At 40.6% G+C, this 144,179-nt stretch overlaps 2 protein-coding genes across 3 annotated transcripts in view; both read left to right on the plus strand.

The window, feature by feature from the left end:
• The window catches only part of ELOVL7 (ELOVL fatty acid elongase 7), an 88,519-nt gene extending 82,170 nt beyond the window's left edge, over positions 1 to 6,349 (plus strand). For both annotated transcript variants that reach the window (XM_080680484.1, XM_080680485.1), the window contains exons 7-8: positions 1,544 to 1,680; positions 4,626 to 6,349. In XM_080680484.1, the coding sequence (XP_080536610.1) occupies positions 1,544 to 1,680; positions 4,626 to 4,835 (347 nt within the window). In that variant the 3' untranslated portion in view covers positions 4,836 to 6,349. The remainder of the gene's footprint in view (positions 1 to 1,543; positions 1,681 to 4,625) is intronic.
• Positions 6,350 to 28,122: 21,773 nt separating this feature from the next.
• On the plus strand, positions 28,123 to 112,371 carry DEPDC1B (DEP domain containing 1B). Its single transcript, XM_080680486.1, has 11 exons — positions 28,123 to 28,239; positions 40,954 to 41,219; positions 60,779 to 60,914; positions 66,689 to 66,816; positions 68,687 to 68,817; positions 71,087 to 71,134; positions 75,640 to 75,780; positions 93,825 to 93,991; positions 96,395 to 96,571; positions 105,587 to 105,772; positions 110,748 to 112,371. The coding sequence occupies exons 2-11, from the start codon at positions 40,987 to 40,989 to the stop codon at positions 110,907 to 110,909; spliced, it is 1,509 nt and encodes a 502-aa protein (XP_080536612.1). The 5' UTR covers positions 28,123 to 28,239; positions 40,954 to 40,986; the 3' UTR covers positions 110,910 to 112,371.
• Positions 112,372 to 144,179: the final 31,808 nt, after the last annotated feature.

Consider the following 144,179-nt stretch of genomic DNA (forward strand, 5'->3'; position numbering starts at 1 on the left):
ATAAATGAGGCATTGGAGGAATATTTAAGCTACTTAAAAATAATTATTCAAAATAGGTTATTTTAAGGTAGTACTTTAGCAGTGGTATATCTAGAATTGCTGCAATTATGAATGATTATTAAAAAGTAATTAGTTTCTACTATGCAACAATTTTTATTTTGCTTGAAACTTTCTGTAATTCCTAGTGTCTATGAATTTGATCCTTCTTCTAACACAATCAGTCCAGATTTGTGAGGTTGTGTTTTATTTCTGGAATTAAAGAATACTGGAATAGAGGAAATAGAATGTCTTGGAGAAAAAATTAAATTTCAGGCCAACATTACTACGCTGAATTAGGCTCTACATAAAGAATGCAGATTCTTCTAGAATGGGCTACTTTGGAAAGAGATGCTAGGGAAGATTTTTGTTTTTTTTCTCTCACTACCAACTAATCACCCTGTTACCTCTCCCCCTGTGCTACTGGTCCAGCTAAAGGCAATTGAAATGATGTTTGCTTACATTCCCCCATCATTCATTGCTTCTATTCTAAATTAAATGTAATAAGTAGGAGCTGTGGGGAAATTAGAAGATGAAAACCAAGATAGGATGGCACAATTCATAAAAATCAAATGGAAGCAGTAAACAAAGGTGGTTTAACAATAAATGTTTATTTATATTTTGGAAAAACAAGTAATTGATTAAAGCAAACTTAGCATAGCTTACTAAGAAAAGCCAAAGTTTTGTGGTACTAAAAATATTTATTGAAAATTGATTGTGGAAAAAGTAAATTTGATTTCATACAATGACACTTGCAAAAGTATTCTCGTGGTTTTATTCATAATAACCCAAAATGGAAATAATCCAAATATCTTTTAATAAGAGAATGGATACATTCTTATGTATTCATATAGTGTAATACTACATAGCAATAAAAAGGCAAACTACTAATATACACACCAACATGGATGAATATTAAAAACATGTTGATTGAAAGAAAGACACAAAAGACTATATCCAGTATAATTCTATCTATATGAAGTTTAAAAGCAGGCAAAACTAATGGTTGATTATAGAAATCAAAATGAAGGTTACATTCTATGAAAGGGAATATGGGAGCCTTACCTGGTGTCACAAACGTTTTATATCTTGAATTTGGTAATGTTTACTTGGGTCTATGCATATGTACACTTAAGGTTCATGTACTTTGTGTTAACTCTCACTAAAAATGAGTTTGATTACTATTATTTAGTAATATATCATGTTAACTTAACGTAGATTGTTAAAATAAAACCAAATCATAAGCCCATCTTAAGTCAAGATATATCAGAATAAGGGCATGCTAGGTTATTTTCTAAGATTTGTATATTATATTTTACTCAATAAATGTATTATCTGTCCAGCTCCCTCTAATATGATACCTGTTTAATAAGATTGATGTTTCACATAATGTGTGTTTTTCCCCCACTAAAATTAAAGAAATAAATATACTAAAATCTCAGTTCAGACAAAAATGTGTCTTATTTGAGGAAGAGTGCCCCCATTTGACAATTATTTTATTTTCCAGGTGGTTTGGGAACATTCCATGCCTTTCTAAATACAGCTGTCCATGTAGTCATGTATTCCTACTACGGACTATGTGCACTGGGACCAGCCTACCAGAAGTATTTGTGGTGGAAAAAATATCTGACATCATTACAGCTTGTGAGTAATTAATTGTCTTTAAAACAATATATAAAACTAAACTAGAATCATTTGTTTTCCCTGTGAATTAGGATATTAACTAAAAAAGAACAAAGTTTACAATACAATAAGGATATGAAGTGTCTGGCCTCTATATGGTATCACATGATTATCCTTTTTATCTTATTTAAACTGTTGTCAGGAACGTTATTGAAAACAAAGCATATTTGGTAATCAAGAGGCTTAGACAATTAAATTAAAATGTGTATCCATATGCCATCTTTATACTATTTTGTATATTGATATAAAACTAGAGGCCCAGTGCATGAAATATGTGCATGGGGGGCCCTCAGCCCAGCCTGCACCCTCTCTAATCCGGGACCCCTCAGGGGATGTCTGACTGCCGGTTTAGGCCCAATCCCACAGTCAGACATCCCTCTCACAATCCAGGACCGCTGGCTCCTAACTGCTTGCCTGCCTGCCTGATTGCCCCTAACCACTCTGCCTGCCTGATGCCCCTAACTGCTCCCCTGCCTGCCTAATCACCCCTAACTGCCTCTGCCTGCTGGCCTGGTTGCCCCTAACTGCCCTCCCCTGCTGGCCTGGTTGCCCCTAACTGCCCTCCCCTGCCAGCCTGGTCATCCCTAACCGCCTCTGCCTTGGCCCCCGCCACTGTGGCTTTGTCTGGAAGGACGTCTGGATGGATGTCCGGAAGATGTCCGGTCTATTTAGCATATTACCCTTTTATTAGTATAGGTACACATTTATGATCAAAGTAATCTCAAAGTTATGTGAACCTCATTAGGCATAATATTAAATTAGAAGTTAGAAATGTCATATTCTAGATAAATGATCTTGAGGGGGTATAACTTTGAGGGAATCATGAGCCTTCCTGTGTGCCTGCCTATCTAGTCCTCACATTTCTAAGTCTATTTTCCTCCAACTAGGAAAAGTACTGTGAGGATTAAAGTGCTACAGTGGTGATATATATATATATATTCTCCTAAATAATCAAACATAAGAAAATGGTGAAATAAATTATTTTCATTTCTATGTTGGAATATTACAAAGTCATGAAAATTATTTACAATTTCTTTCTTTTTAAGCATTCCCCTCCTCCCCCCATAACATACATTAGAGCACTGTCCTCAAGTAAACAATGTTCAGAATTGCAGAGGCACTCAATTTAGACCTAATAAGACTTTCCAAGCATTAATCCTAAAAATACATGGTATACAATTTTTCTGAAGAGTGACCATAGGTTGAGATGCTGATTGCTTTACATTTTATCTTCTATTAAAAGAATAATTCTATGATCCTCATGTTTCCAGATTTATAGTCTATAATAATGTAGTGTTATATTCTGCCAATAACACTAAAGAGAAAGTGTGAATTTAGGTGTAGACAGCCTGTTGAAATTCAGATTCTATTAAAATCCTACAACTTGTTAAATGAAATTTGGCATATTTATATAATGTGTTCTTCCAGGTGAGAGACTGATATTTTAGTCTGTAAGGATATTAAATCAATATCAGAGTATATCCTTACAGAATTGTTTATTGTATTTTAAATTGGCAACACCCTAAATAACCAATCCCAAGGAAATAGTGCAATACATTATTTTAACTCCTACTTTGGAGTATTATGAAGTCATAAAAATTACTCACAATTGCTTTTTTTTAAAGTATACTTTTTGATTTTAAAATAACATATGCTCATTGGAGAGAAATAAGAACATCAATGTAAGCAAAGAGAAAAACTATATATAATTTCACCACTCAGGGAAAATCAGAGCTGACATTTTATTTTATTCTTATCTAGCTTTTCTCCTCTATGCATATATATGTATACCTTTTGCATGATTTGTATTATACTGCATGTAATATTTTGTATTAGGCTTTTTTTTCACTTAACATACTCTTAAATATTGTAAAGACTTTTTAGCAATGTGGAAAAAACTTATATAGAAAGAAGAATAGATTTTTGTTCATTATTATTTCACATGTATCAGTTATACACAATCTCATCTGCATAGAATGTGGAGGATATTGCTTAGGCTTCCTAAGGTTTCGTTTCTTTCTCTGCAAAATGAGAGGAATAACTCTAGCTACTTTAGGAAAGTCATAGAAGTTCCTTAACATAATGCAAGGAAAGCTGATGATGATAATAAAAGAAACTATGTGAAAATCTTAACTGCAGTGATAACTGGATGAATTGTTATTTATTTTTATTTATAGATTTTTACTTTTCTAAAATTTCTACACAACACATGTTGCCTTTTAGTAAGGGGAAAAATATATTAAAAAAATCTGGATATATTAAGTGTCCTTCTTAAGACTATGTAGATTGTTCTGGAACACAGAGTCTTTGGGCATCACTAAGAAGGTCCCCAAAACTGTCTCACTCAGTCTCTGGCAAACAGTATATATTTTTATCTATAACAGTGGAGGACAAATGGCAGATATGAGGAATCAGACATGCCTTCGTGCCTACAAAATTGGTGGGGCTCTAATTAGAATGTTTTTATTTCCCCAGAATTGAAATACCTAGTCTAACAACAAACTATTTGAAATTGAAACTATCTGAAATATTAGGCCATAAGGTAGTGGTCCCATGAGCATTTCATCAATCAAAGACTCACATCAAAGACTTGCAGAACACTTCCCGGGTTAGTTCTCTGAGTAGGAAAGGGCGGCTGCGTTGCCCAGCAACATAGCATAGGTCCTCTGGAGTTGTGCAGTTTGGTGGGACTGAATAGTGGTTCCAAATCCTCATCTGTATTTTAACACTGTTCCACCCACTATCACTCCCATGGAGGCTAGATTGAAAGATGAAATTCCCTATCCAACAGTAGCTTGGAGGTGGTTGGAGAGTGTTTAAACGTAAGTAGCAAAGAATGCATTAAATAATTGCTCCATTGTGACTCTTCATATCTGAACAATATTTTTCATTCTTTCATCTGTTAGGTCCAGTTCATTATTGTCACCATCCACATAGGCCAATTCTTTTTCATGGAGGATTGCAAGTACCAGTTTCCAGTCTTTCTGTACATCATTATGAGTTATGGGTGCATCTTTCTGCTGCTCTTTCTCCATTTTTGGTACCGTGCTTACACCAAAGGTCAGAGGCCACCCAAAACTGTGAACAATGGAATCTGCAAAAACAAAGATCACTGAAATTCAAGTACAACATGAATCAATGAATGAGACTGATATCTTGTCTTCCTTGACAATCAAGAGATATTTCCATGTGCAGTGCATTTTGTATATTTTTCAAAAGCAAGAGCTTGTATTTTTATGATAAGTTATTGGGATTTCTGATATTTGAGAGCCTATACTCCCAGATAACAGAGTCTTCTAATAATTAGAGCCTAAGGCAGCCCGTTTTTCAGCTGCTTTTAAACCTCATCTAAAGATTTTATTTAATACATTTTGTTACACTAAAAGGATCATGTGAAATAGTACAGTACTTTTCAAAGAAGTTCAGTATAAATGAGAAATATCACTAGATATTTTGAGTACAGACAGAGATCCATGCTGTACAGTGGATTCCTTCTGCCAGGTCTGAAAACCTCGAACTGTGGCTTTGGCATTGTAGCTTGTTGACTATACTCAGAAGACACTATGTTTATTCTAGAGTTAAATTCCCATTCTAAAGAATTAACAAAATGAACATTAAGTGAATGTTGGGTAAGTTGTCATTTAAAACCACTAACAATAATTTTTAATGGATCTCTTGAGTAGCTGCCACCAGTTTTGCTGATAAGACTTTCTCACAACCTTTTGTCATATGAAGTGTTTAGAAGTAACACTCCTTTCAAGGAACACATTGATGCACTTAATGCTAAGGTTAAGTTAATATTTTGAAAACAGGTGATTTTTTTCTGATGGCTTAATGAGCACTCTGCTATTACTGTCTTTCAATTGTCTTTGTATGTTTCTGGAAAGAGGTGAATTTGTCAATGGAAAAAGTACTGTATAGTCCTAGCCGGTTTGGCTCAGTGGATAAAGCATCAGCCTGCAGACCAAAGGGTCCCAGGTTTGATTCCGGTCAAGGGCATGTACCTTGGTTGCAGGCTCCTCCCCGGCCTGGGCCCTGGTCAGGGCTCCTGCAGGAGGCAACCAATCCATGTGTTTCTCTCATATCAATGTTTCCCTCTGTCTTTTCCTCTCTCTTCCACTCTCTAAAAATCAATGGGAAAATATTCTCGGCTGAGGATTAACAAAAACAAAAAATAAAAATAAATAAATAAAGGTAAATAAATGTTTAAAAAAAAAAGAAATGAAAAAATACTGTATAGTTCACTGGGAAAAATCTGTTGTCTGTTGTATCATAATGTCACTTTCTTATATGGTCATCATTTAAAAGATTATCTTGGTTAAATATATATTGGTTAGATGTGTAAATGTTCATGTCATTAATATATTGCAGGTACCCTTAAATCATAAATGATTTTAGATTACCCATCACAGTTTCCAGAGATGTTTTAGAATGGCTTATGAAGCAATTGGAGGCAAATGGTGATACAGAGATTATCCAGGGAAGATTTAGTTACATGAGTGTTTCTCTCAATAGAGAGAGAGAGACTACATAGTAAGTATTGTAATGGATATACTGCATGAAAAAATATTTTCTAGATTTATTAACAGCCTGCATTTTTTCAAACTTATAAATTATATAATGAAGGACCAAAATTCATTTTGCAATGTTTCATTTCTTTAAAATTGCTACTTTCTAAAATTCTCTTATTCTTCAACAGTAGATTTTTTTTTCCAAGAAACACAAATATTTGGACATTTAAAATTTTTCCTTATAGCTTGTTTGTTCCCATTATATTTATACTCAATTTTTGAAGGACAGCTTATGCTTGTATTACTTTAAACCAGCGGTCTCTAACTGGTGGTCCGCGGACCACTGGTGGCCCATGAAGTCTGAAAGGTTGGCGACCGCTGGTTTAAGGAAACCATTGGAGCAGTGGTTGCCAACCACTGGTGGTCTGTGAGGTCCGAAAGGTTGGCGACCGCTGCAAACAACTAGTCCTTTCGGGCCTCAGTTATTGTGTGACACACAGTGATACTTACTGTACAGCAAAGTCTGAGTGTTGACTCACTGTAAGCTCCTCTAGTTCTGTGTCTTCCCCCAGTCTGTTAATCTATACCATGGCCTTTTCACACTTACCCGGTTCATAAGGTTATGTGCCTTTAGTGACCTTTAATGACTTCGCTTGCTTACAATATGAGAAGATGAGGGTTGAAAATGGGGGGAAATTAATATTTTTAAAAATAAAGAATAAAGAACAGGAGAGCAGAGCTAAAAGAAATAACAGATTTAATTTACTTCTCTGAGAGTCTCAGGATTCCTTAAGTGTTTTCTTGTTTTGGCTCTTCAAATCCAACTTGTGCTAAATAAAAAGGTGTGGTTGGTGCTGTCATATACTAGTACTCACACAATTGCCAAAGACCCCAGTAGGGTAAAGACCAAATGCAAGCAAAAATAAAAGAAGATAAAACAGGAGAGTTTGGTTTCTTTCCCTGCATCCTTTCTGACCTGCATTGTACGACCACTCTTAATTGCCCTGTAGTTTTTGAATGTTTGAGGTGCCTACCAGCTCACAGTAACATGTGATAGAAACACATTCTAAATTATACAAATCAAAGAAATTATGTTACATGAAAAATCACAGCCGGCAGAAACATCCTCTGTGTAAACATTGGCAGATAAAAATGCATCCACCGGATGCAGAATTTGTACAGTCAGTGTTTTTTATTAAAGGGCTTTGTGGGTTACAGAGAGTTTCTATTGGGGTTTCATCCCACTTTTCAGGATTTTATTGCCTTTGGATTTGCTTACCTAACAAAGAGCCCAGTTACAAAATCTAGTTTATGACATAAGTGGCTCTATGAATCCTTGAGAATATTGTAAATAAATATAAATTAAAAATATTAAGTATATAAGGGACATTGCAATTTTCCAGTCTTAATTAGTAGAATTCTTAGTTGAGTAGACTACATTGTTACCTAAATTATAAGGTTATGAGTTATATTTCTTCATATTAACCCTTATTTTTTCATGTTTTTAAAGACTGTGGAAAACTCTGGCTATTGTCAAAGTTTTGATTGTGTGTGTGTGTGTATGTGTGTGTGTATATGTATATATTATAATAAATTTGTGATGTTACATGTATGTGTATGTGTGTGCATTATAATATATTTGTTGTATTAAGTGTGTGTGTGTGTGTATCTTTCATTTGGATCCTAACTGCATATGTTTACATAGGTAGGTGCTTTTTAACCTGAATATTCTTTTAACCAAAGCATTTTACACATTTGTTGTATACGTGCCATGTTCAGACATTAGTGATACAAAAACACCTGTGACATCATTGGGGCCTCCTGGAGCTTAGCGGCTGACTGGTAGAAGAAATTATGTTATAGGCCAGTATATGATAGTTGCCATCTGAGTGAAAATCCTGTCACTTGGCAAGCAGGGAAGGCTCTATGAAGGAATTTGAATTTGAGTTCTGTGTTGAAGGTATACAGAATTTCAAAATGGGTGGTGGGTTAATGGGGAAGGTGTGCTAAGTAAAATGAAATAACAAAGCAGGGGGCAGGGGAAGGAAAGTATTAGAAAACTTGAGGGAATGGCCAATGAACCAAATCAAAGTGAGGCTTCCTGTAGGTGCTCCAGAGAAATGAGGCCGGAAAGGGAGGCGAGCTCTGACCTCTGGTACCCGTAGCTGCAGCAACTGGGCTGATTCTCCAGGCAATAGGAGTATTCAGTGGTTTGTGAGAGAGAAGAGGGGTGATTGAAGTGGTACCTTAAGAGGAGTCCTTTGGTGGGGTGGGATGGGGTTTTGGAGGGGCATGAGACACTAAAGCAAAGATAAATAAGTTTATTTTAAGGCTCCACCTTAAACATAAACAAAATCTGACTACTGGGCCCTGCTTATGTCATGCCTCGATTTCTGGATTAGTTTCCTTTCCGACTCACTGCTTCTGCCCTCACCTTCTTACAATGCATAGTCTAGGTCATATTCAAACATAAATTAAATCATGTCGGTCTTACTCAGAAGCCTTCAGTAGGATCTGATTTCACCCAGACAGATAAGAAAGAGCCAGAGTTTCTACAGTGGTCTACAAGGCCATCCATGAGCTGTCTCCCACCTGCCATTGTACCTGTGTCCTCACCTGTGACTCCACCCTTGCCTCCCTCTGCTCCACTCACGCTGGCCTCCTTGTGTCCACTGGACCATGCTAAGCATATTCTTATATTAGGGCCCTTGGCTTAGCTTTTGACTCTGCTTAAGGGACAATCTGGGACCGCTGGCTCCTAACCGCTCGCCTGCTTGATCACCCCTAACCACTCACCCGCCTGCCTGATCACCCTTAACTGCCTCTGCCTGCTTGCCTGATCACCCCTAACCACCTCTGCCTGCCTGCCTGCCTGATCACCCTTAACCACTCACCTGCCTGCCTGATCACCCCTAACCACCTCTGCCTGCCTGCCTGATCGCCCCTAACCACTCGCCTGCCTGCCTGATCGCCCCTAACTGCTTGCCAGCCTGCCTGTTCATCCCTAACCACTCTGCCTGCTTGCCTGATTGCCCCCAACTGCCTCTGCCTCAGCCCCCGCCGCTGCGGCTTCGTCCGGAAGATTGTCCGGAAGGATGTCCAGAAGGTCATTCAGCTGTCTGGTCTAATTAGCAAATTATGCTTTTATTATTATAGATTAATTTTAGGAGGGAGACAATAGAGGTAAAGTATTCTCATCAAGGGTGTCATATCAAAGGTACATGCTATCAATATGACTTTGCACTGTTGATGTTAACCTTGCTCACCTGGTTGAGGTAATGTTACTCTTTTCCCCCATCCTTTATTCTTTGGGAGGGAGTAACTGTGTACAGATACACTTAAGGATACCCCCTTGAGGGCAAACTATCTGCATAAATTATTTAGAATTCTTCTGTATGGGTAAGTTGCCTATTCTAGTACTTAATCACATATATTATTTATATTAGTATGGACTCATGAATATCTATTTTATACTCTAGGTTATAATCCAATACAGCTTATTTTATTGCTCACATTTGTCTGTTTCCATTAGGAGGTCTTCCTGTATCACTTTGACATATCCCCACTTACTTTCTGGCACTACAAGATGCTCCAGGCTCATCTTATATATTTCCTGCCCTAATCCTAGAATCAGCCGAATCTCCTAGGGGCCCTGTCTCCTTTGGTTGGAGAATGGTATTGGAAACCAAGAGCTGGAATTAGGTGTGCTAATTTCTACTGGAGTATCATTGCTCTGGGCCCTCTCAGCTGACAGAGCCGGGAAGATGTGTGTATGCTAACCAGAGTATAAACACATATCTAAATATATATATATATCTAAATATATATATATATATATATATATATGCGCCTAAGCCAGTGGTTGGCGAACCGTGGCTCGCGAGCCACATGCGGCTCTTTGGCCCCTTGAGTGTGGCTCTTCCACAAAACACCATGGCCTGGGTGAGTCTATTTTGAAGAAGTGGCATTAGAAGAAGTTTAAGTTTAAAAAATTTGTCTCTCAAAAGAAATTTCAATCGTTGTACTGTTGATATTTGGCTCTGTTGACTAATGAGTTTGCCGACCACTGGCCTAAGCGACTGTTACAACCGGACAACTGGTAGCTATGATGCGCACTGGATACTAGGGGGCAGATGCTCAATGCAGGAGCTGCCCCCTCGTGGTCAGTGCACTCCCACAGCCAACCTCCTGTGGCCAGCCAACCTCCTGCAGTCCCTCCCCCGGCCAGCTGGCCCCAATTGGCCCTGACTGGGCGAGAAGGCCCCGATCATAGGGAGGGACCCCACCCATGCACGAATTTGTGCACCAGGCCTCTAGTATTTCTATATGTAACTATATCTTATTAAGATAAATGAGTTCATATTGATATCTCCAAATGTAATCCATTACCTCATGGATCGTTCTAGCCTTTGCCTCTTGCTTGTCTATAACTCCAACATTGAGAAACCTGGCTCCCAACATCTGCTATCTATTTACTTAAAAGTTCAAGTCTAGTGTGCATGTAGAGTGGTTTCTGAATTGTTAACCCAAACCTCACTTTGTCAACTATAGTTCTTTTGTCTTCCATATGCAGACTTCTCTTATTTCCAGAATTACTTGGGTTAGTGCCTTTCTCCCTCATCTTCAATGAAGTTGTTTCATACACAGTATTTATAACACAGTTAGATTCTTTTGTCACATTCTACATTTCATCCTGGATCCTCTCACCTTCTAAATGATTTAAAATTTTTGGCCTCCTTTAAGGTTTACTCTCTGTGCTGTAAAGCTCTTTGAGTTTTGACAAATGCATGTGTCATATATCCCCCAGTATTTTATGGAACAGTTTCAATGCCCTAAAAATTCTCTGTGGTTCACAGGTACAAACCTTCCCTGGCCTGAACTCCTGGCATCCACTGTTCTGTCTGCCATCTCTATAGATTTGCCTTTTCCAGAATGTCATATAAATGTAATCATATATTATGTAGCCTTTTTAGATTAGATAGGTCCACTTATAAATATGTATTTAAGATTCTTCCATGTCTTTGTATAGCTTGATAGCTTACTTATTTTTATTTCTCAATCATATTTAATTTTTCTTTATCCATTTGCCTATTGAAAGACATCTTGGTTGCTTCCAGTTTGGGGGTGATTATGAGTAAAGCTGCTATAAACATTCACATGCTGGTTTTTGTGTGGATATAGGCTTCAAGTCATGTGGGTAAACATGTAGGAACACAATTGCTGCAGCGTTCTTTGCAGTGTCGTTCTGGTTTCTCTTCCTTGATAGCCCTATGGTGTCATGTGGACTGATTGTTTACATTATGGTACCTTTTATCCATATATTTTCCCCACATGTGCACTGTATAACTTTCCAGTTTTCTTCCTTGTACCATTTTGCAAAGTGAATCAAGATAAATGATTTTCACAATTCCCCTACCCATTGAAGAGTAATCAAAGTTGTCTAGAGAGAAAATTTAAACCTGTGATTTTTAAGAATATGTACCAGTTTTATTCCTACAGGCAAAGCAGTCTGTCATGCAATTCCTCATTTAAAACACATTCCCTTTGTCATTATTTACTTCTGCCACTGAGAGCACTTTTGCATAAAACTGCAATATATTTTGTCCTAGTCAAATCAAAGCCCTACCTTAAAGGAGTAGCATCTAATTTTTTGTCCCTGACTACAGGAGGGAAGGAAGCATTTGTTGCTGCTGGATGGTGATAGTGGTGGTGGTAGTGATATGTGTGACTGTCTTTCAGATATAGTGGACTCCTTCCCTACTTCGATAACTGTGCCAATTTCTTCCTTCTGGGCTACTACTGACTTCCTTGGACTGATTATGCAGGCTCTTCTTGGTCTTCCATCTGAGGGTGGGACATATAAATCTCCCAACTACATATAACTACTACTTTTGTTATCTGTGATTCACAATCACATTGTCATTTTTATGTAGGAGTCTTTGTTGTCATTTCTTAATAGGCTCTAACATTTCAGGGTGTAGACCTGTAACACAATTAACTTTATGTTTGCCTAATTCATTGTTATATGCTTACATATTTTTTCTTCTTTTTTTCCAGCTTTATTGAGGTATAATTGACAAATAGACATTGTATATATTTTAAGTGTGCAACTTGATGTTTTTTACACATTGTGAAATTATCACCAAAATCAATCTAATTAACATAGCTATACAATAAAGTATTGTTAACTATAGTCACCACGCTGTACATTAGATCTCCAAAATTTATTCCTCTTGTATAACTGAAATTGTGTACCCTTTGACCAGTATCTCCACATTTTCCCCTCCCCTCCCCCACTCCCGCTTCTGGCAACCACTGCTAACTCTCTGCTTCTATGAGTTTGACATTTTATATTCCACATATAAGTGAGCTCATGCATATTTGTTTTTCTGAGTCTGGCTTATTTCACTTACAATAATGTCCTCCAGGTTTATTTAGGTTGTCACTAATGACAGGATTTCCTTCTTTTTTTTAAGGCTAAATAGTATTTCATTTAATATATACACACACCATATTTTCTTTTTTAAATTAAATTTACTTTTTCCATCACCATTTATCCTCTCTGTGCCCTCTTCCACCTCCACCCACTCCCTCTCACTCTCTGCTATCACCACACTGTTGTCCATGTCCAGGAGTTCTCTCTTTCTCTTTTTTCTTTTCTCCTTTTTCTCAAACCCTTTTCTTTATCCATTTATCCATCGGTGGACACTTGGGTTGTTTCTATATCTTGGCTATTGGGAATAGTGCTACAAGGAACATGGGAGTGCAGACTCTTTGAGATACTGATTTTGTTTCCTTTGAATATATACCCAGACGTAGGATTGCTAGATTATATGGAAATTATATTTTTTAGTGTTTTGAGGAGTCTCCATACTGTTTTCCATAGTGGCTATACTAATTTCCATTTCTACCAACAATGTACAAGGGTTCCCTTTTCTCCACATCCTTGCCAACATTTATCTGTTGTCTTGTTGAGAATCGTCATCGTAATAGGTGTGAGATTGTATCTCATTGTAGTTTTGGCTTACATAATTTTTACCTTCTCTTTTTAGAATGAGAAAATAAAAGGAAAAAGATAATTTTTGTTAGTAAATACAGTATTTTCCCCTTTTGAGAATTTATACACCCAGAAACAAAGATTTTTAAATTGCTAGAAATAATTTTTATGTAAAGCATTTTATTCTTTAAACTGTTAGTGTCTTTAATCCAACTTGTCAAATTCTATTTTTTAAAAAACTAATTTTTGGAAGGAAGCTGATTCCCTTTAACATTATATAATAATAGTCTACCTAATGTGTTGTTCTGCGCCCCTCCCAACCCCCTGTTTTTGTCTTTAGCAGGGTGAAATAAACAATAAACAGCATTCATTTTTCTTCCACACAAAAGGAAAAAGAAACTTTAGATATTGTTATTGAATAAACAATATAGATAGATTTAAGTACTTCTAGTTACTTGGCTCTGAACTTTTAATAAAAAGTCCTGTCTCTAACTCACAGGGATTTTAAAATTGAAGAATGAAAGCTGCTAGTCTAAAACATATCTGTAACATCAGATTATAGAATGTTCTTTGATACATTAATTTTTTCAAATGTGTCCTTGTAGGGGATATGTTTTTATGGCTGTACATACCCAGTTGGCAAACATAAGACAATCTGGGCTAATATGGAAAAATGATATGGACTGTAGATTTAAATAACTTTTACCCTGATGCATGAAGTAAGAAAAAGGGCAGAGCATTACCTGGACTTATACTTAGACAGATGGTGGAATTCTTCAATATTGTGAGGGCAACGTTTCAATTCTTTCCCTCTAATTGTTAGTAATTGAATAGCATATTGATCGCTCACAGTTTCCCCTTTCCTTATTTTTATAATTCTTTTAAAGAAAAAGAGTTTGTTAGAATAAGGCAGAAATGTGTGGTGTATGCTTTTAGAGGCAATGGACAAAGGGAGGGTCTTCCCTCTGCCTAATTAGGGAAACTAGCAAGGAGAAGAGCACCCAGACAGGCAGGCATAGATTTTGTTGTAAGATGTCCTCTTTCTTTTTACAATGTTTACCATGTAAAACTCTCGGTGCTTGATTGATTGTAGCCATGCATGCACTGTGGAAAATAAACAATTTCATTCTAGTCCTATATAATAAAAGCTTTATATGCTAAGTGTCCAATTGTCCAGTTATCCGTTCAACCAATCAAAGTGTAATATGCTAATGATATGCTAAAGCCGCTCAACCCCTCACTATGATGTGCACTGACCACCAGGGGGCAGACACTCTGACTGGTAGGTTAGCTTGCTGCTGGGGTCCGGCTGATCTGTACTGAGCAAGATGGGCCGGATATGCCCTGGAGCCCTCCTGCATTCCCTCCCCTGCTGGCCAACCTCCCTTATCCCTCCCCAGCCCCAATCATGCACTGGTGGGGTCCCTTGGTCTGGCCTGCACCCTCTCATAATCTGGGACCCCTTGGGGGATGTCAAAGAGCCAGTTTTGATCCCATCACACAGGCCAGGCCGAGGGACCCTACTGGTGCACGAATTCGTGCACTGGGCCTCTAGTTTAAGTATAAAGTTAGGAAGAAGAAACTTAATTATTTACATTGTTTTTCCCCTTCTAATTCTTTCCCACCCAGTTTAAAAAATAACACAAGCTGGAAGTAGAAAATGTGGAAAACACTAAAAGTACAAATGGAAAATGAAATCTACTGTATTTTCTTCATCCAAAGAGATCTACTATTAGTATTTGTTATAAGTTTCAGGTAACTGTTGCAAAATAATGCTATCTAATAGTCAACCTCAAAATCTCAGTAGTTTACAACAGTTTTATGAGTCAGTGGGTTGGTTGAGCTGATTTTAGTTGGACTCAGCATTGTTGCCATTTCTTGGTTAGTGTAAATGTTTCGATGACCATAGTGGTACATATATCTTTACAAATTCGTGCTTTTATATTCTTCAGGAAAATACCCAGAAGAGGAATTGCTAGATTATATGCTTGTTCTGTTCTTAAGGTTTTAAGAAAACTCTATATTATTTTTCGTAGTGGCTGCACCAATTTACAATCCCACCAACAGTGTATGAGGGTTCCCCTTTCCCCACATTTTCGCCAACATTTGTTATTTCTTATTTTTGATAGTAGCCATTCTAACAGGTATGAGGTGATATCTCATTGTGATTTTCATTTGCATTTTCCTAATAACTAGTCATGTTGAACATCTTTTTCTATGTCTGTGGGCCATTTGTATGTCCTCCTTGAAAAATACCTATTCAGAGCCTCTGCCCATTTTTAAATCAGATTGTTTGTTTTTTGCTTAGTTGTATGAGTTCTGTATATATTTTGGATATTAACCTTGTATTGGAAGTGTTATTTGAAAATATCTTCTCCTGTTTGGTTGGTTGCCTTTTTGTTTTGTTGATGCTTTCTTTTGCCTTTTAGTTTGATGTAGTCCAGTTCATCTGTTTTTGCTTTTGACCTTCCTGCCTTTAGAGTCCAATTTGCAAAAATATCTCAGAGACAAATGTCCAGAAATGTAGTGACTATGTTTTCTTCCATGTGTTTTATTGTTTCAGTCTTACATTCAAGTCTTTATCCATTCTGAGTTAATATTGTGATGGTGTAAGATAATGATCTAGTTCCATTCTTTTGCATGTGCCTGTCCAGTTTTTCCAACACAGTTTATTGAAGAGACTTTTCTATCTCCATTGTTTTTACTTTTTTTCTTTCATTTATTTTTATTTTTCTATATCTTTAATTCCCATAATAAACACATGTATTTTATAGTGTAACAAAATTAAACACACACCCATTAAGATGGCTACTGTTTGAAATAAAAAAGCGAACAAAATAACAAGGGTTGGTGAAGATATGGAGAAATTGAAACCCTTGTGCAGCTGCTATGAAGAAAAGTATGGTTTTCTCAAAAAAATAAAAATAAAATTACAATATAATCCAGCAATTCCGCCTTTGGGTAAATACACAAGAGAATAGAAAGCAGGGACTTATGTTCATAGAAGTCTTCACATGAGCACAAAAGATCTAACCAAATTTCCAGCTCCTTTGCCATTTCTTCCCCTTCCTCCAGAGATTCACACCTTCCTTTTGAAGGCCTTTGAAATGTGTTTATTGGCTTTGTGTACCTTTGTGTTATTAAGCTCCTATTATGAACTCCATTCTCATTTTTGTATTTCTCTACCGGGTATAAAAGAAAAAAGTGAAACAGAGAGTATGGGGGAGAGCTAAGTTAGGGTGGAGACGGTTAATTAGATTCCCCATTGTCTAGAGAAATATTCAGAGAACCACAAAATGGGTGTGTGCTTGCTTTGGTGACAGGAAGTGACAGTGATATTTCACAGCCACTGCCCTAGAACACTATGTGCACTGCAGGAAAGAGCCTTCTTCCACCTGGAATGCTAACATGCACCCTTGCTCCAGCCAATCTTTTCTGCATCGGCCAATATGAATTTTAAAATATAGATTCAAGTATGCCTCTTTCCTGTTTAAGCCTTTCAATAGCTTTCCGTTGTATGGATGATAAAAACTGAAAACATTAACTTGCTCCCAAGGCTTGATGGAGTCAGTATCTGCCCAGTCTTCCAGCTACCCTAATAGCCCCTCTCCCTAGCTTTTGGCTGAATAAAGACCTCAACATTCTTTTTGGCTTCTCTAATATTCCAAGTTCCTTCTATCTGGAACCTGTTCAACTGACTATGTCCCTAGCCCTCTGCCACCACTGCCCCCAACATACACACAAATCCCTAATCCTTGAACTGATAACGCCTATCCATGTCTCAGATCTTAGGGATGCCTTCACAACTGCCCAGAGTATATCAGATTCTCTGTTGTATGCCTAGAAGTCAGTGCCTGTTTTTAGAGCCCACACAGTATTTTCAGTTAAACGTTTGTATGATCTAGTTCATACTTGTTCTCCCCACTAGACTATACTAGTAAGCTCCATGAAGGCCACGACTGCGCTTGTGCTACTTCAAGTTTTATCTTGGGTGCTTAGTATAAGAAGCACTCACTCAAAAAAATATATTTATTGAATCAATATAGAAATTGGTCAATATAAAAGATAAGGTGTATGTTCTGTAACACACTGGGTCAGGTGTTGGGGTATAGGAGGGTTAATTCATTTCCCCTGCCTGAGTTTGGAAAAGTCTTGGAGATAGATGCAGGAGCCAGGAAGGTAAAAATAAAAACTAGAACTGAAGAAAAATGGTATGAGAAATACCATTTCCAATGAAAATGAATGGAGCCTCCTTGGAGAAATGCTTGACTTCAGATTTGAAGAAAGATGAGCTTGAAACTTCTTGTGATAGAAATAAAGACACTACTTAAAGACTAATGGGATATACTGAAAGGACACAGGAGCTGGTTTCATAAAGACAAATAATAGTAATGGATCATAATTCATTAAATAAACAAAGAAATCATAAGTCAATAATGACATTAAAAAACAAACAAACAAAAAACCAGCAAGTGGCGGGAAGGTGAGGGAAGCTCTTCTTTACATAGAATGTCAGTTAAAAGTGTAGAAGGGCTCTGGCCGGTTTTGCTCAGTGGGTAGAGCATTGGCCTGTGGACTGAAGAGTTCTGGATTTGATTCCGATCAAGGGCACATATCTCAGTTGCAGGCTCGATCCCCAGTCCTGGTTGGGGCATGTGCAGGAAGCAACCAATCCATGTGTCTCTCTCATATCAATGTTTCTCTCTCTCTTTCCCTCTCTGTCTCTCCCCCTCCCTTCCACTCTTTAAAAATCAATGGAAAAATATCCTCAGATGAGGATTAACAAAAAAGAAATGTAGAAGGAATGATAGAATTAAAACATCACTATTTGCAATCACAATTATAACAAACAGATTATAATGGATGCAAAAACTGTTGGGAAATGGAATATTCATATATTTTCATAGTGTCACATTATTTATTAAGTATAAAAGAAAAAGATACACTTAAATGAAGAAATCTGATGGGTACCACCTTAACCAACAGATTAAACTCAGCATCAGAGATAATGGGACAAACAAGTTCTTTCTGATGTGATGTGATTGGAAGCACACAAAATCACCAACATAGTATTCTTTCTTGCTAAATATTTAATCTGAGTCTAATTATAAGGAAGCATCGTTACAGCATACAGTATTCAATGACACAGTCAGTCTGGCCTTTTCAAATTTGTCAGTGTCTCATAAAAAGGAGGGAGATTATTCTAGATTATGGAGAGTAAAGAGACAAGACAATTATGCAGTGTGCAGTTATTAAAATAGGTATAAAGGAAGTTTTGTGGTAAATCGGAGAAATTTAAATATGGATCATATATTGCCCTGGCTGGTTTGGCTCAGTGGATAGAGTGTCAGCCTGTGGACTGAAGTGTCCCGGGTTCAATTCTGGTCAAGGACACATACCCAGGTTGTGGGCTTGATCCTCAGTAGGGGGCATGCAGAAGGCAGCTGATCAATGATTCTCCTCATTGATGTTTCTATCTTTCTCTCCCTCTCCCTTTCCCTCTGAAATCAATAAAAATATATCTTAACAAAATAAATAAATATGGATCATATATTAAATAATGTATATTTGTTAAACTTCCTGAGAGTAAAATGGTATCATGGTTAAGTAGAAAACTGCTCTTTTCTTAGGAAATGCTTGTTAAACTATAGAGTTCAGCCTCCCTTCAGCCCCCCAAAAGAGAGAGAGCAAGACAGAGAGATGGCAGTAGAGCACAATGTTAACAATTGAATGTATTTGGAGGGCATATAGATGTGTTTGGACTATTCTGTAGGTTAGAAATTTTTCCAAATACAAATAGAGGTGATACGTAATTATGAGATGGCTTGAGGCCTGTTGAATAAGTGGTTAAGTGGGCTTGTTGATTCCTGTAAGTGCCCTGACTGGGGATCAAACCTGCAACCCTGGCCTATCAGGCAATGCTCTAACCAACTGAGCCATCTGGCCAGGGGCACTGTTACTTTCTTATACCTAAATTAAATAGACTTAACTTGCTGAAGTCACTTCTGGACAACCACAGGCTTCTCCCACCTCCTGTTCACTCTGCCCCTTGCCACAGGGCCTGTTATTATAAAATTTATGGCTCAGAGTAGAAAAACAAACTTGGTAAACTTTGTAGGCAGTCAGATCCCACAAAAAAAGCCTTAGGGCCTGAGCCATTCTTGCCCAGTTTCACTTCTGAAACTCACCGTTCAGAGAAGTTACAAAGCAAGATACATTTCTCTAAGGTAGTGGTTCTCAAACTAGAACCTCTTTGGAATCACTGGGATCCTCTGCCCAGACCATAACCCAGAACAATTACATCACAATCTGTGGAAGTGGAACCCAGGCATCAGTAGTTTTTCAAGCTCCCCAAGTGACAGACAAATCTGAAAATAGTTGCTTTAAGGTAAGTTTTTCCATGTGGAAATATGATTAACCGAGGAATAAGTATTCAGTACCAACATCAGTCAGGGAAGAAAAGCAACCCACCTGGGGCCTCCAGGTTGTGATAGGATGCAGGCTCAGAAGGGGAAAAGCTCATCGGGGCTGTAGAGAATAAAGAGAAAGAGCGATCTTGCCCTGACAGCCATCCAGCCCCTACCCTGCTCAGTCCCTCTCTGTGGCCATTGTATTGTAAAACTTTTTACATCAGTTCTAGCAGCTATTTTGTAGACCTCATAAGATTTTCTACATAGATGACAGTTGTCTGCAAATAAAGGTAGTTTAACTTATTCTTTCTAATCTGGATGCTTTTTATTTCCTTTTCCTGCCTCATTGCAGTAGCTAAAACCTCAGTGTTAAATAGAAATGGTGAGAACAGACATCCTTGCCTTGTTGATGATTTTGGGGAGAAAGTTTTCAATCTTTGCCATCACAGCTGATGTTAGCTGTAGGATTTTCATGGATTCTTATTAGTATGAGGTTGAAGAAGTTCTATTCAGTATGAGGTTGAAGAAGTTCTATTCCTGTTTGTTGAGAATTTTTATTTTAAAAAATATATTTTTATTGATTTCAGAGAGGAAGGGATAGGGGTAGAGAGAAAGAAACATCAATGATGAGAGAGCTCCTGCAAGACCCCCCCTTGGGATCGAGCCTGCAACCCAGGCATGTGCCCCTGACCAAAATTGAACCCGGGATCCTTCATTCCTCTGGCCAACGCTCTATCCATTAAGCCAAACCAGGCAGGGCTTATTTTACTTTTTTTAGTAAGGACTGAATGTTGGATATTGTCAAATGATTTTTCTAGTATTTCTTTTTCCTTATCCTAAAATATTTCTAAAATAGAAATTTCTAATATAACAAAAATAGAATAGTAATATGGACCTTCATGTACCCAGCATCTAGCTTGTTAGAAATGGAAAATCCCAGTCCCCAATAAAATCCTGCAGAACTAGGAACTCTGGGGGCGGGGCCCAGAAATCTGTGTTTCAAGAAATCTTCCAGGTGATCCTGATGCATGCTAAAGTTCTGAAACCACTGCTCTAAAACATTAAGGACTCTTTAAAAATATAACTAAAATACAACTATCACACCTAAAATTTAAAACACTAATTTCTGTTTATCTTCAAATATCTATTTAGTATTCTAACTTCAATTGTCTAATTGCTTTTAGTCTTTGTTATTTTTATAGTTGGTTGAATTATGTTCCAAATAATGTCCACACACTGTGATTAGTTGATTTGTCTCTTAAATCTCTTACTGGTTCTCCCTCCATCCTCCCCCTCCCCCTTCCTTGCAGTTGCACACACCTGGTCATACACAGAACCTCCCACATCTCAGATTTTGCTGGTTGCAACCTTTTATATTCTCCTATTCTCTTAATTTCTTATAAATCGGTAGTTAAACAACACTGAGGTCAGGTTTAAGCTGCATTTTGGGAGCAAGAATTCTTAATAGATGGTGGTGTGGTCCCTGTCTCTTTGAAAACTGCCCAAAACTTGGTTCTAGCTATTCGTGCTGTAGCTCTAAGGTTACTCCAAGCTCTGCCTCAGCCTCTTAGCTCATTGTACCTTCTTTCTTCCTTCCTTCCTTCCTTCCTTCCTTCCTTCCTTCCTTCCTTCCTTCCTTCCTTCCTTCCTTCCTTTCTTTCTTCTTTCTTTCTTTCTTTCTTTCTTTCTTTCTTTCTTTCTTTCTTTCTTTCTTTCTTTCTTTTTAAATATATTTTTATTTATTTCAGAGAGGAAAGGAGAGGGAGAGAGAGATAGAAACATCAATGATGAGAGAGAATCATTGATCGACTGCCTCCTGCACTGGGGATTGAGTCTGCAACCCAGGCATGTGCCCTTGACCAGAATCGAACCTGGGACCCTTCAGTCCGCAGGCCAAAGCTCTATCCACTGAGCCAAACCAGCCAGGGCCATTGTACCTTCTTTCTTCCCATCTTCTTGGGTTCTATATTTCTCCTGGACTAACCAGGTGAAATTTGTAGATCTGACTTGACCCTCCTCATGGCCCTTTATCTAACATTCCTTTAGTATACTACTTCTGATATCTTCAGCTATAAGCACAGAACAGGCAAGAGGCACTGTCTTCTAAGATGCTGCCTAGGTCCTCAGGACACTTCCTGGCAGGGCCTGCAGAACCCCTCCTTCAGCCCACAGCTTGCTGTGGGAGGGGATCTGGCAATAATGGCATTTCTGTGATCACTCCTCTGATGTCCCTCTCCCCAAAGGGACTACTGTCAGAAGACCTGGAATCAGCCTTGCATCTATGTTTTGTTAAGAGTCTCCAGGGTTCTGGTGTGTAGACAGGCTGAGGACCACTCCAAAGAGCCACTGTCCCTCCTCTTCCCTTATTGGAGCTGGAATCAAAGCACTGCCCTATTGTTAATTCCAGGAGCCACAAAGAAAGCTAGTTAAAAAAATGCAGTCAAACAGGTTTAAATGTCTAGAAAGTCTCTCTGAAATGAAAGGAAAATCCACCAATGACATATCCAGTCAAGCTTGAAATCAAATGCTGTGTTTTTTGGTCCTCTAAAGAAAATCCTTTCATTCCTTCACTTTTCATAGTTGGTTTTTGGGTTACTAAATTTCTGGTAATTTGTGAGCTGGCTCCTGTTCCCTCTTTGGTCTGGGGTAAACTCTTGTTTCTTTCTTTTTTCCTTATAAGTAAAGGATCTGCTTCAGTTAACCTTGGGAGGGGTGGTTGAGACTGGCGGTGGCATGAGAAGGTCTGCTCAGGTGCTGGTCATGTTTTGTTTCTTGGTCTGAATGTTGGTTACAAGGATGTGTTCAGTTTGTGAAAATTTCCAAACCCTATACTGATAATCTATGTGCTTTTCTCTGTATATGTTATAATCCAATAAAAAGTTGAAAAAAAGCTGATCTGCGTTAGAAATAAACAAAAGAAAATTATAAAATATAACATAAGCATCATCAATAAGGACAAATGCTTAAAATGATTTTTGTTTCTCATATCCAAGCCAGTTTCAGTTACTGGCTCTGAAAGAAAATAAGAGTGGCAGTGTTGTAGGCGAACACAATAACCATTGTTGCCTTTGTTAGTCCTGTAAGATAGCCCAGCACGTACAGGCACCCTGCCCAAGCCCTGCTCACAAATCCGCCTTGTTCCCCAGCTGCTTTTGCCTCACAATCGCATTTTCATCCTGCTCTGACTTAGCGCTGCTGACCACTGCCCCACTTGGGGCCCTCTGGGCTCCTGTGTTTGTTTGTGGTCCATGGGCCTTGGCTGCCCGGATTCTTTGCTGCTGCGTCCAAGAGTAGGACATTCCCTGTTAAATATCTTGCCCCACAGGAATCGACCCCTGCCCTGGGCATGTTACTACTTACAAGTGCCTGGCTGTGAGACAGTGTTTTCCAAAAGTTCTGCACATTCTCCCCTTCCTTCACTTTTGTTTTGTAAATTGAATTCTTTGGGGCTGTAGTAAATACATTATTATTTCAGGAACCTTTTGTGATGAATATTTTAAAAGTGCAGATAATTTTATCCTATTCTTCAGATTTTTCTTAAAACTCAATTTAGGTGCTATAGGCCAGACAGCTGATCTACTAATCCTGGAGTTTATAGTTTGACAATTTGTCAGCTACCTGAAAGTTCAGTAACATGTACTGATTTGTAATCTGCTAAGGCAAAAACTTGAATCTTGTGCTTTTGAGAGTAAAATAGAAGAGAAGATCTTTGATCGATGGCTGGAGTTTAAACCTCTAGGAAGGGAACCAGGAGTGGGACAAATTGCTAATCCAGCTGTCACTGGCCTAGGGCAGGCTGAGGAATGCAGTAGGCGAATTGCCAGGCGTGGGCAGAGAAGCCTCGGTTCAGCTGTGAAGCAGAGAGCAAGTCCTCTGTTCTTCTCTCTATATATTCTTCCTTCCTCAAAGTCCTTATTTACCTGCAGGGGTCAACTTCCAAAGCTCTATCCTGCCCTCTTCATCTAATATTTTCAACCATGGTCATCTCTTATTTGGATGTTTCACTGTTAATCAAATGCTGCATGTCCAAATCTCAATTTCCTTTGGCCTTTGGCATTTATGAGGAACAGGGTTAATGACTTGGGTGAATTCTCAAATACTAGTATGATATATTTTCCCCTAACATGCATAGGCAAGAAGAGGAGTTAATATCAAAGTCATATGGCGCAGGGGATCCTAAGGGGATGGCTAGACTCACTTTCAAGCTGATGACATTCTCTTGCATACCAACCTCCAAGGTTGGAGTTTCAAGGTTTCACCTCATGAAAACTGTATGTGTCATGGATATTTGAAGTTCCTGGTAAAGAGTCAAACCATAAGTCACATATGGAATCTAAGTATCTCTAGGTACCTCTGTTGGTAGAATACATAAATTGAGTTTTATGAATAGTAAAGTCCCTTCTCTGAGCTCCTTCTTGTTTATCCAGGCAAGTGCGGTTTCATTGTGGTGCATCTTTCTGCCAGTCTCCCAGACAATATTTAGGGCCATCCATGGCTTTTTCTTCCTCATTTCTTTTTTAAATTTATCTTTATTGTTGAAAGTAATACAGGTGTACCTCCCCCCCCCCCAAATTGAGTCCTTCTAGCCCAACCCCCTCACTAAGCCTTCACCATACTATTGTCTGTGTCCATGTGCTATGCTTATATGCATGTAAGTTCTTTGGTTAGGCAATATTCAGTAAATATTGACATTTCTTCTATCCCTTCTATAGCCACGTAGGAGCTAGAACAAACATTTATCGAGAGTTTGTTTATACAAGTTTTATCTGTTTTCTTTTGTTACATAAGAAATTACTATAAATTTAGTGATTAAGAACAATACCCATTTACTTGTTCACACTTCAGTGGGTCAGAAGTCTGGCATGGTGTGACGTGGTCACTGCTCAGAATGTCAGGTATCAGAAGGCTGAAATCAAGACATCAACCAAACTGAGTTCCCCTCTGGAAGTCCTGGGGACAATCTGCTTCCACCCTCATTCAGGGTGGCAGAATTCAGTTCCCCTTCAAATCTCCGACTTTTGCAATCAGCCAGAGAAAACTCGTTCCTCCTTAAGGCTCATGTGATTAAGTCAGGCCCACTTACTAGTAGATACTCTCCTGATTGTAAGGTCAACTGAGTTGGGACCTTAATTACACGTGCAAAAGCCATTTACAGCAGTAGCTGGATTAACATTTGATTGAATATGTGGAAGAGTGTGTGTACATTGGGAATCTTGGAGACCATCTTAGAATTCTGCCTACCATACAAGGGAAGCAGAATGCTAAGAAATTTGAATGTATATTCTCACTTAAGTCTTTCAATGACCCTATGAAGCAGAGACCACTATTATTTCCATTTTATTGGTTAGGAAACTGAGACACAAGAGAAGAGTCTAAGCTATTTTCACAACGCTCCCTGTCTGTATTCATTTAACTACATTCTGAATGGCTTTCCTACCTCCAAGACCTTCCTCCTCTAATTTATCCTATATCCCTTGGCCAAACCAATGTTAGTTAAAAATCATTTCCCCCCACCAGGTCACTTTCCTAGATATGGAGAATTATACATTGCTATAGCAACAAAGAGGCATGAGTACTAGTATAGTGTACCAGAAACTGAACTTATGCCCAAAGATGAGAATCTATTCAGCTGTATCCTTGGTGAAGATTTTATGATACTAACATAGAATTGTAAGGTGTGAGTGTTAAGGTGGCAGGAGGGAGGTGTGTGTTTGATTTTAACACAAGGTATAGAGTTCGGATTGTATCTTTCCAGATCAGAAGGGAGAAGCAAGTATGAATAATACTGAACAATAAGACATAACAGAGCATTAGGTTCAGAAGCAAATTTTATAGGTTAAATTGAAAGTCTAATAAGTTTATTATATTGTAGAGTAGATATATATAAGAAATATACTTAAACACAGAATAAATCTCATTTATTTTTAAGAGGTGAATAACTTTAGAAGCTTAGTTTCACTTGCTTATTCATTAATTTGTTCAGCAAATATTTGTTGATTGTCACTTTGTATCAAGCACTGTAGCTCCAAATTAACTTTTTTTCCCCCTACTGGAGTACTGCAACAGCTTCCTGACTGGTTGCTTTCACTCTCACCTTGCACTCCTCTGCCCATTCCAGTCTATTAGCCACAAAGCAGCCAAAGTGATGCTTAAAAAATCCTATTTAAGGCCTGGACACTCTGTTGCTTAAAACTTTCTAATACATTTTTAACTATTTCAGAGTAAAATGCAAATTCCAGGTCCCACTATGTAGCCTAATAAGCCCTTCTCTACTCTGTATTCAGCCCCACCTCCTCCACTCTCCTTTTCACTCACTCCACTTCAGCAAACACTGGCCTCTTTCCCATGTTCCCTGGACATGGCAGGCATGTGTCCACTCAGGCATTCACATGGGCTGGTATTCACATGTCAACTTAGAATGTTTCTCCCCAGACAGCTACTCTTTTATTTTATGCAGATTGTTTACTCAAATGTTATCAAAGGGACCCTCCTTTGCCACCTGAGATAAAATATCATGCCCCTCCTCTCTACTTTTTCTTTTTCTATTTTTCTTTCCAGCATTCAATTACCACCTGGTGTATATGCTTAAAAAAAAAAAAGTATCATAGTTGACTTGTTGTTTATTCCCTCCCTACTGGGATGTCAGTTCCTGAAAAGAAGGGCTTTTATTTTATCTACTATATTCTAGTGACTGGAACAGTGTCTGACACATAGGAGGTACTCATACATGTTGAATAAATGAAATGGATGTAAATGCACTTATTTGTGGCATTTATTTTCTTAAATACTGAAATAAAAATATTATTAAACCATTTCAATGAAATAGTATGGTTTTATATTTTCCACATGTTTTTATGCCTTCTTCTTTACCCACATCCCAAAGAACATGATCTCTATTAGTGAATAGTATTGATACAAAATGTTCTGGTGGGTGTGTGTGGGGTGGGGGGGGGTTGGGGGGGAACGGGGAGGGCATTTTCCAACAGAATGGTGCTGGGACAGACCAATAGCAGTGGAAACCAAATCATGGAATTTGCAACTTTTAAGAACCTCAGCAAATAGACTGTCTTGATGGCTTAAATGCCAACAAACACAACTGAATGTAGTTGCAGAACAATCAGGTTTCAGCAGAGTTCTTTCAAAATGACACATCCAACCGGCTGGGAGAGCTTTCAGACAGCAGAAGGACTGAGTGTGGCAGCAAGGAATCCTCCTGAGAGTGAAGGCATGACTTTCAGCCACTCCCTACTCAGTGTGATTGAGAAATACAGCTGTCTATGTTGCTTTTTCCTCCACAGCTTGAAATTTCCTGATGTTAGTGATAAGTCAGCTGGTGATAAGTCAGTTAGTGATAAGTCAACTGCCAGTTCTCAGTATACTAACACACACTCTATAAAGATGTTCTGAGGCTGAATGAAGGATCATGAGGCTACATTAAGGATCTTGATGGTCTCACTGTTAATATGCCAGATAAGAGTATGTACAGTAATTTATTAAAATTGCTACACTCAGAATGTGGAAATGAAGTTTAATAATTGCTACATTCAGGATGTGGTAATAAGTTTTAATAATTTGAAATAGAACTGAGAATTCAATTGTCTTGGGAGTGTAGCCATCTGATTAAATTTATACTTCATATGCAGATAATCCCAGTTAATCCTATCTAATAAAGAGGGAATATGCTAATTGACCCTCACACTGTCACAAAGATGGTGGCGCCTGCAGCCATTAAGGAGGAAATATGCTAATTGACAGCCACACCATGCCCTCAAAGATGGCGGCACCCACAGCCACAAGGTGGTTGGTGCCTAGCCCCCTCAGCCTCGCCAGGGCAGCAGGTGTGTGGCAAGGCCGGGCCCCCCCCGAGGTGGGCCCAGCTGCTCCGCGCTCTTGCCTCTGGAGTCCCCCAGTCCCCTCAGCCGCCCAGGGCTGGCCCAAGGTGCAGGCAAGCCTCGATGGCAGCTGCCCAGCCACCCAGGGCCAGTCCGAGGCATAGGCAAGCCTCGATGGCAGCTGCCCAGCCACCCAGGGCCGGTCCGAGGCACAGGCAAGCCTCGGATGGCAGCTGCCCAGCTGCCCAGAGCTGCCCAAGGCTCAGGTAACCAGGGCCAGCTGAGGCTTGCGCTGCCACCAGTGGCAGCAGCAGAGGTGTGATGGGGGTGTCGCCTTTCCCTGATCGCCGGTTACCTTCCACCCCTGAGGGTTCCCAGACTGTGAGAGGGGGCAGGCTGGGCTGAGGGACCCCCACTCCAGTGCATGAATTTTCATGCACCGGGCCTCTAGTACAAAAATAACAAGCCAAATGATAGTTGAAAAGAATTCAAATGTGTGATGTTTATGAAACTCACTCCTGGGAAGGAGCATTTGCATATACTTATGAAAGGTTTCTATCTTTTTTCCCCTTCTCCTGAAATGTGTGTTTGCATAAATATGAATGCAAAATTTGACTTTATATTTGAAAATTATCCTTTTTTTATTTCTGAAGGTATTGGTAAAAACCAATCAATCAAACAACCAAGCCAGACCAAACTCCCCAGGTTTTCACTGAAGAAGGTCTAGGTTAAAATGCAAGTTTTGTTAATGGGACACTTAACTTCTCTGGGTAAGTCACTTATCCTCTCTGAAGCTTAGCTTCCTGAACAGTAACAATGGGTTATTCATGATTTACATCTCCAAATAGTTCTGAGAATCAAATAAGATGATGTGAAAAAGCTTTGAAAGCTGCTTTACAAAAGTAAGGATTGTAATTTATTTCTTTTTAAAAAATCTTTATTGTTGGAAGTATTACATATGTCCCTTTTCCCCCTCATTGACCTCTCCCAGCCCACCCCTGCCCCCTAGACCAGGCCATTACCCCTCTATTGCCTGTATGTATCCATTGGTTATGCTTATATGCATATAAGTTCTTTGGTTTATCTCTATCTTCTCTCTCCCCTGCCTCCCCCCGCCCCCGCCCACTCTCCTCTCCCTCCCCTCTGAGGTTTGATGGTCTGTTCCATGATTCTATATCTCTGGATCTATTTTTGTTCATCAGTTTATGTTGCCCATTATTTTCCACAAATGAGTGAGATTATGTGATATTTATCTTTGACTGGCTTATTTCGCTTAGCATAATGCTGTCCAGGTCCATCCGTGCTGTTGCAAATGGTAAGTGTTCCTTTTTTATAGCTGTGTAGTATTCCATTGTGCAGATGTACCAGTTTTTTAATCTACTCATCTGCCAGTGGGCACTTAGGCTGTTTCCACATCTTAGCTAGCTATTATAAATTGTGCTGCTATGAACATAGGGGTGCATACATTCTTTATGATTAGTGTTTCTGATTTCTTAGGATATATTCCTAGAAGTGGGATTACTGGGTCAAATAGGAGTTTCATTTTTAATTTTTTGAGGAAACTCCATATTGTTTTCCACAGAGGCTGCACCAGTTTGCATTCTCACCAGCAGTATATGAGGGTTCCCTTTTTCTCCACATCCTCACCAGCACTTGTCATTTGTTGATATGTAATTTATTTCTTAAAAGAAATAAAAAACAAAACTAAACAGTTCCTTTTCCCAAAAAGAAGCTGAGGTGATTTATGATATATTTACAGACTACCAGATAATAAGTAGAAAATAAAGGTAGAAATATAAAATAACTCACCATTACATAATTTATAGTTGTTAGAAATTGGCCTCAAATTTGGCTATAAATTTTTAGTAGATAAATCAGAGATAAATATTCATTTACCATAGTCATGAGTCGGTCAGGCAAAAACATAAACTAGCAATTTCTGTGTTTATTAAACTGGGGTAACCAATGGAGAGGGATTGTAGATTATGGTATGCTCAGGTGTGAAAACACAGGATAAACTATTTTGAATAAATTAAAACATTTTTACATTAAAATAAAGAAATATCATTTATTTAAAATGTTTGTTTGAGTATCTATTCTGTAGTGGATATTGTTCTAGGAGCTGGAATACAATGGGAAACAAAAGGTCCTTGATCTCATGGAGTTTATATTCTAGGCCACAGCAATGGTTTGTAACTGGATCAGAATGAATATCCCTTTTACTCTGCTAAAATGAAATTCACAGATAATCAACCTACACATAATTAAGAGTTAACATAACATCCTTTTATTTAAAGGTGAAACAAAAGGGAAGTAATTTCTAATAAAGCAATATTCATTTGAAAATATAAGTAAATACCTAAGCATGACTACACCTAAAGATATAATGAAATAGAAAAGTATTTGCATCACTTATAAAAATAAATTTGGATTAAAGAGAAGTAAAGACAACAGTCAACTTAATATTATCATTTTTTATATTTGACATTTTGAAATAAGGACTAAGTAAGTATATTGCATCAATATGCACCATATACATGAATTCAACCGTTACAGGTGCAGAATGTCACAGGTATGTGTCTCAAACACCACAAACTGCATTGCCATTATTTACATGATTTTCTGACATGGAAAGCAAGTTTTCCTAGACTAAAGAGAGCATACTATTCCTGGAAACTTCGGTTTGTATTAAAACTGGCTGAAAATGTTTTTTATTTATGTAAAATACATTTATGTGCTCAGCTCAGATAATTACAATCAGGTGTTTTTTTTTAAAAAAATATATATTTTATTGATATTTTACAGAGAGGAAGGGAGAGGGATAGAGAGCTAGAAACATCGATGAGAGAGAAACATCGATCAGCTGCCTCCTGCACACCTCCCACTGGGGATGTACCCGCAACCAAGGTACATGCCCCTGACCGGAATCGAACCCGGGACTCTTCAGTCCACAGGCCGACGCTCTATCCACGGAGCCAAACCGGTTTCGGCTACAATTAGGTTTTTACTGACCTCAAGGCCCGGTGGGACACTGAAAATTCATGCAGAACATGGACCAGTTGTTGCTTGTGCAGCCTAACTTAAGCATCACAGGATATCTAGCTCCCCTGGCTCCGGCCTACAAAATACCAGTAGTGGCCCTCCTAACTTTTTTCTCTCCCCTCCTATCTTGTTGAAAACCAGAAAACAGCCCCACAGATGCTCAAAATACTCGCAGAAGGTGGGACCCCTTTTTTGATCACTAGAAGACCAAAAATAAACAAATAATTTAGAGACCTTTTGTGACATGAAGGAAAAAAATAGTGCAAGAGTGGGTAGCAGCATTTAAACTGAGACCTGAACAGTGAGATGGGGACAGCCTTGCAAAAAGCTGGGGTAACAGTCCAAAAGCTGTGAGTTGGGAAAAAAAAACAACAACTTAGTATGTTTAAGGAGTAGAAAGAATATCGTGGTTGGAGCTAGGCTAGAAAGGTAGAAAGTATTTACTTTTTAGGGCACAGAGATGGGGAGAAATTTCCCAATTATTTTTATGTGATATTGAAAGAATGATTATCAGCAGTCCAACTTAAACTACATTTACAAACACTGTCTTTGTGGCTCCTGATCATTTTGAAGATGTGCCTTTCCAGTAAAAGGAATTATCTTTTCCATAGCTTATGATGGACTTTTGGGTTTTGTATCAGATTCCAGTTCCATCACTGTGGCAGGTTCCAGATGGACAAGGCTCTGAAATTTCTTCTTTCTCTCTCTTGGGCCCCATTGATATTCCTTGCCAAGATCTCTTCCTTGGAATTCAGAACCTCCCTCTCCCTTTCCCTGTCCCCCAAGGAAAAGAAGTTTGATAAGGATTCACTCTTGGAAGTAAAATGATCCTTATTGCTTTTTCTGATTACAAAATACATATGTATCATCCCAGGAATTTTTTTTTTGGCTTTCTAAAATTCAGGTAGACACATACCTAAACCAGCAAATGGAGGAAGGGGGGTCTCATGTCTTATCCTGAGTACTCTCTGAGGTGATCAGATTTGAACTTTGAACTTTAGTCGTAGGCAAAGAGTTGGTACCTCATTTGTCCTTTTGAAAAATGGAACATCAGGCCACCAATTCCTAGGTGGGGAAAATCCTGAGCAGTAAAAAAAGAACTCACAGCCCTGTGGCAAGGGACTGAAAAATTCAGTCTGATATAAAATATAGAACTCAAATTCAAGGGAAAGCCTACTCTACCAAAAGAACAAATAGGAAGCTAAATCGGGACTCTTTCCCACCTTTGTTGTTCCTATACGATAGACACTCCTCGTGGCTAAGTGCTCTTACCTAGTTCTTAAATGTCCCTCCACTCGTAGACGCTGTCCGCTCGCTTCCTTTCACTACCTACTTTTCCCAATCTTGGCAGCACCTCCAGGTTCACGGTGCACTTGGAAGGGCGGACATGGATTTGTCTATCCAATCCCGCTGGGTTTCTGTCACTGTTACTTCCATTGACGTTTCTGCAAAAAAAGCTTGTGTATGCAGGGTGGAAGGGCTGTGGGGTGGTCTGCGGTGGCTTCAGCCACCTTTGCCTCAGAGCGTGGCGGAGACACCCCTGCACGGTCAGTCGACAGGCGCCCCGGGAATGTGCGCAACGTGGGGCGAGGGTTGGTAGCCCACTTAGCCAGGGGTGTGCGTGCGTACACAGCTCCCTCCGCAGAAGGACTCCGAGGAAACACCGGCCCCGCCCCTTTCCGCGTGGGTCCCGGCGGCCCCGCCCAGCAGTTTCTGTCACGTGCTGCAGCGCCGCCCAATCAGCGTCCGCTGCGCGCAGGCTCGCGATTCAAACAGCGGCTTGGTGGATTCTCGCAGATCCGCAGTGTCGCCGCCGACGCCGCTGCCGTGTGCGGGCCATGGAGCACCGCATTGTGGGGCCCGGGCCGTACCGGGCCACCAAGCTGGTGAGTGAAAGTGAGGGGGCCCTCCGCCCCCGATTCCCCGGCCTTCCCGCCGATGGGTCGTCTTCGCTTCTCCAGGGCAGATCGGGCCGGGGTTTGGAGGCCGGGCCGGGGTTTGGAGGCGGGACGTGTTTGGGCCGGGGTAGCCGTTTTCTGGACGTTGCTCTAAGAACGGATAATGGGTCCCGGGGCCTAGGCCGTCGGTGGGCAGCTTCGTTCCCTAGATCTTGGAGGTGTTCTCGGCCATCAATGGCACCTCCCAATGTGAAGAGCCGGGAGGACCAGGCGACCCCCTCTCCCAGCCTGTTTGCCTGAGTAATCCTACGCCGGGAGCAGGGAAAACCCATTTCTAACCTTAGGGACCCTCCTGCAGTCCTGGCAGGGCGTGTCTCCGTCCTGAGAGTCACTTGTGGTGACAACTTGAGGTTCTTTCTAACGGTGCCTAGAACAGAGGTGGATCGCCCTGACCACATTTCCGGTTCCTGGCGGTTCTGTTTTTTGTCATCATTGACATAAATGAGGGGTTGGGCTGGTTGGTCTAAGAGCCTTTGGACAGACCCTGATGGTCCAGGGTGCTGCCTTTTCTCCTGGGAGAAGAGGTTTGGTATTCAGAGTTCTCAGGGGTACTTATTTTGATTTATGACCTGGAGCAAGTAATTATAGTGATTTCTGTTTCAGAGGATTACCATAAAGGCATAAGTGATGACAATTTGGTATGTTCATGGCAGGTTTTTAGACAGCTTTCTATGAAAGAGTAATGGTAATTTGGGAGAAAGAGACCTTTCTCTTGGGTCTGTCACCACTTCTGGTTACTTCTTAACTTGGGAATTAGTCTCCTTGTTCTGTGCACCCTAATGGATATCCAGGAAAAGATGGGAATTAAGTTCCAACCTCTGATTCAACTAGACTTGTATATGTGGAAGAGATGAGGACAGTGGGACATGGGGAGGTATAATTAGGGTTTCCTTTTCTTTCTGGAACCAATGCCACAGTGGCTGGTGGGGTCAAGCCAGAGCTAAGAAAGCCAGCTTCTAAGAGAAATTATGGTTGGGGCAGATGGTTGTTTAATATTTTATTTGGCTCATAGACCACTTTGAGAATCTCCTTTTTGTAGACTAGTGCACATGCCACATACTCATGAAATTATACATATGATTTCAGAAGACTTGGGGAGTCTGTGGCATTGTTTTTTTTTGGCTTAACCATCTACTTGCCCACAGTTTTGTGAGTCAGCAATCTGGATTGGGCTTATGTCGGTGGTTTTTTTGTTGGAGCAACTCATGTGCCACGATCATCTAGTGACTTGACTAGGACAGGATGACCCCTTGACTTGGTTCTGGCTGTTGGCTGAGCCAAGTGTCTTCACATAGTGGTTCAACATAACCAAAAGAAGGTTTCTGCCTGTAACTTTTTGTTTAGATCTCATTGGTCAGAGCAAGTCAGACCCCTTGACTTGGTTCTGGCTGTTGGCTGAGCCAAGTGTCTTCACATAGTGGTTCAACATAACCAAAAGAAGGTTTCTGCCTGTAACTTTTTGTTTAGATCTCATTGGTCAGAGCAAGTCAAACAGCTAATTCCAGAGTGTAGAAATTCAGCTCCACTTTTCTTTTTTGTTAAATTAAAAAACTTAATTTAACAAAGGGTCCTTCTACTACCTCTGTAACTTTCTAAATAAACTTTCCCTTATAAAAAATGTATATTATCAAAAGAGTTTATAAAGAAAAGTGTTTTCTACTCTCCAGAAGTCTTCATTCCCCAAGAAGTGATATTCAAGCCTAGTTTAGCCAAAACTGATAAAAGTTAAGCAGAAAATTAAATTATGTGAATAATTAATGAAAACACCTCAGTTTCACCAGAATTTCCAGATAGTCAATCCAGTTCCAAACTTAATTCTATTTGAGAAACTTGATCTTAAACTAAGATTTTGAAAACACAGGAATAATAGCCAATTTCTTTTTAAGTGCGAATTCCTGATTTGTTAGTGATATCACTTTCATTACAGGTGCTTTCCCCCCATTGTGAAATATTTAAATGTTTCCCTGAGCAAAATTCAATTGTGCCTTAAAGCTTTTACCCAGTAAATCATAAAGCTTGTGGTAGTTTTCTCTTTACTTTCCTTCTCCCACTCCCAGCTTACCATTTCCCCCTTCTCCCAACTTCTCCCTCAACCTAATCTTTAGGAAAAGCTTTGGAAAATCTACTAGCATACAAAGAGCAGGCCTTTACTTGCTCCTTTTATGGCACATTATACTTTCTCAAACCACATACAGCTCCCATTTTCTAAAGCACCAACAAGTCTTATCTGAAAATACCATTTTATAGACTAGGTAAATTTGTTTGCCAAAAATCAAATGACTTATAAGTCAATTCATGATGAATATGGGACCTAATTAGCAATTTATTCATCACGACTAAAATAGCTTTCATTTTTGTAACTCACATATAGTTAATTATTTTAAGAGAAATAATGAGAAAGAAAATTGCTTTTACTAAAAATTGCTTTTATTGATCCTTTCTTTGAACTTAATTCTGAGTTATTTGTATCATCTGCTGCATCTGGTGAACTTGAAAAGCCTTACAGCTGTCATTGAATCTGAGCGCTAGACTGCACTCCAAAGATTACCTGGTTCAATTCCCTCATTTGACTGAGTCCTAACGGGGTGAATGGACATGATCAAGTTCACACTGCTAGTAATGGCAAGTATAACTAGATCTAGAATTTTGTTCTCTCTGAGTTCCTGCCCAGGGTGCTATACTATTATAGTAGTACTATAATAATATTTTTGGTACTAAGAAGGAAGGAAATGGGATAAATATTCTGGAAGAAAGAACAGGAAGCACATTTCAACCCTCAATGTTGTATTTTGTAGTTTAGCTCATGATGTTAAGCAAAAACAGTTGTGCTGTATGACTATTTTTTAAATTAGGGGACTGAAATAAATAAGTAAAACAAATAGTTTTTAAATCATAAAACAAATCTGTCCTCTTTCTATAAAGATTATTTCTTCAAATATAGCATGTTATGGAAGAAAATCATATTCTCAAGCTCTATCTTGTTCTTTGTTGACATAGGTTTTTTTCTTCCTAAATGTAAGTGAGGTCCTAGCCAGTTTGGCTCAGTGGATAGAGCATCGGCCTGTGGACTAAAGAGTCCCGGCTTCAATTCCAGTCAAGGGCATGTACCTTGGTTGCTATCTCCTCCCTGGCCCTGGGCCCCCAATTGATGTGTTTCTCTCACATTGATGCTCTGTCTTTCCCTCTCTCCTCTTTCTAAAAATCAATGGAAAAATATCCTTGGGTGAGGATTTAAAAAAAATGTGTGAATGGTGAATTAAATTCTCTATTGGCAGAGTAGCCAAATAACCATCCCATATAATAAAGAGCTAATATGCTAATTAGACTGGACGGCAGAACGACCATCCAGAATGACCATCCGGAATGACCAGTAGGTGGGGCTGCAGGGCCACAAGGCAGCCAGGGCTTCGAGGGCCGAGCCCCTTGCATGAATTTCATGCATTGGGCCTCTAGTTTAATTATATTTGGAAATAAGTGGATATAGAAGCCACACTCCTCACTGGGTTTTGAAAATTCTAGGTAAAACACTGGATTGAGTAAATATAAACTATAATAAGTGCCATTCAAAATCAAAATAAATAAATTCTAAATTCTTTTTAAAATTTCCCCATTTAAAAAGAGATATGAAACTTTGACAAGGATATCTTATAAAATTTGTAGTGTGAAATGAAAGGCAGCTATCAGAGAACACATAAAAATCCAATCAGAATTCCAACAGATTTTTTTTTCTGAGTGGGATTGCATTGAGTTGAAAGCTCATATACAAGAGTAAAAGTGGAAGAATTCAAAACAATTTTTAAAGACTATAGGCACCTTAGAAACCAAAATGGCAGCATAGGTAAGCACCTAAACTGCTGTCCCGCACAACAATTTCAAAACTACAACTCAAAGACAGAATGGACGCCATCCAGAACCACAGGAAAGCTGATTGAGTGGAAATTCTACAACTAGAAGGAAAGAGGAAAGCTCACGGAGGAGCGGCAAAGAGCTGAGGTACGGAGACACGTGCGCGCAGAAAGGAAGGGCGGCGGAGTGCCTGGCTGGCTTTCTCTGGCGGGAGGGGGAAGAAGACCCTGACTGCACTGAACCCCAGTTCTGACTGCACTGAACCTCAGTTCCGGGTGAAACCCTGTGGACCCAGGCTCATACAGGGGGAGTTTGGACTGTCAGGTAGAGAGAAAGGCACTTGGAGACTTGGAGACTCAGGGGAGCCGCGGCGGCAGGGGTCTGGAGGTGCGAGTGCGCACAAAGACTGACTGCGGAGGTTACCACAGACTATCCGTAGCAGAAGGGAGTCGGAAGCTCCTGACTGCACTGAACCCCAGTTCCGACTGCACTGAACCGCAGTTCCGGGCGAGCCCCTGGGGACCGACACTCTTACGGGGGAAATCTGGACTGTAAGGCAGAAACTCAGGAACCGCGGAAGTCAGAGGTCTAGAGACTCGCGCACAAGGGCAGGGCTGACGGGAAGCCAAGACTGTCTGCTCCGCCCTGAGACTCCACCCCTTCCAAGCTGAGCACAGAGGCTTTTGCAACCTGGCAAGGCTAATCCTATAAGGCTGTCTCCAGCACAGAACTTCTCCCAGCATAGACACAGCTGATCCTCACAGCCAACTGGCTTGCAGGTCAATTCCTCCCAGTGATACCAACAACAATCAAGACTTAACTACAACAAGGCTGTGCACACAGTCCACAAAGGGGTGCACCAAGAGTGTCCACCTCAGGTTAACTGGGGATGCCGACCCAATGGGCCATAAAGGAAACCTAGCACACAAAGTTACCTTACCAACTCAGGGAAGCAGTGAAAAATGGGGAGACGAAGAAACAGATCACAAACGAAAGAAATGGAGAACAAACGACTGGATATAGAATTCAAAACCCACGGTTAAAAGGCTTTTCAAGAATATCCTAGAAAAGGCCGATAAATATAACGAGACCCTCGAAGATATGAAAAAGGACCAACTAGAAATTAAACACACACTGACTGAAATAAAAAATATTATACAGAGACCCAACCGCAGACTAGAGGAACACAAGAATCAAGTCAAAGATTTGAAATACAAAGAAGCAAAAAACACTCAACCGAAAAAGCAAAAAAAAGAAAAAAGAATCCAAAAAGTTGAAGATAGTGTAAAAAGCCTCTGGGACAACTTCAAGCGTACCAACATCAGAATTATGGGGGTGCCAGAAGAAGAGAGAGAGCAAGATACTGAAAACCTATTGGAAGAAATAATGACAGAAAACTTCCCCCACCTGGTGAAAGAAATAGACTTACAAGTCCAGGAAGCGCACAGAACCCCAAACAAAAGGAATCCAAAGAGGACCACACCAAGACACATCATAATTAAAATGCCAAGAGCAAAAGACAAAGAGAGAATATTAAAAGCAGCAAGAGAAAAACAGTTAATTACCTACAAGGGAGCACCCATACGATTGTCAGCTGATTTCTCAACAGAAACTATGCAGGCCAGATGGGAGTGGCAAGAAATATTCAAAGTGATGAATAGCAAGAACCTACAACCAAGACTACTCTACCCAGCAAAGCTATTATTCAGAATGGAAGGTCAGATAAAGAGCTTCACAGATAAGAAAAAGCTAAAGGAGTTCATCACCACCAAACCAGTATTATAAGAAATGCTGAAAGGTATTCTTTAGGAAGAGGAAGAAGAAAAAAGTAAAGAGAAAAATTATGAACAACAAATACATATCTATCAACAAGTGAACCTAAAAATCAAGTGAATTAAAAACCTGAGGAACAGAATAATCTGGTGAATATAATAGAATCAGGGGCATAGAAAGGGAGTGGACTGATAATTCTCAGGGGGAAAGTGGTATAGGGGGGGAAGGAAGAGACTGGACAAAAATCATACACCTATGGATGAGGACAGTGTGCGGGGAGGTAAGGGCAAAGGGTGGGGTGGGAACTGGGTGGAGGGGAGCTATGGGGGGAAAAAGGAGAAACAATTGTAATAATCTGAATAATAAAGATTTATTAAATTAAAAAAAAATAAAAGACTATAGGCACCTTGACCTATCAGAGATTTAAACTTAATATTAATTAACTGTAATTACAAGGGTATAGTATTGTACAGGAATGACACATATCAGTGAGATAGAAAAGAGTTTAGAATCAAGAAAGGTAACATGTAAGGTAACATTTCAATTCAGTGAGAAAATGATGGCATGATTGACTCTCCATTTGGAAGAGAATAAAGTTGGAGCTCTCCTACCTCCCATCATAAGGAATTTCAGTTGAAGTTTCAAATATATCTATATAATAGAGGGATATGCAAATTAGCCAGGACACCATAATGTCACAACCGAATAGCAGGGACCTGAGGCTGCATGGCACCTGGCCAGGGCAAGGGACCTCACCCCCTGCCCTATGGGGCTTGATGGGGAACCTCAGGCTGCACCCCTTGCCGGGTGGGGCTTGATGGAGGACCTCAGGCCACGCCCCCCCATCCCAGCACTGGGCTGGGAGACCTTAGGCCACACCTGCTGCCCCGGCACTGGGCAGGGGGATCTCAGGCCATGCCCCCCATCCTAGTGCCGGGCCGGGGGACCTGAGGCTGTGGCCCCCTGCCTGGAGGGGTTTGACGGGTGGGACCAGCTGGGTCTGGGTCTCACTCAATGGGGGTAGAGCTGGCTGGGTCTGGGTCCTTTGCATTTTCAAAACACGTGCAGGTGGTGGGCAGGGACTTGACTCTAGGTCCCACGGCGTGCCCCAGACTCTGACAGGAGGGAGATTTTCATATACATTTTACTAATTTTTTTTCATCTCTGACACTTCTATTATAGAGAAAGGGCAAATAACAATATTAAAAATTTTCCTCTAATTCCCTTTTAATGTGCATGAATTTCGTACACTGGGCTACTAGTCCTATCTAATAAAGAGAGAATATGCTAATTGACCATCACTCCATCACAAAGATGGCTGCACCCACAGCTGAGGCCAAGTTCCCATAAGGAGCCTTAACGAGCAATCAGCAGGGACTTGAGGCTATGCCTTCCCCCGCCCCCATGGGCCTTGACAGGAGACCTCAGGCTGCACCTCCCACCTGGCAGGGCTTGACAGGGGACCTCAAGGTGCACTTCCCATCCTGGTGCTGGGCTAGGGGACTTCGGGCTGCTCTCCCTGCCCCAGTGCCAGGCTGGGGGACCTCAGGCCATGCCCCCGCCCCAGCTCCGGGCCAGGGGACCTGAGGCTGCTCCCCCCTCCCTGGCTGGGCTTGACAGCGTACCTCAGGCTGTGCCTCCCACCCAGTGGGGCTTGACAGGGGACCTCAAGGTACACCCCCAGTGCTGGTTCGGGGGAACACAGGCCGCCCCCCGCCCATCGGGTCTTGACAGGGGACCTGAGGCTGCACCCCCCTGCTGGTGGGGCTTGATGGGGACCTGAGGCTGTGCCCCCCTCCCGGTACTAGGCCAGGGGGACCTGAGGCTGCACCCCCCTGCTGGTGGGGCGTGATGGGGGACCTCAGGCCATGCCCCTCACCCAGCGGGGCTTGACAGAGGACCTCAAGGCATGCCCCTCGCCCTAGTCTGGGATGGGGGACCTCAGGCCATGCACCCCGTCCTGGCACCAGGCCAGGGGACCTGAGGCTATGCCCCCTGCCCGGTGAGGCTTGACAAGGGTGGGACTGGCCAGGTCTGGATCTAGCCCAGTGGGGGCGGGGACGGCCGGGTCTGGGTCTCACGCCATTTTGAGGAGCATGTGGGTGGGCGGGGACTTGACTCTGGGTCCCGTGGTGCGCCCCAGACTCTGACAGGAGGAAGGTTTTCATATACATTTTACTAATTTTCTTTCATCTCTGACACTTCTATTATAGAGTAAGGGCAAACAGCAATATTAAATTATTTACTCTAATTAATCCCCTTTTAATGTGCATGAATTTCGTGCACTGGGCCACTAGTATTAAAATAAAATCCCTTATGATATTAAAAGAAAAATTTAATAAATATTTTTAATACCTCAGGCTGGGGAAGCTTTCTGAGTAAACCCTGTAACCATAAAGAAAAAAAATTATGTTGTTTCCTTAAAACAACATCATTAGCAACAAAACCTTCCCAAAGCTAGTGATAGTATAATGCCTTTCATGGAATAAACACTAAATAATTGCTGAGTGAGGTAAAGTCATATTAAACATAGGATTCCAAGAAGTGAGTTAAGCATATTGATCTCAGTTTACTATTATTTTTGATCGTATGTTTCTTATTAATGTAAAAATTTATTAATTTCATATTATAGGACAACTTGACGGCAATATCTCCAATAAGTATTTATTGAATAAATTCATTTTAAAAATTTACTTTTTCTTTAGAGTGTGAAGCTTGTAAATACATAAATTTCAAGGCTCCGTCTGTTATTTAGACAGCCTTTTAAATGGAAAAATTGCATTTATTGTCTGAAATATTTTGGATGCAATAACCTGAAAAAAAATCAATTGTTTAATAAATGCCTTTCTCTCTTTTTTCTCCTAGTGGAACGAAACTGTTGAGCTTTTTCGCACTAGGATGCCATTACGGAAACATCGCTGTCGTTTCAAAAGTTACGAACGTTGCTTCACAGCGGCTGAAGCTGTGGACTGGCTACATGACCTGCTGAGGTGCAATCAGAACTTTGGCCCTGAAGTGACCCGCAAACAAACGGTGCAGCTGCTAAAAAAATTCCTGAAGAATCATGTTATCGAAGATATCAAGGGCAAATGGGGTCAGGAAGATTTTGAAGACAACAGTCACTTGTACAGGTAACAGCAACCAGTAAACTCTGAAGGGGAGGAGAATGGGGAGGATGAACGGATCTGTCAGAGTCAGAAACTTCCTTATGTGAAAGAATTTACCTTGTCCCTTGGAGGGCTGCTTCTCCTGTGGTTTGTTAAGTGTAGAACTGAATGAGTTGTTACAATAAAACCGATTGCAATGTTTCCTGACTCCATAGAGCACCCCATAGCAGTCTTTTGTTGCAGTGACTTTTAGTAAGGAAATCTTTTCATGCCTGCAAGGATGGCTACCTTAGCTTAGTACTTGTCTTAGGGGATCTGAACAGGTTAAACAGTAGCTCTGGGTCAGCCTTTGTGAACAATGAGAAGGTACATACATATTCAAGGGATCTAGTGGCAGAGTGGGTCTGATCATTAAGCAGAACTCAGGGCTCATGTGAAGAATTATACTAGAATTCCCTGATGTCTCAGATTAACCCTGGCAATGCATGTATGCTTTTCTTCAAACATTTTTGCTTGTTTCAGTGCTTTCTTATGATTGGACACTTACTACCAGATAATCTCTTTGCTTGTACTTCCATGCCCACTACTTACTGGGCTGTTACTGCTGGATGTGGAAGGGCCCTGCCTAAGATTCAGGGAATGGGAGAAGACTAAAGAGGGAATGAAGTCACACTAGTTCAGAAAAGAAGAATTGTTGAGTTACCTACAGAGAGGCTTACCAAAGTGCTAAGAAACTGTGAGGGATTTTAAAAAATGGAGAATATGGATTCTTAATTGCTTTATTTTATAACATTAAAATAAGGAATTGATTCTCCATCTATTTGCAAATCTAATCTTCCTCTAGCTCCTAATCTCCCTTGTCTGCTTTCATTATAATTTGGCTGTAGTGCTATTCAACTGCAAACAGCACTGGAAATGGAGCAGGTAGGGCAGCCTGCCCCAGAAAAGTAAGGAATCCTCTTACAACACATTTATTGAGGGCATTTGGAGGCCATTGGGACACCTGGCTTGAGTAGAGAAAACCTGACTTTTTCAAACCTCAACAATTTCTTTGGCTTCTTCAAGACTAGCTACTGAGAAATGCTGACGAGCAAGGAGAGGGTGCCAAGGCCAAGACCAGACGTTGCTGTTTGTTTAGAATCTAATTTCCTCACAGAGTTTCATCAGCAATCTTCAGCTTCTACTAGTAGGTATCAAGTTGTCATCTGGGCAGTTAGTTGTTTCTCCATTTGGCAGTTATTTCTGACTTGCTGATCCAACTTTTAATTAGGATCGTGTGTGAGGTTAGCCTGTTCGGCGATCATAATGCTCTAGCCCTGGTTCCACATGCTGCACTTCATTGGGGATTCTTCAGTGATTATTTTTTCTTGGGAAACTCTAATTGCTTGTACCCCATCAATATTTAGCCAGCACACTGCTAAAAGATTCTCTGGATGAGCAACTTCCAATCTGTTCTATTGGGCACCTCTCATTGAGTTCCATGAGGCACTGAGAGTCATCAGAACTATAAAATAGAATCGTGCTCTAGGAGCTGACCAGCCAGCACTGACTGTGAGAGCATGTTCCCTTCAATATGAAGACTTCCCCATGTTTCCCCTTTAAAAAACAGTGTGCACAGATTAAATTTGTTCATGAAATAATGATCCAGTTTTTCTTATAGCATATTTGAGTCATAAGGGAGCAGTATTTTCTTTCATTATTTACCACCTGAATACTCACAATCTTCCCTTTTCCTGAGTGGAAGTTCTATAAGTTAAGCCCTGATGTTTGATGTTTTCAGGTTAATCTGGGATGAAATCTATGTAGACATGTACTAGTAAGTCACTTGTTAAGGAGCACATGCCTTGAATGGAGAGTAAGCTAATGAGTGTGGAGCATAGCTTCTGGGACTAGTGCTCAGGATCATCACCATTACATGCCAGTGCTCCAGGGAAGAGTGGGGCAGGCTGCCCTACCTGCTCCATTTCCAATGCTGCTCGCGGTTGAATAGCACTACAGCCAAATTATAATGAAAGCAGACACGGGAGATTAGGAGCTAGAGGAAGATTAGATTTGAGAATAGATGGAGAGTCAATAAGGTGAAGAAATTCCTGAACATGGTTCTAAATATCAGGCTTTATGGAAGAGGAGCCTTTATAAGTTGTATGAAAAAGGCTGGCATATGCAGCTGAGAGTTCTTGCTGGGAAAAAAGGAATGAAAATTATAGAGCACCTATGATGTGTCAGACTTGTTGCATAACTGTTTATAATAATCAGAAGAGATGTTGCAGAGAAGTGCCCCGAGTTATTTCCTGTTACGAATACTGGTGACTAGAAAGGTTCTGGAATTGCTTCTAGTGAGGACAATTTTAGATTTTACCAAAGGGTCCTCAGAGTTGAGTCAACTGCTGTCATCGGTGTCTTAACTAAACTTCACGGCCCTAGGCTTCTGCTGAGGAGAGCCAGTTACACTACCTTGAATTTTTATAAGAAATTTTAATTTTTGAAGCAGTTTCCCTTTCGTGATCTCATTTGATCTTCATGACAACCCTGTAAGGTGGGCAAGGTGGGTATTTCATCCTCAGAAAACCAGACACGTTTCTCTTTGAAATATCTAAATAAAATACCAGGAATGTTATAAAGAAATTTAATACTGATCATGGAATCTCCCCCTATTTGTATGTGAACAGACTATTACGTAGGACTAGATGCCCAGTGCACGAAATTCATGAATGGGTACAGTCCCTAGGCCTGGCTGGCGATTGAAGTGTGAGCGTCTGGCACAGAAAGGCAGGTCTCAGCTGTCCTCTGGGCCCTGGGCAGCACATGGGCCCTTGGGCCCCTACGCTCCCTCCTCTGCCTGAGTCATGGCGCCCTAGTCCCCACGTGGAGATGCGGTGAGCATGGCTGGACGCCATGGGCCGGTGTGCAGCGTGGGCCTCTGGGTCGCCCAGTGGCGCCCATGGAAGCCGGGCGGGCAGCGCGCTTTCTCCCGGCCGGCCTCGCAGACTGGCTCCTGTGCAAACCCATGGAAGAGGCTGCTTAGGTGTGGGACGGGCTCCTCGTGGGTGCCCGGCACCTGAGTGCAGGGGCTTCCCTGGTGCGCGAGCTCTGGCGTCCCGGGAGAGGGTAGCAGGGGGAGTGAGAGCAAGCTTGGTGGACACTCCACATTCTCACTGCACCTCCGTCCAGTCACCCCCCCATCAGGTAGCTGGCGAGAGGTTAGAGTCCCCCGCCTGGGCGCCGCAGGAGGTTGGTTGCCGCCACACACCCCCAGTTCCCATCCCAGCCTTGGGCCCAGCCCTAATTGGGCAATCAGGGCCTGCCGGCTGCTGGTTGCCCTCTGCAGGGCGATCGATCAGGGCTGGGCCCCCCCGCCCAGCTCCCTCAGTGCCTAAGAGCTGGGTGGCAGCCCCACCCCCGCTGCTGCCACTGGTAGCTGTCTGCGGGGCGATCGGCCGGATGATCATGCACCTGCTCATACCCGCCTTGGCCTGGCACCACCTGCTCACCTGCTCCACCATCCCGCTGCAGTCCCCCTCTCATTGGGGCCCATCGGGGCCAGCAGCACCGCCACTGCTGCCCACTGCCAGCTCTGCATCGCTGATGTCCACTATGTTCTGCGCTGTCCCCTGGTGGTCAGTGCACGTCATAGTGAGTGGTCGATTTTTAGGTTGAACTCCCAGTTGAGGGGACAATTTGCATAGTAGGCTTTTATTATATAGGATTATTTAAATTTAATATAATCTTATGTAATAAAGAGGTAATATGCAAATTAACCATCACAAGATGGCTGCACCCACAGTGGAGGTGGGGTTTCTGTAATACAAGATGGCTGCACCCACAGTGGAGGTGGGGTTCCCATAATGAGCGATCAGCAGAGACCTGAGGCTGCATGGAGCTGGGTCGGGCCAGGGGACCTGAGGCTGTGCCCTGATGTAAAAATTTTTCTCTCTTTTCCGTGTCCAGCGTGGCTAGAGAGCGGGTCCAGTTCCTGAGTAGAGGAGCTGGGGATTGAGAAATAAAAGAAAGAAACAAGACACAGAGATAGAAGGAAAAAGCTGGGAACCAGCTGGGACCGCTGCCCTCTTCTCCTGGAGAGACAGTGACCCAGAGCCCATACAGCATGTTTATTTTATACCCCAAATACCAGGAAGTTTCACCAAAAGTCAAGACAAAGGAGACTATTTGCATTCTTGAGTAGGCCCGAGCATTCCTGGTGCTTGACAGGATTTACATATCAAAACCCACTACCGACACCTGGGCTGAAATGAAGGTCAAGCTGATAACACCCTTGCCTTTTTGGCAAAGTGTGTTCCCAGGGCGTGGCTTTGCCTGTCGCCTTGGGTTCAGCTGACAATTTAAAGAAATGCCCATGTGCCTTCCCAGGCGCTCTCTACAGTGCCCCTCACCTGGTGTGGCTTGATGGGGGACCTCAAGGCATGCCCCCCGCCCCTGCAGTGGCCCTGGGGACCTCAGGCTGCGCCACCTGCCCGGCGCAGGCCGGGGGACCTGAGGCTGCGCCCCCCCGCCTGGCGGTGCTTGACAGGGGTGGGGCCGGCCAGGTCTGGATCTTGCCCAATGCGGGTGGGTCTGGCCAGGTCTGGGTCTTGCATGATTTCAAGGCGTGCACGGGTGGGCGGGGACTTGACTCTGGGTCCCCCTGTCAAACACCGCCAGGCGGGGGGTGCAGCCTCAGGTCCCCCAGCCTGCGCCGGGCAGGTGGCACGGCCTGAGGTCCCCGGGGCCATTGCCAGGGCGGGGGGCGTGCCTTAGTGTATGTAGACTCTGACAGGAGGAAGATTTTCATATATATTTTATTAATTTTCTTTTATCTCTGATACTTCTATTATAGAGAAAGGGCAAATAGCAATATTAAAGTTAAAGTAATTCCTCTAATTCGCTCTTAATGTGCATAAGTTTCGTGCACCGGGCCACTAGTGGGTTATATAAAAATAGAAGTATGTAATATGATAGTTGCTTGTTTTGGGCTATTTAATGAGGAAAGTGTTTGGCTTAGTGCAGTGGCTGGCAAACCGCGGCTTTCGAGCCACATGCGGCTCTTTGGCCCCTTGAGTGTGGCTCTTCCACAAAATACCACGGCCTGGGCGAGTCTATTTTGAAGAAGTGGCGTTAGAAGAAGTTTAAGTTTAAAAATTTGGCTCTCAAAAGAAATTTCAATTGTTGTACTGTTGATATTAGGCTCTGTTGACTAATGAGTTTGCCGACCACTGGCTTAGTGTATGTAGATCTTTAGCCTACACCTGGCCTTTGACCTTCTCTCACTACTAATCCTGGCTTCATGAGTACAGAGAACCCAGAAGGTGTTCATATTTTACAGAGGGCATTTACTTGCTCAGCTGTAGTGGTTTGGAGCTAATGTGTAGGGTGCCATTTTCTTTTTATTCTCCTACCTCTCTCTGTTCCTCTTTCTCTTTCTATCTCTCCATGTGTTACTCTCATCCTCCTTTCTTTTTTCCTTTTCGTTTCCTCCTACTTCATTTTTTCTCCTCCTTTCTGTTCCTTTCCCTCATATTTGCATTTTTTTTCTGGCCTATTTCCAAAATACTGTTTCTAATTTGAAACTAAAATTTTTTATTAGATGCTGTCAACTTTGTTGAATACTGTTACTTTCACAGTTCTTAATTTAAAAAAAAATAACAAAGGAATCATGCTACCCAGTTTTAAGACCTACTGTACATAAAGCTACAGAAATGAAGACTGGTGTTGTGAAGTGATAGACATAGGTCAGTGGAACAGAAGAGTTCAGAGACACACACAAATATGGCCAAGTGATTTTTGACAAAGGTGTAAAAATAATTTAAATGAAAAAGAGTAGTCTTTTCAATAAATGGTGTTGGAGCACTTGGATATCTAGCTTCTATATGCAAGAAAATGAGCCTTAACCTAAATCTCAGACTTTATACAAAAAATTCAAAATGAATCATAGATTTAAATGTGAAACTACAAAAGTTTTAATTAAACAGGAGAAAGTGTTATTTATAAAAGAAAACATGATAAATTGGACTTCATCAAAATTAAAATCTTTTGCTCTATGAAAAATATCAATAAGAGGATTAGAAAGACAAGCTACAGATGGGGAGAAAATATTTGCAAGCTACATAAATTACAATGGACTGGTATCAAAAATATAAAGAACTAGCCCTGGCTGTTATGGCTCGGTTGAGTGTCAGCCCATGCACCCAGAGGTCACTGGTTTGATTCTAGGTCAGGGCACATGCCCAGGTTGCAGCTTGATCCCCAATAGAGGGCATGCAGGAGGCAGCCAACCCCTAGTTTTCATTCAGTGATGTTTCTCTATCCCCCTCTCTCTTCCTCACTCTCTCTCTCAAATCTATATAAAACTCAATAGTAAGAAAACAACCCAATTAAAAAATGAACAAACACTTTACTTGATCAGATACTTTACTAAAGATAACCAGATAACAGATAAATACTTGAGAAAATGTTTAACATGGTTAGCATTAGGGAAATGCAAATTAAAACCATGACAAGATACCACTACATATCTATTAGAATTGCTACAATAAAAATACTGACAATCTCAAGAGCTAGTGAGGATGCTGAGCAGTTGGAAATCTCCTTTATTGCTGGTGGAAGCCTACATTGGTAGTCACTTTATAAAACAGTTTGGCAGGGCTACGCTATGACTCAGTATTCCTGCTCTTGGGCATTTATCTAGAAAAAGGAAAACATGTTCACACAAAAACTTGTACACTAATATTTATAGCAGCTCTATTAATAATCACCACTAGCTGAAAACAACCCATATGTGCTGCAGTGGATGAATGGCTAAACAGTGTATATTTATACAATGAAATGTTACTGTGTTGGGGGTGGGAAGTGGGAGTGTTCAGCAGGAGGCTGTCACTATAAAGTCAGAGCAGGAGGGAGTGTTTTTTTTGCGGGGAGGGGGGAAATAATGGAACTGTTCGGTTTCCTGATTGAAGTGATTATACAAATGTTCTAAAATTGATAGAAATGTACACACACATAAAAATCTGTTTTACTATATGCTAATAACATTTCTTTTTAATGCTGGAGATTTGAAAAGCCTCTATTTTCACCTCTAGTGAAAAGAAATCTGAATTTACATTGTTTTAGGTATTTGGCCCTTTAGTCATTTTCAGTGCTCTGGGAAAAGTTCTTTATAACTACCCTATAGATCTTTTGAAGGGAACTGTTTTAGGAACTTCACCTTTAAGTTAATGCACTATTGGCTCCCTCTAGCGGACATCCTTTGTTTTAATAGTAATGCTCAGAATGCGTGCCTGTGATTTTTTTTTTTTTTTAAGTCCTCACCCTGGAGAAAGAGAAAGAAAGAAAGAAAGAAACATTGATGTGAGAAAGAAACATTAATTGGTTGCCTCCTATATGAGCCCCAACCAGGGACCTGCAACTTGGTGTGTGGGATGACACTCCAACCACTGAGCTACTGGTTAGGGCTGTGAGTTTGTTTTTACTCATTTCCTCAAGTCCTAGGTTCTTGTCCTTTAATAGTTAGATAAGTTTTTTAGGCTTGCTAGGCATCAGTTTTTTCATCTATAAAATGACAGGGATGAACTAGACCTTTAACGCATTTTTAAATTCCAAGTTTTAATAATTTCAAATATTGAGTACATAATCACGTTTTTCTTTTTTTAATAATTCTTTATTGTTGGAAGTATTACATATGTCCCCTATTTTCCACCATTAACCCCCTTCAGCCTGCCCCGCCCCTTCACTGCCCTATTGTCTGTGTCCATGGGCCATGCATATATGCATACAAAGTCCTTGGTTGATTACCTCCCACCCACCCACCCTCCCCCACCTTCCCTCTGAGATTCTGTACTCTGTTCCATAATCACATGTTTTTTAATGCAGGACATTGAAGGTGATAAAAAAGAAATATAACATGATTCTTTTCCTCCCTAACTTTGCAGTCTCTTGTGATAGAGTATACATATGTGATAAAGATAAGTAGCAGAACTAAGGCTATTTAATTAATCTGTAACAAACAACAAATTGGAGGCACTACACTGGTGGTCCTTGGGATGGCACATGTATTTTGTTTGACTGGTGTAATGTTTTGGTCATTAAAATTTTGTCTATATGATTTTTATTTTCCATATTTTGTGGAGGTAATACTTTCATGTGATTCAAAATTTACTAAGTACAAAAGAATATCCTAATATATAAAAACCTCAACCGAACACTGGAAGTCAGTCCTGCAGGCAGTGCTGGGTTGCCATGGTGACCCAGCACTGACTGCCAAGGGGGCTTCAGATCAGGCCCAGAGAGAGGCCCAAAGAGAAAGGCAGGGTCTGATCCTCAGCCTCCATGGCATCTGTTGATCAGCCATTGCCTCTCTCTTTCTCTCCGGGCTTTGCCAGCAGCCACGCCTCTGTTTCTCTCCCAGCCTCCACGGGGGCTGCTGATCAGCCCTGCCTCCCTGATCAGGCCCGTTGATAGACCCGGAGACGCTGACTGGCATAGAAACTGACCCATCAGAACCAAATCTGGGTGAACTGTGTGGAGCCATGACTGCCTAGAAGGCAGAACTTTTGACGCTGGCTGGCATAGAAATTGACCAATCAGAACCAAATTGGCTGGCAGGGGAGGGCAGTTGGAGGTGAGATCAGGCCTGCAGGGGAGGGCACTTGGGGGTGATCAGGCAGGCAGAGGCAGTTAGGGGCGATCAGGCAGGAAGGCAGAGAGGTTAGGGGCGATCAGGCAGGTAGGCAGGTGAGTGGTTAGGAGCCAGCAGTCCCAGATTGTGAGAGGGATGTCCGACTGCCGGTTTAGGCCCGATCCCTGTGGACATCCCCCAAGGGGTCCCCGATTGGAGAGGGTGCAGGCTGGGCTGAGGGAACCCCACCCTCCGTGCACGAATTTTGTGCACCGGGCCACTAGTGTACAATAAAAGTCTCGCCTGACTGGCATGGCTCAGTGGTTGAACTTTGACCTGTCAACCAGGAGGTCATGGTTTGATTCTCAGTCAGGGCACATTCCTGGGTTACAGGCGTGATCCCCAGTGTGCGGCATGCAGGAAGCAGCCGATAAATGATTTTCTCTCATCATTGATGTTTCTATCTCTCCCTCTCCCTTCCTCTCTAAAATAAATAAAAATACATTTTTTAAAAAAGTCTCCCTTCCAGCTCTCTTCCCCAGCCACCCAATTCCCTTCCCCAGAGGCACTTAGTACTATTAGCTTCTAACCCATTGTTTTAAAAAATTATGAACCTGAAAGTTTTTAGGTGGGGCAAACCCATTTCCATTGCCACACTTCCCCCCATTTCCCTACATTTTACCATGATTATATCTGGCCAGTGTAGGGATTGTGCCTGTGACCTACTCGGTGTGTACTGGAGCAGGGGTGGGCAAACTTTTTGATTCGAGGGCCACAATGGGTTCTTAAACTGGACCGGAGGGCCGGAACAAAAGCATGGATGGAGTGTTTGTGTAAACTAATATAAATTCAAAGTAAAGGAGCGGAGGGGAAAGCAAGAGAACCGGATAGAACAGCCGGATCCAGCCCGCGGGCCATAGTTTGCCCAAGGCTGGTACTGGAGTGTTTTGAGACCTCATGGAGGAGGAGGGGAAAACTTCAACCTGGGTCCTGAGAATGGGGTAGGACCTCAATAATAAAGGACAGGAAGAGAGATGATATTTCAGGTGACAAGAGTGGCAAGACTGAGGTTCTCAGAAATGAATGTCAGCTTTCCTGGGAGAAGGAGGAGGAGATTGGCCTGGCTGCAGAAGAAGTTTTAGGTCAGGGTGTCATAGGGATACATTTGATGGAGTTTCTTAAATACCTTGCTGGGAGTAGACTTTTATTTTAAAAAGCCAAGGCAGTCAATGGTTAGCGTTTTGAGTAGGAATAAAGTCTGTGTTCTAGAATAGAGTTAAGTGAATAGTAATAATAGGATAGACATTTGACTTTTTTTTTCATTGCTGAGTATTCTAAACATTCCTGTTTATTTTGTGGGATTCCTGTTTGTATGAACCATGGTGGGGCCCTGTTTCCACCAGTGGAAGCCTCAGTAAGTAAGATACTCCCTCTTCCTGCCCCGAGCAGTCAGGGTGCAGGCACGTGCCCTACCCTTGGCAGTTGGATTGTTCCTACCTAGTACTGAATCTTGAGTGAGGGATGCAAAGAAGAGGGGACATCTTAGAATTCCCTGTGATAGTGGGTGGTGGCCTGCATAGAGGCAGAGGCATCCAGAGGCCACGGTGCCCGCAGTGGCTTTCACACGAGGCTGTCACTTGTGGTTCCTGCTGTGCTCTCCTATTGATTTTGTGACTTATTTGGATGTTTTCCAAGTTTCTTTCTGGTTAAATTAGTCAGAATTGGTTTCTGCCACCCAGAACTCACTCAGACTGATATAACAAACAATGTCTGTAAAGGGAGCAAAATGGGGGCAAATTTTGGGGGTCTAGAAAATAGTGCCAGGATTTTTGGAACAGCCAAAAAGCTAAGCAACAGATCAGACTGGCCTGCAGCAATCAGCAATAGGGGACATATTCCAGATCAGGATCCTGGTAGTCCCTGAGGCACAGGAGCACAGTCCGCTAGAGCAGTGGTCGGCAAACCGCGGCTCGCGAGCCACATGTGGCTCTTTGGCCCCTTGAATGTGGCTCTTCCACAAAATACCACGGCCTGGGCAAGTCTATTTTGAAGAAGTGGCGTTAGAAGAAGTTTAAGTTTAAAAAATTTGGCTCTCAAAAGAAATTTCAATCGTTGTACTGTTGATATTTGGCTCTGTTGACTAATGAGTTTGCCGACTACTGCACTAGAGTAAGTAGTAGGCTGGTTATAGTTGGCCCCTGGGTTGAAAGTTCTGTATTGGATTGTTAAGTCCAGCCAATTCTGAGTTTACATTACCACTGCCTTTGGATGTAAAAGATGTTAGTACATGTAGGTGTGTTAAATAATGCATTGACACAGACTGTCCTAAGAAAAAGCAGTTCCTGGTTACTGACAAACTTTTGTTTTGTAATTTTTATAGGATTTTTTAAATAATTTGTAAATATTTCAAATCCATGATTTATCTTTCTATCCTAGCCCTTCATTTGTGGTCTTAGTTTCTGTTTTTCATTCTCTCTGTCAGGTGTCTATATCCCTTCCCTTTATATTTATTTGTTTTATCCACTTGGTCTTCACCAACTTGCCCTTGAAAAATCCTTTTTTCTTTAATCCTTACCTAGGTTCCTTTCCTGTGAATTCATGATGCCTGGTTATTATCATTGATAGGAAATGGAGCAATGGAAGTCAGAAAAATCAAAGGAGCATGGCTCACTGAATGCTTCTATTTTAGGTGAAGAGAAGGTGGATTGAACAGGAGTACTTCTCAAATACTGTTAACCTTGAAATAAAATAATAAAGATCATATAGGTATCAATCAGTTTTCTTTCCTTAGCTAACCCTAAACCTTAACTTTCTGAGAGGAGTGGGAATTTGCCTTGAGGTACAGATTATAAGACCAGATTTATAAAAGACCTTTAAAGGTGAGACTATACCACTCTGGATTTGAGGAGTTTATAAGCTTGCAGAGTAGAAGTGGGAGAGGGCAGACAAATGTTTTATATGAGTATCAGAAAGCATAGTCTATTTAAGCATTTTTATGCAGTTGATGTCCAATCAGCATTTCACCAGTTTCTTGATTAATATTTATGTTATGGCCTTTTCTTACAGCTTTCGGGGTTTATTGGGTCAGTGTTAATTAGATTCTCATATATGCTGCTTCTCCCCATCCTCCTCCCTTCCTGCCTCTTTTTCCTTTCTCAAGTATTATGGAGTGCCTAATTATGCCAGCCATACCACTAAATACTTGGATGCATGATCCTATCTTCAGAGTTAAAGTTTAGGTAAGAGGACAGATAAATAAAAATTCATTGTCACAAATGCCATTATAAGGAGGTGCATTCAATGCCATTTGAGGACTGGGGAATCAACGCTGCTTGAGTAAGTCAGAGAATATTTTGCTTCAGAGGTGACAGTTGGGTTAAGTATTGATGCATTAATAGGTGTTTGCCAGGCAAGGAAGGGAGAGAAGTTGATCAAGGTAAGGGGACTTGCTTATAAAGTCAGTCATCATGTCATCATAAGTGAGGTTACAGTATGTAACAACATGTTACCTGTTACTATGCAGGGAGTGTTGTTAGGTAAGGTTGTGAAAGAATTTGTTTTTATCTGTGTCCTCCACACCCAGCACAATGCCTCGTATTTATTGAGAAAGAAGTTCAAAGGTTAGTAAGTGAAGAGTTTCCTTTATACTGGGAAGGAATTAAGCAATAATCACTGCACCTCTATTCCTGAGTAAAAGTGACTCAGTCATTTCCCACATCAGGTGTCCTATGGTTAAGTGTAACACAAGCTCAGTAATAGAAGGGCTATAACAAGTACAGGGTTTGGAGTGAGGCAGACCTGGGTTCGAATCCCAGTTCTGGAGTTACTGCTACCCATGTGATCTTAGGCAAATTGCTTGCACTCTGTACCTCTGTGTCCTCATCTACAGAATAAGGATGTTAACATTTCGGTCTTGATTGGTATATGGTCTCATTAGACAAGGGCGCAGCAAACTTGTTCTGTGAAGGGCCAGATAGTAAATATTTGTGGGTCAGACAACCGCCTGACTGCTGTTGTAGGGTGACAGCAGCCAGAGCACATGTAAAGGATTCCACATGACTGTGTTCCAGTAAAACGTATTAAAGCAAGTGGTGGGATTTGCCTGCAGGTCATGGTTTCTTATTCCTGCACTAGACTGTTTCTTGAGGGCAGGAACTGGTATAAATTCTTTTTTTTTAAAAGATATTTTTATTGATTTCAGAGAGGAGAGGGAGAGATAGAAAGTCAGTAATGAGAGAGAATCATTGATTGGCTGCTTCCTGCATGCCCCACACTGGGGATCGACCCCACAACCCAGGCATATGCCATGACCAGGAATCGAACTGTGACATCCTGGTTCATAGGTCAATACTCAACCACTGAGCCAAGCTGGCCGGGCTGGTATTAATTCTTGTATCTCTGTTACCTAGTGGTATCTGATATGTAGTAGGCACTTACATTGTTTGAAGTGAAGTCATCACACATAGATGAGTACAAATTACTAGATGATTCTGTTAGTTCAGGCCCTCTGAGAACAGAAGAAAATGCCAAAACGGACCTAGGGAATGCAAGTGATTTAATGCTTGGGTTCTGGGCCACCTGGAAAGGATAAAGGGAAAAGGAGCAGGAATTGTGGTGAGCCTTCAGCTTGTGATGCAGGCCTGACCTCTGTGAAATAGAGAGGGAAACAATTGCGTAGGAAGGGCCTCAGACCACAGGGTGCAGTTCTGAGAAAGTCAGGCCAGGTTGATGGGGAGTTCTTGGGCAGAAGCTGCCTGCTAGAGGAGTCCTGTGTCTTCTGTTAGGATTGGTCCGGCTCCAGAACCCCCACTGTGCTCACTTAAGTGCTGAAAGCTTCCTGGGAAAAGTCTGACAGATATAGCAGCTAGAGACTGGTTTCTGTTGGGTTCTTGAAGGGAGATATGGGATGTGCACCTCCATAACCAGCACAGTCCATTTCTTGTGCTGCCCAGAGCTGCTTCTCCACACATGTTCATGGGACTCTTTCTGAGGCGAAGTCTAGGAAATGGAGAATACTAGGAAGAATACAGTCCCTAATGCTGCAGCTGGTTTCCTGGCTACAGCTGGTGCTCATCTTCTTCTCCACTCTCCATTGTAAATTTCCCCACCCTCACCTATCACCTTGGCAGGTTTGGGTTTGCTTACTGGTAGTGTGACCCAAAAGTTCATTTCTGAGAGTAGGAACCCTTGATAACCACGCATTTCTCAGGCTGGTGTTTTTCACATGCCCATTTAAGAGCTGCCACAGGTGCTCCTGTGTTGATGGGTCGGAGAAGCTGCCCTCTTTCTGCTGGTCAGGATCAGTTACTGCTGCTGGGTTAGTAATTCCTCCTCTTGCCTGCTGCTCCCTGCTTAAGAAGACCAAAGTGCCCTATTATGTTTCCTGATCCGAGTACTCTATAGGGGACAGGACCTCTAGTTGTGGAAATGGGTCACTGGGAGGGATGGTGAGTAAGGCTATTCCTGCTCTGCCCCATGGTTTTTGGCCATTTATTCATATGTATATAAGATACAGCATCATATAGAGTCCTATTTTACAGCTTGTCTCCAGTACAACACTGTGTTGATTACAGTGGGTTTATAATACATCTTGAAATCTGGTAGTGTGTCCCCCAACTTAGTTCTTTTTCAAAATTGTTTTGGCTGTTCTAGTTCTTTTGTTTTTTTATATAAATTTAGAATCAACTTGATTATTTCCACAAAAATTTCTGTTGAGATTTGAGTGAAATTGTGTGGAATATGTAAATCAGTATGCAGAGATTTGAAAAATTAACAAAATTGAGCCTTCCAAATCATGAACATGGTATATCTCTCAGTTTATTTGGGTTTTAAATTTCTCAGCAGTGTTTTGTAGCTTTAAGTACACAGACTCTACACAAGTTTTGTTAGATTTAGATTTAAGTAGCTCATGGTTTTTGGTGCTATTGTAAATGCTATTTCCCTGTAAATCATATTTCTCCCCTCCTTAAAAATACTCATTTCATCTTTTACTTGTAATGGAATCTTTATTCACTTGGAATAAGGAATAAAGAATGGTTTCTGAGCTGGGAGCTCAAAGGTTTCCTTAGTTTGACAACTAATTATTTCTCACCTCTCATTATTATTCTTTTTTTTGTTTTGTTAATCTTCACCCAAGGATATTTTTTCCATTGATTTTCTTTTAGAGAGAATGGAAAGGAGGGGGAGAGACAGAGAGAGAAAAACATCGATGTGAGAAAGACACATTGACTGATTGCCTCCCTCACGTGCCCCAGTTGGGTACCTGCAACAAAGGTACGTGCCCTTGACCAGAATCGAACCTGAGACCCTTCAGTCCACAGGCCGACGCTCTAACTACTAAGCAAAATAAGCCAGGGCATCTCTCATTCTGCCCTCAAATGCTTTATGTTTCTGATATACCTTTAAGCAAAACTGTGAAATGTAATCATTAGCAGTTTTCAGCATTTAAATGGCATATTATTATATAGCACTACTGGGCTAGAAGAATGTGTTGAATGGGTACAGCGTACATTTGAAACCCAGCAAATTGCTATGGGTTTGCCATGGGTGTCTGGGAAATGTCAGTCTTAGAGTAGTCAACTCCTATGATAATCACTGCCCAGCTAGCTTTTTTATACCAAGGGCTTAGGTTACTTCTGAAGGCAAAGAGGCAGGCTCAGGCTGACAAAAGCTGTAGATGCTGCAAATTTCTGCTGATGGTAATGGAATAATTTCAGTATATATTATGGTAAGGAGTTTAAGACATTGTGTCCTCTATCATTTAATGGTCAAATTTATTAAAATATAAACTGTGTTTTTCTTGTGGTTAGATGCCCTCGTTGATTAGGTAATGAATTCTAATTTGTTTCAAGTAAATTCATCAAAGGATACTAGTTGTAGTATAGATTATTTTCTAATTATTATTATTACTAGAGGCCCAGTGCACAAATTAGTGCACAGGTGGGGTCCCTTGGGGTGGCCTACGGGGATCAGGCCCCAGCTCACTCCTCTAGGCTCGCAGCCCTGCAGCCCCGCCTGGTACCCCGCCGTTGCCTGGTGCCGCCTCCTCACCTACTCCACCATCCCGCCTCAGGGCGATTGGCGGGGCAATCAGGCCCCTACTCACACCTGCCTTGGCCTGGCGCTGCATCTCACCTGCTTCACCATCCCGCTGCAGTCCTGCTCTTGTGGGGGCCCACTGGGGCCGGCAGCGCCTCCACTGCCGCCCTCTACCAGAGCCGCGTCGCCAATGCCCGCCATGTTCCACGCCGCCCCCTGGTGGTCAGCACACGTCATAGCAAGCGGTCGAATTCCCGATCGAACAATTTGCATATTAGGCTTTTATTATATAGGATTATTTTTTGCAGTCAATATTTGGCAATGGAGGTAGCAGTAGGAAACCTGAGTTTTTTTGTTGGATGATAACTGTGGTCAGTACCTTTTCTAGCCTCAGTGTACAAATGTGGAGTCTGTACTAGATCATTTCTAAGGAACTTGAAATTCTGGAATCCATGATCATGTTAGTATTAAATTTATAATTTATAAAGCAGAAACAAATGTAGCCCACTAGAGGGCGCACTGTTCTTTTTTAATGTTCTCAATTTTATTGAAAAATAGATCTTTCATATAAGAATGTATAACTCGTAGCTGAACAATTTATATAATAATGATAAAATGAACATCTGTTTACCCACAATTTGCATATTTTCCTCAGAGGTCATCAATATCTTGATTTCTGTCTTAATCATGCCCTTGCTTCTCTTTAGTGTTTTAACACTTAAATCCTTAAACAGTATATTGATTTGTTTCTGAAATATTTTTGTTTTGAACTTTATATAAAGGATATTAATGTTTGTGCTTCTCAGATTTGTTCTTATATTTCTCATGATTTTTGAAATTCATCCATGTTGATATATTTAATTATAGTTCCCGGGTTTTCTCATTTATATTCTAGTTTGTTATATCAATATATCTGTTTTTCTGTTAGTGGTGATTTGGGTTGCTTTCAGTTTTTTTGCTTTATAAACAGTGCTCCCACAAACATTTATTAACCTGTTTCCTTTTGCACATGTGGAAGTTTCTTTAGGATACCCAGAATTACCTTGGAGTGGAATTATATTAGAGGATATACTAGTATGCATGTTCACCTTTACTAGGTAATGCCAAACTTTTTCATACTGAGTATGCTAATTTTTATTCCAGTAGAAAATATTTAATATTGACTGACTTAAATTTTTGCCAGTCTGATAAATGAAATGCTGTCTCCTTGTGATGTTATTTTGATAGCTTAAAGAGTTTTATTTTTTAAAATATACTTCATTGATTTTTTACAGAAAGGAAGGGAGAGGGATAGAGAGTTAGAAACATCGATGAGCTGCCTCCTGCCCACCCCCTACTGGGGATGTGCCTGCAACCAAGGTACATGCCCTTGACCGGAATCAAACCTGGGACCCTTTAGTCCGCAGGCTGACGCTCTATCCACTGAGCCAAACTGGTGAGGGCTTAAAGTGTTTTATTTTGCTCATTTTTTTTTTTTTTGTCAAAAATTTCAAATAGGTTCATTTGGCAGTTTGCCCTTTACCCATAAGCCATCGGTTGAGCTAGAAAATTCACTTCGAAAATGGCTTCTTTCTCTGCTTACAAACATGGTGCCTTTGTGCTTTTTGGCCTTTCCTTTCTATACAAGGTTTCATCCTCAGAACATCTCTATATGTGTTTTGCTTTTTGTGGCAGGATGCTCTTAGGGTAGTTGCTGTCCTTACATTGTTGCTGGAATTATATGCATTATAGTATGTGAATGTGAGAGTGTATGTGAGTGAGTGTGTATGTATGCATACATGCTATACTTTGGCTGGAAATAGGACTTTCGTTGTGATTGTTGGCATCTAAAAAACAAAAACAAAACAGGACTGGATTTCTATAAGCCATGCTCTACTTATGAACTAGGGTAACTTTTACTGGCTTTAGAGTTCCATTTAATTAGTATTTTGGAATCATTTGGAGATATCTGCCTTGGTAACTTAATACCAAAAATTTAAGTTATCTTTCAGTTTATTTATTTTTAACTTGATTTAATGATTTGCAGACATCATTATTTTCTTACTGACTCAAAACTGAGCTTTCAAATAAAGTGTAGTTATTGGATGTTCTTTTCAGAGAAGATGAAACTTAGCTTCTCTTGGTCAGTCAGCTTTTACCAAGTCTATTGTGACTGCTTTTAAAATGTTTCTCCATAGTACTCTTTATTTGTGATTCTTCTGATTCATCTCGATAAAAGTTTCCTTGTAAACAATAGACATTTAAAAATTATTCTTTTCTGCATTTGTCTTAGGAATAAGATCTTTATAATTTATTTGATTGATTTTTCCAATGGGTATCAAGGACAAAATTTTAAGCCGTTATTTTGGCTTAAATAAGTAAAAAGTCAAACTAAAAAGTTAATTACCACCTGACTGGAGTGGCTCAGTTGATTGAATGTTGTCCTGTATACCAAAGGTTGCCAGTTTGATTCCCGGTCAGGGCACATACCTGGGTTGTGGGTTTGGTCCCTGGAACAGAAGGCAGCCAATCAATATTTCTCATATCAATGTATGTGTTTGCTTTCACCCCCCCCCCTTCCTCTCTCTAATCATGTCCTCTAGTGAGGATTAAAACAAACAAAAAGTTAATTACCTACTGACTTCTATGTCAACATTAAGAACTAGAGTTCTCGCATTAGTTCATCAATGCAATGCAATGCAATACAGTGCAATGCAGTGTGTTGTTTTCTAACAAGCTAACAGAAAAAGCCTTTAAGTAAATTATGTATTACATTTCTGTTGTTCTTTATCAGGTATGGTCTGGACTAGTTCATAAAGAGTTAGATTGTATTTAGGCTTCTATGAGTTAGTTCAGGAGTAATGCTGTTGAAACCTAGGAGGGATAGGAACAGTGGGTTATTGAACATCAGAATAATGACATTGGACAGCTTTTACCTCCTTGGAGATGAATTTCTAGACCAAAGCTTCAATCTCAGTGTGAAGTATTGGATATTTTAGGGAAGGAGGATTAATCTTTATTAGAAGTAGTTATAAAAATGAATGTTAGATCAAATTATTTTTGTTATAATATATGCTTCCTTAGCAAGTATTATGCTTCCTTAGCAAGTATTACCAAGGACTTATCTATCAATTTCTATTTGCATGCTTATCATCTACAAATTTCAGCTGGAGTTATGAGACAGTAAGGATTTTGAGCTAGGTGAAAGGAATGGCTTACTTGGGCATCCCACTAAGAACATATTTAATCATGAAAGTCAAATAATAAGAGAATAAATTCTATTTATTTAAAAATTTGTCATATGCTTGATTCCTGTTTTTCTTCACAAATGTTATTTGATGGGCATGATGAGTGGATTTTTTTAAAATTAGTTTTTATTTATTTTAGAGAGGAAACATCAATATGAGAAACATCAATTGGCTGCCTCCCACACATACCCTGACTGTGGATTGAGCGTGCAACTTGAGGATGTGCCCTGACTGGGAATAGACCCTGTGACCTTTTGGTGTGCGGGATGATGCTCAACCAACTGAGCCACACTGGCCAGGGCTGAATGAATATATTTTTAAAAATATATTTTTACTGATTTCAGAGAGGAAGGAAGAGATAGAAACATCAATGATGAGAATCATTTATCAGCTGCCTCCTGCACGCCCCACACTAGGGACCTAGCCTGCAACCTGGGCATATGCCCTGAACAGGCATCAAATTGTGACCTCCTGGGTCACTGTTCAGTGCTCAACCACTGAGCCACACCAGCTGGCCTGAATGAGTATTTTTAAAAAATATTGTTGGTTATAGTTAGCCATGTATAATGATTTGATTAAGTATGAACTCATTTAGTATATGAAGTTTGCTGTTATATAAATTCTCAAGGATACAAGAAGTGACTATTGTTAAAATATCTGTGTTGTCTTCCACTGACTATAATAATAATGGCTTTCTTCTTGGCTTTTAGATTTCCTCCTTCCTCACCCTTGAAACCATATCCAAAGAGGCTCCCATACCAAAAGGATGCTATTAAATTTCCAGAATGGAATGACTCCCCACCAGGCGTGTCACAAGAAAACATCCCAGTGAGGCCACTTGTGATGGTAAGTGCCATTACTAAAAGACTGATGGCTAGCAGCAGGAAGAATAAGTAGTAGTCTGTGAACCACCAGGCTTAGTCCAGTTCTTTCTGTCAGTTCCTTATGAACTATGGTCTGAAAGTACTTTAAAACAATACCTTACGTGACAATAGTTGAGAAACCAATAACAAAGACTGAGTTTTGCATTTTATCATTCTTACCCATTGAGATTTTGACTGAAGATATGGTAGCTGTTTTCATATGTTCAGACCAAAAAGTTTTTTGTTAAAACTCCTTTATTCTTTTCCTTTCAGTTCTATAATTTGTTCTTTTCCCTCTTTGTCTCTTCCTCCTGAATTTTATCACCAGTTGAGAGTGAGAAGGTTGAGGCATGGAGTATTGTGGACTGAGCCCTACACAAAATATGAAAAAAGGTAGAATCTGCTAATCTTAGAAAACCTATGCTGATTATGCAATGAACTTTTTTTGAGACCTACTTTTTCTTTAAAGTATCCCCATTAAAGACTACCAAGATTGAAATAATGCTTAAAAAATAAAACGCAGAGACAAATTTTGTATGGCAGTTTTTAAGACTTCTCGTAACACAAATGTGTTTAATTAATCTAGTCTTATATGACTTGATGTCCAGTTCATGCTTTTGTTTGCAAAGATTTTTTTTTAAATAAATCTTTATTCAGATTATTACAATTATTTCTCCTTTTTCCCCCCATAGCTCCCCTCCACCCATTTCCCACCCCACCTTCTGCCCTTACCTCCCCCCCACTGTCCTCATCCATAGGTGTATGATTTTTGTCCATTCTCTTCATGAACCCCCCATACCCCTTTCCCCCTGAGAATTATCAGTCCACTCCCTTTCTATGCCCCTGATTCTATTATATTCACCAGATTATTCTGTTCTTCAGGTTTTTAATTCACTTGATTTTTAGGTTCGCTTGTTGATAGATATGTATTTGTTGTTCATAATTTTTCTCTTTACTTTTTTCTTCTTCCTCTTCTTTAAGAATACCTTTCAGCATTTCATATAATACTGGTTTGGTGGTGATGAACTCCTTCAGCTTTTTCTTATCTGTGAAGCTCTTTATCTGCCCTTCAATTCTGAATGATAGCTTTGCTGGGTAGAGTAATCTTGGTTGTAGGTTCTTGCTATTCATCACATTGAAAATTTCTTGCCACTCCCATCTGGCCTGCATAGTTTCTGTTGAGAAGTCAGCTGACAGTCGTATGGGTGCTCCCTTGTAGGTAATTAACTGTTTTTCTCTTGCTGCTTTTAATATTCTCTCTTTGTCTTTTGCTCTTGGCATTTTAATTATGATGTGTCTTGGTGTGGTCCTCTTTGGATTCCTTTTGTTTGGGGTTCTGTGGGCTTCCTGGACTTGTAAGTCTATTTCTTTCACCAGGTGGGGGAAGTTTTCTGTCATTATTTCTTCAAATAGGTTTTCAGTATCTTGCTCTCTCTCTTCTTCTGGCACCCCCATAATTCTGATGTTGGTACGCTTGAAGTTGTCCCAGAGTCTTCTTACATTATCTTCAACTTTTTGGATTTTTTTTTTTTGCTTTTTGCTTTTTCGGTTGAGTGTTTTTTGCTTCTTTGTATTTCAATTCTTTGACTTGATTCTTGGGTTCCTCTATTCTGTTTCTGGGTCTCTGTATAATATTTTTTATTTCAGTCAGTGTATGTTTAATTTCTAGTTGGTCCTTTTTCATATCTTCGAGGGTCTCGTTATATTTATTGGCCTTTTCTAGGATATTCTTAAAAAGTCTTATAACCGTGGTTTTGAATTCTATATCCAGTCGTTTGTTTTCCTCCATTTCTTTCGTTTGTGATCTGATTCTTTGACCCCGCATTTTCACTGATTCCCTGAGTTGGTAAGGTAGATATTTGTGCTAGGTTTCCTTTATGGCCCAGTGGGTCTGCTTCCCTAGTTAACCTGAGGTGGACACTCTTGGTGCACCCCTTTGTGGACTGTGTGTACAGCCTTGTTGTAATTAAGTCTTTATTGTTGTTGGTATCACTGGGAAGAATTGACCTCCGGGCCAGTTGGCTGTAAGGATCAGCTGTGTCTATGCTGGGAGAAGTTCGGTGCTGGAGACAGCCTTATAGGATTAGACTTGCCAAATTGCAATAGCCTCTGTGCTCAGCTTGGATGGGGTGGAGTCTCAGTTTTGGCTTCCTGTCAGCCTTGCCCTTGCGCGCATGTGCGCTTTCAGTCCTCCGCCTTCCCCAGCTCGAGTCTCCGCCTGAGAGTCCAGACTCCCCCCACAAGAGCGTGGGTCCCCAGGGGCTCGCCTGGAACTGGGGTTCACTGCGGTCAGAACTGGGGCTCAGTGCCGTCAGGAGCCTCTGACTCCCTTTCACTAGGGAAAGCCTGTGGCAACCTCCGCAGCCTTTGTGTGCACTGGCACGCGCGCGCGCGCTTTCAGTCCTCCGCCTTCCCCGGCTCCCGAGTCTCCGCCCGAGAGTCCAGACTCCCCCACAAGAGCGTGGGTCCCCAGGGGCTCGCCTGGAACTGGGGTTCACTGCAGTCCCAACTGGGCCTAGTGCAGTCAGAATCCTCTGACTCCCTTCCACTAGGGAAAGCCTGTGGCAACTTCCGCAGCCTTTGTGCGCACTGGCGCGCGCGCGCGGGCACTTTCAGTCCTCCGCCTTCCCCGGCTCCCGAGTCTCCGCCCGAGAGTCCAGACTCCCCCCACAAGAGCGTGGGTCCCCAGGGGCTCGCCTGGAACTGGGGTTCACTGCAGTCAGAACTGGGGCTCAGTGCCGTCAGGAGCCTCTGACTCCCTTTCACTAGGGAAAGCCTGTGGCAACCTCCGCAGCCTTTGTGCGCACTGGCGTGCGCGCGCGGGCACTTTCAGTCCTCACCTTCCCTGGCTCCCGAGTCTCCGCCTGAGAGTCCAGACTCCCCCCGTAAGAGCGTGGGTCCCCAGGTGTTCGCCCGGAACTGGGATTCAGTGCTGTCAGAACTGGGGTTCAGTGCGGTCGGAAGCTTCCTTCCCCCTTCCGCCAGAGAAAGTCAGCCAGGCTCTCAGCCGCCCTTCCTCTCTGCGCGCACAAAGCCCCTTTGCCGTACCTCCAATTCTCTGTGAGCTTTCCTCTTTCCTTCTAGTTGTAGAATTTTCACTCAGCCAGCTTTCCTGTGGTTCTGGATGGTGTCCATTCTGTCTTTTAGTTGTAGTTTTGAAATTGTTGTGCGAGGCAGCAGTTTAGGTGTTTACCTATGCCGCCATCTTGGTTTCTCTTGTTTGCAAAGATTTGATGTAAACATTTTTCGGCAATGTAATGAAAAGAAAAAATATCTGAAGAAGTTGTATTATCTCAGTTTGGAGAGTATAGTTAAGCAACTTAGGCTGTATCAAAGATAATTCAAGAAAAAATAACACTGGTGACAGAAATGGGGACTCTATAGGGCTTACAGATATGTCAGGGATAGTGATGAATTTGGTTTTAAATATGTTTGATGATAAAGTTGGGTTGTATTAAATGACGTGTCTAATAGGCAGATGGAGATAATGGCGCTGGAACTTAGGGGAGCAGTCATATTTGGAAGTCATTAACTTATTCACTCAAAAAAGATTTATTGAGTGTCTACTGTGTGTCTTGCATTGTACTAGGCTCTACGGATACAGTAATATGTGATAAAGTTTTGTTCTAAAAAGATTCAAAGTCTAGTGAAGCATAACAATACAAACATAGCCAAAACCGGTTTGGCTCAGTGGATAGAGCATCGGTTTGTGGACTGAAAGGCCCCAGGTTCGATTCCGGTCAAGGGCATGTACCTTGGTTGCAGGCATATCCCCAGTAGGGGGTGTGCAGGAGGCAGCTGATCGATGTTTCTCTCTCATCGATGTTTCTAACTCTCTATCCCTCTCCCTTCCTCTCTGTAAAAAATCAATAAAATATATTAAAAAAACAAAACAATACAAACATAGATTAATAGAAAACATAGTAGAACTATTCTGAAAGAGTGAGCAAAAGGGTATTTGAGGACTATTTAATCCCTAATAAGGAACACTTAATTAAGGTCTGCTTGCTAGTCTCAATCCTAGAGAAAATTAAAATATAAGTTCTGTGAGATAAGGTATATTATTTTTGCACATTCACATTTAAACATCTAATATGACCCCATCTTTAGAATAGTTATTCAACAAAAGAGATAGAATCCCGTATTAAATTAATGTGTGTTTATGCCATCAATAATAACTTCCCTTTTCTGTTCTATTTGGTTCTTCAAAGTCAAAATATTCCTGGTATTACCTCTAGGAAAACCAACTGCTCGTTAGCATACTTTAATGCACCAATGACAGTGACTTCTATCTTCCATTCAGTTTCAAATCTTTCAGAATCCCTGAAGTGGTATACCAGTGTCTCGATTCATCCACCTCCCTGCCCCCAGTGTATCATTTTCCTGGTCATCTGAATCTACATTTGTTTTGATAACTGTTGTCTTGCCTTTTCTCATACTCCCCCCTTAAATGGAGTGGTAGAAGTTTGAAAGCTCCCTGCTTGTTAGAATTCCGCTAAAGCCTAGACTGCTGTTTCTTGAGAATTGTCCAAAGAAGAAATGGCAGAGCAGGATCTGTTTCCCTTGATACAGGTGTTAGAATGATGGTGTTAATCAATAAAGAAACACTTCATCATCTTGAAGAACTTGAGCTTATTATTCATTTTTTATTTCTTACTTTACCTCTTTCTGTTTCTGCCTCCACTTTGCTTGTTGGTTTTTGTTTTGTCCTATCTTCTCTCTTGCCTAGCCATTATATCAAATAAAATGAAATACATAAATTTATTTCTTGTGTTTGCTGAGTGGGGGCAGTATAATGTGAAAAGTAAGTGTGGGCTCTTGAATCTTGGCTCCTCCATTTACTACTTATTTGAGCTGTGTCTGTTTCGTTCATTGTGTTTCTGTCTCAGTGTTCTTCTGGGTGGAACTGGGATGATAATACCCCTCTGGGGTAGGGTTGTTTCGAGAATCAAGTGAGTTCACACAGGTACTTAGTAATGTATTTAAAAGAATTGTTTACAGGCAGAGACAAAAGAAAAAATACCCATAATATCATCCAGAGAGAATTAATATTAACATTTTTCTCCTTGCCATCTCCAGCTGTTCTCTGTGGAGGTTTGTTTTACCTGCCTTTTACACATGCCTATGGTCTGGGGCAGGGGTGGGCAAACTTTTTGACTCGAGGGCCACAATGGGTTCTTAAACTGGACCGGAGGGCCGGAACAAAAGCATGGATGGAATGTTTGTGTGAACTAATATAAATTCAAAGTAAAGGAGCGGAGGGTAGAGCAAGAGAACCGGTTAGAACAGCCGGATCCGGCCCGCGGGCCGTAGTTTGCCCACGGCTGGTCTGGGGGCTGCTATTCAACACTGTACTTATTTGATCTTTGCTTACAAAAATGAGAGAACTCTTGAATGTAATATAATTTTATTTTAAATAATCATTCAATTTGGACACTGTATAAACTTGGATAGGTATTGTACTTAATTTTGAAATAATAAAATTTTATTTCATTGCTACTTGATTATTTGGAACTCCCACAGGAAATGTCATGCTTATCATCATAGCTCTTTTGTAATTCCTGAATTTTAATTTATAATATGACCTGGTTTTTAATAGCCATACTTTATTTCTCTGCACTGCATGCAAAGAAAATTAGTTTATTTCTTTTTATTTTAAATCAAATTACAAATAACAAAATTAAAGAATTTCTTATTAAACAATACCGCTGTCCATTGAAATATTCTCTTTCTTTCTACTCCCCTCCCTGCCATCAGAATTCTGAGATGTGGTACAAGCGTCACAGTATTGCTATTGGAGAGGTGCCGGCTTGCCGCCTTGTCTACCGCAGACAGCTGACAGAGGCCAATGTAGAAGAGATATGGAAGTCTATGACATTGTCACAGTATGTGCGTTTGATATTAATGAGACTTTTTAGTGGTTTTTTTTCTAATTTGCTTCTTCATTAATCTCTGAATATTTAATTTTCTGAAATTATGTATAAAAATCTCAACTTTGCATTGTTTGCAGCTGTGCTGCTTATCAAACACAATTTAACTGGATTCTGTTTAATTTTCTATGTAATTTATATAATAGTTAAGAGTAGACATTTGAAAGTTCTTTAACTTTCTAGTAATACTGAACTCTTAATGAAATACAATGAGAAATTTGGTCTTTTTAATATTTTATGTACTATATAATTAAAGTTAATAGCAGGTTTTTTTCTCACCAAGATGTGCTAGTAGCTGTTTCTCATCATTGGATAAGCTAATTCTTGTTTTTATAATATCTTATTAGAGTCCCGGTGCATGAAATTTGTGCACGGGGGGCGGGGTGTCCCTCAGCCCAGCCTGCACCCTCTCCAATCTGGGACCCCTCCAGGGATGTCCGACTGCCCGTTTAGGCCCGATCCCAGTAGGATCGGGTCTAAACGGGCAGTCGGACATCCCTCTCACAATCCAGGACTGCTGACTCCCAACTGCTCGCCTGCCTGCCTTCTTGATTGCCCCTAACCGCTTCTGCCTGTCAGCCTGATAACCCCCTAACCACTCCCCTGCCAGCCTGATTGATGCCTAACTGCTCCCCTGCCAGCCTGTTTGCCCCTGCAGGCCTGGTCCCCCCCAACTGCCCTTCCCTGCAGGCCCAGTCACCCCCAACTTCCCTCCTCTGTCAGGCTGGTCACCCCTAACTGCCCTCCCCTGCAGGCTTGATCGCCCCCAACAGCCCTCCTTTGCAGGCCTAGTCCCTCCCAACTGCCCTACCCTGCTGGCCTGATCGCGCACAACTGCCCTCCTTTGCAGGCCTGGTCCCTCCCAACTACCCTCCCCTGCTTGCCATCTTGTGGCGGCCATCTTGTGTCCACATGGGGGCAGTCATCTTTGACCACATAGGGGCAGCCATCTTGTGTGTTGGAGTGATGGTCAATTTGCATATTACTCTTTTATTAGATAGGATAGAGGCCTGTTGCACCGGTGGGGGCCAGCTGGTTTGCCCTGAAGGGTGTCCCGGATCAGGATGGGGGTTTCCTTGGGGCGTGGGGTGGCCTGGGCGAGGGGCCTGTGGTGGTTTGCAGGCTGGTCACGCGCCCCGGCGGAGGCCCTGGTATCTGGGATTTATTTATCTTCTATAATTGAAACTTCGTAGCCTTCAGCGGAGCCAAGCCTCCTGCTCGCTCCGTGGCTGCAGCCATTTTTGTTGGGGTTTATTTATCCTCTATAATTGAAACTTTGTAGCCTGTAGTGGAGCCAAGCCTCCTGCTCACTCTGTGGCTGCTGCCATTTTTGTTGGGATTTATTTATCTTCTATAATTGAAACTTTGTAGCCTTGAGTGGAGGCCTGGGTCCGCCAGGGTGTGTGGAAACCTTGGCTTCCTCCATAGCCGGGGAAACCCAAGCCTCCTGCTCGCTCCATGGCCGTAGCCATCTTGGTTGGGGTTAATTTGCATACTCGCTCCTGATTGGCTGGTGGGCATGGCTTGTGGGTGTAGCGGAGTGATGGTTAATTTGTATATTAGTCTTTTATTAGATAGGATGACATTTTCTTGGCATTTAAGGTGTTACGTCATTAAATTACTAAAGCAATATGTTAATGGCAAAAGGATATTTTTCAGTGTGTTCTATCATAATCATTTTCTAGCCTTTTGCCCCACAAGAATTGGGTGAAATGCAAGAAAACAACACAGTTTAAAGATTGATATTTTACAGTGCTGGGATTTGGGGTAGATAATAACCTTAAAAATTTTAACTAAATAATGTAATTATCATCTTTCATTTTAGTTTACAGAAAATCCTTGGCCTAGATTCCTTAGAAGAAGTTTTAGACATTAAACTTGTGAAGTCCAAGTTCATCATACATAATGTATATAGTGTGAGCAAGCAGGGAGTTGTTATCCTTGATGACAAATCAAGTAAGTGCATAGAAACCATTTTGTTTCTGGTTGAGCCATATGTTGGCTGCTTGATCTATCACCTTCTATTTGATGCTTCTGTAAATCCTAACTAAATTTATACTCCCTCATCTCGTATCCTGATACCTTTTAACTAATTGTTTGGATTAAAGGAATGTCATAGAATGATGAATACTCAGGAGTGAAAACGTCAGCAAAATCCATCCAGAGGCCAGTTCAGTTAGCCTCAATGGGCATTAAGAGGTTCTGTATTATCCTCAGAAAATCCCCCAAAAGTGAGTAGGTTTAAGACCTACCTTAGAGCTTGATCAGTTTTCAGGTGGATCCTGGGGTCTGATTGATTTTAGGTTCTCATTGACCTTTTTGTTATATTTCCATGTCAGTGTTTCTGGGATACTTTTGGTTTATGTCCTTTTTTTCTTTTTATAAAGGTAGCTTTTTTTAGAGGTTGAAGGTGTTTCAATTTTGTATACGTTTTTTTTTTTTTTTTTTTTCAAGCCAGTTTACAAATCAGGAAAAAAACAAACATTTAGCAGTTATCCTGTTTTGTTTCAAATATATTTTTATTGATTTCAGAGAGGAAGGGAGAGGGATAGAGAGCTAGAAACATCAATGATGAGAGAGAATCATTGATCAGCTGCCTCCTGCATGTCCCCTACTGGGGATGGAGCCTGCAACCTGGGCATGTGCCCTTGACCAGAATTGAACCCGTGGCCTTTTAGTCCGAAGGCTGATGCTCTATCCACTAAGGCAAACTAGGTAGGGCCCTGATTTTTGAAAAATACTCTCACAGTACATATAGTGGGCCAGAATCTCCAAACTGAGTTTACAACTTCCTTCCCCTGGATAAGGGATGGGCTAGAATTAAACAGGCTCTTTGATTGGGTCTTCCTTTACTTCAAACACTTAATCCTGGGATTTAGCTGGAACTAGAATGACCTTTGGATGTGGGAAGGTGGTACAGTACTTTTGGGTTTTATTAGAGTTTAGGCTGGAGGCTCCTGGCAGCAGACAGAGCTGTACCAGAAGGAGTCCGAGCAGTGGTGAGAGGGAAGATGTTGCTCAAGGCAAAGTTTCATGACAGGAACAGAATGTGTCTTTGAAACTTGAAATACTCCCCCTTTTTAGCCCCTGTATCAGTAATGAAGGACACCAGGAAACAGAAATAGATTTGTGAATTTATGAGTTGTCTGGTTAATACCAACATATAAAATTAAGTTATATAGAATGAGGGGGTGTTGCCTTTGAAGTAGATCTAAAATACTTTCACATTCGCTGATTATAGCAAACATTAATAATTTTAGCTACTTGTTGGATGACCAGTCATTTTTTTTTTTTTTTTTTGGTCTTATTAAGTAAGTTCTTCAGCAAGGAGAGCACTCACAAGTCTCAAGTTCATTAGGTCTAACAATTCAACCAGTGTCTTTTCAATTTTACCGAAAGTAGAGAAGATAAAGAAGTGGAAGCGTGAGTGCCAGCCCATCTCATCAGATGTCTGTAACAGGGCCAGGAAGGAGGAAAAGACTACCAAATTGGCTCACCTAGGAATTTTTTGTAGCAGTGTTAACCATTATTATGTAAAGTGATACCTATATTGGACCTTGGACATACAGAATTCACCTTTATTTTTTTATTTTTTGGTGAACTGGTTTCACAAATGCATTTCATGACTAATCTTTTTGCTTTTCCTCTTTTTTTCATTTCCTGATACAATTCTTTTTTTTTTTTTAATATATTTTTTTATTGATTTTTTACAGAGAGGAAGGGAGAGGGATAAAGAGTTAGAAACATTGGTGAGAGAGAAACATTGATCAGCTGCCTCCTGCACACTCCCTACTGGGTATGTGCCCGCAACCACGGTACATGCCCTTGACCGGAATCGAACCTGGGACCCTTGAGTCCGCAGGCTGACGCTCTATCCACCGAGCCAAACCGGTTAGGGCGCCTGATATAATTCTTAGGATAATTGATTTGTTTGTTAGTTTGTTTCCCTGGAACAAATGATCAAATTTATTCTTGTCATGAAAGCTTTAAAAAGTTCATCTTGTCCTTAGAGAATTTTGCAGGCATGATTTATACAAGCAAATGTACCATTGCTGCTAAGGAAAAATTTTCATCTTTTAAAGTTCTAATACATAAATAGGTGGTTTTGATTAGCAGATATGTTCCATACTACTTAGGCAAGTACTACATTCTTATGATATCAATTATCTATGTAATTTCTAGAGTTCTATGCAATTGAATAAAATATCTTTTTATTTTTCTGCAGAAGAACTTCCTCATTGGGTACTGTCAGCAATGAAGTGTTTGGCAAATTGTAAGTACTTACTGTCTGCCAATTTTATGAAATTAACAGAAATTGGCACCCTGAATTAGAATATATTTTTGCTAATGATCTGAACCTGTGTGACTGGTAGTTAATAATTTTGAGATTACTGTACTTTTACTGATAAATGTGTGACTTGGTGAAAGGGCTGATTATAGAATGCGTTTAAAGGGAATTGTGTTTTCATTTTCTGTTGTCTGATTTTTATTCCTAAAACATGTGTTCCTAGGTATGTCCTATATTTACATCATCAGTTTGCTTAGCAGATCCTGTCTACTATTGGCTTTTTACAGGGCAGTAGTTTAAGTGGGAGAGAAATGTTTTAGAAGACTAATCTCATTGGAATGCAGGATGGTTTGGAAGGAGAAGAACCTGCATGCAGAGAAGCAAGAAAGACTTTCAGTAATTTGGACGTACGATGAAGGCACCTGTATCAGGGTGGTCCCTTTGAGGTTTTCATAGGCATACAAAATCCATTTCATAGGCAGTTGATATCTACTTTATTCAATTGTCCTAATAATTATATCTCTTTATCAGATTATATCACTTTATTGGATATCACAGGCACTGTGAAATGATAAATAATTGAAGTATCACTTTTTTTTAAAAAAATATATATTTTATTGATTTTTTACAGAGAGGAGGGTTGAGGGATAGAGAGTTAGAAACATCGATCAGAGAGAAACATCGATCAGCTGCCTCCTGCACACCCCCTACCGGGGATGTGCCCGCAACCGAGATACATGCCTTTGACCGGAATCGAACCTGGGACTTTTCAGTCGGCAGGCCGACACTCTATCCACTGAGCCAAACCGGTTAGGGCTGAAGTATCTCTTTTAACATTACTATTTTGGGGGGGATTTTCAGAAGGCTTGACCCAAAGAAGGAATTTTAATGGTTAATGGCTTAACTCAAACCAATGGTTTTAACAAGAAGAATTCTAGTTATTGGCTGACTGATAGTGGTGATATTCTCTGGGTCTTTTGAAGCCTCATAGATCACTGCAGAGAGGTAGTTTCTTTCTTCCTTTTTGGGTGAGACTAGTATGAGCAGAGATAGGTGTATAAATTCTTGAATTAATAGACTCTGAATTACTTAACTGAAGTTAGTTTTGTTTGAGTATAGAATGAAATTAAAATAACTATTCAGATGATAGTGGGTGATCTCAGTGGTAATATACAAAAAATGATTATATATTATCATTCTGAGTGTGAATAGCAATATTAGTGTATGTGAAGCCCAAAGTTCTCCATGTTTAACTATTAAAATTATTGTCCATTTTTGGATAATATTTTGGAACCTCTGAGATGTAGAGTTCTATGGTTTTAACTTGGGAGAGTGATTTTTATTCTTGCTCAATCATTTGAAATCACTTAAGTTTAAATTATATATTTGGCCAGAGTTGGCAGTGACAAGATAGAAGGTGTAAATGGGAGGTTAAATGGCCCATTTCTGAATTCCTGGCAAACTTAGGACTTGGAGGTTGAGGAAGCCAGAATAACAAATCTGGACTATAGTATGTTGTAAAGTGTATATTAAGGTGTATCTATAATGTTGAATTTTCAGTGATGATCAAAACTTAGTGAAGGGTATAGTTTTCCCTCAAGAAAGATGTATATATAAATCCACCAAACTTCTGCAGAAAAGGTTAGAATAACTGGAATTGCTCATCAATGGAGAGGAAAGATGTGAGGAGCGACTCAGTAATGTTCTCCATGTGTGTCAGGTGGTGTTACATTAGGTGGAAATTCTTGGGACAGGAACATGTCTCATAAGTAGCAAGTGCAGTGGATGGTTGGCATATTCATAAAGATGCTTGTTTATGTGTCAAAACAATGTGGTGAAAGGGCAATGTCAGCCTTTTGATTAGTTTTATAAAATAATTAATTTTTCCAAATTCTCATTGGTCTCCAAAATTTATTTTGAATCTGTTAAAGTTATGAACTATTTCTTACACTTTTTATTTTTAATGAGTCTAGATTCCCGTTGTAATCATCTAAAAGGGAGCAGAAAGGATAGACTGATTATATAATACTATAGGCCCGGTGCATGAAATTCGTGCACGGGGGTGTGTGTCCCTCAGCCCAGCCTGCACCCTCTCCAATCTGGGACCCCTCCAGGGATGTCCGACTGCCCGTTTAGGCCCGATCCCAGTAGGATCGGACCTAAACGGGCAGTCGGACATTCCTCTCACAATCCAGGACTGCTGGCTCCCAATTGCTCGCCTGCCTGCCTTCCTGATTGCCCCTAATCGATTCTGCCTGCCAGCCTGATCACCCCCTAACCACTCCCCTGCCAGCCTGATTGACGCCTAACTGCTCCCCTGCCAGCCTGTTTGCCCCTAACTGCCCTCCCCTGCAGGCCTGGTCACCCCCAACTTCCCTCCTCTGCCAGCCTGGTCCCTCCCAACTGCCCTCCCCTGCTGGCCATCTTGTGGCGGCCATCTTGTGTCCACCTGGGGGCAGCCATCTTTGACCAATGGGGGCAGCCATCTTGTGTGTTGGAGAGATGGTCAATTTGCATATTACTCTTTTATTAGATAGGATTTTGAAGGCCTGGCGCCTTCTTTTCTATAAATCTGCTGCTCCCTTCTTTAAGCCTGTCTGCATTTATTGTAGACCGTGCGCACATAGGCCTGTGTACTTTCATTGGTGACTAGCCTTGTGGTTGACCGCAGAATGAAGAACTAATGCCAGATAAATACAAAATCAGGTTAACTGATTTTTTTTCTTCTTTGTGCATGTAGATTGCAAGAATTCAATCAGAAATGGATACAAACAACTCTTCCAAAATCTGCCATGAATAACATTTATAAAAAAACTAGTTTTAAAAAATATTCTGAAGTTCAGGATAATTAAGAAATGAAAGATCTTAGAAATATGGCCTCTTCTCATAGAGTTCACTATGCAGTTTTATTTTTAGGAAACTCCCCCCCCCCCCTTTTTTGCATATTTTTAACAAGAATGATGGAATGTTGAATGTTCACAAAGGGATACAATTGCTTAGAATGAACTGCATATTTATCCTGGGAGGGAGTAAGCCAAGGCAATGTGTATTGCTTGCTGAGACATATCAAACTAATGACAGCATTTCACTTGACTTAGCCTGCAATATTTTGGAGGAGGAAGCAAGCAAAAAATGGTGGTTGTTTGCTGCTAGGTTAATGTGGTACCACATATAAAGATCCTTCAAAATTTTTGTTATTTTAACCAAATTATTTTATAAGAAATGTACAGAATATTAAGAGGTAAGAAGAGGTTTTTAGAGAGACCAACAAAAAGCCATATTCACTGTGTCCCAATTGCGTTGAAATGTGAAGGCCCAGAATGCTTGTCTTTTTCAGATTGATCCTTTCTAGTTATAGCAGTTCTATAGTTAGAAGTTCCTTTCAGTTTTTATTGGCTTCATCTTTCATTCTCCTGAGGTAAGAGATCTCTTTGGATACAGTTGTTGAGTCTTGTGTTCTGCTGGCCCGGAACTGGCCATGCAATTGCACTTCTTTCTTCCACGTGGTGATGGAAATAGAGAAGGCTGGCCAAACTGTTCCTCATGGGACTATTTGCCATTTCCCTGAAGACATGGGCAGCTCTAGTTTGTCCCTCCACTTAACAGTGTAAATCTGTGGTCTCTGTAGGTATTGTTGGGGGCATTTGCTGCCAACTCTGAAGAGAGCTAAGCATTTCTTATTCCTCTTTGGTCCCAGATACAAGTGGATCTTTGCCTTGCTGCTGGCATAGGGTAGGGCTAGAAGGAGGTTGTTCCAGGCTTCTTATAGTTACTCCAACTTTGCAATATCTGCTTGATAAACTATCTTTTGATGGTTGGTTGGGGATTGAGTAGAGAGTTTTATAATCAGAATGAAAGACATAATGTAAAATCCCCTTTTCAAAATATCTTTAAGAAAGAATGTATAAATTTTATTCAGTCTGAAATAATTTAGAGGCAGAACTTGATAATATCACTCAACTCTGACTCTAGAATATTATAATATAGCAATGATAAAATAATGAAAAGCTTTAAGATTGTTTTGTAACTTATCTATTAAATGTGTGAGCTAATTGTTATCATGAGCTAATTGTTATGGTCAACTGTGTCAAGACTAGGAAAATATTGAATATTTCAAAGAAAATTATCATTGTTTACATTTAATAAAAATGCCTTTCGGAAGGACATGAAAGAAAGTGGGTTTTTAAAAAAAAAATGGAAGTAAGTCAGTGATTTTTCTCATTGTGTTAGATTTCAATGTAGACATAAATCATATTTGTGTAAGCAAAATGTATAATGTCAATATTTAATGTCAATTTCCCCCATGAAAATGTTTCTGTCATATTTGTTTAATCAAAATATATAACGTCAATTTATTTGATGTAAGTTTTTCCCATGAAAACTTTTCTGATCTTGAATATCTGTACAGAACATACATATACACAGAGGTTAGTACTTAATGGGTGCCTTGTTAATGTTTCTCTTTCTATCTCATTCTCTTTTTTCAATAGGGCCTAATTGTTCAGATTTGAAACAGCCTATGTACGTGGGATTTGAGAAAGATGTCTTTAAGACCATAGCAGATTACTATGGTCACTTGAAAGAGCCTCTGCTTACATTTCATCTTTTTGATGCCTTTGTCAGTGTTTTAGGTAAGTTGGAATATAATGAGCATTTATCTGCACTACTGATATTGAATCATTTCATTTTCATTAGCCAAACTTCCATAGTGTTTTTGAAATAAAAACTAAAAGGTACTTGCCTAGTTGGTGTCCTGTCCTTAAAGGAGGAAATGAAAATGGTTAAGCTCTATTATGAAAATCAAAGCAAGGACAACTAATTATTTCTTAAGAAAGAATAATATGTTGTATGTCATTTTTGTATAAAAAAGTATGAGTTAGTTGATAGAGAAGAATGTAAATTTGACATTTACTGTTCATGAGTAAATCTGCTACTCTGGTTGTGATGTCATAAATAGGTATGGAAGGTGTATTTTCATTTAGAAATCTAATTTATTTTTATGGAAGAATCAGATTTTATAGAGCTATTTGTTATTTGTGGCATGCAAAATATAATAACTTTATCATTTTGTAAAACTTGTTGCTATTCCTCACGTAGATTTGTACTTCAGAATTTACACTGTCAAGAAAACATGGTGAGCCCTAGCCAGTTTTGCTCAGTGGATAGAGCATCGGCCTATGGACTGAAGGGTCCCCGTTTGATTCCGGTCAAGGGCACAGGCCCGGGTTGCAGGCTTGATCCCTAGTAGGGGCTGTGCAGAAGGCAGCCAATCAGTGATTCTCTCTCATCATTGATGTCTCTATCTCTCTCTTCCTCTCCCTTCTTCTCTGAAATCAATAAAAATGTATTTTAAAAAATAACTTAAATAAAAAAGAAAACATGGTTAAAAGGAAAAAAAATCAACATTTGCTATGGTTCTTTCTGAAACTGTTTATTTTTCTAGGAAATCAGATTTTCCTCTTGCTTTATGATTGTTCAAAAATACTACTGTTTTATTGTCAAAAGGTTTGCTTTAATAACCAGACCATTGTATGGGTATCATCCTCTATTATGTAAATTTATACCAATTAGAATACTCTTGCATTTGAGTATTGTGGGGTTAGCAATCTTCCCATTTTCTTTTATCCCCTTTCTCCTCCTTTTTGTCTTCCTTCCTTCTTAGAAAGTATAGATGTCGCCATAGTATCCTAGCAAAATAAAGTCTTAACAATATGTGAATAATTTCTGATCTCATAGCACAGTACTTTAAATTTTAAGATTTTGTAGGTTTTTTGATAATAAGAAACAAAAACAACAATTATAAATCATGTACATAAGGGTGAGTCTGTTTTCAGAGAGACATTATTGGGAACAGATGAAGGGATTTGTCTTGTTACTGAGTTTTGAAGCCACTGGGTCATCATTTTGTTTACAACCAAGGAGGACTTGGGGCTTATGTACTGGTGAATATCATGCCTAATGATGAGTACTTGCTATTGTTGAGTGTGCATATGGACTGACTGAGTAGATTCTCATTATAGCTACTTAATTCCCATTATGCTACTGGTAAAAGAATTCTAAAAACTGGATTAAAATCACTTCTAAGATATTTTTTCTCATTTTCCATTTTCATAATGTCTTACTGTAAAATTATCTGATTTAGAAACAAAAGAACTTGGAACTTTTAAAAATGAATTCTAATTTGAATCAGTTATATTTATGATGTCTCTGGTCTATTCTACGACAATTGTCCATTTTTAACTCAGCTAGGAATTACAGCTGATTATTTCCAAATTGATGTCAGAGGCAGCCACCCTCTAAAATATCATCAATAGAGGGTTTATTGTGGAGAAGGATAGATAGAATAGAGAATTTATCACACTTGGGTATCTGCAAGACTAGACTAATGTGTGTAAATGGTCATGATATAGTAACCTTCCCTGATCCAATCCTTCTCTTTAAAAATATATATATATAAAATTGATTTCAGAGTGGGAGGGAGACTGAGAGAGATATAGAAACATCAATGATGAGAGGGAATTATTGATTGGCTGCCTTCTGCACACCCCACACTGAGGTGGGGGAATCAAGCCTGCAACCCAGGCATATGCCTTGACTGGGAATCTACCATGACCTCCTGGTTCATAGGTCAACACTCAACCATTGGGCCCTGCCAGCACGACTAATACAGTCCTTCTCAAGTGAATATGTTTGAGACACCCTGCATTAAAAACCATATCCTTATGTAGTAAAAGAAGAAAGTCTTCTAGATTATGAAAGACTATAATTTGTTTATATGATCAACAAAGTTTATTTAATACTAGAGGCCCAGTACATGAAATTCATGCATGGTTAGGGTCCCTAGGCCTGGCTGCCGATCAGGGCCGATCAGGGCCTTCCGGCTGCTGGCCGGGGCCTTCCTTCCCCCCGGCTTCCGGTTCCAGCTGGGGCCTTCCTTCGTTCCATGCTGCCCCCTGGTAGTCAGCGCATGTCATAGTGAGCTGTCGAACTCCTGGTCAGCCAAACTCTCGGTCGGTAGAACTCCCGAGGGGACAATTTGCATATTAGCCTTTTATTATATAGGATAGAAATCCTGTTACAGCCTGTGGAACAAGATCTAGAAACTGTGTATCTACAAACTAGATATATAGGTTGAATCCCAGGAGGGTTAACTCATTCCTTAAACCTTTTGACTTACATTGATTGGAATAGGATGCCATTAGGTAAACGTATTTTAAAGTAGGTAGTCAATTTTGTGTAGAAGCTAAAAGTCCTACAGCATTTTCAATGGAAATGATTTTCAGTTTTGTTAATGAATTTCTTTTGAGGTCTATTCTTTGATCTCTAGCATGAAATAATGCCAAAGCTGTGACCCTGAGAGCAGTTAATCATTTTTGATATATGAAACAAGATATCTAAGAGTTCTTAAAAGAAAAAAAAAGGACTTTTCAGAGATGTAAGACTTGTTCTTTACTTATAATTTTAAAAAAATGATTTAATTTGGCTCAGTAGTCTGACCTAACATAACTGTCCATAATAATTAATTTTTATTTCATAATAATTAATTTTTATTTCCAAAATGGCAGTTCCTTGTATTAAGATCAGAGTTCATCTGAACCTTGAATTGGGTGAATGAGGTAGTATAACATCCTTTACTCACACTCCACACACACCCTAGATTCTGTGAAGCTTGCAATAATTTGGCATATTGAGGAAAGGGCAGCAGATAGGAAGGAAGCACATAGGGCATGGGAGCAAGGTAGAGTACTTTTGAAAATTGGGTGACTTATGGGTTGCATGTGTAATCTGAGATTCTACAGTAGTGTTCTGTGGGCCAATCTGGCTCATACATACATGTGGCCTGTATGTTTTAAAAAGAAACTTAGTTAGTTGCCAAACTCCAAGAAACAAGAAATTTATGTAAGAATTTATAATGGATTCTTTAGAAAAATGGATCTGGCAATTCTGTGCTTGAATTTTGAGTGGCACAAACTGCAGCAGCTGTGTAGTGTCTCCACTAGAAGGAGCAAGTGTTTCAGAGACATGAATTCTAATTTGCCAAGTCTCCAATGCTCCCCATTGCTTTTCAGAATCTAAAGCCCAGTTCACTTGATACCCTTTGCTCATTTATTCCATTTATCTGTTCCTGTAGGCAGTTGAACCCAAGACTCCTGGTTTATTTGCTAGTAGACTGGAAGACTGAGAAAGTAGCTCTTTGCTGTTCCCTTCTTTTTAAATGTTAAGTTTATAAAATGCTTTTGAAATTCAATAGACTGATTGTACACTGGATCATCTTACTCAAAGGTTGAGATCTCCTCCTGTATTTTTAACCTAGAAGTATCCATAAGGATAGTTTTCTATTCTTTGGCTCTCTTTTTTTTTTTTTCTTCTTCAGAGAGTGCCCAGGTAGTGTGCTTGATCAAACAGAGGGCTCTTGTCTATGTTAGTCCAAAGTTCTTGCTGGTGATGCTCTCTGCTCTCAGGGCTCTGGTCTTGCTTATGACTGGAGCTTTTAAAGATGCAGATGGGCCAAGGTAGAGATATTGAATCACCTCCAAATGTAGGGACTACTGTTATATGTTAAGATTGTTGGCAAAAGCGGCATTAGGTACTTCTTAAAAGGTGGAAATTCAGAGAAATGCCTAGGTATTCCCTGGTTATAACTAAATGCACAAGATATTTATAAGCATACTGTTAGTCACTAGGATGATTGAAAAAACTTTTGGAAAAAAATATCTTTCTACCACCATTCAGCAGGATAAATTCCAGCTGTGTTAGAGAATTAAATGTAAAAAATTCAAATTCTAAAACATAGTTGATATTTATCCGATGTTGGGGTAGATGAAGGACTTTCTAAGCATAAAAGCAAAAGAAGTCATAAATACGCTAAAGCACTGGGACTCTTCCTGTAGAAAGGGCATCATCTTGTGCGTGGGTGAATCTATATCTACTTTTAAGCAATTCACAAAGGCATCTTGTTTGCCTTTGTTTAAAAGCCTCTAGTCTCTCTTGCTGTGTCTTTCTTTAGGCAGGGTGTTCTTTCCAATTGATGTGTAGTCTGAATTCTTTAGGCTTAGTATAAACCTTTTCCTTTTTATATCTCTTTTCAGTGAAAATGAAACCTGACATGTTTTTTTATTCCTTTGGTTGTTCAAAACTGCAACAAACCCTTTTTGAATCTCTTGTTCCCTGGCTGAACAGACATGTGTCCAGTGCCTTTCTGGGAACTCCAGGCCCTCTAAAAGTCTCATATTTCACTTCTTTTTTGAAGCTTCCATAAGGAATAGCTTATTGTTAACATTACACATGTTAGTGGAATGATTGGGTCTACTTTACAAAAATGAAAATTTGTTTTCCTAATTATTTGAAAATAAAAATCTGATATAACCATTGGGGAATGGGAGGGAGTACAACAAGGGAAGGTCATCATGGCCAAAGTGTCACCTAACCACTAATGATATAGAATATTATAAATTTTCATTGATTTCATTTATTTATTTCTTAAGGGACAGTTGGGTTTCTTTGAGTATTGAATTATTTACACTTACTATTCCTTAATACAGCTAAATAATGAAATGTTTTCATGACTGAAAAAACTCACAGATGATTTGGTGGATTTTTAATTATCTTTTTATTATTTTATTCTTATTTCTTCATTGAAAACATTGCCAAACTCAGGTAACTTGGTTTGTTGACCTAGTTGTATTGACTTTGGGCCCCAGTTTTCTCATTGATAAGTGGCAGTAATGCCTGTCATACTAATAGATATAAAACTTAGTGCAATGGGCAACACTTATTTTCCTACTAGAGTATCTCTTTAAAAAAATATATTTTTTATTGATTTCAAAAAGGAAGGGAGAGGGAGAGAGAGAGATAGAAACATCAATGATGAAAGAGAATCATTGCTCTGCCGCCTCCTGCACGTCCCCCACTGGGGATCGAGCCTGCAAACTGGGTATGTATTCTGACTGGGAATTGAACTGTGACCTCCTAGTTCATAGGTCAACACTCAATCCATGAGCCACCTAAACAGGCAGCCAGGCCCCAAAATAAATACCTTTTATGTTTATTTTGAAAACCACAAAAAATTGGAACAATGTATAAACTAAGATAGGATAATCATATGTTGCTATCTAGTCATTTCTTCTTTCAAATGATAGGATGATTTTTATGTAAAAAGTCTGTGATTTAAATAAACACTATTATATCATTCTGAAAAGGAAACAAGTTACCTATGGGCTACAGAAGGCCCATTTTCTCAAGAGAAAGAAGATTCAGTATTTTTATGATGACATTGAGATTGTAGAAATGGTGAAAGATGAGAAAGTTACTCTTTTAGCTTCCGTTTTAGGAAAATGAAATGAATCGAAATAATAAAATAGTTACAACATTAAAACACTTTGGCTGTAAAATGAGAATAGAATGCTAATGTTCTTCAGAAGTTCTTAAAACTGAACCTAAAAAACCAAGACACTCTTTAATATCAGTAATACTTTATGATCTTGAAGAACCCGAAAATACTTGCTGAAGATGTTTGTTATACAAGTCTCAGTTCAAACTCAGTAGTTCCCTAAGCCATTATTTCAGAAAGTGGGTGTTGGATGTGAAATCTATGTTGTAGAACAGCATCAAAAAATAAACAAAAGACATTCTGTATAATAAAAGCCTAATATGCTAAGTGTCTGGTCGACCGGTCAGCCAGTCAACAAATCAAAGCGTAATATGCTAATGATATGCTAAGGCCACTCAACCGCTCGCTATGACATGCACTGACCACCAGGGGGCCGACAGTTGACCGGTTGACCAGTTGCTATGACATGCAACAGCCACCAGGGGGCAGACAGTCGACTGGTCGACCAGGCACTATGATCTGCACTGACCACCAGGGGGCAGACGCTCCAACCGGTAGGTTAGCTTGCTGCTGGGGTCTGGCTGATCGGGACTGAGCGAGACAGGCCGGACATGCCCTGGAGCCCTCCCACGGTCTCTCCCCGGCTGGCCAACCTCCCATGTCTCTCCCTGGCCCTGATCGTGCACCAGTGGGGTCCCTCAGCCTGGCCTGTGCCCTCTCACAATCCGGGACCCTTTGCGGGGGGGTGGGGGGGACGGTGTCGGAGAGCCAGTTTCGGCCTGATCCTGCAGGCCAGGCCAAGGGACCCCACTGGTGCACACCTTCGTGCACCGGGCCTTTAGTAGAATAATAACAAAATATCAGAGTGTATAATATGTAGTAAAAGTAGGTATTTTTATAAACATTTTTATTTTATATACCTATGAATATGCATATGTGTTGTTATGATGTAAAATATATTTCTTAATTTTAGTTGTAAACAACTTAAAAAAAAAACAACCTCTAAATTTTATCTCTACCTACCTACATAGTAAGGTGATTGTGAGGATTTAATGAATGTGAAAGCTTCTCAGAAAGTATAATATTGCTCAAGTATTACTAGTATTAATAGTTCATTATGACAGGTGCTTATATTATGCATGGTTTGTCCTTTATGCTTAGCTAACACAACACATGGTTTGTTCTTTACACTTAGATTAAAAATTCCTTTTAACTGTGGTTCATATAGAGTTATATTCAGTTTTTCATTTCTATTATAGTGAAATTAGCATTTTAAAGTCGTGTGTGTTTCTTCAGGCATAAACTACATTCCATTTTTTACTTTATGAGAGAAAACTAGCAGTAGTTATCACTTGGCTTTCATTTTTGAACTCTCAAGGAAATTGTTTTGAAGTGCCCTCCTTAGTATAAAAGAGTCAGCTTCAGATTTAGCTATGTTCAGAAATTCTTCGTGCTTTTTACTGTCTCTAATCCTTGCCCCCAGGTTGAATGTAGAATGGTATTTTCTTTGACTGCCTGCTTATTAAATGCTTGTGGTACTCTTTGAACCAGCATTTCTACTTCTAGGCACTTATCCTTAGGAAATAATTGACCACATGGAAAAAGTGGCACAGTATTTAGGAGTCCATGCCCTAGACCAGTGGTCGGCAAACTCATTGGTCAACAGAGCCAAATACCAGCAGTACAACGATTGAAATTTCTTTTGAGAGCCAAATTTTTTAAACTTAAACTCCTTCTAACGCCACTTCTTCAAAATAGACTAGCCCAGGCCATGGTATTTTGTGGAAGAGCCACACTCAAGGGGCCAAAGAGTCGCATGTGGCTCGAGAGCTGCAGTTTGCCGACCACGGCCCTAGACTATATGGGCTCAGAACCACTAATTAGCTGTGTATTTGGGCAAATGACCTAATCTCTCCTTTTTAAAAAATCTTTGTTGTTGAGAGTATTAGGAATGTAAAACAGCACAGCCATTTTGTAAACTTTTGGCAGTTCCTTAAAAAGTTAAATACAGAAGGTCCTCGGGTTATATTGGAGATCTGTTCCTATGGTGCGACGTAACATGATTTTCGCCATAAGTCGGAACCCACCTACATAAGCACCTACATCACTCACATGGAGCACATACACAGCAGTAATGAAGTGAAACAGTAAAAAAAATTTAAAAGAAAGATAACAATTCCTGACCTTGTGGTAAATAAATAATAAAAAACATAAAACACATATGTACATATGTCAAAATGACAGAACTTTTTTTAAAATAAATAAACTAGAGGCCTGGTGCACAAATTTCGTGCACAGGTTGGGGATCCTCTCAGCCCAGCCTGCACCCCCTCCAATCCAGACCTCTCGGGGGATGTCCGACTGCAGGTTTAGGCCCAATCCCGGGGATCGGACCTAAGCAGGCAGTCAGATATCCCTCTCACAATCCGGGACCGCTGGCTCCTAACTGCTCACCTGCCTGCCTGCCTGATTGCCCCTAACTGACCCCCCCCCAGCCTGATCACCCCTAACTGCCCCACTCTGCCAGCCTGGTCGCCCCTCACTGCCCCCCCGCCGGCTTGGTCGCCCCACACAGCTTTCTGTTCGGTTGTTTGGTCACCCCTCACTGCTCCCGCTGCCGGCTTGGTCGCCCCACGCAGCCTGCTGTTTAGTCGTTTAGTCTTCCCTCACTAAACCCCCTGCCAGCCTCATCACCCCACGCAGCCTGCTGTTCAGTCGTTTGATCATCCCTCACTAACCCCCCTGCCAGCCTTGTTGCCCCACGCAGCCTGTTGTTCAGTCATTTGGTCTTCCCTCACTAACACCACCCCTGTCCTCCCCGCTGGCCTGGTCGCCCCACACAGCCTGCTGTTCAGTCAGTTTGGTCGTCCCTCACTAACCCCCCTGCTGACCTTGTCACCGCACGCAGCCTGCTGTTCGGTCATTACTGTGAGGGCGTCTTGACCAATTTGCAGATTACCCTTTTATTAGTATAGATGGGAGATGGTGACGTAACCACAAAACAATGTATGTCGAGTGCGACGTAACCCGAGGACTGTCTGTATGGAGTTAACATGCGATTTGGCAATTCCACTTTGGGTTTTATACCGAAAATAATTGAAAACATATGCCTACACAACTTGTACATGAATGTTCATAGCAGCATTACTCAAAATAGCCAAAACGTAGAAACAACTGAAATGCCCATCAAATGATGAATGAATAAAATGTAGTATATCCACACAAAGGAATATTATTCAGCCATAAAAGGAGTAAAATACTGTTACATACTATAACATGGATGAATTGTGAAGACATTATTCTAGGTGAAAGAAGCCAGACTCAAAATTACATATTGTATGCTTTCATTATATGAAATGTTCAGAATAGATAGATCTATAGAGACAGAAATTATTGGTTTCCAGGGGCAGGAGAGAAGATTATAGGAATTAACTGCTAATATGAATGGAGATTTCTCTTTGGAATGACAAAAATGTTTTTTGAATGAAATAGTGTTTAGGTGCATAGCTTCATGAATATACTAAAACCCCACACACAAACTCACATAGAGAACAAACCCACTGAATTGTACAAAAGATAGTCTCATATAAAAAAAAAGAACAAAGAAATAAGAACCAAATTGAACTTTAGGGGTTAAAAAATACAGTATTGCAAAGGAAAATCTCATTGGATGGGATTAGGAGCAGATTGGACAATGCAAAAAAACATATGTTAAATACTAACATAGCAATAAAAGCTAGCCTGAACAAAGTATGGAGAGAAAAAAAGACCTGTGAGTGGGGACTAAACTGAACAGCCTCAGTGACATATAGGACAGTAAATATCAAGCAGTCTGTTATACATAAAATCCCTGAAGGAGGCTCCTCAAACTGGCTCACATCCTTTTGCCACATCCCCATCATTCTTACAGCACTGGCACTACAGGCTCATCTTGTACTTCCTTTTCCAAGCCTTGGAACCAGCCATTTCTTCAAGGATTCTTGGTTTCTTTTAGTAAAGTGATATTTAGAAGCCAAGACCTAGTGCTAGATGTGCTCATTATTATTGGAGGTATTGCTCATAAAAAGAAAATGTTCTTAAATAGCACGTAAAAAAGGAACCCTGCAATTTGATTTCCATCAAAATACTATTTGAGAGGTGGTGGTGGTGGTGGTGGTGGTGGTGTTAAATTGGCAGAACAGAGACTAATATAAGAGACATCCATATGCCCATCCTCCCCAATTTAACACTAGATTTTGCTTCTATATGTAGAAGCAAAATCTCTAGCAAATTGCTTTCCAGAATGGTTCCAGCAATTTACAAACCCCATCATACTTCTATTTGACCATTTCCTTACTGATATTTGGTTTCATCAGGTTTTTTAATTTTTCTAATCTGGAAAGGAATCTTATTGCTATTTATTGGCTATGTGGGTTTCTTCTTGGGTGAAAGACTTTTTCTATCCTTTACCTGTTTCTCTCTCTCTCTCTCTCTCTCTCTCTCTCTCTCTCTCTCTCTCTCTCTCCTCTCTCTCTCTCTCTCTCTCTCTCTCTCTCTCTCTCTCTCTCTCTCTCTCTCTCTCGTCATTCTAAAATATATATTCTGAATACTAGTAGTCTTTTTTTACCTTCAGTGTAGTCTGTGACTTGTCTTTAATTTTAATCACAAGATAAAGAGCTTTTGTGTTTTACTTTGTCAAATTAATTTTTGTGTCTCATGAAGTCTTTCCTTTTTTTTTCACAAAGAGCTTCTATACTTCTAAGATTTTTAAAAATATGTTTTTATTGATTTTTTCAGAGAGAGAGGAAGGGAGAGGGACAGAGCTTGAACCTCAGTGGAGGGCAGGCAGGAGGCAGCCAATCAGTGATTCTCTCTCATGTTTCTATCTCTTTTTCCTTCTCCCTTCCACTCTGAAATATAAAAATATTTATTAGAAGTAATAAATATAGCCCTAACCGGTTTGGCTCAGTGGATAGAACATCGGCCTGCGGACTGAAGGGTCCCAGGTTCGATTCTGGTCAAGGGCATGTACCTTGGTTGCGGGCACATCCCCAGTGCAGGGCACGCAGGAGGCAGCTGATCTATGTTTCTCCCTCATTGATGTTTCTAACTTTCTATCCCTCTCCCTTCCTCTCTATAAAAAATCAATAAAATATATATATTTTTAAAAGTAATAAATATAAAGCAAAAACTTTGATTTTGATGAAATACATTTCATAATTTTCTTTTATGGTTCATGCTTTTTGTGTCTCAAGAAATCTTTGCCTACCTTTAAATATTATATTATTTCACATATAATGTTACTACGTTGCAATATTTTTTTCATTTTTCCCTTTGTACTATTGTTTCATACATTATAATCCTACATATGTTTTTTAATAACACTTTATAAATCCTACTACACATTGTTATTTTTTCTTTAAACAGATATTTTTCCTTCAAAGGAATTAAGAAACATAAAGCAAGTTTTATCTTCCCACATATTTAGTATTCTTCATTTCTTTGTGTAGATCCAGGTTTTCATCTGATATCATTTTTCTTTTGCTTGGAAAGTGTTCTTAACATTTTTTATAGTATAGGCCTATTGTGAAATAAATTCTGTGCTTTTTTGGAGGGGGTACAAGGGGCTCCTTTGAAAAGTACTTGTTTTGACTTATTTCTGAAAGATACTTTTAATGGATATAAAATTCTATGTTAAAAGTTTTTGTCCTTCCAGCACTTTAAAGTTGTCTAGGGTAATTTCTTATTTTTGTTCCTCTGGGCATAATGTGTCCTTTTTTCCTCTGACCACTTTTGAGGTTTCATCTATCATGAGTTCTATGATTTTTAGGAATTTAATTACGATGCGCCTTTATGTGATTTTCTTTGTGTTTATTATACTTTGATTCGTTGAATTTTTTTTATCTGTTCATTTATAGATTTCATCAAATTTGGAAACTTTGGGGCCATTATTTCTTCAAATATTTTTCTACACCTCCTTCCCCTTTTCTAATTATACATGTGTTAGATCATTTGATATTTTTCCACAGGTTGCTGCAGCTCTGTTCATTGCCCCCTTCCCCCCCCCCCCTGCCATCCCCCCACCCCCCACCCCCACACACACTTTTTTCTCTCCCTGTTTCTATTTTGGCTAAAGTTTATATTACTGTGTGTCTAAGTTTTTTGATTTTTTTTTCACAGTATGTAATCTGTAATTGTTTTCATCTAGTGAATGTATGAGGCTTAGTATATTTCATCTCTAGAAGATCCATTTGGTTCTCTTTTATATTTTCCATTTCTCTCCTCACTATGTTCATATTTCTTTTAAATATATTGACATAGTTAGAAAACCTATGAATATATAGCATATTTTTCTGCTAATTCCTTTATCTGTCACTAGTGGCCCGGTGCATGAAATTCGTGCACTGGGGGTTGGGGGTGGGGTGGAGAAGTGTGTCCCTCAGCCCGGCCTGCACCCTCTCCAATCTGGGACCGCTCAGGGGATAACCGGCAGTCAGACATCCCTCTTACAATCCAGAACTGCTGGCTCCTAACCACTCGCCTGCCTGCCTGATTGCCCCTATCTGCTTCTGCCTGCCAGCCTGATTGTCCCTAACTGCTCCCCTGCTGGCTTGATTGCCCCTAACCACCTCTGCCTTGGCCCCGCATCTGGGACTAAGGATTCCCTCCTCCAGCCGACCACAGGCACCCGGAATCCAGGCTTCCCTCCCTCTGGTCAGCCATAGGCACCCAGGCCAGCTGCAGCCGCAGGGGATGGTGGGCAGGTGGCTTCGCCTGGGCTGCAGCTGCAAGTGCTGGCGCCTAGAACCGTGGGGTGGGCGGCTTCTCCGTCTACCAGGCTGTAGCCAGCCGCAGGTGCTAGTGCATGGACCGCAGGCGGGCAGCTTCTCTGTCTTCCCTGGGATGCAGTGTGGGCGACTTCTCCAGCTGGCTGCGGCCTGGGATCATGGGGCAGGCGGCTTCTTCGTCTCCCGGGCTGCACCCAGCCTCAGGCACTGGGGCCCGGTTTCTCCATCTCCCCCAGGATGTGGGGCTTCTGCTATTGGCTGCAGCCTGGGATCACGAGGCAGGTGGCTTCTTGGTCTCTCTGGCTGCAGCCAACCTCAGGCGCTGGGGCCCGGTTTCTCCCCCAGGACGTGGGGCAGGTGGATGTGAGGCTTCTGCTGCTGGCTGTGGCCTGGGATCACGGGGCAGGCAGCTTCTTCATCTCCCAGGCTGTAGCCAGCCTCAGGTGCTGGTGCCCGATTTCTCCGACTCCCACGGGCCAGGAGCGGCTGGGGGGCGGGGCTGCCACCATCTTTTCAGGTTAATTTGCATACTCACTCTGATTGGCTGTTGGGCGTAGTGGAGTGACGGTAATTTGCATGTTTCTCTTTTATTAGTGTAGATTCCTGAATTACTTTTTATTCTGGCAGCTGTAGATTGTAAGCGAGTAACAAGGAGGAAGGAACATGCAAGTTTTAGATAAAGTAGCAGTTGGAACTGGTAAGAATTAATTAAATTCTAGATCTGTTTCTCCACAAAGCCTTCCACTTTTTCCATGAAGCCTTCTATCACATTAGCCCACAAATCCCTGTTGTTTTTTTCAATTATACAGAGAGTCAAATTTCACCTTATCTTACGTTTCTGAAAAGTATTTGTACATACAGGGTGGGGCAAAAGTAAGTTTACAGTTATTCCTATGTAAAATAATATAGTAATCTATAATAATAAAAGGGTAATATGCTAATTAGACAGGATGTCTTCCCGATGTCCTTCCTGACGAAGCTGGGGGCTGGAGGGAAGCTAGCCGGGGTCCCGGGTGCCTGCGAGCAGCCCGGGAGAAGCCAGCCCGGATCCCAGGTGCCTGCGGGTGGCCCGGGGGAAGCCTGCCTGGGTCCTGGGTCCTGGAGGGAAGCCGGTGCTGGCAGCCAGGGGAAGGAAGGCCTACTCTTGCATGAATTTTCATGCATCGGGCCTCTAGTCCTATATAATAAAAGGCTGATATGCAAATTGTCCCCTTGACCGGGAGTTCAACCAGGGGCCAGGGCCAGCCCGCCAACTGCCCGTGGCCCCTCTCCCAGCCGGGCCAGCTGGACCCTATCTATGTATGATTTTATGCACCAGACCTCTAGGATAATACAAGGATAAACTGTTTCGCATACTCAAAACTGTAAACCTCCTTTTTGCCCCACCCTTATATTACCCATAATTCTCCAGTGGCTTCTCAGATCACTTACAATAAAACCCAAAGTCATTAATGATAGTCTACAAGGTTCTGTGTATCTCTTGGCTTCCTCTCTAACCTCATTTCTAATTTGAATATTTATTACACACTACTCTCCTTACACTGGCCTCATTGCTGTTCCTCAAATTATTCAAGCATACTCACACATTGAAATCTTTATTGATATTTCCTCCACCTTGAAAATTTGTCTCTTTGATATTTCCCTGGCTTACTGTTATTCCTTCAGATGACTGCTCAAATGTCACCTCCTTAGAAAGAGACCTTTCCCAAAACACTAGTAGTGTTTTCCCATCACTCCCCAGCTTCTTTTCTTCTTTATTTTTCTTCACGGCATTTTTCTTCCTCACATCATATTTATATACTAGAGGCCCAGTGCCTATACCGGCAGTCAGACATCTCTTTCACAATCCTGGACCACTGGCTCCTTATTGCTCACCTGCCTGCCTGCCTGGTCACCCATAACTGCCCCCCACTGCCGGCCAGGTTGCCCCCAACTGCCCCCCTGCCAGTCTGGTCACCCCTTACTGCCCCCCCTGCCAGCCCGGTTGCCCCTAACTGCCCCTCTCTGCCAGCCTGGTCACCCCTAACTGCTCCCCCCACCAACCTGGTTGCCTCTTACTGCCCCCCCTGCTGGCCTGGTTGCCCCCAACTGCCCCCCTCTGCCAGCCTGGTTGCCCCTAACTGCCCTCCCCGCCCCCACTGGCCTAGTTGCCCTCAACTGCCACTCCTGCTGGCCCGATTGCACCCAACTGACACCCCTGCCAGCCTGGTCGCCCCTCACAGGCCCCCCCCCCCCCAGCCACGTCACCCCTGCTATTCAGTCGTTTGGCCGTCCCTCACTAACGCACCTGCTGGCCTGGTCGTCCCATGCAGCCTGCTTGTTCAGTCATTTGGCTGTCCCTCACTAACCCCCCTGCCATCCTGGTCGCCCCATGCAGCCTGCTTATTCAGTCGTTTGGTCATCCCTCACTAACGCCCCTGCCCGCCTGGTCATAGGCAGCCATCTTGTGAGGGCATGAGGGTTAATTTGCATATTACCTCTTTATTATTTTATTATATAGGAGGTTGTCTGTGCTCATTATCTGCTGGGAGGGGAGTTCCATGAGGTCAGACAGGATTTTATTTTATTCCCCAGTGTATCCTTTCTAAAACAGTTCCTGGGATATATGCAGGGCTTAAATAAATTTCTTATCTAGTAATAGACAAACATGTAAATTGAACGTACCTCCACTATGCCCACAGCCAATCAGAGTGAGTATGCAAATTAGAAGACCAAAGATGGCGGCCGCCCAGCTGCTCTAGGCGCAGAGTGGCCGGGAGGGCAGGACGCCTGCTATGAGAGGGAGGGCAGCGGGGGTGGGAGGAAGGGATCTACAAGAGCGGAGTGCCACAGTAAAGACAAGACTGCAGACTCCAGAGTCTGCAGCGAAGACGAAGACAGCAGTCTGTAGCGAAGATGGCAGACTCTGGCTGAAACCGGTTTGGCTCAGTGGATAGAGCATCGGCCTGTGGACTGAAGGGTCCCGGGTTCGATTCCGGTCAAGGGTATGTACCTTGGTTGCGGGCACATCTCCAGTGGGAGGTGTGCAGGAGGCAGCTGATCGATGTTTCTCTCTCATCGATGTTTCTAACTCTCTATCCCTCTCCCGTCCTCTCTGTAAAAAATCAATAAAATATATTTAAAAAAAAAAAAAAAGATGGCAGACTCTGGCCGCAGTCTGCAGCAAAAACGAAGAAGGCAGACTCTGGCTGGAGCGAAGGCCTGGGTCCCGGGTACTGAAGGAAAACTGGTGCTGGAAGCCAAGGGAAGGAAGGCCTATTACACGAATCTCTTTGTGCAATGAGCCTCTAGTTTATTAGATAAATGAAAGAATAAATTAAAACATGGTCATAAACCTTTTTTTCTTTATTTTCTTTTTTCTTTAATAAATCTTTATTGTTCAGATTATTACAATTGTTCCTCTTTTTTTCCCCCCATAGCTCCACTCCACCCGGTTCCCACCCCACCCTCTGCCCTTACCTCCCCACAACTGTCCTCATCCATAGGTGTACAATTTTTGTCCAGTCTCTTCCTGCATCCCCAACGCTCCTTTCCCCCTGAGAATTGTCAGTCCACTCCCTTTCTATGCCCCTGATTCTCTTATATTCACCAGTTTATTCTGTTCATCAGATTTTTTATTCACTTGATTTTTAGATTCACTTATTGATAGACTTGTATTTGTTGTTCATAATTTTTATCTTTACCTTTTTCTTCTTCTTCCTCTTCTTAAAGAATACCTTTCAGCATTTCATATAATACTGGTTTGGCGGTGATGAACTCCTTTAGCTTTTTCTTATCTGTGAAGCTCTTTGTCTGAACTTCAATTCTGAATGATAGCTTTGCTGGGTAGAGTAATCTTGGTTGTAGGTTCTTGCCATTCATCACTTTGAATATTTCTTGCCACTCCCTTCTGGCCTGCATAGTTTCTGTTGAGAAATCAGCTGACAATCTTATGGGTGCTCCCTTGTAGGTAATTAACTGTTTTTCTCTTGCTGCTTAATATTCTCTCTTTGTCTTTTGCTCTTGGCATTTTAATTATGATGTGACTTGGTGTGGTCCTCTTTGGATTCCTTTTGTTTGGGGTTCTCTGCGCTTCCTGGACTTGTAAGTCTATTTCTTTCACCAGGTGAGGGAAGTTTTCAGTCATTATTTCTTCCAATAGGTTTTCAGTATCTTGCTCTCTCTCTTCTTCTGGCACCCCCATAATTCGGATGTTGGTACGCTTGAGGTTGTCCCAGAGGCTCCTTACACTATGTTCAAGTTTTTGGATTCTTTTTTCTTTTTGCTTTTTCGGTTGAGTGTTTTTTGCTTCTTTGTATTTCAAATCTTTGACTTGATTCTTGCGGTCCTCTAGTCTGCTGTTAGGTCTCTGTATAATATTTTTCATTTCAGTCAGTGTATGTTTAATTTCTAGTTGGTCCTTTTTCATATCCTCAAGGGTCTCACTAAATTTATCGGTGGTTTCTAGAAAATTCTTGAAAAACCTTATAACCGTGGTTTTGAACTCTATATCCAGTTGTTTGCTTTTCTCCATTTCTTTCATTTGTAATCTGTTTCTTTGTCTCCGCATTTTTGCTGATTCCCTGAGTTGGTAGAGTAGCTTTGTGTGGTAGGTGTCCTATAGGGCCCAGTGGCTCAGCCTCCCCAGTTAACTGAGGTGGACACTCTTCGTGAACCCCTTTGTGGACTGTGTCCACAGCCTTGTTGTAGTTAAGTCTTGATTGTTGTTGGTATCACTGGGAGGAATTGACCTCCAGGTCAATTGGCTGTGAGGATCAGCTGTGTCTATGCTGGGAGAAGTTCTGTGCTGGAGACACCCTTATGAGACAAGACTTGCAAAATTGCAAATACCTCTGTGCTCAGCTTGGATGGGGCAGAGTCTCAGGGCAGAGCAGGCAGCCTTGGCTTCCCGTCAGCCCTGCCCTATGAGGCTCCTGGGTCTCAGTGTCCCTCGGTAATCACTGCAAGCACCTCTGAGAGAAAGCCGCCCTCGAGTTTTGCCCACTGCCAGACAGTCCAGTTTCTCCCCGAATGAGTCTGGGTTCCCAGAATCTCGCCCGGAACTGGAGTTCATCGCAGTCGGGAGCTTCCGTCTCCCTCCTGCTTGAGAAAGCCAGCCGCGCACTCAGCAGTCAGTCCTCTCTGCACACGAGCGCACGGCTCTGGACCTCTGCCTCTGCAGCTCCCCTGAGTCTCAGTGTGCTTTCTCTTTTCCTGACAGTCCAGATTCCCCCAAATGAGTCTGGCTTCCCAGAGTCTCGCCTGGGACTGGAGTTCAGCGCAGTCGGGAGCTTCCATCTCCCTCCCACTGGGAAAGCCAGCCACGCACTCAGCCGCCCGTGTACTCAGCTGCCCGTCCTCTCTGCGCACACGCATCTCTGTACCTCAGCCTTTTGCAGCTCCTCTGAGTCTCAATGTGCTTTCCTCTTTCCTTCTAGTTGTAGCATTTCCACTCAGCTAGCCTTCTTGTAGTTCTGGATGGTGTCTGTTTTGTCTTTTAGTTGTAGTTTTGATATTGTTGTGCGAGGCAGCAGTTTAGGTGTTGGCTTCTCCCCAGGCTATTGGTTTTTAAGTTTAAAATTTTTTTTTTCTAAATCAGGTTTGTTACAGGAGGAGAAAATGGCCATTGAAGCATTTCAGATTTGCTGCCTCCTCCTGCCACCTGAAAATAGGAGAAAGTTACAGCTGTTAATGAAGATGATGACAAGGATCTGCTCAAATAAGGAGATGCCACCACTTTGTGATGGCCTTGGCACCCGAACACTGGTAGGTTGAGCTATAACATCTAACATGACTTGAGTTTTTGGAATAAAATTAACCTGAGTAAAGTGTACTAGCTTGGCAAGCTGAGGAAGATACTAGTACATGGCAGACTTGCTTACGGAGCCATGGCTTGGAATCCACCCAGACTGGTATTGTGCTTTTGGTCTTAGTGTCTTAAAGAACATAATAAAAGTGAGTAGGGTAGACTCTGAGTGTAGAGATACCTGCTGTATCCTATGTACTGTCAACACAAAGAGAAGGAAAGTGGACAGAAAGGGTAAGTGATTTCTGAAGAAAACAACACTCTCCTCCAGGCCAAAAGGGTTGCAGAGCCATTATTACTATAACCAGTAGGAGAGATGCAGCATATAAAGGGATTAATGAGGGAAGAAGTAAAATGTGGAATTTGACCAGATAACTGAGAAGGAGAAAGAGAACTTGTATCTCCTGAGTAGGACCTAAGGGTCCATGAATGAGGGTTTTTCTTAAAATATGCTCTGTTTTGCTTAAAATCGAGTAATTTTAAATTCTACTTTGTATTGTCAGCATGTGTTTTAAAATGGGGTTTATGTTTGGAATTGCTAATTAGCTAAATTTCTTAATTTATCTAAAAAAAAAGTCTTGGAGTGAAATTGATGCTTCATTGGTATGTATATGTTATTCCCATATCCTGGTGAACCCTGTGTACCCCTGAGGGTCCACTGGCCCAGTTTTAGAAGTGTGGAGTAAGGTAAGAGGAGTCCTCAGTGCCCAGGGGAGTGATTCCTGTCCTTTTTGGGGAAGGAGTTGGTAGGGAGGCTAGTGGACCTTTCTGAAAAGCTGAAGAAAAGTTTGCACCTATTCTCCCAGAAGAACACATGTGTAAAATTTTGCATACAATTTCAAGGCATTCATGGGTACCCTGGGGTCTGTAGTCTCCCAGTACAGAGTCTCTGTGCACAGAAATGTGAATGAATATCAAGTGTCATCTGCAGTGTTGATAAAGTGATGCCTTATTAGACAGAATTACATGTTTATAGGTCTTGAAATACGATCATCAGCAATAAAATTACTAAGAAAATCAATCCATTACAAATGAAAATTAACTTTGTAAAGTAAAAATTTTCTAGATGTAATTTACTTACAGGATATTTTTCCTTACATGATATTACCCTACTATCCCCCCTTTTTTTGATTAATGGAGGCTTTTGTAAATTTTATAATGCAGTCTTAATAACTTTAAATTTTAATTTTTTGCACAAAAATATGACTGCTTTAGTTTCATTGCATGTTCAGGAATTTTACCATGAGATGAACTACCAATAGAACTTTTAGTTACCACTTTAGAAACAGCTTTTTGTCCAGTACAATTAAATTTTCTTGAATATTCACTTATTTCAATTAGCCTATTTAAATTAATCTGAAAACTTGATTATTATTTTACTGTCAAATTTAATATTCTACCAACAATCTTAGTTTACCCTGTAAATATTAGTGGAAAGGATTATTTGCATTCTTGAGTAGGCCCTGAGCATTCCTGGTGCTAGGCTGGATTTAGATATAGGGCAGATACTGTCGGCCAAGTCTCTGTCTGTTACCTGGGTCCCACTCTGAGCTGGGCCAATACTTCAAACAATTAAAAAAATAAAATTAAATTAAAAAAAATAAAAAAAAAAAAGAAGAAGAAGAAGGAGCCGCAGGCTGAGAGCCCCAGGCTGGCCCAGTCTACCCAGAATTAAAAAAAAAAAAAAAAAAGAAATAGAAAATCAATCCAAAGGATAGCATTAAGAATGAAGTAGTTAATATGAATTCTGTTTATATTTCTGCTTACCGTAAAGGGTCTCATCACTTAATGCACTTCTTGTAAAGTCTCATGGTTTTCTTCAAGGTCACTGTCAAATATACATTCAAAATCCTAGAGAAAATAACAGTTAACTAGGAAAATATATAGTGTTTGAGACCCATAAAACTGTGCTAGTAGATTGAAAAAAAAAATCAATGATTAAAAAAAAAAATCAATGATGTAATTAGGATATTATCAGACTAATTGGCTATAAAGTACACTGAACTTAAAAGTGCTACATGATCTAGGTCATGGTGGTAATGATAAGTTACAGAATTTGTTTAAATATATATATTTAAAACCATCTGTGAAAGGGGTTTAAAAGCCCTCAGACAAGCATTTCTGCTAAGTCTCTGAGATGCGATGCACATTCTGCTCATGCTGATTAATGAGAAAATCAACACATCTGAGATGACCAGGTGTGGCCAAGTGCCAGGTAGGATGTTCACCCTGTGCTGTGGGCCATTTCTCACTGACTAGTCACATTTGGTTTTTGCAAATTAAGATTGTACTCAATTCAGAGTAGGGAAAAGAAATTCATTTGTATCGAACAATCTCCCCCACCTTTTTTTTTCTTCTTTTAGATGATTCAGACATTTTCCCGTTGCATCTTGTGCTCCAAGGATGAAGTGGACTTGGATGAGTTATTAGCTGCTAGGTTGGTAACATTTCTGATGGACAATTACCAAGATATTCTGAAAGTCCCTTTGGCCTTGCAGACCTCCATAGAGGAGCGTGTGGCTCACCTACGAAGAGTGCAGGTAAAGGAAGGGATATTCTCAAATCCTATGAAATTGTCAGCTAGGCTTCTTGGGAGTTTATGTTATGAGGACTAAGTGAATTAATATGTACAAGGTGCTTACAGCAAGGTTTGGCACATAGTAAGCATACAAGTTTGTTATCACTGAAAATTTGTGGGTTGCCTACTGGTTTTGTTATGTCAATCAAAACTGCATACTTGTGATTGCCAACTCCTTAAGTGAATTTGTTCAGAGTCTGTATATACTTCCTGATGGAAATTATTTATATGAAATACATGTCTTCATTCTTAATAGCCCTGCAGCCTATGTACTGTTATTATATTTTTTGGATGAGAAAGCTTTGGCCCAGAGAACTTAAGCAACTAGTCCAAGGTCACAGTGCCAGGATTCAAACAGATGAGATCAGTCTCCAGAATCAGTGCCCCTAACTCCTATGCCATACTGCCTCACTTCAAAACATGGTGTGGTAGGCGAACAAGAGCCATAAAGACCTGGGTCAAACTCCTGGCTCCCCTCTTCCCTAGTTGTGTGGCTCTGGGCAAATCCATTAACCTCTCTTGATTTTAGTTTCTTCAATTGTTAAAATGGGCCACACATGCTGTATAAAGTGGTTGTGAAGCATTTCATAGTATAATACTAAATTATGGATTACTGTAAAACCCCTTGCACAACTGTCTGACATGGTAGGTACCTCTTTGAAAGGGAGTGCTGTTATCGTTGTTATTGCTATAGTATGTGGACCCTAAAATGGGGTTTGTATGTAAGCCTGTAGGAGCAGAAACTATTGGTAAAAAGTCTTGGCAGAAATTCTGCTTGGTTCCTTCAGAATGATTCGACTTCTTCTTCACTAACGTGCTTTTTGAGGTTCCTCAATTTTGGGGCAGTCTGGGGCTGATCTGGGGTAGATCAGTTGTGAGGCAGGCATTGTTTTTTTTTTTTTTTTTTTTTTTTTTTTTTTTTTTTTTTTTTTCAAATTTTTATTAAGGTATTATATGTGTACATATCTTACCATTGCCCCCCACCCCCACCTCACTCCCATACATGCCCTCACCCCCCAATGTTTTGTATCCGTTGCTTACTCTTATATACATGCATATAAGTCCTTCAGTTGATCTCTTATTTCCCCCACCTCTCCCTAACCTTACCACTGTAATTTGACAGTCTGTTTGATGCTTTACTGCCTCTGTAACTATTTTTTTGTTCATCAGTTTATAATGTTTTTCATTATCCCCAAATGAGTGGGATCATGTGGTATTTTTCTTTCATTGACTGGCTTATTTCACTTAGCATAATGTTCTCTAATTCCATCCAAGTGCCTACAAATGGTAGTAATTCCTTCTTTTTTACGGCAGCATAGTATTCCATTGTGTAGATGTACCATAGTTTTCTGATCCAGTCATCTGCTGATGGGCACCTAGGCTGTTTCCAAATCTTAGCTATTGTAAATTGTGCTGCTATGAACATAGGGGTGCATATATCCTTTCTGATTGGTGTTTCTGGTTTCTTAGGATATATTCCTAGGAGTGGGATTACTGGGTCAAATGGGAGTTCCATTTTCAGTTTTTTGAGGAAACTCCATACTGTTCTCCACAGTGGCTGCACCAGTCTGCATTCCCACCAGCAGTGCACGAGGGTTCCTTTTTCTCCGCATCCTCGCCAACACTTGTCGTTTGTTGATTTGTTGATGATAGCCATTCTGACAGGTGTGAGATGGTATCGCATTGTTGTTTTGATTTGCATCTCTCGGATAATTAGTGACTTTGAGCATGTTTTCATGTGTCTCTTGGCCTTCCTTCTGTCTTCTTTCGAAAAGATTCTATTTAGGTCCGTTGCCCATTTTTTTATTGGATCCTTTATCTTCCTTTTATTAAGTTGTATAAGCTGCCTGTAGATGTTGGAAATTAAACCTTTATCAGTGATACCATTTGCAAATATGTTCTCCCATACAGTGGGGTTTCTTGTTGTTTTGTTGATGGTTTCTTTTGCTGTGCAAAAGCTTTTTATTTTGATGTAGTCCCATTTGTTTATTTTCTGTTTGGCTTCCATTGCCCTAGGGGCAGTATCACTGAAAAAGTTCTTTTGGCATATGTCTGAGATTTTGCTGCCTGTGGATTCCTCTAGTATTTTTATGGTTTCCCGTCTTATATTTAAGTCCTGTACCCATTTTGAGTTTATTTTTGTGTATGGTGTAAGTTGGTGATCTAGTTTCATTTTTTTGCATGTATCTGTCCAATTTTCCCAACACCATTTATTAAAGAGACTGTCTTGACTCCATTGTATGCTCATGCCTCCTTTGTCAAATATTAAATGCGCATATTGGTTTGGGTCGATATCTGGATTCTCTATTCTGTTCCATTGATCTATATGTCTGTTCTTGTGCCAGTACCAGGCTGTTTTGAGGACAGTGGCTTTGTAGTACAGCTTGAAATCTGGTATTGAGATCCCTCCTACTTTATTCTTCTTTCTCAGGATTGCTGTGGCTATTCGGGGTCTTTTTTTATTCCAGATGAATTTTTGGAGAGTTCTTTCTAGGTCTGTGAAATACGCCGTTGGTATTTTAATGGGGAGTGCATTGAATCTATAGATTGCTTTGGGTAGTATGGACATTTTAATGATGTTGATTCTACCAATCCATGAACATGGTATGTTCTTCCATCTGTTTACATCTTCCTCTATCTCTTTTTTCAGGGTCCTGTAGTTTTCCGCATATAGGTCTTTTACCTCCTTGGTTAGGTTTATTCCTAAGTATCTTAATTTTTTTGGTGCAATGGAAAATGGGATTGCTTTTTTAGTCTCTCTTTCTGTAAGTTCATTGTTGGTGTATAGAAATGCCATAGATTTCTTGGCATTAATTTTGTATCCTGCTACATTGCCGAATTCATTTATTAAGTCTGTTAGTTTTTTTATGGAGTCTTTCGGGTTTTTTATGTACAATATCATGTCATCTGCAAATAAGGACAGCTTTACTTCTTCTTTTCCAATTTGGATGCCTTTTATTTCTTCTTCTTGTCTAATTGCAGTGGCTAATACTTCCAGTACTATGTCAAACAGGAGTGGTGAGAGTGGGCATCCCTGTCTTGTTCCTGTTCTTAGGGGAAATGGTTTTAGTTTTTGCCCATTGAGTATGATGTTAGCTGTGGGTTTATCATATATAGCTTTTATTATGTTGAGGTATGATCCTTCTATTCCCACCTTGTTGAGAGTTTTTATCAAGAAAGGGTGTTGGATTTTGTCAAATGCTTTTTCTGCATCAATTGATATGACTATGTGATTTTTATCTCTCAATTTGTTTATGTGATGTATCACATTTATTGATTTGCGGATATTGAACCATCCTTGCATTCCTGGGATAAATCCTACTTGGTCATGGTGTATGATCTTTCTGATGTACTGCTGGATCCTATTTGCTAGAATTTTATTGAGGATTTTGGCATCTACATTCATGAGGGATATTGGCCTGTAATTCTCCTTCATTGTGTTGTCTTTATCTGGTTTTGGTATTAGGGTGATGCTGGCTTCATAGAAGGAGCTTGGAAGTGTTCCTTCCTCTTGAATTTTTTGGAATAGTCTGAGGAGGATAGGTTTTAGTTCTTCCTTGAATGTTTGGTAGAACTCTCCTGTGAAGCCGTCTGGCCCCGGGCTTTTGTTTGCCGGAAGCTCTTTGATGACTGCTTCAATTTCTTCCATAGTTACTGGCATGTTGAGCTGTTTAGATTCTTCCTGATTGAGTTTTGGAAGGTTATATTTTTCTAGGAATATGTCCATTTCCTCCAGGTTGTCCAGTTTGTTGGAATAGAGTTGTTCGTAGTATTTTTTAACAATCCTTTGTATTTCAGCGGGATCTGTTGTTATTTCACCTCTTTCATTTCTGATCTTGTTTATTTGGGTCCTCTCTCTTTGCTTCTTGGTGAGCCTGGCTAGAGGTTCATCAATCTTGTTTATCCTTTCAAAGAACCAGCTCTTGGTCTTGTTGATCTTTTGAATTGTTTCTTTGGTCTCTATGTCGTTTATCTGTGCTCTGATCTTTATTATTTCCTTCCTTCTGCTTACACTGGGCTTTTCTTGTTGCTCTTTTTCTAACTCTTTGAGTTGTTGGGTTAGGTAATTTATTACCCCTGTTTCTTGTTTTTTGCAGTAGGCTTGTAGAGCTATGAACTTCCCTCTCAAGACTGCTTTCGCTGTGTCCCATAGATTTTGGATTGTAGTGTTTTCATTGTCATTTGTTGTCATGATGTTTTTTATTTCTTCTTTGATCTCTCTGGTAACCCAGTCATGGTTTAATAGCATGCTGTTTAGTCTCCATGTGTTTGATTTCTTTGGGTTGTTTTTATTGTAGTTGATTTCCAGTTTTATGCCACTGTGGTCTGAGAAGATGCTTGATATGATTTCTATCTTCTTGAATTTGAAGAGACTTTGCCTGTGACCCAACATATGGTCTATCTTTGAAAATGACCCATGTGCACTTGAGAAGAATGTATATTCTGTGGCTTTGGGGTGAAATGTTCTGAAGATGTCAATTAATTCCATCTGGTCTAGTGAGTCATTTAGGATTGATGTTTCTTTGCTGATGTTTTGTTTAGAGGATTTGTCCAATGGTGATAGTGGGGTATTAAAGTCTCCTACTATGATTGTATTGCTGTCAATCTCTCCCTTGATATCCTCCAGGAGTTTTTTTATGTATTTGGGTGCTCCTGTATTGGGTGCATATATGTTTACCAGAGTTATTTCTTCTTGTTGGATTGCTCCCTTTAGTATTATGAAATGGCCTTCCTTATCTCTTGTTATGTCCTTCAGTTTGAGATCTAATTTGTCAGAAATAAGTATTGCTACCCCAGCTTTTTTTTCAGTTCCATTTGCCTGGAAAACCTTTTTCCATCCCTTCACCCTCAGTCTGTGTGCGTCTTTTTTTCTGAGGTGGGTTTCTTGTAGACAGCAGATATATGGGTCGTGTTTTCTTATCCAATCCGTTACCCTATGTCTTTTGATTGGGGCATTTAATCCATTTACATTTAAAGTTATTATTGATAGGTACTTATTTGTCGCCATTCCTATTCTTTACCCCTGTGTTACTTCTTCACTTCCTATTTCTTTTTTTTTACAGCAGACCCTTTAGCATTTCTTGCATTGCTGGTTTGGTGGTAATAAATTCCCTTAGTCCTTTTTTGTCTGTGAAGCTCCTGATTTCACCTTCAATTTTGATTGACAGCCTTGCTGGGTACAGTATTCTTGGATTCAGCCCCTTCCTTTGCATGACTTTGTATATTTCATTCCATTCCCTTCTGGCTTGATGAGTTTCTGTTGAGAAATCAGTTGCTAGTCTGATGGGGGTTCCTTTGTATGTAACTTTCTGTCTCTCTCTTGCTGCTTTTAAGATTCTTACTTTGTCGTTGTTGTTTGCCAATTTAATTATAATGTGCCTTGGCGTCGGTCTTTTGGGGTTCATTTTGCTTGGGACTCTGTGAGCTTCTTGGATTTGTGTGTGTTTTTTCTTCCCTATATCTGGGAAATTTTCTGTCATTATTTCTTCAAAGAGTTTTTCTATTCCTTGCTCAGCTTCCTTTCCTTCTGGAACCCCTATTATGCGGATGTTGTTTTGTTTCGTGTTGTCCCAAAGTTCCCTTAGACTCTCCTCTTGCCTTTTAATTTTTTTTTCTAGAAGTTGCTTTTCTTGGGTATTTTTTTCCATCTTGTCTTCTAGCTCACTGATGCGGTCCTCTGCTTCTTCTAGTCTACTCTTGATGCTTTCTATTGAGTTCTTTACGGCAGCGATGTCATTTTTCATTTCTTCTTGGTTCTTCTTCATTTCCTCTTGGTTCTTGCTCATATTGTCGAATTTGTCTTCCATTCTTTTCAGCCACCTTATGACCATTTCTCTGAATTCTTTTTCTGGAAGGTTGCTTGCCTCCATTTCGTTTACTTCCTTTTCTGGTGATGCCTGCTTTTCTTTCATATGCGGGCTGCCTCTTTGTCTCCCCATGGTCTCTCTTCTCTGGGTGTCTGGTTATGTAGTTCTTTCTCTCCTGGGTTGATTTAAAGGCACAAAATACAGCACTACCAGGTACAACTCACAAGGCACTGAACAGGAATGTATTCACGATATTAATAACCTCCAATAAAGGTGACCACCAGAAAAAGGCAAATTAGGTGATAGGAGAGAAAGAAGAAGAGGAAAAAAGAAAGAAAGAAAGAAAAAAAGAAAAAAGGAGTGTGAAAATGAAATTGGGAAAAGGGAAAGTAAAGAGAAGAAAAAAAAGAAAAAAAAAGTAAGAGAGACAAGAAAGTGACTAAGAGAGATAGGGGAACAGACTATATATATTGGGGATAAAACTCCAATAGAACAATCACTAATCCCATCAAATGCCAGCAACAAGTGCCTGGGGATTAGTACAAACTACAACACCAACTAATATGGAGTGAGGCAAGGGAAAGCTGAAGCACAAAACAAACAAAAAAAATAAACAAAAGAAGAATAAGCAAAACAATCTCACAAAAAAGCATAAAAATTGGATATAATCTACATTCAAGCAAACAACAACAAAAGGACAGAGAGAAGGACAAGTTTATGGATAGCTCAGACAGCGAAGGGAGAGGTGTATGTGGACTTGGAGCAGGGGATTGGAGATTAGATATGTAAGTAGGGTGAGATTTTAACAAGGGGTAAACAGAAAGAATAGGGAGAATCTAAAGCAGTAAAAGGGTAAGATAAACAGGACACTGAAAAGGGGGAGGTTAGGAGGGGAGTGATGGCCTAAAGGTAGAGTTGAGATAGAGTAAAACGATGCTAAAGGAAAGATAGAAATAGAATGTAGAACCCTAATCCCAAAATAAAATGAAGAGAAAATAAAATGACACTTAAAAAAAAAAAAAAAAGATAAAATAGCAGTAGTAATAATACGGATTGAAAATAAAAATGTAATAATTAAAAAGGTAAAATCAAGTGATGAAAAAAGAGAAAAAAAAGTTTCTTGATTAAAAGATGCAAAAAATGAAAATAAAAAAGAATAAAAAAATAAAAGGTAAAAATAAAATGTGAAGTAGTGAAGGTCATTCACTTCCTCTGTTTTTCTGTTTGGCACGCCTGTTTCTCAGTCCAGACAGTATTGCAGTTCCCTGCGATCCACTGCTCTTCGGTGTTGTAAGCCAGTCCTGATTTTAAGCAGGCGGTGTGTCTTAATTTCTCGTATTCCTTTATTTTTGATTACACAAGAGTCAATTTGTGATTCAGCCCCTGGGTGGCAGTGTTTCTGGATTAACTTCCGGGTCTATCTATGGCCTCTCTAGGCAGTGTTAGAGCCTTCTTTCCCGCACTCGCCACTGGCCTGTGGGCGTGGTCTGCCTCAGCGCTGACTCTCTGATGGTCACGCCCAGCTCCGATCCCCAGGTTCCAGAAAAACAACCTTCCCCTGCAGTCTCCCAGGGTGTCCCCAACTGGGTGATCCTATGTATTGGGCTTAGTAATCAGAGGCCAGAATTTCAAGAGGAAAAAGCTCAGTTGTGCGTACTCCGGGACTCCGCGTAAGCCCAGGCACCCAGGGATCGCAGGGGCTGCGCGTAAGTCTGGACTGCCTGAAATTCTTAGGGTGTCCCTGCACTTCAGATCAAAATGGGTTGCTTTTTAGAGTGCCCTTCTCTTAGCAGCTCTGAGGACCCCTTTCCACAATCACAGATCACGCCAGCCCCTACAGCCACGGATTTTTCTAGGCACAGACTTCCCTGGTCCTCCAGCTCCCGCAAAACGCGCGTTCCTCTCTCCCGCCGGGACCAGAGACCTCACCTTATCCCAGGCGAAATCTGACCTTTCCGTGGTGGAGTGTAGAGCTCCTCTGAACCCGTGTGCTTGCGCCAGTTGGGGAGCGTTGTTCTGGGGCTCGCAGCTGTTCCTGGGGTGCCGCCGTTGTGGATTCTCAGGCTTCAGATAAGCTCCACTTTCCGGATCAAGATGGCGCAGACTCCGCGTCCAAGCCCGCAGCTCCGGGAGGGGACCCAGCCGCAGTTGGTGCTGCCAGGTCAGGGGAACCCCGTTCAGCAGTCCCCCACCTCCTTCTGGAATTCAGCTGTCTCCCAACCGGCCAACAAACACTCCTTGTGCGACCCTCAGCTGTTCTTTCTTTCTGCTCCGGGACAAGGCTCGGAACACGTCTGTCTATTCCGCCGCCATTATTCCCTTCCTTTCCAGGCATTGTTTTTTACACTAGCCTTCTATCAACCTTATTTGCAACCCTCTTCTCCCTATTGTGCCCTTTAATGATAGATATCTGGTGTTTTTCTCCTTTTACCTAGGACTCGCTCTTTATTCCGGCCCTTTCCTGGTTTTACTGGCCAGAATAAAGGGTGAGTCCTAGGTAAATAAAAAGGAAGTGTCCTTTCCCTTCTGGTTCTGGTCTGTCTCTCTTAGGTTATCGCTAACTGATTTGGTAAACGAATGTTGAGGCATGGACTATACCTAATGTACTAACTCTTCTTGGCAACACTTATTTTTAACTGTGACTTCTGGAAAACTATCTTAAGCCAAAGAAGTGGATAGTTGCAATTTTATCCACTGCAGAAGATCAATAGATGTTCTATTTTTGAGAAGATGACCCTCTTGGACTCTGAAGTTAAGAATTTTTCATGGATGCTCATTTATTCACAGGCTTCCTTTGCCCTGTACAGTGTCTGCACATTTGTTGTTTTCACCTGATTCTCACTATTCACATGTTTGACGATGGTTGTAGGACTTCCCTCTCCATGACAGCTGGGCTAAGGTGTGCAAGGAAGGGAACACAAGACTCTTCAGATGTGGAAGGAACCTGATAATTCACTGTGTGTCCAACGTTGGTTTTTGTTTTGAATCGTTTTAGAATCAACTTGTTAAGTTTATGTTTCAATTTCAGACATTATTAAGAGTTTTCCCCAGTTAAAATTGAGGAATGACATGGCATTCCTAGTAAGAAATATGCTGTGTTTAATCTAAACAAATTTTTGTAATTTATTTGAAAATACACTTTTCTTTCTATGCTAATCCTTTTGCTTCAGATAAAATATCCAGGAGCGGACATGGATATCACTTTATCTGCTCCATCATTTTGTCGTCAAATTAGTCCAGAGGAATTTGAATACCAAAGAGCATACGGCTCTCAGGAACCTCTGGCAGCTTTATTGGAGGAGGTTATAACAGATGCCAAGCTCTCCAGAAAAGAGAAGAAGAAAAAATTGAAGCAGGTAAAAGGGATATTCTTTTCTCTCTCTCTCTCTTTATTGATTAAGGTATTACATATGTGTCTTTATCCCCCATTGCCCCACCACCACCACTCATGCCCTCACCCCCCTGTGTCCATTGGTTAGGCTTATATGCATGCATACAAGTCCTTTGGTTGATCTCTCTCCCTTACCCCCACCCTTCCCTGCCTTCCCTCTGAGGTTTGACGGTCTGATCGATGCTTCTCTGCCTCTGGATCTGTTTTTGTTCATCAGTTTATGTTGTTCATTATATTCCACAAATGAGTGATATCATGTGATACCTATCTTTCTCTGACTGTCTTATTTCGCTTAGCATAATGTTCTCCAGTTCCATCCATGCTGTTGCAAATGGTAACAATTCCTTCTTTTTTTTACCTCAGCGTAGTATTCCATTGTGTAGATGTATCAGTTTTCTAATCCACTCATCTGCTGCTGGGTACTTAGGCTGTTTACAAATCTTAGCTATGGTAAATTGTGCTGCTATGAACATAGGGGTGCATATATCCTTTCTGATTGGTGTTTCTGTTTTCTTGGGATATATTCCTAGAAGTGGTATTACTGGGTCAAATGGCAGTTCCATTTTTAAATTTTTGAGGAAACGCCATACTGTTTTCCACAATGACTGCACCAGTCTGCATTCCCACCAGCAATGAAGGAGGGTTCCTTTTTCTCCGCATCCTCTCCAGCACTTGTCATTTGTTGATTTGTTGATGATAGCCATTCTGACAGGTGTGAGATGGTACCACATTGTCGTTTTGATTTGCATCTCTCGGATGATTAGTGACTTTGAGCATGTTTTCATGTGTCTCTTGGCTTTCTGAATGTCCTCTTTGGAAAAGTGTCTATTTAGGTCCTTTCCCATTTTTTGATTGGATTGTTTATCTTCCTTTTGTTAAGTTGTACGAGGTCCCTATAAATGTTGGAGATTAAACCCTTATCAGAGATAACATTGGCAGATATGTTCTTCCATGCAGGGGGCTTTCTTGTTGTTTTGTTGATGGTTTCTTTTGCTGTGCAGAAGCTTTTTATTTTGATGTAGTCCCATTTATTTATTTTCTCTTTAGTTTCCATTGCCCTAGGACAGGGGTGGGCAAACTTTTTGAGTCAAGGGCCACAATGGGTTCTTAAACTGGACCGGAGGGCCGGAACAAAAGCATGGATGAAGTGTTTGTGTGAACTAATATAAATTCAAAGTAAACATCATTACATAAAAGGGTACGGTCTTTTTTTTTATTTCAATAGTTTTATTCATTTCAAACATTTTTAACAAGAAGAATGTAAACACTAATTATTATAATTTGAAACTTCAAAAAATGGAGGAATCATAGCACAATAACATACCTTATATTGAAGATGGCAAAGGCAAAATAAAATTGCCTAACAAAGGAAAGGTACAAAAGCCTTTCAAATTAAACTTAAATATAATAAAATAATTTAAAACTAAAACAAATAGAAAAGAACAAAATGTGTAAATAGTAAATTAAACATTTTCTTTAGTGCAACTTTCAAATTATGCCCGGGACGTAGATGTAGATGGCAATGTAGACTGGGTTGAAAGGTTTTTGGTCTTTAAAACATCAACTTCAGTGGGAACAGTGTTGTTGGTCTCCTTTTTAGCTAATGCTCTGATACTGTGCTCTCCAGGGGCGTGTCTCCCTACATCACCACGATAACGTGTCTACACATTCCCAGGGTGATGTCGGGGGATGCGTCCTCGGGCATTACAAGGAGCCTCTGGAAGATTGAGAGGTTGTTCCTTCTACTGAATGGGCGGATATAAATCTGCCCACTCAGAAGAAGGAGCTGCGGCTGTGTTTCCCGACGTTGCCATGTTAACACTGCTGCTGGTGAAGGAGCGGAGGGGAGAGCAAGAGAACCCTCCGCTCTTTCGGCTCCGCGGGCGGATAGAACAGCCAAACGGGCCGGATCCGGCCTGCGGGCCGTAGTTTGCCCACGGCTGCCCTAGGAGCTGTATTGGTGAAGAAACTGCTTCGGCATATGTCTGAGATTTCTCTGCCTGTGGATTCCTCTAGTATTTTTATGGTTTCTCGTCTTATGTTTAAGTCCTTTATCCATTTTGAGTTTATTTTTGTGTATGGTGTAAGTTGGTCGTCTTGTTTCATTTTTCTTGCATATATCTGTCCAATTTTCCCAACACCATTTATTGAAGAGACTGTCTTGACTCCACTGTATGTTCTTGCCTCCTTTGTGAAATACTAATTGAGCATAGTGGGTTGGGTCGATTTCTGGGTTCTCTATTCTATTCCATTGGTCTATATGTCTGTTCTTGTGCCAGTACCAGGCTGTTTTGAGAACAGTGGCTTTGTAATACAGCTTGATATCTGGTATTGAGATCCCTCCTACTTTGTTCTTCTTTCTCGGGATTGCTGCAGCTATTCAGGGTCTTCTTTTTATTAAATATGAATTTTTGGAGAGTTCATTCTAGGTCTGTAAAATATGCCTTTGTTTTTTAATGGGGAGTTCATTGAATCTATAGATTTTTTGGGTAGTATGGACATTTTAATGATGTTGATTCTACCAATCCATGAACAAGGTATGCTCTTCCATCTGTTTATGTCTTCCTCCATATCTTTTTTCAGTCTCCTGTAGTTTTCTGAGTAAAAAGGGATATTCTTTATTAGTAATTTATTCTCCCTATAGTCCTTATGGTTTTTTAATTCTCTATTTTAATAGTTTCATGCAAATCTCGTCTTCTGGGATAGCAGTTTTGAAAGTATATTGTTTAGTTCATGTATTCCAGAAGTCTCAGTGATTATACATGTAGGTTGTGGTCAATTTCCCACACCTGTATTCTACAAAGTACATCTTTTACCATTTATTCTCTAATATTTGTCTTATTTTGATATGTGGCATATGATATGAGTTAGTAGAGAAATTACTTTAAATTTAGAGAAGCTATTAAATGAGGACAGATTTCTTTGAAATTAGACTGAATTTACAAACATAAAATGACTAGAAATTGAAAGCCTTTGGTTTTAGATAGCCAGTGTCAAATTGGTTTCTTGCCTCAGGCATCACTAAGTTTCCTATTAAACAACATGGCTTAGGGTATCAGACAATAGTTTTTCAACTCAAAATATGTTTACTATGACCATTCTTAAAATATTGATCCAAGGTTAAATGAATGGTTTTTATTTTTAAAGACCGAATCCTGTATAGCTTGATTCCTGATCACACCATACATATAGGATTATACACAGAGCACTGGAGTTCTGGATTCCCAATCGTATTTTTCCTCAGTCATTTTGGAGAAGAGTGGTGAGGAGAAGAGGAAAAACTTATAGCCTCTCTTTAAGCTTTTCATAATATAATATATACTACACTAGAGGCCCGGTGCACGAAATTCATGCACGGGGTGGGGAGGTTGTCCCTGAGCCCAGCCTGCACCTTCTCCAATCTGGGACCCCTCCAGGGATGTCCGACTGCCTGTTTAAATGGGCAGTCGGACATCCCTCTCACAATCCAGGACTGCTGGCTCCCAACTGCTCGCCTGCCTGCCTTCCTGATTGCCCCTAACCGCTTCTGCCTGCTAGCCTGATCACCCCCTAACCACTCCCCTGCCAGCCTGATTGATGCCTAACTGCTCCCCTGCCAGCCTGTTTTCCCCCAACTTCCCTCCTCTGCTGGCCTGGTCACCCCTAACTGCCCTCCCCTGCAGGCTTGATTGCCCACAACTGCTCTCCCTTGCAGACCTGGCCCCTCCCAACTGCCCTCCCTTGCTGGCCATCTTGTGGCGGCCATCTTGTGTCCACATTGGGGCAGGATCTTTGACCACATGGGGGCAGCCATCTTGTGTGTTGGATATTACTCTTTTATTAGATAGGATAGAGGCCTGGTGCATGGGTGGGGCCAGCTGGTTTGCCCTGAAGGGTGTCCTGGATCAGGGTGGGGGTTCCCTTGGGACATGGGGCGGCCTGGGCGAGGGGCCTGTGGTGGTTTGCAGGTCGGCCACGCCCCCCGGCGACCCAAGTGGAGGGCCTGGTATCTGGGGTTTATCTTCTACAATTGAAACTTTGTAGCCTGGAGCGGAGCCAAGCCTTCTGCTCACTCTGTGGCGGCAGCCATTTCTATTGGGATTTATGTATCTTCTATAATTGAAACTTTGTAGCCTTAAGCAGAGGCCTGGGCCGGCCAGGGTGTGTGGAAAGTTTGGCTTCCTCCATCACCAGGGGCAACCCTAGCCTCCTGCTCTTTCCAGCTCCATGGCTGCTGCCATTTCTGTTTGGATTTATGTATCTTCTATCATTGAAACTTTGTAGCCTTGAGTGGAGGCCTAGGCCGGCAAGGGCAGGCGGAAAGCTTGGCTTCCTCCATTGCCAGGGAAACTCAAGCCTCCCTCCTGCTCTCTGTGGCCGTAGCCATCTTGGTTGGGTTTATTTGCATATTAGCTCCTGATTGGCTGGTGGGCGTGGCTTGTGTGTAGCGGAGTGAGGTTAATTTGCGTATTACTCTTTTATTAGATAGGATTGTTTTCAATTTGGGCAGAAGCAGGTGGGCTGAGAAACGGTGAAAGTAGTTTGACCAAAATTTTAATTATTTAGAACATGTTATTTTCAAGTCAGAGTCAATTATGATTATTTTTAAAGTAAGGTTTATTTACAGTTGGCATTGGGGGAAATATAAGACGTGACTTAAATGAGAAGTTTATTTGAAAGTTGGGTCAAATTAAAGATGAATTAGATATATAGAAAGTGGAATCAAATGATTCAACATAAAAAATGGATTTGTGTTCAAGTAAAATTGACTGTGATCTGTTTTCCTCTGTTCTTTTTTTTTTCTGTATGGAAAACAGCATTAAAACAAAACAAGAACAGGAAAATATGGGGTCAGAAACTCTTATTATAAAATTAGATTGCTCAATTTTATTGACTCTTACCTGTTTTCTGGTTTCATTGTAGATCTCACTCTCTCTCTCTTTTTTTTTTTTTTTTTTTAGTTTCAAAAATCCTACCCTGAAGTCTACCAAGAACGATTTCCCACACCAGAAAGTGAAGCACTTTTGTTTCCCGAAAAACCAAAACCAAAACCACAGATGCTGATGTGGGCACTAAAAAACCCTTTCCAACCATTTCAAAGAACTAGAAGTTTTCGGATGTAATACTTTCACAGCCAGTGGCGATCTCTGACGTTGTTTTGAGTAAATGGGTGGTTAAAGAGGATGGTGGTGGAAGAAAGAGGAGCAGAAAATACAGACTAGTGAAATATAAATATGGTCTGACTTCAAAACATGTTGAGTTGCCCAGCCGGCATAGCTCAATGGTTGAGCGTCAAACTATGAACCATGAGGTCATGGTTCAATTCCCGGTCAGGGGATATGCCTGGGTTGCCAGCTTGATCCCCAGTGTGGGGGCATGTAGGAGGCAGCCGATCAATAATTCTCTCTCATCATTAATGTTTCTATCTCTGTCTGAAATTAATAAAAAGATATTAAAAAGACACACACAAAAAACCATGTTGAGCCATTATCAGTATTTTTCTAAAACTCATTGCTAGATTTAAAGTATACAAATCAGTTAAACATTATGAAATATGTAGTAATGTTAACATGTTTGTAATTATTCAAAAATTCAAGGCTATTTTTATTTGTTGTTTTTCATGGTGTTTATGAAGTAATTACATCCTATTACTGATGTCTTTGTTATAACCAAGTCTTAGAAATAGTGTATATACTTGAATAAGAAGACACTGGGTACCGTTACTGTGATGCTGTTGACTTAATAGCCAATTATGATAGCTCCTGTGTAAATTCTGATTTTCACTGTTTCACAAAGAGTTTTAAATGTCCTGTGTTATGATATCTGTATCTTTTATTGAAGGTTTGTTGGCTGTTATGACAGATTTTACTAAAGCTGGTTCTTTTATAACATATACTAGTGGCCCGGTGCATGAAATTTGTACACATTAAAAGGGAATTAATTAGAGGAAATATTTTAATATTGCTATTTGCCCTTTCTCCATAATAGAAGTGTCAGAGATGAAAGAAAATGAGTAAAATGTATATGAAAATCTCCCTCCTGTCAGAGTCTGGGGCGCGCCACGGGACCCAGAGTCAAGTCCCCACCCACCTGCACAGCTCGAAATCACGCAAGACCCAGATCCAGCTGGCCCCACCCCTGTCAAGCCCCACAGGGCGGGGAGGGGAAGGCGCAGCCTCAGGTCCCCCGTCAAGCCCTGCCGGACAGGGGGCACAGCTCAGGTCCCCCATCAAGCCCCACTGGGAGTCGGGCACAGCCTCAGGTCCCCCAGTGTGAGGGTGTGATGACCATTTGCATATTAGCTCTTTATTATATAGGATATTAGTTGGTGCTAATTAGAAGTGGAGTAGATTTTCATCTGACTGCAGTGGTATAATTTCAGTCATGGCTAGAGATGGAAAACTGAACAGGATAAAAGCTTTCATTCCCTTTAGACATGTGATTCTAAGTCAAATCTTTGTTGTTTCATGAAAAACAAAAATGGGTTAAGTAAAATGAAACTACCTTCTTTATAAATATGTTTCCCCCAGCTTCCTCATTCTTTTGAAAGTAAATAGAATATAAATAAATACTGTTTGGTTTTTTAAAAATACTGTACATGGTGTTTTATGGGGGGTTTTTTTTTGGTATTTATTTAAGTATCCTCAAATGCTTAACATCATTGCCTTGGCCGCTGTTTTCATATTAGTCATTTATTTCTATGATAGAATAAGAAGTGAGATTTGGGCTTTTGTACTAGCCTTTAGGAGGGTGCTTTGTCCTTATTATTATTATTATTATTATTATTATTATTATTATTTTGCTTACTTTATGCTTTTGCAAATAGTGGTACACTTGGATTATGAACTATCTGGAAGGCTTCTGAGAACAACTACCCCAAAAGTTCAAGTAACACTCATTAATGGGCATGCTTTGCTCTTTGTTCTGATTTCCCCCTGCACTTGAGATCTGCCCGGTTCTTTTGTAGCAGAATGCCTCCAACAATCAACTCAGATGTTGCTTACTTAAAATGGATAAAAGTATTTATACTAGCTTGGGTACCATCTTACTTTGAAAATATGTAAAGTAATGGGAGTGTTTAGTGTTTCAGGATTTATTCACAAACCTTGAAATTCTGTGTAGAGCAAAGAATGTCTACTTTTTACTCAATTTGCTCTCCAAAGTAGAGTTTACTTTCCAGAGCCTCCTCTCCTATTGTTTATCTTTGGAAATATATGTTAATTTTTCTTTTTTCCTCGTACTGTTACTTTTAAGTATTGAGAGATCATAAAACATCCCTATCACCTAAGTGTAAAATTGATGAATGGATAATGCCAGTTTTTCAAAGTTCTAACAATTCACACTCCCATCAGCAGTGTATGAGTTACTTTTGCTCAACATCCTCACCAAAACTTGCTGTTGTCAAGAGTTTGAAATGTCAATGTGGTGGGTGTATGATGGTATCTCATTATGATTTTACTTTGCATTAATATGGTTAAAGACTATTTCAAAATATATGTATATTTTTGGACAGAGAGGAAGGGAGAGGGAGAGAGAAAAATAGACATCGATGTGAGAGCGGGACATTAGTCAGTTGCTTCCTGCATGCCCCTCACATGGGGATCAAGCTTGCAACCTGGTCATGTGCCCTGAACAGAAATCAAACCAGCAACCTTTTGATGCACAGGATGACACCCAACCAACTGAGCCACACCGACCAGGGCTCCAAATATTATTTTTAATCCTCACCAGAAGATATTTTTTCTATTGATTTTTAGAGAATGGAAGGGAGGGAGAGAGAGAGAGACCCTTCAGTCTGCAGGCTGATGCTCTATCCACTGAGCAACACTGGCTAGGGCCATTTTAATAATTTTTAAGTGTAAGGAACATCCTAATTCTTTAAGGATATTTCTGTTGTGTATAGAATTCTGAATTGATAGCTATTTTATTTCAGTACATTGTAGTTACCATTCTTTTGTTAGTTGACCTCCATTGTTACTATTGAGAAGTCAGCTGACACTCTAATTGTCACTTATTTATAGACTAGAGGCCCAGTGCACAAATTCGTGCACGGGTGGAGTCCAGCTGGCCTGTCCTGATCAGGGCCGATTGGGCTGGGCCGGCTGAGGGGAGGGGCCTTGGGCGGTTGGCTGGCCGGCCCCCCCTGGTCAAACTCCCGGTTGAACTCCCAGTCAAGGGGACAATTTGCATATTAGCCTTTTATTATATAGGATAATATTCTTTTTTTTTTTTTTTCCTGACTGGTTTTTAGGATTTCCTGTGTCTGGTTGTCTTCACTTTATTTATTTATTTATTTATTTATTTATTTATTTATTTATTTATTTATTTAATATATATTTTACTGAATTTTTACAGAGAGGAAGGGAAAGGGATAGAGAGCCAGAAACATCGATGAGAGAGAAACATCGACCAGCTGCCTCCTGCACACCCCCTACTGGGGATGTGCCCGCAACCAGGGTACATGCCCTTGACCAGAATCGAACCCGAACCCTTCAGTCCGCAGGCTGACCCTCTATCCACTGAGCCAAACCGGATAGGGCTGTCTTCACTTTATGTGATACGCTTTTTAAACAATTATTCTTGGGATTTGTGTTTTTTTTTTAAATAAGAGGATTGAAGCCTTTCATCACTTTAAATATTGTCTTTGTAACAGTCTCTGCCTTTGAATAAACGTATTTCTCACTCTATCCTCTCTTACTCTCTGAAGTAACTTTTTCTGTGCTGCATTTCTTCCATTTCAGCACTTCTTTCTTCAGGTAAGTCTAGTCTCCTATTAAATTCTTATATTCACTATTATGGAAGTTGTATCCACTCTACAGCTCAGGAAACTGAGACTTGGTGAGGTTGGGTTACTTCCCTAAGATTACCAGCTTGTGAGTAACAGTGGGCAGTCATAGTCAGCTCTGACTGACTGCAGAGCCCAGGCTCCTGACTAACATGTCTTATTGTCTCCCAGTGAACACTAATCTATGGTTTTTCTGAATACTTTTTAGATAGTTACATACAAGCTCACATGTTATTTTTTCAGCCTATACTTCCTAAAACTTGAGATCTCTGATTTCTTTTTGATTTGCAGTGTTTTCATTGTTCTAGCCTAGCTTTGCCAAATTCATTTCCAGTTTCTTTTGGTCACTTTCTACAGATACCTGCTGACAGTTTTTCACTGAGTTTCCCACAAATTCCCATTAAAAAAAAAATACTGCAACAGTGATTTAAACAAAGTGTTCTTTTGGAGCTCTGTGAATGCAATCATGTATTTGTTTTATTTGTAGGTATGTTTTTTAAAGTATTTTTATTTTTATAATTGCTTTTATTTTTAGGTATGATAAGTAGAAAATGCCATGGTGATTATCATTCATCTCAGAAACTATAATAAGGAATTTATCAAATGAGTGTTCTGTATGGAAAATTTGAGAGTGCTGCAGCACATTTTTAAGGTTGAAATACCTCCTGCGTGAGCACGATGATGGAATTCAGCCATTCATCATTCTGACTTCTCACACATCTCCTGGATCTGCCTTCAGGGAATCCTGTCTGGGGTCTAGCAAATGTAATAGACATATGGTCCATGACTCAATGTTTGTGTTATCCAGGAGCTTGATTCTGATTCTTAATCTAGAAGAGAGTTTCTATACATTTTTATAGGAAATGTAGCTTTTTTAAAAAGCCAGTATTTGTGAACTGCTTATGTACTAGAGGAGGAAACTAGGCCTGGCCAGCATTCGAAGTGCGAGCATCTGGGGTGGAAGGGCAGGTCCCAGCTGACCTCTGGGCCCTGGAAGCACCTAGGCCCCCACCCAGCTCCCTCAGCACCTGGTGGCCGCCTGCCGCCGCCACTGGTTGCCGTCTGCAGGGCGATTGGCAGGGCGATCAGGCCCCGCTCGCACCCACCTTCGCCTGGCGCCAGCCCTTTCACCTGCTCCACCATCCCTCTGCGGTCCCGCTCTCGTTGGGGCCCATCAGGGCCAGCAGCGCCTCCACTGCCACCCGCTGCCAGCGCCACATCACTGACACCTGCCGTGTTCCGTGCTGCCCCCTGGTGGTCAGCGCATGTCATAGCGAGCGGTCGAACTCCCGGTTGAGGGGACAATTTTTTGCATATTAGGCTTTTATTATATAGGATTTCTTTACTTTCATACCCAAGAACCTAACCCCTCAAACTTTAAAGGACTGGAGAAAAGTAAGACTATTACCTACTAAAAGCCATACCAAGAGGCAATTCAACTATTTCTGTGCATCATAGTAGTTGCCTAAATTTGAAGTACTCACTTAAAAATGAGACATTAGAAATTCTAATCTTAGGGCATTGGAATCATTCTAGGATTTCCTTAAGACAAAAAAGTATAATATCTTGACATCATTGCATATTGGGTCTCACAGGCAAACAAATTAACACATATGATTATTGGGCCTTTAAGAAATTATTTGCTCCTGGGTACTCAAGTGATTTGAAAGTTGGGATCTGGACCACATTAGTAAACAGAATTTGCTTATTTGTATCAACTTGGAAATACATTAATTTTGTAGAACAAATATACACCCTGGGATAGGTGGAGGATATATTCTCTAACAGTATAATGAATAACTTCTGATAATCTTCATATTCAAGCTTTCAATTTGAGGAAATAAAATGCGAACAATAATGGGAAAATAGGGTAGCCCAATTTTTAAAAATATCATTTTCGGTTTTGTGCATATCTGTGTTGCTATGTAAGCTTTAGAATTTCCTAATGAATGTAAGGTTTAATTAAAAATTATTAAAAATGTACAGTTTCTGCAAATTCCACCTCAGAGAATTGTTAAGTGAATTGCTTCATTTGGGGATCTAGAATATGTTTTCCATAAACCATGCCTATTTCAAAACAAAATAATATATGTTTTTGGCTAGGTCTGTTCACTCTGTAATATCTCCTTTGGGGGCTCTTCTGTCAAAACTGAGAACACTTATAGTATCCAAAGCCTTTTCTGTGAGATATAGCAAAAGTTATTCTCCCTTCTTCTGACTCCCACAAATTTTACACGTTGCTGTTAACATCTCTCTAATAGTAAAAGCAAGGTAGTATTCTAGTGAAACAAATGCAACCTTATTTAATTAAAAACAAAACAACATACCAGAGGACTAAAGAATTTAATTTTTGTGAAAAATAAGTAAACTATGATTGATATTTAAAATTGAAGTACTTTTGATTAGTTGTAGGCTAATCCAGAATGGGAATAAAAGAGGCCTTTTGCTCACTGTTTCCACTAAGAACTTGTGACCTTTTCAAGAGTGCTGGCAACAAACATTTCAGTGATAATTTACCAAGATAGCAAGCAGTTTTGCTGCTAAACATAGTTATGCCAGGATAAAATGCAATTTCTGATTTTCTGAGAGCACATGATTCCAATTTACCTGGAGTTACTGGTATTTATTCTGATATTTTAAAATCGGGTGTGTTTTAGAGTTCCCTTTTAAAAAAAAGCAAAGTCAAATGGGAAACCTGTTTTGAAGATTGGAATCAATGTGGCTGAAATCAACTGCACACAAGATCTTAAATCAGATCATAATATGAGTCACAGAGGAAAATAACTGAATTCAGTCATATACCTAGTAGGATATATATATATCCTACTAGGTATAGGTATATATATATATATATCCTACTAGGTATAGGTATGTGTGTGTATATATATATATATATATATATATATATATATATATATATATGTTTGTGTGTGTGTGTGTGTGTGTGTGTGTGTGTGTGTGTGTGTGTGTATTAGAGGCCTGGTGCATGAAATTCGTGCACGGGGTGGGTGTCCCTCAGCCCACCCTGCACCCTCTCCAATCTGGGACCCCTTGAGGGATATCTGACTGCCTGTTTAGGCCCTATCCCGGTAGGATCGGGTCTAAATGGGCAGTCGGACATCCCTCTCACAATCCAGGACTGCTGGCTCCCAATTGCTCGCCTGCCTGCCTTCCTGATTGCCCCTAACCGTTTCTCCCTGCCAGCCTGATCACCCTCTAACCACTCCCTGCCAGCCTGATTGATGCCTAACTGCTCCCCTGCAAGCCTGTTTGCCCCTAACTGCCCTCCCCCGCAGGTCTGGTCACCCCTAACTACCATCCCCTGCAGGCCTGGTCCCTCCCAACTGCCCTCCCCTGCTGGCCATCTTTTGTCTACATTGGGGCAGCCATCTTGTGTGTTGGAGTGATGGTCAATCTGCATATTACTGTTTTATTAGATAGGATAGAGGTCTGGTGCATAGGTGGGGGCCAGCTGGTTTGCCCTGAAGGGTGTCCCAGATCAGGGTGGGGGTTCCCTTGGGGTGTGGGGTGGCCTGGGCGAGGGTCCTGTGGTGGTTTGCAGACCAGCCACGCCCCCCAGCGACCCAAGCGGAGGTCTGGTATCTGGGATTTATTTATCTTCTATAGTTGAAACTTTGTAGCCTTCAGCAGAGCCAAGCCTCCTGCTCATTTCGTGGCTGCATCCATTTTTGTTGGGATTTATTTATCTTCTATAATTGAAACTTTGTAGCCTTGAGTGGAGGCCTAGGCTGGCCAGGGTGTGCGGAAAGCGTGGCTTCCTCCATTACCAGGGAAACCCAAGCCTTCTGCTGGTTCCATGGCCGCAGCTATCTTGGTTGGGTTAATTTGCATACTCGCTCCTGATTGGCTGGTGGGCATGGCTTGTGGGTGTAGCAGAGTGATGGTTAATTTGCATGTTAGTCTTTTATTAGATAGGATATACTAATAAAAGAGAAACATACACATTGACCATCACTCTGCTACACCCACCAGCCAATCATAACAAGTATGCAAATTAACCCAACCAAGATGGTGGCAGCCACAGAGCTAGAGCGAGCAGGAGGCTTGGGTTGCCCCCAGCGATGGAAGAAGCCAAGCTTCTCGCCCGCCCTGGCCTCTGCTCAAGGCTACAAAGTTTCAATTATAGAAGATACATAAATCCCAGATACCAGGGCCTCCGCTTGGGTCGCTGGGGGGCGTGGCCAGCCTGTAAACCACCACAGGCCCCTCGCCCAGGCCGCTCCACACCCCAAGGGAACCCCCACCCTGATCCGGGACACCCTTCAGGGCAAACCAGCCGGACCCCACCTGTGCAACAGGCATCTATCCTATCTAATAAAAGAGTAATATGCAAATTGACCACCACTCCAACACACAAGATGGCTGCCTCCATGTGGACACAAGATGGCCACCACAAGATGGCCAGCAGGGGAGGGCAGCTGGGAGGGACCAGGCCTGCAGAGGAGGGAAGTTGGGGGCAACCGGGACTGCAGGGAAGGGCAGTTGGGGGGGACCATGCCTGCAGGGGAGGGCAGTTAGGGATGACCAGGCCTGCAGGCTGGGGCAATCAGGCTGGCAGGGGAGTGGTTAGGGGGTGATCAGGCTGGCAGGCAGAAGTGGTTAGGGGCAATCAGGAAGGCAGGCAGGCGAGCAGTTGGGAGCCAGCAGTCCTGGATTGTGAGAGGGATGTCTGACTGCCCATTTAGGCCCAATCCTACTGTGATTGGGCCTAAACGGGTAGTCGGACATCCCTGGAGGGGTCCCAGATTGGAGAGGGTGCAGGCTGGGCTGAGGGACACACCCCCCTGTGCACAAATTTCATGCATGGGGCCTCTGGTATATATATGTATATAATTAAACCTGGTTTTTGTCCATATGCAAGTGTGTCCTAAAGATTCCAAACTTTGAAAAGATTTTTTATATGTATGTACAGGGTAGACACATCTGATTGGATAATACTGCTTTAGTGTTCTCTTAATTATCTGAAGCAATAATTATAATTTAAAACCTACAATGACATCATTTGTAAATTTATTTTTCTACTTCTCAAAATACCAAGTATAATTAGACACAATTACTGCTTAAAGATGGTGAAGGCTTTGATTTCAGAAAGTTCCTTTTACCTCTTCACAGAGAATTAAATGATCTGTTAAGGCTATTGGAGACATCTGGTTTAGGCTATTTGACTTTTCACACGTCATATCTATCTAACAAGGACAGATGCTCCCAGTAGGGGTTAGTCTTGTGTTGGCAATTATTGTACCATCAAGGAAAAGCTAGGGCTTTTATTTTAAAGTCATTAATTATGGAAGAATAAACTTAAAAATCAATTATTGTAACAAAACTAACTGGGTAATATTTGTCCCCTCTGTTATATTTCCCCTCCAAACCTCAGAAGGCTAAATTGCTTGCTAAATACCCTCCAAAAGTGGACTATAAGTGGTAAAAATGAGCAATTATCTAAGTTCAGTTGCATATGATTTGGGGAAAATGTCATATTATTAGGTTTTAAAGTGAAAAACATTGCCTGCAAAATTCAGTTTGAGGGGAAAAAAACAGGTAAGATAATTTTGTGCCAATCAGCCCCTTGCCTTACCTGTGTTCTGCATTGTGGGGATAACTGCCTGCTCTCTTGACTTAAAAATAAGTTTTACTCTCATTCCTCAGACTGAGCTAATCTTTCACTCTCTAAACCAAGCACTTTATAATAAATGCAGACATGGAAATAAGATAAAACAGGAATTTACAAAGAATACCTTTGGCCTTGTTGACTTACAGTTGTCAACCTACTATAAGCAGTCAAACAAGCATAGCCCAGAAGACATGGACCTCCTTTTGGAGGTGGACAGGGCCCTGGAAAGAGCTGTCTGTGAGCAGCAGCAGAGAAGCCACCGGGCAGTGCGGGGAGCTTTCATCTCCCACACCTTAAACAAATGATTAGGTAAACGCTATGTAATTGCTACTCAAATGCAACCTCAAGGCAAGACTCTCAGACCCTTCTTCCCAACTAAATTGCTATCCGAGGTTCCTTTCTATTAGAATTTGTAGCACCAGTTTTGGTTAGAAATCAGACTGTTTGGATTTTAAATTGTAGCACTACCTACCAGTAAAGTGTTGGACAAGTGGCCTTGACCAGGTCACAATCTGTCTGGGCTTTGGTGTTCTCCTCAGTAAAGTGAAGGGGCTGGATTTCGGAGGTCACAAAGTCCACCCAGTAGGGACAAGAAGAGGGAAGTTGCTGTGCATAGTGGGGTCTACAGCAAAGTATTTGATCCAAAAATATGTCCAAGGCCCCATGTTGGCCGAACTAATCCTATGTGTAGAGATGACGATCTTTGGCTTAGATGATTTGTAAGGTCACTTCCAGTGCTAATGTTTCATAATTTGTTTTTAACCATTTTGCACATTTAGCCCCTTATTGCCTTGTGCTTATTTTTCTATATGCATTTTTCTCCTCTGCTTCTGAGGGAAACACTGGTATCAGCAAGTTTAGTTCTGTATCAGAGAGAATAAAGCTGATCAGGGTGAGTTTAAAGTCAATGTTATGCACTGTGAAATGCTTTGTTTTCTGAAAGAAATTTTATCCTCATCCTTTGGCTTGTCATAATGTGCCTAACTTAACTTGAATTAGCATTTGTGTCTGTTTATATTAGTATGCCAGTTGATTTAATCCACAACAGCTAGCAAAAGTTTTCCTTCATTAGTATCAAGACTTGTGTTATATGTCTGTACCTGTTTCATCAAAGCTGTTGATAAAATACTCAAGAATTTTTGGTAGTCATTGTGCCAACCTAAGTCACTATAGCCAACCTTTAATCTTCTTACATATATGTTTATTTTCATTAACAGGTGGTTTTTTAACTTCATTGTCTTGGTTAGACCAAAACAAATAATACATTTCAATCCTAAGGGACTTTGTACAGTGATTTCAGGTACATTTTCTCTGATTTAATCCCTTCAAATCCCAGTAGGCAAACAGAGTAAGAGAAGGAAACAGATTCAGAGAGGTACCCAGTTACAAATGCAGAACTTCCTTTCTTGTCTTTTCCCTGATCTCACTTCATTCACTCCTCACGTCATCCCACCAAATCCACACTCACGGGGAGTAGGTGGGCTTGATCCAAGCAGATCTCTGTAGAGGGCTTAATGTTGTTTCCCTGTATCCTCCATCTGTGCCCTTTCTTTCTTATGGCGGTCTTTTTCTCTTCACCTGCACCCCCTCAGCTCTGCTCACATGTTTATTGTTTTGTATGAGACACCTTTCAGGAACTGGCAAGATAGCCGGTGCCCTCATGGAATTGCCCTCTTGCTTCAGGACCACCACTCTGATGCTGACTCTTGCCCTCAGCATAATTCATCCAGGCTGCACTATGTTTCGTCACGAAGACCAGTTCGCTTTCCAAATGTTAGAGCCCTTTCACTCATTCATTTTTTCTTTTAGAGCCTACAATGTCAGCCTCTTGGCTGGGCAATGATTAAGAAAGACAGCTCTAACTCCCAAGGGCCCTTAGCCACTGAGGAAAACGAACATGTCTCCATGTAACTATGGATGATGCCCTTGGTGCCACAGAATCCTTTAGAGTGCTGGGGACACAGAGGAGAGGAAGGAAATTTTCCCAGGGTGGACAAAGGGGTATGGAAGGTGTCACTAAGGAACTGATATTTAAGCTGAGCCCTGGAGAATGTGTCTACCAGTGAGGGAGGCCGGGCAAAAGGCATTTCTTCAGCAGGACCAGGATGAAATAAGGCTCTAGTAGTGGCGGCTACAAATTACTTCATTCTATATTGTCCAGAAACCCAAATAATACTTATATTTTAATACAGAGTCTTAAATGGCTTTAAAGAAGTGAGTAATAAGGGGATTTCATGAACCGTGGCAGGGAATTATTTTAACTAAAGAGTTTTGTAGCATCTCTTGAACAACATCTCCAAGGTGGCTTTCTTTTATTCCAGCTCAGTGGGTCCAGATCCAAGTGCTTTTGGAATTAACTTTTGGATCCTTTTTAGGTTGCTGCCACATCACGGTTTCTATTTCCAAGTTCTCACAGGGCATGCCAGTGTTCATTTGTACCAATACATTTACAAAGCTTGCAAAAATTTGTTGGTGTTGATGAACCTTCCTTGTGCTTTATTTAAAAGAGTGACCCTTTTATTTGCCTGCTTCTATTTTTCCATCAACAGCTATTCCATGCCTCTGGGCCTATACTGTCTCATTTCATGACATTTAATGAATGTTAGAACTGGCTTTGCAAGTGCATTGCCTTTATCTTGTAGCCTGCAGTGAGATGCTTTTTAATATTTTCTCCACATGTGAACTCAGTGTTTTCCTTTAGCTTTTCTTTAATTTCCATGTGGTTAATCCCCTTCTCCTGCAGGGAGCCTCGATATTTATAGATTTTTCCCCTTCTACTCTATCTTCAATAATTTCCTTTTTTACATTCAGTGAACACATCCATCACAATAAATGGTCTTTTCCCTATTAGTATTGATGTGCATTTATATAACCCAGGCTCCCTTTTTATATATTGCTGTTAATGTTCATGGTAATTTTCAGTAGCTTGGGAAGCTGGGTATTAGAGTTGGCACAGAGTTTCAAGTCATGATGCCTGGTTTCAAGTTTATTACTAAGTCAAAACCAAGGTTATCTGGGTTTTTTTTTTCTTAATTGGCCCAATATAAAATGAAAGTATTAAATAAGAATCTCTAAATTATCTCTCATTTCATTAAAATATTCTTGACTTGATAGCCCTTTTACTCACCAAAAGATGCAAAATATTCCCATTACCAGTGCTGAATATTTTCATATTCAAAAGTTCGATTTTATAAATTTTTATAGCCCCTAGTAGATTTAAGTAGGGGGTTGAGTTATAAGCAGTTAGCATTGGTCAAACTTAGATGCTATCTCAACTTATTTTAGCAGAGTCTACAATGATATAGTTTTAAAATTCTTATATTCTTTCTATACTTCATTTATATTCTTTTTCTACAAGGTATTTTTTTTCCTATCTCTATGCATGTCACCAGATGTAGGAAAGGATATAATTGGCAGGACTTGTGCTGCTGTTTATTTTTTGTATTGCTTTTATAGCTTTTGCGGTTTTCTCAGAAAACATCTTTCAAAGTAACACTGTGTGCTTCTGAGAGCCTCCTGAACCAGTCATTTTGCTGAAAGACAGTCCTGCGCCAACCATTTTGGTTGTTCAGCAAGCTTGGCAGATATCAATGGCATTTCCATGATTCCAGTTGTATATGCTTTTTCATTACATAATGAACCACGTGAAGTGGGAGATTTTGATAGCATTTAATATTTGTTTCAAAACCCTACACCTTTGTTATATCTTTCTGTAGTAAATTCTGTATGTTGAAAATACTTCTTTTTTATTATTCCAGAAATTATTGTTTCTATTTATGACTTTTGTAACTGTTTTTGGTAACTCCAATATAATTTTAAATAATCAGTTAATTTTTGTTTTTTAGGATTCAATCATCTTTACGTATTTTGTTAAATTATGGATCTGTAAGCCTAATTTTTTTCTTATCTATTATAAAGTATTCCTAGGGCCTCTGTGACTCCTGTTAGGCCACTGGGTAGGCAATAATGAAACAGATTTTAATCTACAAATTTTAATTCCATCCTTTTAAAGAGTGAGATTAAGAAATGTTAAAATCCACTCATTGTAATTAACAATGTTTCCATTGTTTAAGACATTTTTGGCAGCATTTTCCTTGTCAGGCAGGAAAATGTCAAAACTTGGTAATCACTCCTCATTTGTGTATGTGTCAGGGTGTGTGTCCGTATACAGTGTTGACTAGTTTCATCACTTGATTCCAAATGCCTTTGGCTGTTTCAAAATTCAAATCTACCCTTAAAGGAAAAAAATTCATCTCTACTGAGAATATTCAGAAGAATTGGCTGAGTGGGTCTCAGAACTGGCTGGAAGATTAAAATTGAAGAACTAGGCTTGGGAATTTGGAAGGACCTTGGAAGTACAGGAGGCAAACACAGTGGGGGTCACACCACAAAGCAATGTGGTTTAGGCTGTCCCTTCTAGCTTGGCACCATTAGACTACCCCCACTGGTACCAATTGGCCATGGAGTCTTGTATCACTTCCTTTAGATGCAATAGTCCCAGGTGTGAGTGTTGGTGCAAATTGAGCTGGTGTGCCTTGCACCAAGTGAGGATGTGTGAATCCTTTAGGAAGCAGAACGGTTTCCCAACCAAATTTACACAAGATTTCCCCACAGCTGTCCATCACAAGTTTGTTTACATTAAACACTGATATTATAGGTGCAACATTGAAGTATTTTAATTAGTTAAAATGAGCATGAATTATTTTTGTACTGTTATGCCCAGATTTCGTGATCCCCAAAGACCACCAGGGAGCCGAGTCCGATGCAAAAGCAAATCCCCATCCACCACTCCCCGAGCAGCGGCAGGAGGCAGAGAGAGAGCCCCAGGCGCCAAAAGCGCTGATTTATAGGGGGCCTGGGAGAGGTAGGAGGGGTGAGGTAGTGTGGCCTCCGCTGATTGGTCGGGGTCAGGTTGCACATGGGGGCAGGGCGCGGCTTACTTTCCTCTTGCATTTCTATTGGCTAATTCAAAAGTGTGGGCTGGGCTCTTGGAGAGGTTCTAGGGCGGGAACCTGACTCCACAAGGTGGAGGACATGGAACAAAGGGAACATGGAGTCGGTCTCTCCCCGCCCTTTCAGTACTTTAAAAAGTAGACTACAGAATCATTATAAGAAAGAGACGGCTGTTTTTCTTTCAAGTTCCGGGCACAGAGTTAGCACCTGCGCTATGATCTGGGGAAGCCACCTAGATGCTGCTGCACCCCAGCTCACTGCTCCTCACTCTCCCAGCAGGAGACTTGGTGCGCTAACTTCTATATGGTGTGAGTTGGTGGGAGAAATCAGGGAGAAGGAGAAAGAAATTGTAGTGAAATGTGCACACATTCCTTTTCCCCCTCTAATCATCAGGAGAGCGCCATTCAGACCTTCAGGTTAGCTCATGTCTGATTCGGACAGGAGCAAGTCCGCGAAAATAACCAAAACAAAACAACAGCAACGAAAAAACAAAGCTGGAAAGGCAAGTGCTCTGCTTTGTTAAAAGAAACTCTGGGGGAGCCTCTGGGTGTGCCCAGCGTTAGTTGAAAAGAGTGAGCTTAGGGAAACGAGGAGGAAACATTTTCCCTCATTTTCTTCTCAACATAAAGGGAGGAATAAGGCAAGGGGAAATATAGATGAGTAAGTATAGTCATTGTTTCCTTAGGATAATTGGTGTTAAGGTGCTGATGCATCTTTTTATTCTATCTAATTGGCTGTTATTAAAATAGTGTTCAACCCCTCCACCCCCTCCCGTTTATTCATTCACTTCTATTTTCCTGTTAATGTTCTTTTTAGGGAGGGTCAGCTCTACCCTGGTGAATGATCCAATGTTCAGGCTAGCATATCTTGGTGTTGTACGCTCATTAAATTTCTTGTATTTTCTTGCAGGAAGTGGGGAAATGCTGTTTACACCCATTTTTGCAATTAGAGCCTGTCTTCTGTGAGAGCCAAGGAAGCTCCTCTTTGATAATGAGTCTCCTGTCTTACTCAGAGCCGTTAGCAGTTGCATTAACTGTCCACCCTGGTGAATGTGCAGAGCCCTGGGAGCCCCTGTAGCTGCAGCTGCAGGTGACATTTTGAGATGCTTCTGGAAGTGCTTCTCACCTTACCTTAGAGCAGTGGTTCTCAGACTTCAGCTGTATTACAATCACCTGGAAGGCTTGTTAAACCACAGCTTTTTGGGGGCTGCACTTGGAGAGGGCGATTCAGTATGAGAAGTAGCCTGAGAATTTGCATATCCAACAAGTTCCCAGGTGCTGTTGCTGATGCTGCTGGTCCCATGAACACACTTCCAGAGTCACCGGGGATTTTTTGCTGCAACGGGTATATAAACAAACACTCTAAGTAAAATAGAGAAACGGTGCAGTGAGATATTGAATTAACGTTTGTTAAATATCACAGGGCGCAGAGTATTATGAGGTGTTTGGGAACTATTTCAGGGAAGTGTATACAATTTCTGCTACCTAGGTTCTTAATGTTAACTGTAAGGCAGTGCTTTGGTTTTCCAAGTAATTGGAAAAATCCCATAGAGAATGTTATTTAACAAAATTCTTCCCCCTGTTGTTTAAAATAGTAGCTTTTAAGACCATGGCCTGAGTTTGGTCTAGGGTAGGCCCTAGACCAGCCTTGGGCAAACTACGGCCCGCGGGCCGGATCCAGCTGTTCATCCGGTTCTCTTGCTCTCCCCTCCGCTCCTTTACTTTGAATTTATATTAGTTCACACAAACACTCCATCCATGCTTTTGTTCCAGCCCTCTGGTCCAGTTTAAGAACCCATTGTGGCCCTCAAGTCAAAAAGTTTGCCCACCCCTGCCCTAGACTCTAGGGAACCAAATAACTGGGTTATCTAAGCTCTGTCATTTGGGCAAATTATTTATCCTCTGTGATGACCTAATCTTCAGCTTATTGACGTGTCTCCTGTATATATGTTTTCTATTTCCTTACCTCATGTTCTTTATTTTCTTCACTCTATTTCTTTGACTTTAATTTGCTAATTTTCTTAGAACTTCGTGTGAGATAAAAGCTTAGATTATTGATTATCAGCATTTTGTCTTTTCTAATATATGCAAATAAGTCTATAAATGTTCCTCTAAACACAGCTTTAGTAGCATCCAATGAGTTTTGATGTGTATTATTTTTACTATAAGTTTCAAGTATATTCTATTTCTATAATTTCTTGATTTTATGAGTTATATAGAAGTATACCAGTTAATTTGTAAATACATGGGGGTTATTTAATGTCTTTGAGACTAAGGTTCTTTATCTTTAAAATATAGTAAGTTTCTGGGAGGAATAAATTAGCTAATGTTACCAAAATGCTTAGTACAATGTCTGGCAAAGTTAATTTTCAGCAGATGATATGATAGCTATTACTATTTTTTGTGTTATCCAGGGGTCCAAGGTAGAAAACTTAGAAAATGCTTTGGGTTAGAAAGAATACCTAATTTCTATCCACACTATATCTGAAGCACCCCCAATGTTTGTATTTTACAGATTTACCCTATGGAAAGTTTCTGACTGATGGATTTAGCTATTCTTTTCCAGGGCTCACTTTCCTGCTGATGTTATTGTATAGGAAAGGCCATAAAAATCTGATTCTAGTTTTTATTTAAGTTACTTTATACCCCAGAATCTAAGATTATACATGTTTACTTTTGAAAAATTTAGATGCATTTAAATTCTATGTGTATATTTAATATAGTATTATTTTAACAAAACATTGAGCAATTAATGTTGTATCTTAACATTTGTTAGTGTCTTGTAATTGAGGGACTATAATTATGGTTTTTGTTGTGGTTGCTTTTGACCTACCAAATTGATTTTATGACTTACAAGTGGATCATATTCCATAGCTTTGGAAAATGCTGACTTACATGTATCATGGTTATTTCCTGGGTCTGGCAGGTTCAGTGAGCCAGGAAGGTGGAAATGGTTATTAGAAATGTATTTAACTAGAGTCACAATGTTTGAAATGGCTTGTCTTTGGCCTCTTTGCTTTCCTTCTGGTAAATCTCTCTGACCACCTGTTTCTATTCTATGCCTCCTGCTACAATAAGATCCCCAATATGGATAACATTTGGTAATTATAGTTTTAATTCAAAGGTTTAGGGCACTCCTGGATTTAAATATGTAGACCATAGTGTAGACATGTAATATTTATGTCGCTGAAATTACTACAATGTTTTTTCCAACATATGGCCTATTTGCTAAAGTTTGTGAAAAATAACAGTGAATTAATAACAAAAAATAATCTGTTAATTTAAATATGACACAATCTTGGTTAATTTTCACATTTGACATACAGACTGGAAATTTTGTCCATTAAATCTGAAGTCCATGAAATCAAGGTCTGCAAAATTGAGGATTTGCTGTATTACACATAGTCCAATGCAGAAACTGGTCCCAAAGCAAGGACTTTGTCTGGTTGGTGTAATGCACTCAAACATTTTGGGAGAGATGTTTGGTATAATAATCTGTTTCCCAAGTTTTTTTTTTAAATTAAGTTTTCCCAAAATGTTTAATTACTATTTGAAAAAAAATTACCCAGCTGATTCTTAAGTGCAGCCAGAGTTGCGAGCCACTTGAGAAATTTCGTTTTCCTTTCTTGGCCAGCTTCTCCCCAGAAATGACTCTCCCCTACATGACCATGTTAAGAGACGTTGCTTTTTATTTTAATGTGAAAAGTTGACATGAGTGGAGCCATTTAAAAGTAGCGATAGGGCAGCCATTTCAGAGCAACTCCTTGCTCATCTTATTCCTGAAACCTTTGGAATGTTTGAACAGGCAAAATAACCTTTGGACTGGGCCAAACCAACATTGTATTTCAAACAACTATTTTCAAAGCTAACAGGAAAGCAGACATTCCGACTACCGATCTGAAAATAAAAGACATTCTTTAGAATTAACACCACCATATATAGCTAAAGAATAACTTGGTTTATTTGCACCTACAGAAATTCCTCCCTTTAACTCATGTAAATATTTCCTTTCCCTTTTTCATAAATCCCCCTTGCCTTCACTCCCTAATTTAAATACTATGGGGGTTTGTACTTGAATCAGTGCTTCTGGAATAGTTATTTTTTAAAAATATCAAATAAACACTTGTTGCCTCTCACTTCAGTCTTTTATTTTTAGGTTAATACCACTCTCAGGGACAAGACTTAAATTGCAATGCCCTCTCACATCCCCCCCTCCCCCCGTATGTATATGTTAACATATAGCTATCATATGAACCAGCAATTCTATTCCTGGTTGTATACCCAAATAAATTGAAAATAGGTGTTAAACAAACACTTGCACACTTATGTAATATTGTGATTTATAATAAGAAATGTATATTTGGTCTTCACCCCTGTTTGCGGTACAGAGCTAAAACCTTTGAAATTTCCTAAGTGAGGAGAGCAACAAAGGTGTCTTGTTATGTTAATTAGGTGGCTATTGGAAAGCATCTAAGGATGAGTGCTGGTTTACCGACCACTGATTTAATTGCGAGCCGCGGTTTACGGACCACTGATTTAATCAATCATACCTATGTATTAAAGCTTCCATTAAAAACCCAAAAGGAGAGGGCTGGGAGAGCCTCCAGGTTGGTGAACACGTGGAGATTTGGGGAGATTGGCATGCGGGGAGAGGGCATGGAAGCTCCTGCGCTTTCCCCATACCTTCTCCTATGTATGGGTTCCATCCATCTGGCTATTCCTCAGTTATATTCTTTCATAATAAACTGGTGATTTACTAAGTAAAATGTTTCTCTGAGTTCTGTGAGCTGCGCTGGCAATTTAATCCAACCCAAGGAGAGGATCTTTGGAACCCCCACTCTGTAGTCAGAAGCACAGGTGATATCCTGAACTTTCAATTTTTGTCTGAAGTGTGTGTGTGTGTGCGCGCGCGCGTGTGCGCGTTGGGGGAGGTTAGGGGGGGCAGTGTTCTAAGACTGAATCCTTAACTTATGGAATATGACACTATCCCTGGATAGAGAGTGTCAGAATTGAGTTGAATTGTAGCTCACCCAGCTAGTGTTAGAGAATTGGTTGGTGGTGGGAGGGAAAGAACCCCATATGTTAGAATTGGGTGCAGAACCCTTACAAATATTCATAAGGACAGTAGCCATGGAAACAACTCAAATGTCTGATAAATGGGTAAACAACATGTGCTATATCCATACAATGGAACATTATTCAGCCATAAAAAAGAATGCAGCACTGACACCTGCAACAACATGGATGAACCTTGAAAACATGCTAAGTGAAAAAACAAACACAAGAGGCTGCATATCTTATGATGATTGTGTGAATTTAACCTCAGTTTAAAAAAAGTGAAACAAAGGAAATAGTACTGAAAATCTGTGTAGAGAGGCCCTTGACCACAAATTTAGTCTTTCCTATTTACTACCAAAAATAAAACACCCTGGGAGAGGGAAGCAATGGATTAGAGAAGGATTTACCCAAAACTAGTAAAGCATTAGTTGGAGGGTCTCTCATTTGCATGGCCCCATTTTAAGTTCATTTTTGGGGCCCTTGCAATGTCTTTGAAAATAAGTTACTTCATCTGTGAAACCTAATAGAGTTGTAAGGATTAATTGAGTTAATATAACAAAGTCCTAGATTTTGTAAAATTCACAAAAATAATATATTCCAAATTCAATTTGTTAGGACTGCTCATTCCACTCTGACTTCTATGTTATGGTGGTGAAGGTGTGGCCACAGACATTTTTGGAATCCAGCTGATGGTAGGGTGAATGGGACACATGTGGCAAGCCAGCCTGGCCATGGCATACTCAGCCCCACGTTGGGCGCCTTATGTGACGCGCGCCAGCTTAGCCAGGTTTGGTGAGCCTGAGAGGGGGTGGTGAAGGATTAAGAAAAGGCAGACATGAGAAGAAAGCTGGGTCTGGGTGGGATGCTGTCCTCTCTGATGGAGAGCTAGCGACAGCGCCATGGACTACAAGCTGTGTATTTTATAGCCAGATTCCACGAGGCAAAGTAAGAGTGTGGTCAAGATGTTTACAACATTCTCATGGGTTTCGATCCTACTCAATTACATGCACCTGAACTCTATCAAGCCCACATCACTCAGGCACGTAGGGCCACGTGTTCGGACCATAAGGTCAAGCTTACAACTATAGCTGTTGGCTATAATTGTGTTGGGAGGGCTCTGCCCCCCAAGCTGGGACTTGCACATGGCAATGAGAGGACTTGCCCTCTCATTAGTCCGAGGCTTGAACCTGTTCAAACACTGTAGCCACTCTCCACAGGCACACATTTAGTTTTGGTTCGGTGTGAGACATGTATGTTATATTTATAACTTAGGTACTGGATAGGCTGTCCAGTGGTCCCTACCGATAACCAGGTCCTAATCCCTAGAACCTGTGGATGTCAACCTAGGAGGCAATGGAGACTGCAGATATGATTAATTTAAGAATCTTAAGATGGGGAAATTATCCTGGATTTTCTGGGTAGGCCTTAAATGAATCAGAATTATCTTTGTAAGGAGGAGACAGAGAGAGATTTGACTTAAAAAAAAAAGAGGGCAAAGTGACCATGGAAGCTAGAGACTACATTGCTGGCCTCAGAGAGGAGGAAAGGTGCCAAAAGCCAAAGCATGCTGGCACAGGCAAGGAAAAGGTTTCTCCTCTGTAGCCGCCAGTGGGAGTGTGGCCCTGCAGACACCTTGATTTCAGCCCAGTGAAACTGACTTCACATTTCTGATCTCCAGAACTGGAAGAGAATACATGTGTTGCTTTAAGCCACCAAGTGTGTGGTAATTATTACAGCAGCCACAGGAAACAAATACAGAAAGATAGCAGAGTTATTGCTGGCTATGCTGCTGTTGGAATGGCTTCCAGGAATATTCCCGCTGCCCACTGTGTCCATCCACCCAGCAGAGTGGAGACATGAAAGGACAGAACCAGAGTTTTGTTAAGATCTGAATGTGTCACATAGTCAGTCTAGCAACAGAAGCATGGATGTCGTGTAGCAAGGTTTGAAGTGTAGAGAACCAGAAGTTTATCTGGGAAAACTATTTAATTTCCAGACTTGTAAAATTATTTTCATTGATTTCTAGTCAGAATGGAAATTCTCTCCTATCAGCAATATATTCAATGATAAATACATCATATGCATTCTTTTCTCTTTTAGTGCTATATGTGCAAAATAGAATTTATTAGAACTTCCATGTAAGACCCAAACCTGTTGCTGTACTACAAGCAGTGTGTGTGTGTGTGTGTGTGTGTGAAGTCATTTTTTAAAATGTTTCCCCATAGAATGGATTGTTTCAGCATTTCAGATGCACCTTGTCCTGCTAAAATCCTGTGTTTCCAGGTGAAATGGCACTACAATGCAGTAGAACAGCCAGAATAAGGAAGTGTTCAAATGGCTGAACTCATAACGTTCACTAATAAATCAATGTATGCAGTATAAAAATTGTTATAAGAGTAAGTATGATGAGTAATTGTGTAGCTTAATACACTCCAGCAGCACTTTGAAGAAAGTATTTTAATTGCTCTTGAGCAGGGCTTGGCAAACCATGGCCTGGGGACCCAATCCAGCTAGCTGCCTTATTTGTAAATAACATTTACTGGAATGCAGTCATGTCCATTTATTTACATATTGTCCATAGCTGTTTTAGTCCTATAAAAGCAGAACTCTATAGTTGAGACGCACTTAAGGCTCCCAATACCAAAAGTATTTACTATCTGATCCTTTACCAAAGAGTTTGCCAGCTTCTGCTCTTGTGCATGCCTCAATTTCAGATGAATTATGTTGTATAAGTTATATGACATATTGCATGTTAATTATATATTGTGTAAGCTATTGAATAACTACTCACTACACAAAAATATAGATATGAAAGAAGTATCCCTAGGGAAGCCAAAAATGAGATTGAAAGAAAGAAGGCTAGCAGAAGCTTCAACATAGCAAAAACTCTCTTATTCTATCACAATATAAACAGAAAGCTCTAATGCTCAAAATCATGAAGATATGGGAAAGAATCAAGATAACCAAGAATTATAGTTAATAAAACTGAAGACAGAAGACAGAAAGATGTTTATGAGGGCCAGGACCTTCTCCAGCAGGAAGTGAAAAAGCAGAAGGAAGATGAAAATGACAGCAAAGGAAAACTCAATTTGTACAGTCATCAGAAGGGCACAAAGGTCAGGAATGGCTGCCTGATGACTAGGCCACTGATTTAGATAAATAGCCATCTTTTGTGATCACTTGTGACTTGAGCAATAGTTCATTCAACAATATTTAGTGACTTTTTCAGAATCATGATCTCATAATATTTACAGAGAAGCAAACAGAACATACAATGGACAAAAGAGATGTTTCTTAATTAGATATTTTGAAACATACACACACACAAACATTGTCATATGACAAGGCAACCAAAAAGTATTCAGCTGACATTGTAGGGATAAAAGTATTCTAGAAGTGTGTTAGGCAGCTAATTAATAAAAAATTTTTTTCTCAATTTTGTGACATTTCTGATCTTTATCACCTTTTAAAAGTTTATAAGTTGTTGTAATTTATTTTTTCATTTTAAATATGTATTTTGTATCAAATACTATATATCTGTTGCTAATAGTATATAGTATTCTGTATCAAATATTCTATATATAATTTATAGTCATTTTACATTTTTATAAGAACATAATTTATTTTGTAATTGTGTTCATTTTATATTAATTTATATTTTATATTACTCAGTAAAGGCTAAATCTGTAGTTTCCTTTGTATTTTGTGGGTAGAAGATTCTCAGTCACTGACCATTTACATACCTAGTAAATTAAATGAGGTAAAATTTGAGGTAATAAAATAAAATTTTAAAAATCCTTGAGCAACATCTAGCTTATAATTCATTGAAGTAAACAGAAATTGCTCACACAGTTTCCAAAGCCTTTATAAATGTCATCAACATGATTTAAATGTGAGATCAGCTAATGTAAGTAGCAATTAGAATTAGATTTAACTTGTACATTTGGAGTTACGATGGAAAGCTCTTATGGGGACTCTTTTATTGCACACATAAAGAAATATGAGGAAAAGAAAGGAATTGCATTTTCCTGTATTTTTCCTGAGGTGTATTGTTTGTAAGATCCTCAGGGAGCAAGAGAATAGATGAGTAATGTGAAAGGAAACTAGATAGAGGATTTAATTATTTTAAAATTGGCCCGTTTTATTTTTCAATCAGAAATAACTACAGGAGCCTTTATTAAAAAAAAAAAAAAAAAAAAAAAAAAAAAAAAAAAAAAAAGATTACTTTTCCTAGGGAAAATGGCAACAAATATAGCAAATAACTGTAATAAATAACTTTTTAAGCTCATTCAAAGGTTCTTATTGTGAAGAGTCAGGTTATGTTTTGATTCCCATGTAGCCTCTGATTTGCTGTTTTGTTCCCTAAAGAACAGTAACATGGTGACTTTGGAGAGACTGTATTTCTAGGCAAATTTTATGGTTATGGGGGCCATCACACTTCAGCATTTACTTCCAGGTGCAAAATTTGCTTAGATCTCACCCCCACCTACCTTTGCCTTCTATCATTGATAGAAGAATATGAGCTCTCAGAGCAGAATCTCATTCCCACAGAGAGGAGTGACACGAGATCCTCAGAGTCCATCTCTTTTCAACACCCTCCTTTTACAGATTAGAGGAGAGGCCCAGGGAGGTGAAAGCTTCTTCCAAAGCTCTGGCTTCTGTTTGTAGAGGTGAAACTGGAGGCATCCCCTGGCGTTTCCCATCACACTTTCCTGCTTATTATCTCTCATGAGCTGTTCTTTAACATTGATTTAGAATCCTGGCACTTTAAATCACACCCACAAAGCATGCCCTTCAGGCAGTCTGATGAGATAGCCTATTATAAAACATCTGAGGAAAATCATCCACTGTCCTCTCAGACGTTTCTCAAAACAACATTTGTTGAAAGCAAATAAAATGAAACAGCAAGAAATAGCCAGATCCACTTTTTAAAGTAAAGATTTTGTGATTTACTGGCTTTAATTCTTGGTTTTATTATAACCTCACTTTGATACATTTCATGAACTACAGTGGCAGAACTGAAGCCACTTTTAAAAGACAAATTTCAAAACAGCTTTATTAAGATACTAGAGGCCCGGTGCACAAATTCGTGCATGGGTGGGGTCCAGCCGGCCCGATCCGGATGTTGTTGGGGGGGCGCTATCAGGGGCGGGGCCGGCTGGGTAGAGGGGCTGTGGGTGGTTGGCCAGCCGGCCCCACTCCCTGGTCGAACTCTCGGTCAAGGGGACAATTTGCATATTTGCCTTTTATTATCTATAATAATAAAAGTGTAATATACTAATTAGACCAGACAGCAGAATGACCTTCCGGATGTCCTTCCAGACGACCTTCCGGATGAAGCCAGGGCTGCGAGAGCTAAGGCAGTGGCCGAGGCAAGCCGCTGTGGCTGCGAGGGCAGAGCCCCTTGCACAAATTTTGTGCATCGGGCCTCTAGTATAGGATAATTCACATACATTTAAATTTATCTATTTAAAGTGTATAGTTCACTGTTTTTATTATATTCTCAGAGCTGTGAAAACATCACCACAATCTAATTTTAGAACATTTTCATCAACCCCAAAAGAAATCCCATTTCCATTAGCAGTCATTCTCTATTCCTGCCCATGACCCTCCTCCCAGCCCTAGGCAACCAGTGTCTGTATAGATTTATCTGTTCTAGACATTTAATTCAAATGGAATCATACCATATGTGGTCTTTTATGACTGGCTCTGGTTTCTTTCACTTAGTAAGGCACTTTGAAGGTTCATCTATGTTATAGCAGATATAAATACATCATTCCCTTTTATGGCTATATATTCCATTCTCTTTCTCTGTGTGTGTGTGTGTGTGTGTGTGTGTGTGTATATATATATATATATATATATATATATATATATATATAACATTTTATTTACCCATTTATCAGTTGATGAGTATTTGGATGATTTCCACTATTTGGCTATTAAGAATAATGCTGCTATGAACACTCATGAACAGGTTTTTGTGTGGCATATGTTTTCGTTTCTCTTGGGTATATACCTAGAAGTGGAATTGCTGGATCATAAAGAAACTGTATGTTTACCATTTTGAGGAGCTGACCACCATACTGTTTTCCAACGTGACTGCACTATATCCACATCCTTATCTAATCATCCACCAACCATGTCTTGGCTTTTATCAATAATGCTGCAATGAACATAAGGATACATATAACTTTACAAATAGCTGTTTTCATACTTTTTTTAGTAAATACCCAGAAGAAGGACTGCTGGATCATCTGGTAGTTCTATTTTTAATCTTTTGAGAAACCTCCATAGTTTCCCATTAACATTTACAATTGGTGCCTACAGAGAATCCTGCATTCCAGACACAGTCCTCCTTGCCTCCACTGGGTAGCAGCACTCTAACTTCCCCTTGGTTACCAGAATCAATCACTCCAGCCAACAGAGTCACTCTAAGGAGTGCAAAAGCACCTGATGGCACTCTCACCCTACAATTCAATGGAACAATTTTTAAAAATCCTCGCCCAAGGATATGTTTTTATTGACATTTTTAGAGGGAGAGGAAGGAAGGGAGGGAGAGAGGGAGAGAGAGAAGAGAGAGAGAAATTGGTTGCCTCCCATATCCGCCTGCAACCTAGGTACATACCATGACTGGGAACTGAACCTGCAATCTTTTGGTGCACAGGGTGATGATCCAACCAACTGAGCCACCAGGCCAGGACTCAATGGAACCATTCTTATATCTCTTGGTGGAAGCATTGCCTCTTGATAACCTAGACCTCTAAACCAGCAGAGGTCAAAGTTGCTGGGAAGGGAAGCAAAAATTCGGCAAATGGATTATTTATACAGGGTACAGCAAAGTAGGTTTACAATTGTTCATATGGAAAATAATTCAATAATTATAAATAATAATATAAGAATAAACTGTATTTCATGTACTCACCCTGTATAGTGAGAAGAACCACTTTTATTTCCATCCTTTGATTCCCAGCTCTGTGTTCTCTAGCTCCGGTGAAGATAGCACCATATAAAATCTCTGATTCAAGGCATATACTTTATCCTATAAAACAGAACCTCATCCTTTCAGAGTATTGTCTCCCCACTGGTGTTGTAACTGACTCTTCAGTCAGTCATTCAACATTTTAATGAGCCCAGTTGCTTCTGGGTGATGATTCGTGTGATAAAATTAGTTAATTAGTTGGGCATAAGCTCATTGCTATACTTCATTTGTTTTGAAATCAATTCCTCCATCAGAAGTAGTGCTATATGAAATACCATGATGATCTCACTCACATGTGGAATCTAATGAACAAAATAAACTGATGAACAAAATAGATCGAGACATAGGAACATGGAACAGACTGTGGATTCTCAGAAGGAAGGCGGGAAAGAGATCAACCAAAGAACTTATATGCATATATGCATAACCCATGGACACAGACAATAGGGTGGTGAAGGCGGGGTAGGGGGTGGGAAGAGGTCAATGGGGGGGGGGAAGGACATATTCAATACTTTCAACAATGAAGATTTATTTTAAAAAACCCCCCAAAACTGGAACTTGAAAAAAAATCTGAAAGCACAAGTTAAGTGTGTCTATCTGAATTAAATAAAATTTGACTTCAGTGGGGGGAGGGGGGATTAAAGAGTCTCTTCTGAAGTAGATGCCCTTTGGTAAGCATTCACATGCGACACAAATGTCTTTATACTATGCTCATTCTGAGAATTCTATCCAAATACCTCTTCCCATTCTTTGTTGCAACTCAAATAAGGCATTTGGCCACCAGACCTAGAGTTTTCTTTCCTATTAAACCCCATTTTCATATCACCATTACATCCTTGGTGCCCTTCATGGCAAATGTGTCCATCTGGTGGTCTTTGGTGATAAATTGCTGCCTCATGGCTTCTGTCCCCCTGGAATCCCATCATCTCTTTGAAATCAGAGGTCACATTTCCATAGAAGCTCCTTTCATGGTCATACTTGGCCTACAAAGTGAGCAATCACACAGCTTTTCAAGGATACAGGTGTCCCACCCAATTATGTATGTATCAATGCCACAATGAAGGAAGTATATTATGGGCCTTCATGGGGAATATAATTGGGAGGTGGGTGTGCAGGTCATACATAATAAATACTCCCCAATACTCCTATTTCCCTAAGTATTTATATTTCCTGACATTTTAACCTCATTAAATGTAGACCACTGTTGAGACTAAGTTTCAGTCAACAATCCACATAAATTGTTAGAGCCACTTCTTGCTGCTTAGTCTAACACATTAAATCCAGAATGTCTAGTAAGTATATGCATATCAATGAATTTGGTCCAGTCAAATATTATATTCCATCTTTATTCTATCACCCTTAGAATCTACTTACACATATATTCCCCAGGTTTGTGACAACATATTTAGCAAAATCTTACAATTCTTTCTGAGATTAGCTACTTCCTCCTATGTTATAGTGTGTGCCTGACTCTCTGAGTGTGCCCTAGTTATGGGTCAGGGACCCCTAGAGGTAGTTGTAGTTGTGGTGGGTCTTGAGAAGAATAATCATCCCCTTTCCAGTCATCTTCCCCGGTTTGTTTTTCAAACAAAGGAGGGCTAGTGTCCTCAGACAAAGAGGGCAATCTACTTCCCTAGGTAAGAAGGACTTGGGGATTTCAAATTGTCAACCTCATTTCAATATAACCAGATGTCCTCATTCCACATTTTAGGCTCCATTCTTTCCACCTTCACCTGAGAGACTGAGATTGTAAATTCAACTGATGTTGAATATTCAGCAACCTGCACTATTAAATTTTGTGTTTGAATTTTAGCAATATCAGCCCTGCAGCTACAATAAGTAAGCAAATGTCTCTGGGCTTTCTGATGCTGTATGGTTAAATAATACTTATTTTGGCCATTATGACCTCTTATTAACATATGGTGTCTTATTAACATTATAATGTAGTAGTTAGAATGCTTTCTGAGGACCACAGGATCCATTAAAAAAATGAAACAAAACTACACAGTTCATCTCTAACCTGCTCTGTTTAGATTTTTTTTATTGTTTAAAGTATTACAAATAGTAGTACATATGTCTCCTTCCCCCCCCCCCCATTGTCTGTTTCAATTTTTATGTCTTAGTGTTTTATCTGCAATGTAATGAACTTTTCCTCCTGACCTCCAAGTAGAGGGCACTGTGATTGCAGAAATGTTTGTAGGTTTTAAGCTTCCTCACAATGCACTGGTTTCATAATGCAATAAAAGCAGGTAAGCTCAGTCCCACTGGTATGGCTCAGTGGTTGAGCATTGACCTATGAACCAGGAGATCACAGTTCGATTCCTGGTCAGGGCCCATGCCGGGGTTGCAGGCTGGATCCCCAGTGTGGGGCGTGCAGGAGGCAACCGATCAATGATGTTTCTCTCATCACTGATGTTTCTCCCTCTCTTTCCCTCTCCCTTCTTCTCTGAAATAAATAAAAATATATTTTAAACAAACAAAGAAAGAAAAACAGATAAACTCAATGAAATGAAGACCAGACATGTTTCTGCTTAATTGAAAAGCTTACTATAGAAGATTAAACATTACCCTCATAGTGAGTATGAATCTCAGTCCACAATTATTGGTGTTTTTCCTACAAAGCATAATTCCTATTCTCAATTCCCATTCTGCTAGTGCAGTGCAAATAATCTTGGTCAATCTCTCATTTCATACTTGGAATCCAGTTTTTAGCTGCTGATGTTGAAGATGATTCATCCAGTCCTATACAGCTGTTTGTGACTGTGTTCCTATGTGATGCTGGGGCCCTGGGCCTCATGGGTTGCTGACAAGTCATTCCTGGTGCGTGTCTGCACCCCACGTTCTCTTCCGATGGCTCGTCCCACTCCTTTATGTCCTCCTTCCTGGTGCTGTGTCATCACAGCTTCCAGCTTCTCTGAAGTGCTGGGGGATCCAGAACCCCTGCACAGGTGCGGCCCCTCTCTTTCTGGAGACTTGTTAGCCAGGGACCTTCTTTGTAGGACACCCCTTCCTCCACTCTCTGCTTTCCTCTAGTCCAGGGAAACGTTTTTCTTCTGAGCTGGTGGAAGGGTGAGGTGGGAAATTACTTTCCTTCCTTGTTTGTCTCAGACACTTTATTTTCTTAGCCTTAAATTTAGTTCTCACACCCCTTCTCAGAAATTCCGTACGCCTTATCTGCCTTCTGCATTAGTTTACCCCTTCCCTAAAACAAGAACAAAGAGCTGACATTCTGCTTGGAAAGGGGGAGTATAGTAAAGATGAACAAAATGTAATCTTACAACTTTTTTTTCCCTTGTCTTTTTTGTTGTTGTTAATGTTCACCTGAGGATAATTTTTTCCATTGATTTTTAGAGAGAGTGTAAGAGAGGGAGAGGGAGAGAAAGAGAGAGAGAAACATTGATGTGAGAGACACATTGATTGCTGCCTCCTGCATGTGCCCTGACTAGGGCCGGGTTGGGGATTGAACATGCAACCCAGGTACATGACCTTGACAGGGAATAAAACCCATAACCCTTCAGTGTGAGGGCTGGCGCTCTAACCACTTAGCACACTGGCCAGGGCACAACTCTTTTTCCACCTTTTAATAAATATTTATATTAAAATAGCTGCCTAGTTGAAAGTTTGCCAAATAATTAAAGCCTAGCAAGTATAAATCATATGTTTATATATAATATGCTTCATATATTATAAATGTCCTTATCTGTGGCATAAATATACATTGTAATCACTTCCTTTTAAGCATTTTCTCTTGAACTTTCAACATTTGAATTGGATTCAGAGCAGAGAATAAGCACAACTCTTAAAAGTGTCAGACTTGCCAGATTTCCTTCTCAGCTCCCATGGAAAAAGTAAACACAACATAGAACACCCATCACATTTTAGACGTTAAGAATGTGCTTTATGTAACTTATGCTAAAAAAATTCCAGAGTTATATAAACTTGTAGATTATAAATGAGTTATTGTCTTTGGGAGACGGCAACCGAGCAATTGGCAGATTAAAGAATTTACACAAAAAGGTGAAAGGATTCTTGAACCAACCAGTTTCCTCCTTTCAGGTCAAACTCCCTGAGTAATACATCTGAAAGTTCTTTAAATATGCAGGAAGACTTTCAGAATATGCAAAATTATTCAAATTTCCCCCAATCAATCTGGTTTGATTATGTTGAACTGAAAAACAAGAATATAACAAATGCAGACACAGGAGGAAATGAAGTGAGCTTATTGTGAACAAGGCCTTTTCCCACTTAAAAAAGATGATAGTTCATTATTTTGATTACTGTGGAGTGGGAGAAGCAGATAAGCCTTTCATGCCTCTGCAATAGAATTTTCCTGGTCCATATCTTTCTCACAACTTGCCCCCAATTCTTTAAAAAGAAAAAAACCCTTCCTACCTTTTTCTCTGGAATAATTTTATAGTTGTGTTTGCCAAATCTTTAAGCATGAATGTAACGCGATAAACAGTGCAAATAACTTATTCTGTGGTGGAATGAAATTATTGAGAAAATAGCAGTCTTTTCTAATTCTTTTTTCTATCCTCATCCTATTAGTTGAGGGTGGCTAGAAGGTTCTGTGTGGAAGTCTGGGTTTCTCTTCCTCCAGGAGAGAGTAAAGCTTGGAGGTGTTGCACTGATGCTGAGGCCAGACTAGAAAGTTCAGGGAAGAGGCTGAACCACAGAGGATGTGGAATGCTTAGGCTCCTGGTGGTGGTGCCTGCTGACTGAGTAAGAGAGGGTGTGGCTTTCAGAGGCAGGGCAAAGATTCCAGCAGTAGGCTGGATCCTGCATATAACAGTCACCCACCATGGAATGAGCCACTTGTGTTGGATAATATACTTCAAGATTCTGTGACCAAGATAGATAGACGACCAGACCCCAGATGCCCTTCCTCAAATGGATTACAAAGGCTCCTGCATTCTTATATGCTGCTGCTGGTGGTGGTGGTGGAGGGACGGGGGGGCGGGGTGGTATATGGTGACTTGAAAATGACTGAGATTGGATTTTTCTCTCCATCCCAGTAGGAGAGGGCTCATCTAGTTAGAATTAGATTTGGGAAGGCAAACCAACATGGCATTTTGTAGACCTGGGGGTTGTGGAACCAATCCATACCCATTACATTTGTTTCAAAAGCATAAATAGTAGATCCTGCCTTCTCCCTTTATCTACTTTATACATATAGCCAAGGCAAGACCAATTTAGGTTCCCTCTTAGGCCAGAAGATTAAGTTCTAAAAAGAGTTGCATAAAGCCAATAATTTAACATAGGAAATACTTACTAACTATTCTGTTTTTCAGGTAGGTGCTACCTGTTAGGAACTTTGAATGTGAGGAGGGAAATGTGATATCTGCCCTTGAGAAAGCAGGAACAATCCAAAGAACTCATAAGTTAAACTTGTAATGTATTAAAGACATCATTAAAACATTTGTATGATGGATGTGGCCAGGGCTGGGGCTGGGAAGTCCACCTTAAAAAGAAGTGCCAAAGATCTAGTCTTCAGTCATGTTTCATGGAGGAGAAAAGGACATGTTTGTGCCCAGAGAATTTGAAGGGAATGGATAGAAGTCTTATATCTGTTCATCTGCAATGTAGTTGCCCCTTTCTAAAGCACAGTCATGTAAAAAGCAGTTTAGTAGGCAAGGAATCAGCAAGATTATTTATTATGAAGATTGGAGACTTAGGTACAGATGAGGCTGATATTCTGAAGCTCACAGAATTTGCTAACCTATTACTCTGGAAAAAACCCCAGATCATAACTTGAAGAAAAAAAATGTAAATTACCTTAGGAAGAAAGTGAAATCAGAAATCTTGAGGCCTCCTTTGAGGGAAGTCAGATCTGTAGTTCGTTCCTGGAATCAACTAATATTGGCTGAGAACATTAATATTCTCTAATCTAGAGAGACAAATGAATGTCAATCTTTTCTAAGAAGGTTAGAAGGAATAATTCTCTGATTATCTTCAAATGAAAACAAGTTTAACAACCCACACTACTCTTCAACCACCATGTCAAACCTTACGCCACCTTTCGATTTAATTATATACTTCAAAAAATCCCAAAGAGACATTTTTTTTCCTGAAAGTTTTGTTAATGAATGGACTGTTTTTGATAGAAGTCCAGGCGGGAGCACAGATAATCAGAGAGACCTAATGAACCAGATGTAAAACAGAGACTATGGTGTTCAAGAATTATCTGAAAATGTCATTCCAACACCAGGAGACCAAGAGCAGAACAGCAGGGTGCTCTGTGCAATGCAGTCCCCAGCAGAAGATAGCACTCTGTAAAGCCCAGGCAAGTAGCCTGGAGGAGGGGACAAATGCAGGAAAGAGCCCTATCCCACTGACCGGAGAGCCTGGTCTGGTCCTGCACTGACCACTGTGAGCCCTCGGGCAAATCACGTACCTCTCTGAGCCTTCATTCTCTCATTAAAACTCAGGACATTGGCAAGGCCAGGGGTGGGCAAACTTTTTGACTCAAGGGCCACAATGGGTTCTTAAACTGGACCGGAGGGCCGGAACAAAAGCATGGATGGAGTGTTTGTGTGAACTAATATAAATTCAAAGTAAAGGAGCGGAGGGGAGAGCAAGAGAACCGGATAGAACAGCCGGATCCGGCCCGCGGGCCGTAGTTTGCCCAAAGCTGGGCTAGGCCCTTCTTCAAGTCCTAAGATATTTAAAACTCAGGAGCAGACACATAGTAATATGGTACCAAGTAGCCTTTGTCCTACACTGAATTGTAGATATAATTTATGTATATTTGTGTCCATTCCAGAGGTTTGCATATCCACTAAAGAAGAATCAGTTAAGGGCCAAAAAGGGGAATGTGAGGGGTTCAGCTCTATGGAATTGATTCTTTGTTATGTGATAACTCTTAGCTAGACGATGGAAAAGCTTATCTAAAAACTCTGCCATCAGGTGTTTGCCTGATGTCAGTGTTTTAGGGCACTGGATAGAGGAGGATGTCCCAGGGGACCAGGTGAGGGGGTTGCTGTG

Source organism: Plecotus auritus (genome assembly GCF_963455305.1).
Source record: "Plecotus auritus genome assembly, chromosome: 7".
Classification (NCBI taxonomy): Eukaryota; Metazoa; Chordata; class Mammalia; order Chiroptera; family Vespertilionidae; genus Plecotus; species Plecotus auritus.

What these genes read in the sequence shown, in the direction of transcription:
- DEPDC1B (XM_080680486.1), top strand. Translation starts at nt 40,987, where the DNA reads ATGCCATTACGGAAACATCGCTGTCGTTTCAAAAGTTACGAACGTTGC. An exon ending in TATCCTTGATGACAAATCAA is followed by an intron (nt 68,818 to 71,086) that starts GTAAGTGCATAG and finishes ATTTTTCTGCAG; the next exon opens with AAGAACTTCCTCATTGGGTA. An exon ending in GCCTTGGCACCCGAACACTG is followed by an intron (nt 93,992 to 96,394) that starts GTAGGTTGAGCT and finishes TTCTTCTTTTAG; the next exon opens with ATGATTCAGACATTTTCCCG.